General features: G+C 30.1%; 9 protein-coding genes, 2 long non-coding RNA genes and 1 pseudogene across 16 annotated transcripts in view; 7 read left to right on the forward strand and 5 right to left on the reverse strand.

Annotated features, from left to right (window-relative positions):
- Window positions 1-2,271: 2,271 nt before the first annotated feature.
- On the reverse strand, window positions 2,272-3,998 carry LOC149878895 (uncharacterized). Its single transcript, XR_016446901.1, has 2 exons — window positions 3,862-3,998; window positions 2,272-3,723 (listed from the first exon to the last, which is right to left on the reverse strand). It is a non-coding gene; the product is annotated as an uncharacterized LOC149878895 (long non-coding RNA).
- Window positions 3,999-18,608: 14,610 nt separating this feature from the next.
- On the forward strand, window positions 18,609-20,987 carry LOC145194998 (uncharacterized). Its single transcript, XM_090071234.1, has 7 exons — window positions 18,609-18,699; window positions 18,836-19,023; window positions 19,081-19,295; window positions 19,542-19,758; window positions 20,105-20,264; window positions 20,495-20,557; window positions 20,908-20,987. The coding sequence occupies exons 1-7, from the start codon at window positions 18,609-18,611 to the stop codon at window positions 20,979-20,981; spliced, it is 1,008 nt and encodes a 335-aa protein (XP_089927360.1). The 3' UTR covers window positions 20,982-20,987.
- A 2,210-nt stretch (window positions 20,988-23,197) lies between these two features.
- On the forward strand, window positions 23,198-26,585 carry LOC149878896 (beta-1,3-galactosyltransferase 6-like). Its single transcript, XM_090072194.1, has 3 exons — window positions 23,198-23,812; window positions 25,238-25,997; window positions 26,229-26,585. The coding sequence occupies exons 1-3, from the start codon at window positions 23,366-23,368 to the stop codon at window positions 26,243-26,245; spliced, it is 1,224 nt and encodes a 407-aa protein (XP_089928320.1). The 5' UTR covers window positions 23,198-23,365; the 3' UTR covers window positions 26,246-26,585.
- Window positions 26,586-26,745: 160 nt separating this feature from the next.
- Window positions 26,746-31,788, forward strand: LOC149878897 (uncharacterized). Its single transcript, XR_016446920.1, has 2 exons — window positions 26,746-26,957; window positions 31,507-31,788. It is a non-coding gene; the product is annotated as an uncharacterized LOC149878897 (long non-coding RNA).
- A 5,970-nt stretch (window positions 31,789-37,758) lies between these two features.
- Window positions 37,759-47,312, forward strand: LOC145193048 (neuronal-specific septin-3-like). The gene is made up of 12 exons (XM_080070432.2): window positions 37,759-37,941; window positions 42,828-42,855; window positions 42,970-43,125; window positions 43,857-44,033; window positions 44,177-44,302; window positions 44,953-45,034; window positions 45,271-45,408; window positions 45,645-45,762; window positions 45,917-46,012; window positions 46,148-46,244; window positions 46,385-46,436; window positions 46,536-47,312. Exons 1-12 carry the CDS (start codon window positions 37,921-37,923, stop codon window positions 46,651-46,653), a joined length of 1,209 nt encoding a protein of 402 aa, XP_079926558.2. The 5' UTR covers window positions 37,759-37,920; the 3' UTR covers window positions 46,654-47,312.
- Window positions 47,313-48,298: 986 nt separating this feature from the next.
- On the forward strand, window positions 48,299-57,434 carry LOC149878898 (polycomb protein suz12-like). Of its 3 annotated transcripts, none has more exons than XM_090071507.1 (14): window positions 48,299-48,438; window positions 49,710-49,756; window positions 50,070-50,146; window positions 50,523-50,606; window positions 50,812-50,858; window positions 51,850-51,962; window positions 52,298-52,529; window positions 52,799-53,046; window positions 53,288-53,656; window positions 54,555-54,703; window positions 54,789-54,869; window positions 55,430-55,538; window positions 55,668-55,747; window positions 57,102-57,434. In XM_090071507.1, exons 1-14 carry the CDS (start codon window positions 48,333-48,335, stop codon window positions 57,307-57,309), a joined length of 1,950 nt encoding a protein of 649 aa, XP_089927633.1. In that variant the 5' UTR covers window positions 48,299-48,332; the 3' UTR covers window positions 57,310-57,434. The 3 variants fall into 3 exon arrangements, with proteins under 3 accessions (XP_089927633.1, XP_089927634.1, XP_089927635.1); XM_090071509.1 differs by having other exon boundaries at window positions 48,330-48,438; window positions 50,523-50,610; XM_090071508.1 differs by lacking the exon at window positions 50,523-50,606.
- Window positions 57,435-60,549: 3,115 nt separating this feature from the next.
- On the forward strand, window positions 60,550-79,936 carry LOC145192888 (BAR/IMD domain-containing adapter protein 2-like). Of its 2 annotated transcripts, none has more exons than XM_090071505.1 (18): window positions 60,550-60,903; window positions 61,811-61,883; window positions 63,192-63,281; window positions 63,416-63,549; window positions 63,821-63,865; window positions 64,786-64,881; window positions 65,233-65,298; window positions 65,490-65,576; window positions 66,322-66,414; window positions 66,684-67,324; window positions 73,189-73,252; window positions 73,595-73,665; window positions 74,154-74,207; window positions 75,180-75,227; window positions 75,333-75,478; window positions 75,634-75,741; window positions 79,155-79,300; window positions 79,483-79,936. In XM_090071505.1, the coding sequence occupies exons 1-17, from the start codon at window positions 60,853-60,855 to the stop codon at window positions 79,274-79,276; spliced, it is 1,989 nt and encodes a 662-aa protein (XP_089927631.1). In that variant the 5' UTR covers window positions 60,550-60,852; the 3' UTR covers window positions 79,277-79,300; window positions 79,483-79,936. The 2 variants fall into 2 exon arrangements, with proteins under 2 accessions (XP_089927631.1, XP_089927632.1); XM_090071506.1 differs by having other exon boundaries at window positions 75,183-75,227; window positions 79,483-79,771.
- A 2,392-nt stretch (window positions 79,937-82,328) lies between these two features.
- On the reverse strand, window positions 82,329-96,837 carry LOC149878899 (uncharacterized). Of its 2 annotated transcripts, XM_090071729.1 has the most exons (13): window positions 96,559-96,837; window positions 96,395-96,416; window positions 96,199-96,268; window positions 95,988-96,097; window positions 94,121-94,396; window positions 93,507-93,603; window positions 86,593-86,734; window positions 86,302-86,421; window positions 85,971-86,050; window positions 83,333-83,497; window positions 83,174-83,252; window positions 83,018-83,067; window positions 82,329-82,883 (listed from the first exon to the last, which is right to left on the reverse strand). In XM_090071729.1, the coding sequence occupies exons 1-13, from the start codon at window positions 96,629-96,631 to the stop codon at window positions 82,827-82,829; spliced, it is 1,341 nt and encodes a 446-aa protein (XP_089927855.1). In that variant the 5' UTR covers window positions 96,632-96,837; the 3' UTR covers window positions 82,329-82,826. The 2 variants fall into 2 exon arrangements, with proteins under 2 accessions (XP_089927855.1, XP_089927856.1); XM_090071730.1 differs by lacking the exons at window positions 96,199-96,268; window positions 96,395-96,416; window positions 96,559-96,837 and having other exon boundaries at window positions 82,592-82,883; window positions 94,117-94,396.
- LOC149878900 (E3 SUMO-protein ligase ZBED1-like) lies at window positions 89,990-91,922 on the reverse strand. The gene is made up of 2 exons (XM_090071731.1): window positions 90,644-91,922; window positions 89,990-90,438 (listed from the first exon to the last, which is right to left on the reverse strand). The coding sequence occupies exons 1-2, from the start codon at window positions 91,601-91,603 to the stop codon at window positions 90,121-90,123; spliced, it is 1,278 nt and encodes a 425-aa protein (XP_089927857.1). The 5' UTR covers window positions 91,604-91,922; the 3' UTR covers window positions 89,990-90,120.
- A 6,651-nt stretch (window positions 96,838-103,488) lies between the features above and the next one.
- Window positions 103,489-104,314, forward strand: LOC149878901 (suppressor of cytokine signaling 2-like). Its single transcript, XM_090071737.1, has one exon. The coding sequence runs from the start codon at window positions 103,756-103,758 to the stop codon at window positions 104,266-104,268; it is 513 nt and encodes a 170-aa protein (XP_089927863.1). The 5' UTR covers window positions 103,489-103,755; the 3' UTR covers window positions 104,269-104,314.
- Window positions 104,315-119,378: 15,064 nt separating this feature from the next.
- On the reverse strand, window positions 119,379-119,866 carry LOC149878902 (uncharacterized; annotated as a pseudogene).
- A 19,268-nt stretch (window positions 119,867-139,134) lies between these two features.
- LOC149878903 (uncharacterized) overlaps window positions 139,135-144,179 on the reverse strand; it is a 19,534-nt gene continuing 14,489 nt past the window's right edge. For both annotated transcript variants that reach the window (XM_090071770.1, XM_090071769.1), the window contains exons 15-24: window positions 144,060-144,179; window positions 142,691-142,837; window positions 142,482-142,579; window positions 141,518-141,949; window positions 141,244-141,408; window positions 140,896-141,052; window positions 140,523-140,726; window positions 140,374-140,442; window positions 140,032-140,246; window positions 139,135-139,623 (exon numbers count right to left, since the gene is read on the reverse strand). The exon at window positions 144,060-144,179 is cut by the window's right edge and continues 4 nt beyond it. In XM_090071770.1, the coding sequence (XP_089927896.1) occupies window positions 139,510-139,623; window positions 140,032-140,246; window positions 140,374-140,442; window positions 140,523-140,726; window positions 140,896-141,052; window positions 141,244-141,408; window positions 141,518-141,949; window positions 142,482-142,579; window positions 142,691-142,837; window positions 144,060-144,179 (1,721 nt within the window). In that variant the 3' untranslated portion in view covers window positions 139,135-139,509. The remainder of the gene's footprint in view (window positions 139,624-140,031; window positions 140,247-140,373; window positions 140,443-140,522; window positions 140,727-140,895; window positions 141,053-141,243; window positions 141,409-141,517; window positions 141,950-142,481; window positions 142,580-142,690; window positions 142,838-144,059) is intronic.

Genomic DNA, 144,179 nt, shown 5'->3' on the forward strand with positions numbered 1-144,179 from the left:
GGATTAGATTGTAGGGTTTTTAGTGAAATTGAGAATGATTGGGAGAAAGTCTCATAAACTCTTCAAAAAATTTCTTTGCAGGAAACTCTTCCTGGAAGCCATATTACTTTCAATAAATGAGCAATTTATGCTAGAACTGAGAATATCCATCAAGGGATATATGCTCGTGAAGTAATTATCTATCAGCATAACTTTGGTAGACCGTATCGATAAGAGTATAACACACAAAGTATTGAAGGTCTGTGGTATGCTTGAAGTCCAAATTGAGGCAACAGTATGGAGCCCCAAACATTTATTTCAATCCTATCTGCAAAAATGCGTAGATGAAAGTTTTATAATGGAGTTTTCGATGTTTATTTATTGTTTAAACATACATACATACATACATACATACATACATACATACATACATACATACATACATACATACATACATACATACATACATACATACATACATACATACATACATACATACATTCATACATACATACATACATACATACATATATATATATATATATATATATGTATGTATATATATATATATATATATATATATATATATATATATATATATATATATATATATATATATATATATATATATATATATGTATCTATGTATCTATGTATCTATGTATATATACATGCATAAATATAAATAAAAATATATATAAATGTATATTGGAAAAGAATTTGTAAAAGGTTGGCAAATGGTAAATGAAACAGTCACTGCAATTTCTTCCATGTAGAGGAATAGAAGACTTCTGTCATCTTACTATCTTCAATGTTACTTCTGTCATCTTAATGATTATTTCTATTAAGATCTGGGAACTGGCTGAGGTTTTTTTCTTCCTACAGGGTTCAGGGTGGGGGGATACAAGTCGAAGTTCATTAAACCCGGTAAAGTCAATTATAGTTTGACCGCGAAAATTTTCTAGAACAAATATCATCATTATTGTACAATATGTACAATTGAAACACCAAATAGAGGAGTTATGTTAACATGTCATTGGAAACATAACAAAATAAATTATTTCATTTGAATTTTAGCTGCTTCAATAGAAAGACTCGACACAGGGTTAGCAAAGATCAGAAACTTTTATTAGTCAGGGCACGTTAGAGGCTCTGGAAATTTTAGAAAAAGTTTGAGATATTACTAAATTGATAACATTCCGAACAGCACCCACATTTTAATAGACTTGATTGTTTTTGTTACACTCAGTGAAATTAATAATTTTTGACTTTAGTTTAATCAAATATTCATTCACTGTAATTATTCAAGAATTGATTTAGGAGTTTTATTTCTTTAAACTTGCACGAACAAGTGTAATTAAGTGTTGTTTAACTCTTGAAAGCATTAAGGTTTGGTTGGGATATCTTTAGCAGGGCTGCCCTGTGGGGGTGCGGGGTGGGGGTGAGGGTTGTTGTTTTACGTAAATTTAGTTTGATAAAAGTTTTATAATAAATATAAAAATAGGTAAATGGCATCAAATCATAGAATGATAAAAATGGATCAAGGTCTCTGGAAAAACATTTAACGATAATGCTGCTTTTCTTTATCGAAGTGCAAACAGAACTTTACCATGTCTGCATGACGTCAAAGGGTGCATAATGAAAGATGCATCCTAATGAGTTCCTTTTTATCAACCTCAGTTGTATCAATATTCTAATGCTTCTTGTTTTAAACACTTGTTACTTCTGGACTTTTAAAGTACAATGTTTGCGTTATGTTTCCTTTCCTTGAACTTTTGCAAATTAAATTGATAGCAAAGACGCTATTTTAACAGAATATCTGCGGTGAATTAAAAACAAGGAAATATTTTTCCATTTCTTAGGTGAGTTCATGATGAACTTGTTAGGATGTTATTAGATAAAATATTACAGCAGATTCAAAAATCTACGAAATGTTCTATCATACTGGACTATACTCCCAACATATTTGTCATCAAATATGCTACAGAAAGTTTAACGGAATCTTTACTAATTTATGTAATCTTTTCTAGTAAATAACAATATTTTCGTTGGTGGTTGCATAGGACAAGTTTAAGGTAATAGCAGCAACATGAAAGCCAAAAAAATGTTTAATAACGATTTTCAGAGAAATAATCAACGAGCATTGTAAATGCCATGTAGATGCCAAAATTTATACCTGGTAGTTTCAGATGACAACAAATATTCTGTAACGGCGATTTCATTTTAAGACGCCTACAAAAAGAACAGAATTTCTTTTCTGCTTAATGAGAAAACTTTAAACGACTGACAATATTTTTCAGTTTAAACACGTCATAATTATTTTAATTAAATTCATGAATATAAATTTAAAGACATCAGCTAAATTCTTTACATTAGAGTCACACATTGTATGAGACTTGCATCATTTATTATATTGTTCTAGGAAGATATAATAAATGATTCAAGTCTTATGCAATGCGTTAAGCTAACTGTGGTTGTAAAAATTTTCCTAAAAGTTTTTGTTATAAGTGTGGCGAGTTTGTAAAAACATGGTGCATATGCATTTGGTTGAAAAATTTTCACGACATATTTTTATGTTGACCCATGCTATAAGTCACCTTATAAATCGCTTTATAAACTATAAAATGTCTTCATAAAAAATAAACTTCATAAAAACTATGGAAACTTTACTAATTTTGTTATTAAAAATTACAAACAAAAAAGTTATCAAAATTTTTCTCAGGCTGCAATGAGAACTTTAGCAAATGTGCTCTAATATTTTCATTATCCAAAAAAGGACTAAAAAGCAGTGATCTATCAACATTATTTTAGACAAAGCTAGAGTTTGGCTGGATACTTAGTTTGCAAAGAGGATGTTCTTTTTTATGAATCTAGCGCCAGGTAAAAGAGCCCAAGTGTGTAGCATAAATGTAAGATGTCTATAATAACTTCGCAAAGTTTGGGAAATTAGAAATGAAATGAAAATGTTTAAAAACTTTTTTTGTAATAAATCATAATAAAAGTGGTCAACTGATCAAACCAGTATAAAACCCCAACAACAACAAAATTCTATTCTCCTTTAAACCAAAAATAATTTTTTGCTTTATAAATTACTGAAATGAAATATTTCATACTTGTAAATTACAAAGATGAAATATTTCATGTTTATGAGTTGTTAACTAGTAAACTTTTGTATTTGATGAAAATATGTTTATTGACACCATTTGTCTGGATCATAGTTGCAGGTATATTTACATTCTATTACAACTCCACGACAATTCAAATGAGACCTATCGCAGTATCCTTGTTCTTTCCAATATCTACATATCGAATCCCGATCGTAATTGGAGTTTTGATTGCCACACATTTGACATGTTTTCATGCAGTTCAGTGACATAAATTCGCGTTTAAACTTGCATTGAACTAGGTTAAGTTTCTGACACTCTTTGGGTTGTTTATCTTCACACAAATAAGGTGAAGGCGGGATTGTTGGCATTGTACATCTTTTGTCTGGATTATAATTGCAAGAGTACTGACATTTTTTAACAACACCATAACAATAATACCCTGGGTTACAATATTGTTTATTGTCTCTCCAATAGTTACAAGCTGAATCTTGATCGATATTGTCGTTATTTGACCCACACATCAGACATGTTTTTTTACAGTTGGCTGTCATGAACGCGCGATTATTTTCAAGATGGCAACTTTTAAACGAAAGTTCTTTACATTTTGGGTTAATGTCTTCACATTTTTGACTCGTTGCTAATTCGAAAATAAACAAGTTGATTAAGTAGAGCCTATTAAAAGTTAAAAACTTGTACTTTAAGTATTTTTATGTTATAAAAAATATTGAGATATGTTTTCTTTAATAACATCATAGAAATGAAAAATAAATTTTACCCGAGCAGAAGCAAAAAAAAAGGAGAGAACTGTAGAATAAAGTTCCACCCATCTATCGCAGCAGTTTAGAATGAACAAGTATTTTTTATAAAAAAAATTTAATGAATTTTTTTTCGCGCAACAGCTGATGAAACTACATTCTTACTTCCTCTGAAAACAAAAATGTTAATTTTATTACAAAACTGTAACGCTGTATAAATATTTTCAAGCAAAGAAAAATAGAAGCTATTAGTTTAGAAGGTGTATCAGGGTGACACAGTGGCGTACCTAGGGTAAATAGCGCCTGGGGCAAACACCGATCTCGCGCCCCTCTTCCCCCACATAAAGTGCTTAATTACAATTTTTTAATAAATGATAACACAAACTTTATTTTATATAATATATTTATTTTATATGATATATTATTTCTTAATTTATTTTATATAATTCTCGCTTATTGTATCGCAACCAAGCCTCTTTTGCGCCCCTTTCAGGCTGGCGCCCATGGCACGTGCCCTACCTGCCCTACCCTAGATACGCCACTGGGGTGACAAGTAAATATAGTTCGCAGGATTGAAAATTTTAAGTATTTTTTCCAAATTTTTGCTTTTCAGACCATAATCAAGTAATTAGAAGCACCTTCACCAGTGAAACTAATACTTACTTCCAAAACATCTTGCTGGAGTATAAAACGGTGTTTAATGCAGAATTTGCAGCTTCAATTGCCTAAAAAATAACAGGTGGGTTCTTTCTTCCATTATGACGTAATACACGTTTTCGACGTTTTAAAAAGGATTAAAAAGAAAGTTTGTAAGTTTTTAATGTCAAAGTTGCTTGCAATTGAATGTAACTTGCAATTCAATGTTACTTGAAATTCAATGTTGCTTGCAATTTACTTTGCTACGCTATGGTTTTGCTACCAGAAGTGACAGCATTCAACTGCAATCCAAAGAAGGTTGAAGAGGGCTGTTGTTTATATCTAACAAAAGTTTAGTGCAAATTAGACGGCGGATGGTTCTTTCTATTGTTGGAAGTTTTAAAAATGGTAACTGAGATTTAAAAAAAATTTTTTTTATATTGGGTAGCAAATTTTCAGAGAAATCTTTGAGATTTTGGGTAGAGTCTCTTAAACTCAATGCTATTTAGTTTGTCATTTATTTGATGATTGGACAGATACCATGTTTAAAAAGCTCTTCATTTGGTATTTTTTACAGAATTCTACAAATAGTTTTAAATTTGAAAACTATTTTCAGAGTTTAGAAAAATTCTGTTTAATCTTTATTAATTCGTAATATTCGTAGAAATTGCCAAGATTGCCATTTGATCCTTTACTCACTAAACACTGTTACAGGCAACTACAGCCCGAGGCAAAAAGTTGCTAAATTACGGCTAAAAAATACAGCTGTGTGAAATAGCCGGCTGGCAATTAGAATTTTCAGCTTATACTAGCAGTGTTATCCATAAACAATTTTATTTAAAATTTTTGAATTGAAAAACTCCATTCTTAACTTAACATTGCAATCAAAACCCAAAACTTATGAAATACAACACAAATTACTCCATACCGTTGTAAGTTTTATTAGGTTTCTTTTGAAGTTTTGCCTTACTTTTACTACTACTGCCTGGTTTCAGAAATACTGTAATATTCCTATATGGGAACGTTAGGATGTTGACATAACTTTTAGGATTTTCAGGAAAAAAAAAACAAAGCCGCTTTTACGTGTTTATTACTTAACAAACAGTTACTGCAAACAGTAAGTAGTAGTAGTAGTAGTAGTAGTAGTAGTAGTAGTAGTAGTAGTAGTAGTAGTAGTAGTAGTAGTAGTAGTAGTAGTAGTAGTAGTAGTAGTAGTAGTAGTAGTAGTAGTAGTAGTAGTAGTAGTAGTAGTAGTAGTAGTAGTAGTAGTAGTAGTAGTAGTAGTAGTAGTAGTAGTAGTAGTAGTAGTAGTAGTAGTAGTAGTAGTAGTAGTAGTAGTAGTAGTAGTAGTAGTAGTAGTAGTAGTAGTAGTAGTAGTAGTAGTAGTAGTAGTAGTAGTAGTAGTAGTAGTAGTAGTTGCCTGCCAATATGACGCTTCCTGAAGCTGATAAATGCTGTCCTGAGTTAATTCAATGCGGATGTAAGACAGGTTGTATAACACGCCGCTGTAAATGTGTGCGTAACAGCTTAAAATGTACTGCTCTTTGCAGTTGTCAAGGAGAGTGTACCAGAGATTGAAATGTAACAGTTAGCGATTGCAATCCCGGGATCCCAGCCTTTTTTATGATCCCGAAATCCCGGGATTGTCTAACATCAATCCCGGGATTTCCTATAAGATCAAAAAAAAAAAAAACGTTATGAAAGAATATATAAAAATAACAACAATTTTGCGTATCAATAAAATAATATTTATTAATTATAAAATTGTAAAAAGTATTGTATTTTCAGTCTTATAATAAAATACGATATCGAAAAGGATTGATTTAGAGAAAAACAAAAGAGAAAATCTTCACACTATGTCATGTTGGTTAGCATATAGATTATTTAAAAATTGAATACGATCTGATTTAAATAATAGATTTGTAAGCAATGAAAAATATTATGATAATATGCTTGCTTGCGATACCCAGACTTTGTATCATTTTATATTACGGTTTATATTTATTTTATAATAATTCGTTATGTAATACAAATTTACGTTGTAAAAAGTTATTTATGTAAACACTTTTAAAATATTCGCGTTAAATTAGTTAAATTTTTTAATACCTTAGTTACTATTATTAATAATTTTTAATAGCTTATTTAGTATTGTCAGTTTTTTCAAACTGAAGAAAAGCGCTTTTCTTATAAAGTAGAATCTTAAAATTAAAAATTAAATCAGCATGTCGTATTTTGATTTTACAATTTAAAGTAACTCAGCTGTTTGGAAATATTTTCTACGGGATGAAAAAGGCCAAACACCGATGCGTAAATTGCCAAACTGCAAGAAGATTTTAAAAGTTGGTGGTGACAAAAGGACTTTATACACACATGTTGTCGGTGCATAATGTAAAGGTCGAAATTCCAACCCAACCTCTTATTACCAGAGAATGCATACCAAATAAACCACCAAAAAAGAAATCTAAGCCACTAACAGAATACTTTTCGATTTATGAAAGGGAAGATAAAACACTTTGTGCTACACTTGCTCGTTTAACGTCGTCTGACGGGCTTTCATTTAATGTGATATATAAGGAAATGCGGGTTCTGGCTCATGAACACTTTTCCATACTTAAGGATGCTAATGTTGATGAGTTAACTTTTCTTCAAAAAATATGTTATCTTGAGGGATGATGTACCCCTAAAGATCTTATCAAAAAATTTCTTACTTTTTTTCATGTTACCTAAACTTAATGCCTTTTTCAAACCTCAGCGATAGGTCGTTTTTTGTAGTGACCGATGGCAAGTGTGTGAATTCTGTCTTCTAAGATGAATCTTTTGTCGTCGTTAGCGCTGAGTGCTACTTTGTTGATTTCTTCAGTGTAAACGTCGTGAAGATGAGATCGGAAAACGTTCATGGTAGTAAGCTTTTTTGTCTTGTTCATTAAGCAGTCTTTAAAATGTTGATGTCTTATTTTCTTTTCAACGACTTTCTTTTTGACCCCTTTGCATTTTTTGTGTTCTTGATCTTCTTTAGGTATGTAGTAAGAGTAGAGCTTGGGTCGAAGGCCTACAAACTCTTTAATTTGTTTACCAGCAGCCTCATCTTTGAACATGCCAATAACCTTTTTATTTAAGCCTACTTTGAAACCAACGTTTTGAATGGCGGGATGGTCTTTAGGAAATTCGCTCGTGTCAAATTTGGCTTCAACATCATCGGCAATGTCTTTGTAAAAATCTTCTGTTTCAATTTCAAAAAAGAGTGAGTCAGTGTCGGTCATGAGCAGCTTGGCTTTATCGCCATATTTAGGCTTGATGTAGTCGTAATAGAATTCATACATGAGAGTTTTGCTGATGTCGAGGATGCACATTCCCAAGTAAACAGGTTTATCGTAAGTGACTTGTGTTTTCTTCATATGAATCGCAGCTAGGTTTTCATCAAAAATGACGTGTCGTTCATATCGAGTTTGTTTAGTTAATTTTAGGACTTCTTTTCTTGTGGTGACAAGTTTAATATCAACATGTTTTTCAATGTTTTCCATGGTTTTTCCAAAGTCAGAGTTGTTCATGAGTTTAAAAAATTCTTTTTCAGATTCGTTTCGACCTGGTTCTGCTCTCTTTTGGGTGTTGCCATCAATATATGGTTTCATCCAAGGTTCTTCTATAAAGGTGAAGCCTCGATGAATTTTGGTGATGACTAATCCCATTCGTTCATAGAGTTTAAGATTTGTGCGATGGACGACGTATTTTTCTTTGTTGTTTAAATTTGGAACGAGTTTGGCTACTTTTCCAATGGTTAATCTTTCAGGAGCCAAAGGGTAGTCGTTGTGTAAATCGTGAAGCTCTTCAGGGTAATCTAAATCGACTTCAAGGATGCATGGCATGCTGCGCCAATTTTCAAGCTTATCTTCAGTCATCCATTTGAATCCTCCAACAGGAAGAGGTTGACTCATAGCCCATCCGTAAAGATTGTTAGCGTCTAAATACATGAGGAATTTTGAGGGTTTTGAAGGGTCGTAGTCTGGCATGTATTTGTTATTAGCAGTTCCAAGTCGGTTGGAGATTATGCTAATTCCGCCGCGTATTCCTTTTTTAACCATGTTGAGCATATCAGGATCGCTTAAAAGTTCAATTTCAGCTTTAGTACTTTTATACATAGCTTCCATACCGAGTCCAGGAGAGGTGTAAAACTGAGCAGGATCAAGATCGTAATTTTTCATGCAAGCGTTTCTGAAATTTTCAATAGCGTCTTCTAGAATTAAGACATCAGACACGTTATAAATTTCTAGGTAATCTTTAAAGGTTTTGCATCCAAATACTTTCCAAACGTTTTTCGCATGCGTGTATTCTTCATCAGTGATGTCTTTATCGTCTAGTCTGGAATAAAAGTCTTCTTTTGGAGGCAATTGCGTTTCAGTTAATTTTTCAATCGAGTCCATCCATTCGTAAGGGAAAATACCTTTTTTCTTATCAAGTCGAACTTTTCCTTTTCAGGATAATATTCCCTAGCGTTTATGCATTGTTCATCGGTTAGATTTTTAGAGAGTTTGTCTAAAGTGTCAGACATAAACCTATAGCTGTCAAGAAACCTCAGTTCTCTTAATACTTCTTTTGGTTCGCCTTTCTTATCGACAGTGTCTCTCAGTTTGATTTTTTTAGAGAAGCTAATATATTTCTCATCATTGTTTGGTATGCAATTGAGCTTTCCACCTAATTTTTTAATAAACAAATGACTGTTATAGGCAGACAAACAATGTATAAATACGGGAATAAATTTTGGAATTCGATATTTTTTATTGCAAGCATCATGAGCAGCACCACGGTACTTTCCAGTCAAATGACAGTGATCCCACACTTTGTCACCGTTAAGATCCTTTTTGCAAATGTGACATTCTGTTGCAGTTTCAAACTTCTTTTTATCCACATCAGTCTTTATCGGCTTATTCTTCCATTCTTTTTGCAGTGAATCAATCTTATCGAAAATCTTTTTAGAGTCTTCTTCAAGACTGGTGATAAACTTTTGAGCCACATCATCCTCTTCGCTTTCTGCTGTGTATAAAACGGGTTTTTCTTTATAAATGGTTTCGTCAAAGCATTTGATATGATAGCTGAACGAGCATGGAACATGCTTTTGGTATTGTTTGGTGCATGACTGTTTTAAGTCAGGAGTGCAAGTGTTGATGGGTTTGATGAAACTTTCAAAGTCAGCAGTTACCACAAACGGAACTCTCATGGTCTTGTTATAGTTTTTAAACTGAACAGTTGTTCCTTTTTCAGGAAGATCGATTCTCATTGGAGCGTTATCATAACAGTATTCTTGATGGATTTGAAGCTTTTCTTCTAGGTCATAACCATGCATACAATTTCTGCAAAAATGAAGTTTTCTTTTTCCTTTTGTTGTTGAGGAGCCGGCAAACCGACTGAAATTTTTAATAAGACAATAATGGCTGTTGTCTTTGTTTGAAATGAGCAGCAAATCAACACAGTGTTTTCGATCATGAAATTTGGATATTTGCATAGGTTGAGGCTTATTCATTTCATAGTGAAAGACGTTCACGCTGATGTCAGGATTATTCACTTCAAACTTTTCGATTTGAGTTGTCTTTACAGGAAATTCCATTCCATTCCAATTAAGCTCTTTAGATTTTTCAATCAACTCATTATCAATTCTTTCGTTGTTTTTATTTTTCATGTTAAGAGCTCTGGTGACGCACCACTTGAAGCATTCATTGTCGTTGTTTACCATGTTGATGATGGCTTTTTTACTTTCCAACTCGGGAGACAGCTTCATGTAGGAAGAGCCTCTGAAAGCTTCATAATCAGCAAAGTTAATATCCATTCTTAAAATCTTTGACAAGACGCAATTGGATCCCATCTTGTTGTAATTAGCACTACTTTCCAAGATTTTTTCTTCCATTTCAGTCATGAGCGCTCGCACATCATCACCCTCTAATAATCTTTTCGCATTAGATGAAAAGTTAGCCGTCTGAGTAGTTTCCCCACCAGTCAAGATGCTTACGCGAATCATTTCACAGACTAAAGAAATTCTTACCTTTGTGTTTCTTTCTCCTTCCATGGTTTGAATGGCAGACTCTCTTACCAAATTTAAAAAAGAAACAATGTCTTGATAACGAGAAGACGGCTCGTATGAAAACAGTCTGGTGGATCGCTCTGCTGAATGCTTAGTCATATTAAATTTTACTGTAAATGGTTTTGGCGCGGGATGTTTATACACTGTTTTTAATACAAGTGATTTGATAGACTTTATCTTTTCATCGATTTGTTCCACTGATTCGCTTACCTTCTTCTTGACTACTTCAGGAACGTAGGGTTCTATCCATTCTTTAATATCATTAAACTTAGTTTTAACATAGGTCGCCACACTTTTTGCAACTGTCGTCAGACTTGAAAATAAAGGTCTTGGTGGAATGACTGGTTTTGGTGTTATGACAGGTGTTAAATCTAAAACCGACTCATCAAGGATGTGATTCTGTCTTTGCAAATGAATTGGTTTCAGAGCAATAGGAGGTTTTACTACAGTAGGTCTTGGTGGGATGATCGCTGGTTTTGGAGCGATGACTGGTTTTATCACTGCAGAAGGAACAAACCTTACTTTTGTCGGTTTTACAGAAAATTTTACAGGTGGTCGAATCAGTTTTATCACCCATTTTATTAAGGGAAAGAAAAATTTTTTCGATGCATTCAAGTTTTCGCTCTTTAGCAATTAATTCTGGTTTTGAAGAATAGATACTCATTTTTATTATACTAAGATTTTCTTTAAGTCAATTCAATTTTTTTAAATCTTGGCACACTTTCAGCATATTTTCTTCTTCGAAAAGTTTTTACCGTTTTTTTTTTTTAATTCTCCCGTGAAAAGAATTAAAAAATTATTTGGAAAGACGTGAATACATATTTTTAATCTCTCTAATATGTTCAGTGATTTTACGACAAGTATTACGTCCGCTAGCATTTAGTTTCCAATTTGTTCCGATCAGGAATTTATTACGCAGATCAATGTCTTCTTTTATATTTCTGATCACTTCTTCAAAAGGTGCTACTTCAACCATTTCTTTGAAAATGATTCGATGTTCCTTTGGAAGTTTTCTTATGTTTTTTAGAAATTTAAGCAAACTTTTTGATTTAGCCGTATCAGAAGTTGGCTCAAAGCTATCATCAAGAGCATTTAAAAGATCATCCTTTTGCATGCTTTCCATCTTTTTATTTATGCCAAGAATTTTATTTAAGTCAATTTTTTAACATGACAAAAGTTAAAAAATCAATTTTGCTGCTTTTTACGTTTTTCAAGCTTTTCAGAATTTAAAAATTCAATCTTGATTCCATCATCCACCTTTCCATCTCGACGCTCTAAATATCTCCATCCACGTCCAGTTCCAGCCATCGCTTTGTAAAGAGACTTGTATTCAGTCACCTCACCCGTTTCAATGTTGGTTATTCTCACAGTGATGGGCTTTTTCTTAACTAAACTAAGCCATTCCCATTTTGGATCAACAGGTTTTTTTTCTTTTGGAGGAGGCTTTACTTTTTTTTCTTTTGCTCTTTCTAAAATCTCATCTTTACTGATCAAATTATTTTCAACCGCAAGCATCATCAACGTTATTAAATCATCTGCTGTTTTACTAACGCCGTTTTCATTCAACAAATTTTTCAAATACGATGTTGTATATCTCATTTTATTATACCAAGATTTTTTTTAAGTCAATTCAAAAATCATGATTCTTTAGAATACTCTCCAATGACTGGTCTTGTGTTTTTTATTGCTTTCACAAGCTCATCCTTTTTCATTTCCGAGTAACCCTTTATCGCATGGCTTTTACCTAATTCACGCAATTCTTTTACCGTTTTGCTATCCATTTTTATTCAGATTAAAAACTAATAAACAGCGGTCATGTTGGTTCCGTCTGAAACAAATTTAAGCAATTTATCAGAGATCACCACTGCAAAAATAACGGTATTTGCAATAGTTGAAGTTCGAAATTTAAGGTTTACCACTAATTCAGCTGTTTCCGACGCCACTCTTTCTTTTTGCTTGCTGATATCCACAAAGAACAACGGATATAATTTTATATATTCAAGCAAGGTTAACCCTGATTGACAAACAAGATCATTTGTGCCGTAATATTTTTCATCAAAAGAGAACGCATCTGAATAAGCCATGACCACTCTCTTTTCTCCAAAATTCAAGTCGTAATTGTAATTTGGATACTTTATTCCATTAACAGTCACGTAAAAATTGCTAACATCACAATGGTCAAATAGCGATGGATTAACTGTTTGACTGGAATTTCTGTTTGTCTGAAGTCCGAACAAGATAAATCTTGGAATGCTTTTGTCAGTGACTCTTCCAAGCGACCAGGTAAATTCTGTTTGCCCGGCTGGAATAATCTGTCTTTCACATTTGTTTGATTTATAAGCCACTTGAATGGGGATTTTTTGAGCTATTAAATTCATGAAATCAGTCTTTTTCGAAATATCCAATTCAACGCGAGGCATATAAAGTCTGAATTTTTTAAGGTTGATCATTCCTGCACTAACACTTTCCGCTCTATAAATTGCATCATCGCATTCTTTCTTTGTAAAGGTGATGGTATGTCTAAACCCATAAACAACTTTGTCATAGGTTTCGCAAAATCCAAAAATGTGCTTCAACGGAATTTTAAACGAAAAAGCTCCAACGGATGTAGTGTCTGCAAACAAGTGGTCTCGTCTAACATTGAATCCTGAATTTCCAACAAGATTTGACGTATCCATATACCACATCTGTTTTAATCCATCAGCAAACTGAAATCCATAAGGATATTTCATCAATCCAAGTATGGTGGTGGCTGGACCTGGATACATCACTCTTTCCACTTGCTCTCCCGACAAGTCATAAGTCACATCATTAAACAAATACATCAAAGCGTTGTTCACCAGTGCAATGTTGTCTTTAGCATCGTAAAAGGTTCCATCGCTCTTTTTCAACACTCCTTCAATAAGAATGTAAGCCTCTGATGGTACTGTTTGAATCGATTGACAGTCTATCTCAAAAGTAATCGTGCTTGAAGAATTTAAATCGAGATTGGTTGGAAGGTACTCAAAAAAATCAACTTTTTCAATACCAATATCATACTCTGGGTTCTCAGTAACTCTTAATCGCTCAGTACTTATCATTTTTTTATATAATAAAAAAATTATTTAATTCATTTAAATGTCTCTCATTGCAAGTCATCGCAACAAAATGCTATCTTCATACTATTTTCATGCCCTGTCCCATTTTCACCAGGTCTTGGATTCGAATCGCGTTCTTTTTAGACATTTTCTTAATTTGAATAGATGAACCAGTCTTTAATTTCTCAATGGTCTTTTTACCTTTGTCAATAGCAACGTCTTTAGCAGCGGAGATGGCTGAAAGGGCTAACTCTGTCCCAGCAGATTTTGCAGCTGTAATCGCTTCTTGTCCAATTTTGCTTGTTGCAGCATTTTTAAGCAAATTCACTGTTGCTTTTGACATACTTGACGCAGCTGCTCTTTTTATGAAATTTTTAATCATGTCTACAATACCACCTCCTCCAACAACGTTCTTTTTCACATATCTTCTTTTGTTCACAATGAGCATTTTTTTTAAATAAATCTATTTTTTTTAAAATAATTTTATCAATAGTCCTCATTAACGATATATATTCCTCTTTATTAATCTCCCCTTGTCTCAACAGCTCATCGCAAATAGCAACAGCCTCATTTCTTGATCCTGTATTCCCAGCATGCCATGCAGCAATACTCAATTCAAGCTTTTCTACCAACGCATTAGGATCACCTGGAAGAATAATAACACCACGACCTTTTATACCCTTTTCAATACGCATCATTTTTTCCCAAATAGGAGCAATAAGTTGTTGATACTTTGGTCTTCTTGATGATTTCGGTTTATGCGGTTGCGAATCAGATCTTATAGCATCACTATCCATTAACATTTTTTCATAATTTTGCAAATCGGTCTTGAGACTTACAACAGCATTCCAAATGTAAACAGTAAAAACAATTCTTTCAAATACAGCATGAACAATGGAGCTAATTGGGAGAACATTATCATTCCATCAGGAAGCTATGACATTAAAGACATCAATGAGTATTTGCAAAAGTCTATTTTAAACACAATAAAAACAGCTCAACGTGGAAGTTATATTATTGCAAATAAAATTAATTACTCTCCAAACAACCTTCAAATTGGAATCAATCTTAATACTTTAAAATCAACCATTAAACTTGGCTTGAATTATTTGATTGACTTTAATGTGGAGAATAGCATCTCTTCAGTTTTAGGGTTTACTAAAAGAAAATTAAATTCCAATTCCGAATACGAGTCGGATCATATTGTTAGAATTTCAAGCATTAACACCATCAGAATCGTTAACAACGTTATCGGATCATCCTATATTAATGGAACCCAACTCAATTGCATTTACTCCTTTTATCCAAATGTTAGTCCTGGCTATAAAATCATTGAGAGGCCAATGCATTTGATTTATCTTCCTGTTAAACTGTTTGAAATTTCAACAATGGTTACTCGCATAATTGATCAGAATGGAGATTTGGTTGATTTTCGTGGAGAGGATATTACAATCCGTTATCACATTCGAGAAGTGAAATAAATAATTTTTTAATACATAAAAAATGAGCAATTATCAAAATATCGAAATTAATATCTCGCAGAGCCAATCTGATAAAATTAAAAAAGCTATGCATGATAAAACCGATACTAGCATTAAGCTTTCTCATCAAGACTTGAACGGTAAACATGTTCTCGCTATCACTAATGCGCAATTGAACAAAATTAGAAAAGCGTATGAAGCTGGTAAAGGAGTCATTCTTAAATTGAGCAAAAGACAAATTGCATACAACTCGAAAATAGAAGGAGGCTTCATTGGAGCTCTTTTACCGTTATTAGGAACTCTAGCCACAAAGGTTGTTCCTACTCTTGCCACTGGTTTGCTTTCAGGTGTTGGAGCCTCTGCTGGTTCTGCTATGGTTGATAAAATTGCTGGGCGAGGTCTTTTTTACATGAGCAAAAATGGAAAAGGAATGAAGATAAAAACTTTAGGTGGAGAAGGATTGTTTATTACCCCATGGACTAAAAATGTTCACGGTGATGGACTCTTTGTTAAAAATGGAAAAGGCTATCAATCTATTGGATCTGGATTATTGCTCGGACCAAACTCACCCTTCTCAAGCATACCCTTTTTAGGTGCTATTCTATGAAAAATCGCTTGTTAAAAAAATTCGGATAAACTTTTTAAGAAATTAAAAAAATGATTGACCTTCAATGGATTGACGTAAAAGGAATTGTTTTACCTAATGAAGCTTTAACTAACTTTCAATTGATAAAGGCTGCTAAACATTTAAAATTGAAAAACTTTCGAGGAGTTCTTGTAAGAGACGAGTTACCGAAAAAACCGAGAAGAAAAGAATGTGGTATTATCAACACTGGGGATTCGAGCACTGTAGGGTTTCATTGGGTGTGCTGGTATAAAGACGCTGACAAAAAATACAGCTTCGACTCTTATGCTCAGCCTCCTCTTGTTGAGCTGGTCGACTACTTGAAAAGCCCGGTTTATTATAACAGTGAAAGGGTTCAGTTTGGTGACACTTCTTATTGTGGTCACTTGTGTCTTTACGTCTTGAAAAAATTGCAGGAAGGGGATGACTTTCAAAGCGTTGTCAACACCTTGTGGTAGACTGCTTAATGAACGGAAATGAACAACTTGCAACCATGAACGTTTTCCGATCTCATCTTCACGACGTTTACACTGAAGAAATCAACAAAGTAGCACTCAGCGCTAACGACGACAAAAGATTCATCTTAGAAGACAGAATTCACACACTTGCCATCGGTCACTACAAAAAACGACCTATCGCTGAGGTTTGAAAAAGGCATTAAGTTTAGGTAACATGAAAAAAAGTAAGAAATTTTTTGATAAGATCTTTAGGGGTACATCATCCCTCAAGATAACATATTTTTTGAAGAAAAGTTAACTCATCAACATTAGCATCCTTAAGTATGGAAAAGTGTTCATGAGCCAGAACCCGCATTTCCTTATATATAATGTGATTTGTTCTTCAACAGACTTACGTGCCGCTCTAACTGCTATGGGATTCAGAAGTCTACCAATTTCAGTAAACACAATTCGTAATCATGCAGTAGAGTACAGCAAAAAAATAAGATTAGGTTTTGTTGGTTTAGTTCATCAAATTGAAGAGCGCAAGAAAACGGAATTCTGTGTGGGGGAGAGCTTTCTTTGCCTTTTGATGAATGGACGTCACTTCGAAATCGTCGCTACATGAATATTAACGTTCATGGACAAAACTCTCTGTTCTGGAGTTTAGTTTTAGTGCGAATAACAGATTCAATACCAGAAAAGTGCATTGAACTATTAGAAAAAAGATTTAAAGACCATAGTCTTGATCTATACAGCGACATTGTGGCTATAATGACCGACAGAGCTAGTGTTATGAAAAAAGTTGGCAGGTTGCTGCCTAATAACCAACAATTATGTTTTGCTCATGGCATACAACTTGCTGTAATTGATGTTCTTTATAAAAAAAGAGAATTCGATGCAAATCAGCCAGATTTTAACAATAAATTTTCTGACAGTGGTTCATCCGAAAATGAGGACATTGAGAAAGATTTGTTGGAATACCATCATGAAAGTGTAAGACCTAAAATTGAACTAAATGAAGTTCATTATGAGCCAGTCATTAAAAAAGTACGCAAACTAATGCTAAAATTTAGACGATCACCTACCAAGAACGACATCGTACAAAAATATATTAAGGCTAAATTTGGAAAACAGCTGTCATTAATAATGGACTGCAAGACATGGTGGAGCAGCCTTCTGTTAATGCTTAAACAATTTTACAAAGTAAAAAATTATATACAAAAATCATTAATTGATATTTACCTAGTGCAAGATAATTCTATAGCTCTGTCACAGGATGAAGTGACATTATTATCAGAGACTATTACAACTTTAGTTCCCATTAAAGTAATGGTTGAAGCAATATGTCGTCGAGACTCTAACCTATTTACAAGCAAAGAAATGCGTAGAGCTTTAATGACTCACATGCATGAACGCCGAGCCGACATGAGTGGACTTCTGCAATACCTGCATGACGGTCGTAACTCCGTTGAAGTCGATGAAGAAATAATTACAGTGCCTTCTTCATTTAAATGTCGAAAACTTTCGGTAGAATTGCTGGATAGATTAAATGCTTCCAATCCTGCTCTAGTAAGAGCATCAGTTGAGTCTGACATGCTGGATTTGATTGAGGAACCTGAAATGGTACCTGAGTCTTAAAGTAATACTTTAAGTATTGAAGAGGAACTTGATCGTGTTATTAAAGAAGGACAATCACCAATACAATCAATTAGACGTGAAACATTTTCATCAAAAATTCAAAAAGAAATCACACTACTTGAAAATGGGGGTACACGTGGCGATTATTTAGAAAGAGTTTATTCTTTTCTAATGACCGTAAGTGTCGAGGCTGAGCGGGCATTTTCTTCCGCTGGACTGTTCAGTACAAAAATTTGTAACCGTTTGGGCGATGAAACTTTGGACGCGTTATGTTTCCTGAAGTCGCATTTCGAAGCACAAAAAACATAACATATCTCCTTATTTCTAACATATTTTTTTAACATTAATTAACATCTGAAATTTAATCAACATGTTAAATTAAATTCATTTAATAAATATATTTTTAGTTAAATGTAATGTTTTTATTCTACTTAATACTATGTAGATGTTGTATCTGCTTTTCAATCCCGGGATTGATGTTTTTCAATTCCGAAATCCCGGGATTGAAAAAGACCTCCGGGATTGCAATCCCTAGTAACAGTGTATAGATTAATATTAACTAATATGCTTATTAAAAGTTGTTTTGGCTTCTTAGCTGCTTTAAACTTTTTTATTGAGTAACAAGTTTTTTAGAAAAATTTATTTAAAAAATTAAAAATTTTTTAAATAAATATTTCTAAAAAACTTGTTATTAAAAATGATCAGCATAATTTTCAGCGTTATTGGTGAAAATTTCATGCTTTTATCCACTTTTGCAGAATTTTAGTCATTTTTAATGCTAATCTGCTGCACTATATAGTATGATCGGCCATGAAATATATTTTAACCGCGCCGAAATTAGGCAAGTAACTTCTATAGTGAGTTTTATTCCTAAATTTGTCTTAATTTCTTGTATTTGATTTGAAATATATTACTGTAGAGATGTCTAATAAAGTATGTAGCGAGCGAAGTTGACGACGTCACATCCGTTCTAGGGCAGATGAGCATTTTTGCATTGCAGCTGAGAAATCTTTTAATGTTGCTCTAGCTGAGGAGGATTTAACTTTAGAGATAAAAGCTGTTGATGGTTTTGAATATCAGAATGGAATTGATTCGGAGGGAAATGTGGCTGATGAAGATTATTTGGTAGGAAGTTTGATGGAAGTTGAAGATATTGATGATAATGATTTATCAGATGAATTTGAAGAACATGAAGAAGTTGGCAAGAACCAGATTGTAATGTTCGAGAGCGGTTAGCAGAATGGGCAACTCATTACAATATTTCACATGCAGCCACAAATGCACTTCTGGTCTGAATATGATGACATTGTGGTTCCACCACCTCAAAAGTCCTTCATCCCTTGTTATCCCCTGTCATCATCCTCCTCTCTGGTTTCATCACATTCACTAATTAGTTCTCAGTCACCTTCCAACTTCAACCTTCCTTGTCCTTCTGAAACACTGTTCACTACAAGACCTTCAAATTTACTCAATGATTCAACTGGTAGGTATTGATCTTGATGATGTGGAAGATTTTTATTCCTTTACAAAATAATTTTATGTATTGAATTATGTTTGATGGCATTATAACACTGAACTGCAGGATTGGTAAATGGTCTTTTGTTATACATATCAAAATTATGTTTTTTTAAATGACGTGTCTTTTACCTCGTAATCTGTAATACATTAAAGAATACTATTTATTGTTAAAAAAGGTTTTAATTTTTTTTTATTTTAAAGAAATGTATTTCAAGTCAGCTCAATAGAATTGAAAACGTTTTGGGGAGAGTCTTAAGACAGCTAGAAGAAGTTAAAGAAACTCAGTGTGTACAAATGACCATGATTAGAAGTCAGCAACCAGTTCAAAATGTTGCAATACTTCCAGAAGGAGCCATTTTTCCTTTGCTAACAGAAGAAGATTTTACATTAATGGAAGGAAAACTTGATGACATCAATTTCTTTAATAGTGTGGTTAGTAGCATTAAACATAATCTATGGATTCTGTTTAAATAAGTTATCCACCCACCATTTGTGAATTCCCTGAAATAAAACTGATCTCTTACCCATTTTTAGTTTATGTTTATTGTACATGCTACAAAGCCCCTAAGAAGGCACATGTTGTCCCATCATATATACTGTGTGCTCATGTAAACCTCTGAGGGCAAGTATAAATGATAAGATGTATATGATAATACAGTATATATAATGAAAAATATAAATCAAAGTGTTCTGTCTGAGAACTTGATTAAATTAATTTTGAAAAATGATAGCAGGACTATGATTCTACTTTCAAAGAAAATTTTAAATTTATTTTTAGGTGAATTTTATTGCTGATATTGGGGGCAATACTCTTGAAGAAGCAAAAAAGCGGATGATGGTTTTTGTGATGAACAACAATTTAGCCATGAAATTTAAAGTTTTTGGTTGTGGTGGCAAGAGAGGGTTTGGGTCCACCCGAATTTTTGATACTGTGTACAGTAAGTGCAATCTAATCTAATCAACACTCCATTGATTCTCTCATTTCGAATTTTCAATCAATATTATAAATTAAATAGTTTTTGAGTAATAACCATGGTATCTTTCTATGTGAGTTCCTTATTTTCTTCCTTACTTTCCAGAGTTAAAAAAACAAACACTTTTAAGGATGCTAAATCAATTACATGCACTATTAATTTTGTTAATAGTTTTATTACATTTTGTATTTCAGAGGCAATTAAAGGAAACCAAAAAACAGCTGAGGTCAATAAAAAAGACTTTGAGAAGGCAGTAGGTAATTAGTGATAAGTTTCTTGTATTTTTAATCTCTTTGTTATGAAAATCCTACGTTTATTAGGGTGTGAATTAAAAAAGAGTGCTTTCATAATAGAACTCACCCCCTTAAAAACTATACCAACAAATTTGCAGAACTTTATTGTAAAATTTCTTTGTATCCATCTGTAATAAGCTGAAAATTTTCCTGTTTTAAAAGTTATCTTCAGTCCTGGTATGGAAAGGTTTATCCACAAAATTTAAATCTGGAGTTATAGAGGATTATCATTTTGTCATCACTTAAAGTGAATTAATTAATATAACTGTTCTAAATGCAACGAAAAGTAAGAATATTGTATGTTTTTGTCTTAGGAAAATGGCTTTTGGGAAGTCGAGACCGCGACGGTAACCGTGCCAACCGAGTGAGGGCTTCGGGCAATTGCTGAATACTTTTTTTTATTATCAATACAGTCACTTACAACATCCATGTATTTTTTTTTGTTTGTTTCTTGAAGACATGCAAAAGCTTTGCTTTTTTTCCCAAACCAAACAAACTGTCTCACCCAAAGTGGCTCGAACTTGTTTTAAAATCTAGATTTATGCGCAATTTGCTTGACTAACGTCATGTATTGACTTAAAATTTAACATGTTAACATGTTAAAATTTAACGCGTCAACATGTTAAGTCATGTTTAGTTATAATGAAGTAACCTTAGCAACAGAAAAGCGTATATAAAGTATCGTTGAAGTATCTTTTAAAGAAAAATCAAATGAAAGAGTAGGATTAACAATTTTCGCCGAACCGTGGTTAGCCCACATGGGACCCAGTTGGAGCCCGCGGCCAAATTAACATGGGCCCCACATAGTTATTCTACATGGCTCCCATGTATCGGCCCATCAAGACCCCATATGGGACCCAGCTATTCGTGAAGGCTGGGTTATAGATGATGATCTCTGGACCAACACAGCTGCGGGAACCACTTGATGAGAGAATGTGCCAACTGCTGAAGAGTTAAACTTTCTGAAAAAAATAGCGGTCCTGTCATGTTTCAGCGAGACGTCAGAGAGTCTTTCAGACAAAACGGCTTGCATCCACAAAATGTTTTTCTATGTCAGTTTCCTTAGGAGAAAGACTGATCTGGCAAAAATTGGTGAGGATCCGATGGAGCAATGTTGCAATGCTCTCAAAGAGGAACTTTGTAAGAGATTCCCTAAGACATCAAAACAGAAGGCTATCCATGGGAAACCTGTTTGACTCCCAGTTTATTTAGGTTCAGAAATGACATGATAACGGGGACTTGATAATCAGCAATGAAAAGAATGTACTAGTAAAATAAAGTCACTGAAGAACACACATCAACATTAGCTTACAATCATCGCCTTGACAACAAGAACAGCGTCGTTAATGTTGAGTCAAGAAAAGCATAATTATGAAAGGTTAAGAATGCACTTGTATGAGATGGCGTGTGCTTGTTTTTAAAATTTATTTTTAAAGTTGGAGATCAAATGAGAAACATCTACCGCTGATTTTTCGTCTAGCGCGTACATTCTTGTAAATAATAATCATCCAAAAAAGAGCGAAATTGAAGCCTGACACAGCCCAGAGACTTGCCTTCGGTCAGCAGAACATCCAGAGGTTTTTGGTTTTGGTACCTAAGGTACCAATTAATGAACTCGGAAGAGAAAGGAAACGCTGAGGTCTCGGATTCAGAGGAAGAGACAAATGATGAAGGCAGTAAAAGAGCAATTACTACTCAAAACATCTCTCATTCTCAGATCTCAGCAAAAGAGGAGTATGTCAGAGCACCATCCAGGAAACAACTGAGAAGATACGACAAGAACTTAGCCAAGCCAGTCAATTTGTGATTGTTGTAAGAAGATGCATGTACATAGTTTAAAGTTTTTTACATAGTTTAAAATTCTAAACATTTTTATGACAATTTCAATAAAAGTGAAATTGTTCTAATGTCGGTGTAGAATGTTCTTTGATTGTGCGTAAGTAACGATTGGGTTTGTAGAAAAATCTTCGATAGTAGTTATCGTAAGAATCGTCAGTTTCTAAATTTCATGACAATCTAACGGAAAATGATCGAAATAAATTCATTGATAGTTCTTGTAGTTATTAACGGAAAATTTGAGCAAATTAATTGATTTAGTAAGTTATAATGAGCCTTTCGAGCAAATTACTTGAAGTTTCGAATTAATAAATAAATTACATGTCGAAATTTCAATATTACAATTTCATTGATAACGTTAATTGTTGCGTTCGTTTAATTTTACGAATGCACGAAATTTAAATCTTTAAACGTTACGTTCGCAAAAACCTCTTAAGTCTTTTATCTGACTATTTACGGATTTGGATTTGAATCTTTTTTTTTTTATTGTTTTCAAAAGTCGGTTTTCATGAAATAATTTATTACATCAAATAATTTAATTTTTGTTTACAACAAAATTATCATATTGAAAATTTTTGGAGTTATATGAATAATTTTTTATTTTTTTCATTTTTCGGCTAAAAATTGTACAATGCTGAATTTTTTTTCATATCATTCAAAAAATTTTATTCCCCACCGAAAAGTCGGGTTCCAGGTTACGCCTCTATTTTTGGCGAAATTTTTTCAGTTTCATCTGCATCTAAAGTGTTTTTTAAAACGCGGTTCTTTAATTCAGGTTCGTTTGACGCATGCGTATCAATTACACTTAAATCAAGTTACAGCCACATATTTAAATTGACTGTACTTTCAGTACCAAAATTTAAACATTAACTTTTGAATGGTCTGACTTATAAATGTTAAGTGATATTATAAACGGTTTCTTTCTACATACATATAATGTGGTACAACAAATTATTCGAAAGTACGAGCATTCTGAGTCCCAAGCTATTCTTCATTTTAATAATTTTTAAAGTTTTGATTATTTCTTATGTAATTTTTAAATCAAACTCTTTCAATGATGACTTAAAAAGTCAACCTATTCCAATCAGTAGTAGTGATAAGTTCACGACAAAAGATCTTGTCGATGAAATAGATCTTTCAAATAACACTGTTAATAGAAATTCAATAAGCACTGTTCAACAAGAGTCTCTGCCCTGGCATAAAAGAGCCAACAAGTTCGAAAATCTTAACAAAAATATTATTTATGCTAAATTTGATATACCAAAAGCTGTGAAGCGTGAAAGATTTAATATTATACTAATTGTGTCCTCAGCACCAACAAGAACTGACAGGAGAGCTGCAATTCGTGATACCTGGTGGACTCAATGTAAATCATCTGTAAAGGTATGGATTGCTTCAGCTCTTGTTATTAAAGGAAACTTATCAAATATCATTTTTAGCTTATACTAGTTTTTATACTGAAATTTTTATTAATTTGTTATGTATTTATGTGTACTGGCTGATTAAGTATTGCATTAGCTATATATGCTAATTAATAATTGAGATTATTCCAAAAAAAGTATAAAATCCATTATAATTGAACTAAAGTTGAATAAAAATAATTTTTATTTCAAAATTTAATCTTCATTAGCTATGTGTATATAAATAAGTAAACTGATTGTTAAGAATAAATTTGTAGTCACTCTAATCCCCTTTATAGAACAGATATAATACAGGTTGCACGTTTAGTTCAAAATTTATTTCAAAATTTAATCCTCATTAGCTATGTGTATGTAAAGAAATAAATGAATTGTTAATAATAAATGTATAGTCACTCTAATCCCCTTTATAGAACAGATATAATACAGGTTGCATGTTTAATCCTTTAGTTGGAATATATGTGCAGATTTTTGTTAGTAATGCTTTCATCAGTTATTATTTAAATAAATCGTTTTTTAAAATTATTTTATTACTCTAGCCTTGGGAAAATTTTGGCATCAATTTTGTTAAAAGATTTGATTAAACTTGAAATTATTCATTGTCACCTTCTAAGTATTAGAACATTAGAGAATAAGACTATGATTATAAGATTTTTTAATTAACATTTTTTAGTTAAGACAGAGTTAGAAAATCATTGTTTGAACAAAGTAAGTCTTTAAAAACATTGACATGCCACATTAAAAAGACTGTTTAGTATGTAAAGGATGTTGTAAATGGCTAGAACACTTAGTCATTAAAATTTTTCTTGCACTTTTAGTTTATAGTTTTTCTTTTTCATTACTAAATAATTATGTAAATACAATAGTTATAATCAAAAATGGGGAATATGGTTAGAATATAACACCAGTTTCATTTTTGTTTATGACAGTGGTTTAATGATTAGTTTTGAATTTATTATTCAAAGAGTTTTAAATTTGTTTTTCAAGATAAATTTCTCAGAACTCGATATTTGTTTTAAAAAGATAAGTATTCTTTTGTGTTTTTCTTTTCTAAAGGATAGGTAAATTGGGTTTGCTTTTTATATGAATGCACTTGTAGTTTTTTTTTTTTTTTTTTTTTTTTTTTTTTTTTTGTACTCTTGTTGACTTTAAGTTTTAAAGTATACAGAAGAATTATTATTTTTATTTCTTCAAAAGAAATAATCTTTGAAAAGGAATTTCTTTTTTGTACCAGGAACAATAGCTCTTCATCTGATTAAAAATTTGAATATCAGATTGAAAAAAAATACAGTTAAAAAAAATACAGGAACAATAACCAATTTATAAAAAATCTGATATAAAATTTATTGGATATTTAGTTGTATATTTTAACAATATATCTCTTTTTTAGGTATCTATAAAGTGCGTTTTTCTAACTGATTGGAAAGATCCCAATTCTAATCTTGGTCAAAATCTTATATCTGAAGCTAAAATATATGGTGACTTGTATTTTCAAAATTTGACTGGTGGTCATGACTTCGGTAAAAGGTTTCTTTATCATATGGTATGGTCCATGCAAAATATAGACTTTGATTATTTTATTCGTCTTGATGATGATTACTTTGTTTGTATGGAACGATTTCTTGATGAAATACCCATGCCTCCCAAGAGACTTTATCATTGGGGTTGGGTGCACTGTATTCCAAATTTAGTGCGTCCTGAAGAGAGTATAATTTTACTATCAAAAGATATCATTGAAACTTTCCTCGGTCAAGACTCTGATAAAATTCTTTGTAACAGATGGGCAGATCAAATGATTGGTATTTGGAATAATGAACTTCACCTACCTAAGTTTTATCACCATGATATTCGTTTACATCATGACCCCCCAGCTCGGGATGTTGAAAGTTTTAAATCAAAAGAAAATATTTGCACTGACTATATTGGTGTTCATGGAAGTTATCCAATACAAATGAGGACATTATGGAACCATAGAGGTCCCAGTAACTATGACAAAAAAAAGACTCTTGAAGATTACAGTCACTTCTGTTGGAATGATTCTATTATGGACTGGGAAAGATTTGTGACAGAATGGAGAGTTGAACCAAAGCTTTGCAAGACAGATCCTAATTGGGGAGGGACATTAGGCTCTACTTACATTGGACGGCAAGGTAAATAATATTATAATAAAGGTAATCCTTATTATCTTTACTTTACTTTACTCTGTTTTTTTAAGAGTCAGTAAGCATTTAAATTAAAAAAAACTTGTTTTTTTTTAACATGCATATAATTAAATTTATATTTTACATTTTAGCATGTATATTTATAATTTATGTTTTAACAGTTTTTTGTTATTAATGTCTGTAATTTCGGTAATGATGACATGTATGATTTTTTTAAAGGTTCTTCCTCTGCTTAAAGGATTTCCAATTTAAAGAATTTTGAGTTGAATTACAACGTTAGAAGATACTAACAGATAAAAATGTATTTAAAAGTATGCATATATATATACATACACACACACATATTCAATCTCAATGGTTGTAGCTAATAATACTATTTAGAGATTTTTTCTCTAAGAAAATTGTTATGAAAAAAGTTATATATTGTATAATTTAAAACGTGTGAATTGGCACTGGAATTGTTTATCATGTTGCAACTTTGTTTCTTTAAGTTTAATGGTGGTTTTAGTTTTGAAATTTCTTTTGTGGATTTTTGTAAAAATTTTTATGAAGAAAAAATAGTTGCTTTTATATGAACGATGACATTTTTCGATTCTTTAATTAACTTTATACAACATTTTTTCTGAAAAATTAATGAATTTTCGTTAATGCATTTTTAACATAAAATCCCGCTGTTTTCATTTAAAGCGTTAAATCGTTTTTTCAAAAGTTTGTATAAAGAACCTGACTCGTCAAATCAGCGATACAACCCAATCACGGAATTGCTGATTTTTTAACTATATTGGTATTCGATAATAAATCTTAAAATTTAAATTCGTCGCCCTTTCCGGTTACTGAACTATCTTGGGACTACTTTATGTTTTGATACCTGCATCAAAAATGCTTTTATTTGTTTACTAAAATACCATAATTTTATGAAGCTAAATTTATTTATAAAGCTGCTATAAAGTAAGTAGAAATTGCATTCAGTTTTTAATTCACTCTTTAAAAAAAATATATTACTAGCTTTTTTTAAACTTTTAATATTTAAAGGGTTTTTTCATGGTTTAAAAAATAATCATGATTGTAATATTTGAATATTATAATCATATACTTTAATGTTGCTTGAAAATTTATTTTTTATAAATTTTCAAGCAACATTAAAGTATATGATTATAATATTCAAATAGAACTTTAAGAGAGTAAACGAAAAAGCTAGGGGGTATGCAATACTGTTATAATAACACATGCTGTTGTTTTATCAAGAGCATTTCCTTTGTTCAATTTTAGTTCATCTAATTTATTAGATGAATTAAAACCGAATTAACAAACGAAATAAAACGGAAATTACTATCACAAAGTAAAGAAAATAAACACGAATGGGGATTTTATACCATTTTTTATAACAATTAAAGCAAAAAATTAGCAAACTATTTAATAAAAAGGGGTCGCGTAGATAGGAGGGGGCAGATGGGCTGGCTTAACTTTTTTTGGGGTAGCAGATATATAAAACTTTTTCGCATCCTTAACTGAGTACCATAACACATTACCTAACATTTTGTTTTAAAAAGCATCAACTGGTTATTATACTGAGAAAAGGAAACATTAATGAAATGCTGGTACATACAGTAAGCTAAGAGCTAAGTTAATGTGATACAACAATTTAGGTTTAATGGTCAGATATTTTGGTTGAATTAAAAAAACAGCTATGAATGCTATTCTTATGCATGGCTCAATCTTTATAAATAATTTATCTATACAAAATAAACTACTTATAAAGATATTTCTTTACTAATTGATCAGCATCGTAACTATATTAGAGATTGATAAAATTAAGTCAAGTGAAAAAATTGAAATAAGGATTTTAGGATGATTACCCGACTAAATCGACTTTTAGTCAATTAATAGGAGACCCATAGTCGATTAAATCGACTATTCGATCTTTCAAAGTCACTCTTAAGTAGTGTTGTTATCGACTTCGACTAAATCGACTAAAAGTCGACTAGTCGAAAGTCGAAATTAGTCGACTTTGAAAAATCGAATAGTCGATTTAATCGACTTTGGGTTTCATACTAATCGACTAAAAGTCGATTTAGTCGGGATTTTATCCTAACATCCTTATTTCTATTTTTTACTTGATTTAATTTTATCAATCTTTAATATTGTTATGTTGCTGACCAATTAGTAAAGAGGTGTCTTTAATGTCTATAAATAGTTTATCTTGTAAAGATAATTTATTTGCAAAGATTGAAAATTGAACCTAATTTGCTGTATCACATAATCTTAACTCTTAATTACTGTATGTACCACTACTTCATTAATATGTCTCCTTTTTCTCATTATAGAAACCAGTTGATGCTTTTCAAAACAAAATGTTAAATAATGTGTTATGGTAGTGTAGGGCGGCGCTAGTTGAGCAATTTTTACTAAATCTAATAGTTCTCTTGAAAGGTGCGTCGGATTTACATAATTTTTTCACTATTAGAAAGAAAATTTTATCTGCTAAAAGATTGCTTTAAAAAAAAAAGCGTTTTTAGATTTGTTTGAGAAAATATTCCCTAAAGTTTACCGAGCTGCTCAACCGCTGCACCACCGGGGTAAGTTGAGCTGCTGTGTAGGGTAAAATAAATGTAAAGTTAGAAAGTTATAATTTTTTTTTTCTGAACTTTTGATTTATACATATTATTTACTAAGTAATATTTAAGTAATAATAAAATTTAAAAGAAGCAAAAATTTTATAATTTTAAATCACATTAACATATTTTTCAAAAAAAAAGGGTTTCAGATATTATTTTAAATTGCTTAGAGTATTTAACAATGATTAATTTAAAAGCGATTATGGACCTTACAATGTTTTCCCAGCGAAATTTGTTTCTCCGTATCCCATAATGCCGTTTTATTTATTAACTTTATTAATTAATTTTTTTCAAACCTGCTCAACTTCCCCGACTTGACTAGGTGACACAAAAGTGAGGTTATAAAAAGAGCTATAATACTTTGGGAAAAAAGTATAATCGAAAGTCAAATAAATGGGTAAAATATCAACATTAAGCGATGCCAGATAAATGTTTTTTTGAGAATGTAAGAGAAAAATAGCAAAAAAAATTTTTTTTTTTTTGGTCCAAAATCGAAAAAGTGCCCGTGCATCTCACTTGAACGCGGTCCAACAACCATTTGATGTGCATTGTATTACCATTTTATATAACTATCTTTCATCCATTAGATGTTTTGTCATTTGATGCGTAGTTTTTGAGATATTTTAGTTGCCCAACTTGCCCATATGCTCAACTAGCCCCGCCCTCAGTTAAGGGTGCCCTACTCAGTTAAGGATGCGAAAATGTTTTATAAATCTGCCACCCCAAAAAAAGGTTAGCCGCCCATCTGCCCCCACCTTTCTACGCCACTGTTTTTTATTAATTAATTTTTTTGTTAATTTTTTGCTTTAATTGTTATAAAAAAGAGATATAAAATGCCCATCCGTGTTTTTTTTCTTTTCTTTGTGATTGTAATTTCCGTTTCATTTATTTTGTTTATTCAAATAAACAAACTGTCAAGGAATATTTAAGTATATGAGTATAATAAAAAATTTTATTCAAATATTTCGACTAAATCGACTTTTAGTCGACTTAGTCGATTTTAAAAATGTATTAGTCGATTTTAGTCGACTTTGAAAAATACATTAATCGATTTAGTCGACAGTCGAATAATTTCAAAGTCGTAACAACACTACTCTTAAGAAAATATTAGTGTTGTTATCGACTTTTGACTAGTCGACTTTTAGTCGATTTAGTCGAAGTCGATAACAACACTAATATTTTCTTAAGAGTGTTTGAGTATCTTTTTGAGGATGAAGATAATTTTATAAAAGGTTTAGCACAGAAGAAATTTGATAACATACATATTATTTGTAAGGTGGGAGGTGGTGGTCAAAGTGTCCAATCTGAGTTTCAAAATGAAGCAACTATAAAGGGAGGTGTGGGTGATTGCACTGTGTATAGTACTATACACAGTGCAATTACACAGTGCAATCACCCTGTGTATAGTACTATACACAGTGCAATCACCCACACCTCCCTTTATAGTTGCTTCATTTTGAAACTCAGATTGGACACTTTGACCACCACTATGACAAACACTATACGTATAGTGTTTGTTCTGTTGAAGATTTGAAGTGGAAAATAGATAATATGGAAAAGTTGTAATCCAAACAGTCCAAATGCAACCTGTCATCTTCTCTTTTGTTTTGCAAAAGAGACTGCTTTTATTAAGGATAAATTTGAACATTTACAAATTGAAATTTTTTTTTTAAAGAATATTTAGTTTACACTGCATGACAACACTTTTTTTTTTTTTGTAAATTCAAACTATTGAACTATTTGTACCACAATGAATGATAGAGGATATGCAACATGAAGTGGGTCTTCAAAACTGCTTGAAAACTCTCAGCAGTGAAATAAGGAAGAAAAAATCTACCAAAGAACACCCGTGAATTTATTGAAAATAAAAAATTAATTCAGCTGTGACTGGAAGAATTTTTACTTTGGATACCAGTATGATTAAACTATAAAAATTTTCAAGCAGAACTTTGAACGCCTATTTGGTCTCATTTCTAACAATAAGTTTTTAAAACCTATTCCAATGTCACAGTCTGTGCATAGGATGGTAGTTGATGATGTTTCTTTTATTAAATAATTTAAGTATCCAATATGTTTTTTGTCTGAGAGTGCCATTGAAGCCAGGAACTAGGCCAACAAAAATGCATGAGTAGTTCATGCACATTTAACTTCTTTTGCCAAAAATACTAGGGATTTAACTAATCATTTATTTATGACATCTGACATATACCTATATTCTATGAATTCCAAAATGCAGGAAGTATAAAAGATAGAACAAAATAATAATTCAGCTGATAACTGCTCTTAAGGTAAAATTGGAGAAAGCTATGAGTATCTTTAAATTTAGATATTTAATGGTATCGTTTAATCTTATTAATGAAACATTTTAGAAAGAGTACTGGTTGTAGCCAATCTATTTTTCGTAATTGATTATAATTTTATAATTCACATAATCAATACCGTAATTTTTTTTTTAAATTTGCAAAAATAAAAAAATAACTAGTTGTTAGAAAAGTTTAAACATAAGAATCCCAAACTTTTATGCTTGAAGAAGAATTGGATGAATTAGCCTCAAATTTTGCCTCACGTTTTGGTTTTCATTAAAAATGTGTCTAAAATCCTATTTCTTCTTAATGATGCGTAGTGCAATTCTTGAAAGCATGTACTAAATGTAAAATGTTGCTCAACGTATGGATTGTTTAGACATGTTTAAAATGAAGATTTTAATTATATTTTAATTACATCTATTTATTACAATGAATACAGTTTTTTTTGAATGTATAATTACAAGAATTAGAATTTGATAATAGATAATTTCTTTAATAAATATTTTATATCTTAAACTATTTGTTATAATAATAAAACTTTTTAAAGTTTTTTAAGTTTGTTGCTAAATATTTTAGGAAGTCAAAGAGTTATGGTTCGTATTAAGAAAAGAAATCAAGGAAGTAACATTAAACAATGCAGCTGTAATTGATTAGCAACTTTTAGAAAATGGTTATTCTCATAGCGACATATTGCTAAAAATCTATTTTGGCATCAGAACCTTCATTCTCTGCATTTGAAGGGAATTGAACTCCTGGAGTTTTTATTTTACTTTTATGATAAAATGCTTATATTTTCATGTAAAGTAAAAAAAGAAAAATATCTGTAACCCCTAAAATAAGATAAACTAATATATCAGACTTAGATTTTTAAATATCAAAAACGCTCGGTTTTTTTACCTTTTTATTCAAAAATCGAATTAGCCCGGATGAACCGACTTAAAAAACCGGAATGAAACCGTTTCTAAAAAAGGCCAGACTTTTTTTACAAAAAGTTTTGAACATTTCTTAAGATAGCAGTTTCTCTGCGCTCTTATAAACGAATAACCGCTTGGCTAAGCATTATTGTGACTGGTGATGAAAAATGGGAGCTCCAAACAAACGTTCAATGCAAGAGATCATGGATTGATGCTGGAGTACTGGTACAAACACAGATTAAAATCTTTATCCTCGAAAGATCATAATGTCGTTTATTGCGAGATAGTTGTACTGAGAATAAATGGACGAATTTGTAGCAAAAATCTCAGAACTCCGTGTCTGAAAAAAGCTCCATTCTTACATTATTCCTATTTTTATAATCCTATTGCAAGATTAACTCACGAGAAACTGATGGAGTTAGGCTAGAAAATTATGATCCGCCCGCTTTACACTTCGGATCAAGTACCAAAAGTTTTTCATTCTTTTAATCTCTTAGTAATGCCATACAATGTGTAACCTTTGCGAATGACGAGAGTCTTAAAGATTAGCTGGCTGATTACTTCGCATCCAAACTGACTTCCATTTGTTAATCATAGATCCCTTCTACAAGGAAGGGATCTATGATTAATAAATGGAAGAAAGTGGTTGCCTCTAATTGCAATTACTTAACGGCAATAATAATAGTCTTAAAAATTGTGAAAGTTTTTTTCACACCCAATAAATTCTAGATGTGAAGGAAGTTTTGAATTATTATTTTTTACCAATGTTTGGGTTTACTCTATATAATTTATGTGTATTTAATTGATGTTAAAACATATAATCCATAAAATACTTTGTAATCGTGAAGTCAGACGTAATTTATAAGAGTTTAACAGTTCGATTTAGTTATAAGTAATACTGTTTTTATTTTTTTTTTTACGCGTTTTAATACGCGTAGAGTATGCTCAAACCAATCTGCACTCCCAACAGAAATATAAAAGATTTTCGCATAAAAATTATAAAACATGATACCTTTTTAAATGAGGGGATTTATGGTTTTTAATGAGTACTTTGTTGAGAAAGTACTCATTAAAAACCATAAATCAATAAATTAACGAAGGATGGTTGAAAGCCCCTCATTTGAAAAGACAACTTATAAAACAATTACTCTAACACCAGATGTTTGCACCCCATGTACAGTTTGTGAAGGGTCGGAACAAGCTCTTCGTATCCAGAGTCATAAAATACTTTCAGAATCATAGAGCTTTATTATTAGGATTATCAAAATCTCTTTTTAATACACACTCGCCGCCTAATATTCACTTTAGTCTGCGCTGTCTTTTTCAATAAGATTTTGTCTTTTGTCATAAGATTTGAGAAAACGGCAATATTTTCAGAAAAGATGAAACTTTTAAGTAATGGAATTAGGGAAACTATTCATTTCATTAAATTTAATTTTGTTCGTGTACTAAAAGCAGGCAAGCCAATTTCATATTTAGTACACGTCGTTCAAAGGGAAACACATTTTCAACATAAGTCTTTTTAGGTGTTAAAGAAATGAAATACTTGCTTCTAAAATTTGGGACATTTTTAAACAAATTAAATCATTTAAGTATCTCAATTATCAGAAATATCATTTGTTAGCATGGCTTCCGACATGACAATCAAAATGAAACTAGGCAGCGTATTATTTAAATCATAAGCAAGCATACATGATCAACCGCTTATCATTTGTAATCGGCAATCATCGTATAACAATTTATTCCTTCTTGTTACCGATTGTTGTCAGTTATCTGGTTTATAGAAATTAACCCAAGTGAGCACATTAGATTAACCGCATTTTAATATCTCAACTATTGAGACTAAGCATCGGCGTTACCGCACCGTCGGTAAAAATGCGTAAAAATGCGTAAATTTGCGTAAAATGCGTAAAAATGCGTAAATTTGCGTAAAATGCGTAAATTTGCGTAAATTTGCGTAAAAATGCGTAAATCTGCGTAAAAAGCGTAAAAATGCGTAAAAATGCGTAATTACCGCGGTAATTTTGCGTAAAAATGCGTAATACGCAATTTTACCGCATTTATCACTTTTTACCGCATTTATCACTTTTTACCGTTTTTATCACTTTTTACCGCTTTTTATCACGATTTACCGCATTTTGTCACAAATTACCTCTTTTTTTGCTGATTACCGAAAAACTAAAAAAAGATACTTTAAATTGCTTTTTGTATTTCTATTAGTAAATATTACATTTACAGTTTTAAACAAACAAGTTATTGATAAAAAATTAATCATCAGATATATCACCATCTGTCTCTAATAAAATGTTTGCAAGCTCAGATGCTCTGTACTTTTTTTTCTCATTCCCCTTCCAATTTGACTTCATTATATTACCTAATTTTGCTTTTTTGATTCTACTTTGATTGTGCTGGAGTGTCATTGGAATAAACAAAGAGACACTTTGAGTTTGGTCTTTACCTTGAGTCACTTCATACCCTTCTTGTTGAGCTAGAGTCCTTTGGCTCTCTTGAGTATCTAACTGTAGCTGTTGTTGCTTATTAGGTTCAGGACCAGTTTGAGTATCTGATAAAGTTGGAGAAGCCTTTTCAAGTGCACCTCTTTTTTTAGTTTCAGTTCGACTATGTGACTTTCCCTGTTGGTGAGTCTTCTTAGTTGGTGGTGTGACATGTGGTAATTCATACGGCTCTTCTTCGCAAGTTTTTTCCCAATCGTTGAGGTTAGAAGGAACCCTTGCGTAATTTTGACTCACAAAAACTAACATGCTAGTGTTTTCTGGTTTTACATTATGTCTAAAGTCAGTAACTGTCCTACCTCTTACTGAAAACATTCTTTCTGATGAAGCAGAAGTCACAGGTATAGCCAAGTAACTTCTAGCCAGACCAGCTAGCAAAGGTAACTCATTTTTATTTTGCTTCCACCATTCTAAAGCATCCACATCCCTTTCAGGTAAGGCCATAGTCTGATACTTTTCAAATTCAAGCATCAAGGGTGGCTTGAGCTTTGATTGGCTAGGCTGTGAAGTCCCAGGGCGATGCGCTGAAACCTGCCTCCTGTCTTTCAAAAACTCAAGGTCCACTGGATCCATAGTTTCGTCAAGATCTGATGTTTCTAGCGAAGTATGATCATTAACCAATGACTCGCAGAACTGGATTGTGGTTGGGTGATTGTCAACCAATTCCTTGATGGCGGCTTCCCTCCCTTCCTCACTGTTTGCAATATTTTTGAGTGTATATCCTCTATAATATGGGTGCAGAAGTGAACCCACATTATAGTATTTGACTCCAACGCCATAATTAGGTAAACCCTTCTCAAATTCTTTCATGAAGTTGTGTAGGCACTCTGCAACTTGAGGGTCACGCTCTTCAATGTCATTTATGGTTCTTTTGCAAAGCAAGTGGAGATTTAATATGTCTTTTTGAACTTTATGCATAGTCACTAGATTTTCAGAAGACCAGGAATCAGAGCATCGCTTACATTCTGCCAAAAATGGTAAAATGTTGTAAATACTAATAAACTCTAACTCATCCGGAATCAAACTTTGAAGATCTGGTTTGTTTAGAGTTTCTAGAGCAACCAGTAAACCAGCCTTCAATCTGAGGATTGACTTAAGCATCATAAAGTTAGAATTCTATCTTGTTACAATTGGCTGAATGATCTTGACTGGTTCTATATTTGCTTCCACGCACGCTTTCTTGATGTCCTGCCAGTCTAATGAACTTTGGTGGGTCCTTTGAGCAAGCCCTTTACATTTCTTAATTATACCATTGATTCCTTCTGATTTTTCTACAGCCTTTGTTAAACAAGTGTTGAGCAGATGATCGGCACAGGTTAGATGATCACTGATCTCTTTGCTTTCCGTGATTGCTTTCTTCATGTTGGCTGCAGCATCAGTAACACCCACTTTGTAAAGGTCTTCCCTCTGAAGACCAGGAAATTGAGAAATCATGTGGTCTATTCCTTGTGCAAGCAAAACCCCTGTATGTCTCCCAATAAAGTTTTGGCAATCCAAAGATAAGTTTTTGAGTTCAAAGTCTTTGGTAACATAATGCAATGTAAGGGAGACGAAGGGATCACCATTTCTTGCAGTCCATCCATCTGTAGTGAAAGCTGCCATTTCGCAATGCGGGATGTCTCTCTCAATTTGCATTTTTACATCACGTCTTAGATAAATCATTGGTAGCTTGAATTTGGATAAGATGGTTGGACTTTTTAGGTTGGCTTGTGGACAAAGATAATTCAGCAGCATTTTGAAGCCAGCAGTTTCAATAACGTGAAACGGGAGGTTAGAGAGAACTAGTGAAAGGGTTAGGATGGTATCAAATTCCAACTGTTGAGCACTTTGTGAAGGCCACTTTATTGTTTCAGTAAAGTCGTCCATTTTTGTTTGGTGACTTGATGATGCATCATGTGGGAGGTTATCAAGCCTTTTGTTTTTATTAATAGGACCAAAATATCTTCTTATGGTACTGGACTTATCAGCCTCTGCCTGAGCATTCCTCTTTTCTTGAAATTTCTTCTCTTTATTTTCGTTATCGACTTTTTGCATCTGGTAAAAAGATAGCGGATTGCAGGATCTGAAATAAAATAGTGGAATTATATATGTTTAAAAGGATGCGAATTACAATGTTTCAGTAATAGATAGTTCATAAAAAATCTACCGACGCATCATATTTATTCAAAATATTGAAGTTGTGAAAAAATATATAAAGATACATATTTTGGGTATGTCCAGCGACGTAGCAGACATCCCCTAGACACGCCCTGAGAAGGTTAGTAGCACAACTGCATGTTGCGTTATTGAAAATATAAAATTTGTCAAAATTGTAGGTAGACACCACTGCCGCTTACCATTCAGTTGTGTTATCAACCTTCTAGCACACTGTATTGGGTAACTAAGAACTAAAAGGTACATAAGTTATACATAAATATTAATTTAATCGTAAATTGCACATAAAAAAATTATATCGAATATTTTGAACTTTAACATTTAAATAAACAATTTCTTTAATTGTCTAATTTTTTTAAAATCATTTCATTTCTATAAACTTTTTAAAAATTTGTTTGTAAACTTTAAAAAATATTGAAGGCCAATTTTTGCTTCAATATTTTTTCGAAAACAACAATAGAATACGCTATCTAGTTATATTTTGAGATCAGTGGTTTAAAATATACTAAATTATAGTAAGAGTAAAACACTTACTTTAAATGAGCTTTAACTCCACTGGTGCTACCTTGAGACAGCTTAATCACTTTTTTGCACTTATTGCACTCAGCAAATCCTGATTTTCTGCCAGAGCCAGAGATGTTATCCTCTTCTCTGTCTAGCTTGGTAAAATAATTCCAAAGAGACATTGTTTCTTGAAGATGGTTTGATTCGGTAGTGATTTTGGTATACTAATCAGATCACTGAAGAACTTTGAGGTTGGTAGTACCATAATAATTACCGCTTATACAAACTTTTATCACAATTTACCGAAATTACCGATTTTTACCGCTTTTACGCAGTTTTACCGTATTTACGCAATTTTACCGTTTTTACGCATTTTTACGCATTTTACGCATTTTTACGCATTTTTACCGATTTTACGCATTTTTACGCAATTTTACCGTCTTCTGTTACAAGAAAGCGTAAAAATGCGTAATACGCATTTTTACCGCATACGGTAAAAGTGCGTAATACGCATTTTTACCGCACTGCGGTAAAATGCGGTAAAACGCGTAATACGCATTTTTACCGCATACGGTAAAAGTGCGTAATACGCATTTTTACCGCATACGGTAAAAGTGCGTAATACGCATTTTTACCGCACTGCGGTAAAAATGCGTATTACGCGTTTTACCGCATTTTACCGCATTTTACCGAAATTTTTTTACCGCCGGTGCGGTAACGCCGATGCTTAATTGAGACTATGCATACGCGTCTTCTGAGAAGGAGTGCTCAAACTTCTTTCGGTGCTCAAACGTCTTTGTTTATTAAAAATTTCGCTTCCTTCTAAGTTGACATAAACAAGGGCGGGAATGAGACATTTCTGATGAATTTAGCTGGTTCTTATTATTGAAAAACAAACTCAAAATATGGATTTAGAAACAGGAAAGGTACACCAGATATTCCTTTTTTATATTTTAGAAGCAGTATATTATAAGAGGAAGTATTCGATATCCCAAATTAACAGGATTCTTTCTACATCTAACAGTTTTTATGTTAACTAATTCTAAGCTGAACGTAATATCTAAGCTTACGTTTGTGTTGCTTCTATTTATATAGAATTCAGATAAGCATTATAAATTTCAATTTTTGCTCTTTTGATGTACAGTTTTGGCAACATGATTGCTTATAAAAGATAATGTTTGGTTGCTCCTCCTTTTCATTCTATCAGTTAGAAAACGTGGTTTTCCCAAGTCTTTGAGATTATTACCATCTGTTATTCCCAAAATCTTTGAGATTATTAACCTCTTGTGACTCCCAAGCTTTGTATATTGCAACTTTTAAGCATATTTAATGAATATTGTTTGTTATTTGTATAAACTCTAACATTACCCAAATGTTTTCAATGGGTTTAGGTCAGAGCCTCCAGTTGACCACAGCTAAATAATATAAACTTTAGTGTAACCCACTGGAAGCTCTGATCTAAATCCTATTGAAAACATTTGAACGATGTTAGAATCTTTTAAACCAGTCTAAAGTTTCTCTTATTTGAACCAGTCCTTTTTTAAATTTAAAACAGTCCATAGTTTCTCTGCTTTTACTTTATACTTTGCTACTTACTTGATACTTTTCTTTTATAGATACTGGCCATTAATCCTGTTAAAATTTTTTTTTTTCTATCTGTACTTATTTTTGAATGGGACTAAACTTCCATTTAGCACTTAGATATACCTTTTAGATTCCATTTTTTGGAATCTAAAAGGTATATCTAAGTGCTAAATGGAAGTTTAGTCCCATTCAAAAATAAAAAAGGTATATCTTTGATGGAAGTGACATTAGTTTTCCAGATGAGTAATTGCACCTCAAAGATTTTGAATGAAATTAAGTAAACTTTTTAATTTAATTATATAAAAAATCTGACCAATTTTGTACAGAACACCATTTATAAAAGTTGACATTTAAAAAACAAAAATCAAATGTTTTTAAATGAACTGTAATTTTACAGTAGCTTTCTAAAATGAGGCCTCTTCTTTTTTAAAAAATATTTTGCTTGTAATTTTAAAATTTTCTGTTAGAAATTGATGGAATTTTTATGATAGACTTAATGGTAATTTTTTTTTTTAATTTTTAAAAATATTTAATACAAATTGTATAAACCATAATGCAGCTATTTAATTTTTTCTATTTAATATTTCAGCAATTTTTACACCTCTTTTTATTTGAATATTTTTAAAACAATAAGTCATATCAAACAGAATATGAAGATCAAAAGGAAGTTTGCAGAAGACACAGGATTCGATACTCAAGAGTTTTAAGAGGTTGTTATATGAATGTTTGAAAAGATGTCTTGTGATGAAGCAGTTTCTTATAAAAATTGATTTGCCAAAACTCAATCTTTAATGGAAATTAAAAGTTTGGGCAATCACTCACTAGAGAGGCTATTATAAAACCTTACTCTGTTCAAATATATTTGGGACCATTAAGATCAACAAGCTAAAGTTAAAAAACCATCTAACAGAAAATAATTTTTTGCATAAGTTGAGAAAATCTAGACCAAAATACTGTAAGTTGGGTGTCTTTGGTCCAAATAGGATTTTATAGTAAACTTTCAGGAATCCTTTAGATGGTTGTTTAAGTTTCATTACTTTATGAGGCAGTCAACATGCTCTGGAAAAAACACTATCAAAAACACCAATAACCAGACTGTTTGAACCTTGATGTTGACAGTGGTTGCTAGTGAAGGGAATTGAGTGAAATATGCACCTTTTTTTTATTCCCAGTGTTCCATCCAATCAAAATAACTGCCATAAAAGTTCTTTCATTAAAACTTTAAGTAGCTAAGCAAAAAGTGATTAAAAAAATAGCTGGTCCCTACTCTTTTAAAGTTACTCTATATACACACATGGCATTTAGGGTTTATGATGCCTTATAGAGTGATTTTTTTGCTGGTATCTTTTTGGCAACACTGGTTTTGACAGATCATGCTTGCATTGTGTCTTGTGTCATTGTCAAACTTGTTCAATTTGGTCTATAATTTAACATGAGTCGACTTACGAACGAACAACTCTTACAAATTATTGAATTTTACTATCAAAATTCATGCTCGGTTAAGAGAGTGCATCACGTACTTCTTCCAATTTATGGGCAGTTTGGTCGGCCTACTGAGGGAGCTTGTGACTAAATTTTGAACCCAGTTTACATTATTGGACATTAAACCACCAACACGCATACATAGAGTGAGGACTGAAGAAAATATTGCAGCTGTATCTGCCAGTGTAAGTGATGATCGTGAAATGTCAATGTGCAGCAATTTGGCATCTGTTACTCCACTACGTGGAAAATTTTGCGAAAGGATTTGAGTGTAAAACCTTATAAGATAGAGCTGGTGCAAGAATTGAAGCCACACAACCTCCCACAACATTTAACATTTGGTGAATGGGTGCTGGCAAATTTGGAGGAAGAGCCATATTTTTATTAAAATTTTGGGTTCAGTGACAAGGCTCATTTCTGGTTGAATGGATACGTTAACAAGCAAAATTGCTGCATCTAGAGTAAAGACCAGCCAGAAGCATTGCAAGAGCTACCAATGTATCCCGAAAAAGTCACTGTTTGGTGTGGATTATGGCCCGGTTGCATTATAGGGTTGTACTTCTTCAAAGACGACAATGACCGAAAAGTTACTGTGAATGGCGAGTGTACGGTGCAATAATTACAAACTTTTTTTTGCCCAAAATAGAAAAGCTGAACTTGGGTGACATGTGGTTTCAACAAGACAGTGCCACATGCCACACAGCACACAAAACAATGGCCCAATTGAGAGGCAGGTTCGGTTAGCAGTTTGTCTCATGTTTGGGGCCCGTTGATTGGCCGCCCAGATCGTATGATTTACCGCCTAGATTGTATAATTTACCGCCTTTGGACTATTTCTTGTGGGGCCATGTTAAGGCTAATGTCTACAGGGATAAACCAGCAACAATTGATGAACTGGAAGCCAATATTAAAGCATTTATTTGTGAGATACTGGCTGATATGTTGGAGAGAGTGTGCCAAAATTGGACCTTATGCATGGGCCATCTAAAGCAGAGCCGCAGCCAACATTTACATGAAATAATCTTTAAACATTAAATTATGTCGACCTTTCTATCAACTCAAATAAAGATTTCATCAATTTTTTCAAATTTTTTTTTAATTAAATCCTATACCTTTTAAAAAATCACCCTTTATTATATCTATATTAGTTAATAGATAAAATTAAGTTGGTATTTTTTTTGGTGTTAAAATTTAAAAACTGAAGTAATTTAAAAAGGAAAGCAAAAGTCAAACTTGAAAGATATGTTGATTGAGGAGGATAACGTTTTTGAAGAATATCCTTATTTTAAATAGATTGTAAATTTACCATGAGCCACAGATACTTTTCTTACTGTGTAAACAATCAGAGATTAATTCAAATTGAGAGAAATTTCAAATGATTTCTAAAATTGATAAATGAAACAGATCTTTAAAAATTTAAATGTCATATTGATTAACTTTTTAGTTGGCTTTTAAACTAAAAAATACATCTACCCATCCCACAGTATAAAGCTAGCAGTAAGATTCCAAAAGAAAATTAAAGTTTTCAGTAGTGGCTAGTACTAACTACATAACTTCCCAATATTATATCTCTTGAATGAAACCATGTTTCTTAAGATTCTGGCTCTAGTAGTGCTGATTTGTCTTAGTTTAGAGCTCAGATGGAACTGTATAAAAGACTTTTTAGTACTTGAAATCAATTGGAAATGCTCTTAAAACACAAAACTAAAATATAAAGTTCAGATTTCAAAGACAAAAGCTCCATTGTGGATAATTCTAGGGTGGCCAATGTTCTTAATTTACAGAAAGTACTAATACATTAGCATCTTTGATCAAGTGATGTAATCAAATGATCAAGTGTGCTTATCTTAAATGTAATGAACACCTTATAAAGAGATAAGCTTTCTGACTCTAAATTGACTCTAGAATTCACCTAGTTTTTTAACCATTGTGATTATAAAGAAGTCTATGTCAAGTTAGGTTAAAGATTATCACTAAAGTCCATGTGAGGTGTAAGCATGATCTTCTTAAAATCATATGCCACTGTTGTTGTCCACTTACAAAAGTGGAAAGAGAAATTCTTTAAACATTGTTCTTTAGAGATCTACATTGATCTTAATGCTTGCACCTGCAATATTTTAAAACAAATATATTCTCTAAATCTTGCACCAGGTTATGCCATACCAAACAGTCATACAAATTTATGACTGTTTGGAATGGCATAACCTGGTGCAAGATGTTATGAAAATTGGTGGAGATTTTCAGAATTATATGTACCGCAAAATTGGAAGTTTCTTATTACTAAACTTTTCAAAAATTGTTTATTCATTCTTAAAAAAATTAAGAGAACTCTACATATCTTTTAGGTGAACTAAATTTTTTTAGGGGTAAAAGTCCAAGCCTTGTGCCACAATTTTATCAATATAAAGAGATCATTTAAATTCAAAATACAATCTTTTTTTGTTCCATATTGTAAGCAAGTTTAATAGTTGAAATAAACCAATGTAAAATCACACGCAAATAAGTTATTTTTTGATCCCAAAGAGAATTTTTATCTACCTTTTATTTCCTTATCTATTCAAATTCAAATGCAAGGATCAGAAGATTAAAATCAATTTTCTCAACTCTTTTTAATGTAAATGATAGTTGAAAGTCTAAAAAGATTAAATAGTGAAGTTAAATTTTTGAAGTTTAAAAAGTTAAATAGAAATAGTAATAATTAATTTGTTCAGAATTTCTTACTTTATTAACCTTATTTCTATTTTAGAGCGTTTTGACCAACTCACAGGCTGATGGTAAAACTTTTCATTTATTATGTATTTTTGTTTTTAACAGTTATCAAGTAATTTTTAGCTTGTAGTAATAGTTGCTATTGATTTTCTTATACTCTATGATCTTGTTCTTTAAAGCACTCCTCAAAGTATTTAAGTTTGCTGATGTTGAAGAGACTGGGCGTGTGGATGTAGCTACCATTACTACATTAGCTGTTCAGCTTATGGGACCAAACTTTAGTGAGACAGAAAAAGAAATAGTGAATAAAAAAGCTGAAGCTCGATCTGAGAAAGGTAAAAAAAGCTAAATATAATTGTTTTCCTATTTTATGACAATCAACTAACTGTTAATTAATTAGCCATAAATTAATCAAAGGTATTAGCTAATGAGGGCCCTAACTGATTTGTCAAGATCTTGGAGATTTCTGTGTAGTTTGTCTTGGAGTTTTTATGAAGTTCTCTTTCACAAATTATTGCTCTTTAAACTTCTTTTAAAAACTCAATCATCAACATTTAGTTGTCTTAGAGAAAGGCAACATAAAATGTCAAAATCTTGACATTTATGACCAAATTTCCATGAAAACTAGCCTAAGATGCCATAATTGATAAAGTATGGTGACAAAAAATCTTTTCTAGCCATTATAAATTTGAATGTAGATCTTTAAACTTTGCTAACAAGTTCAGGCTCCTTGAAAGCAAAGGAGGTTGTCCATAAGGCAGACTTTATCAATGATACTGCTGGGTGTGGAATCACCTTTTTGCTAGAATACAGCGTCTTGCTAACACAAGTTGAATAAACACAACTTAAAAGTTGTGAAAGAACATTGCTCTGCTCAGATTTGTTTGATTCTCAGAAAAACCTCTGCCTAAGCATTTATTACACCAAGTTAACTATGCACCTAATTGAGCATAGAAAACTAGATACAGCTATACTTTTGCAACTAAAACAGTACTTTAAAATCAAGTCTTTACTTAAAAAATGTTTTTAATCAGCAAAATATAAAAATCTCTTAAAATATTTTAAGGAATGCTATCATACAACAACTTTCTCAACATTATGTTGGAGACCATGGGAATGACTACTCAGTGGGGTATCAAATTGAAAACACCTGTTGATGGCTATGTTGGTTTTGATTCTATCCAGGAACAGCTTAGACTAAATGCATTAAAGCGTGGTTTTGAATTCAACATTATGGTTGTTGGTATGGTGAATTGTTTTCTTTTTGTATTTTCTTAAATCTTTCTCTTTTTTTTTTTTTGTTAGAAAAAAATTCAACATTTTATTTTTAGTTTTTTTGATAAAAACTGGTTAAAATTTGTTCCGACTTGTTCTTGCTCTTGTCAGGTTCATCAGGCCTGGGTAAGTCAACACTGATCAACACACTGTTTAAAACACGTGCAGCACGAGCTAGTTGTACTCCAGAAAACACTACTATTCCCAAAACTGTAGAAATTAAAACCATTACACATGGTAAGTTCTCTTTCTCTAATATATTGATGCTCAATAAAATCTTTAATATTGTTGTCTTTATTTTTCTTATTTTCTAAAATCAAAGTTTCTAAAAAAAAAGAAAAAAAAAAAAAATATTTTAAATCAAATAATTTTAGGTTTTTAAAGTCATCCCAGAAAGTAAATTTTTTAGTATAATTTTTACCAATTTGTTGTTTTTGACTTCGCTGGTATTTCATAACAAAATCTAATTTTTTTAGAATATTATCTTTTGCCCTGCATGTCATAAACAGGTTGGCTTGCTGTCTATTTTCAACAAATTGAACCCTTATGTCAATATTTTGTTATGTAATGTGTAGCATTCTACAGCATTAAAACCTAAAATGTTAATTTTTAATTCATGCTATGATACCTGCATTTGAATACTTAGGCACTAAAAATTAAATAATATGATGTGTAATGATAAGTAATCACAAATTTAAGTTTTTATCTTCAAGGAATTTAACATTTAATCTGGCAAAATTACATAAAATTTTTACTTTCATAGAAATTGGTTCTATGTTAATAATAGTATTAACAGTAGTGATAATGGTAGTTATAATAATATTAATGATGGTAATAGCATTGTTAGTAAAGGTAAAAAATTGCAAAAAAATTTCCTTTTTTTACAGTTTTAGAAGAGAAGGGTGTTAATCTAAAGCTTACTGTAACAGACACTCCTGGTTTTGGTGATCAAATTAACAACAAAGACTGGTGAGTGATTAATTTAACAATAAAGACTTGTAATGTGAAATGACGATTTCTAAAAAACTAATAGGATAGGGAGTGTGTGTCTCTACTGAAAGAATGATTTTTTTGTCTGAGCTGTCAAAACATAAATGACCCAGGGTTGAAGCAATATAGTCATGAGTTTAGTTAAAAAGGAAATTCTCTCCATGTAAAAAATGCTCCTCACTGTCCCTTGATTTTTTTGCATTATTTTATTTAAGCTGGGAGCCAGTTGTTGGTTACATAAACCGCCAATACGATATCTATTTAAATGAGGAAATAAGTATCAATAGAAGAATTAAAATTCCTGACAATCGTGTCCATTGCTGCCTCTATTTCATTTCTCCAACTGGTCACAGGTTGTTTTTTTTCCCTGATTTTTGTGGTAAAAAAAAGTTGGTAAAGCTAAAGAAAATTTAGTTTTACTTGCTAGTTTTGTATTATTGGTTTGATAATTTTGTATGTTAGTAGGTATTTTATACTTTTTGCAGCATTTTTTGCACAACAAAAAACCATAAGCTCTCCAGTTTATAGTATTCGTGGTGTAAAATAAAAATGATTTAGAAAAATGTTTTGAAGTTTCTGATCTCTTTAGATTAAAACCTCTAGACATACTAGTAATGAAACACCTAGATAAATGTGTAAATGTTATTCCTGTTATTGCAAAAGCAGATACTTTAACTTTGGAGGAGAGAGAAGCTTTTAAATGCAGGGTAATTATCCGAAAATTATTTTTGTTTGACAAATTAAGAGTGAATGACTCCGTTAATTTTTTTTTTTTCTTTTCTTTATCAAGTAGTTTCAAATAAAAAATGTTTAAGTAAATACTCGAAATCTGAAGTAAATTTATGTTATTTTTATACACAGATAAAAGAAGACATACTATTGAACAATTTGAATATTTATCCAATCATGCACTCAAATTTAACTGAAGAAGAAGTCAAAATGAATATTCGAGTCAAGGTATTAAAGTCCATAATAAATTTAGGTCTGTGTTGCGACTTTCCATGCATTCCGTTTCTCTAATGTTTAAATCAGCTTCTGTTTTTACTTGCGTAAAACAAACATCTTTGCTAGTAAGTTTAAATCATGTTGTAGGAGCAAATTCCATTTGCAGTTGTGGGAAGTGATAGATATGTAAGCGTCGGTAATAAAAACGTTCTTGGAAGGAAAACAAAATGGGGCGTTATAGAAGGTCATTACATTGATTGTGTTTTTGTTTTTCTGTTTTTAATTTAATTTCAAGTCCTGTTTTTCAGCAACTATTTTTTGTATTACTATTATTGTTATTCTATTATTATTTTATTAAAAATTTGTTAATTTTTTTTTTTACAGTTGAGAATCGTGCCCACTGTGAATTTCCCCTGCTCAGAGATCTCCTAATTAAGTAAGTTTAAAGCTTGACTTACACTGAAGAAATATAATACTTTTAAAGTTTTTTTTAAAGCATCATTTTTAAACTGTTTTCTTCATCATTTCCATGTAGGACACACATGGAAGATATGATCGAAGTCACTAAGATAACACACTACGAAAATTACCGAAGAACGAAGCTGACTGAAAAACAAGAAGCCACGTTCCATGTAATTAAAGATGTTGTCTAAGCGACTCAATTTATCCTTAAAACTCCCTTTCCAGATGTATAATAAACATATTTTATTGAGTAGATAAGTAAAACAAATTTAAAAGGCTGTATACTTATTTTGTATTTTCTATGCTATTAATTTGTTAACGTTTTTTTTTTCTTTTTTTTTTTTTTTTGTTTGTTTGTTGGGGAGGGGGGAATATCGAGATAAAATAGGAATATGTCAAGAAAGATTTTTTTAAATTTCTTTAAGTTCGTAGATCTACAAGACTTTTATTTACGGCATTTTCAGTCATGCTTTTTAAAATATCTATTAAAAATTGATACATTAATATAAATATAAAGTTCTCAAAATTTTCTTTGTTCTATTACGTCGGAAGATATTGATAGAATCTTTTAATACACCAGAATAATTTTGATACATCGGCACAATATTTTGATATACCGGCACACTGTTTTGACACTGTTATAATCTTGAAAAATAACCAAGCAAATCAGTTTGGGTTTTTGTATTTTAAAAGTTTGTTGGCCTTATTATAACTAAAATTTAATTTACTGGGTCAAAGTGTCACGACCGAAAGTCGATTGTTATTATTACTATAAATGATTTAATATTATTGTATTAAAATCAACAAAACATGTAGCATTAATTGCAAGATGAGAAAGTGTCAGAAATTATGTCCCGAAATGTTTTTTATATTTTGCTGAAATATTAAAAGGATGTAATTTTTAGCTTTATCCGGTTTTATTACTTACCACCAGAAATATTTGTCAACGAATAGAATGGGTTATTATTTGGTTGTTGGCAATTACGAATGATCAGCTATGTTCCCTAGCGGAATGTATCTATTACACGAAATCGTATTTAAACAACTGCAATTAAACTGTCAAAGTTCGACCTAATAAATGCCTGTCACCGATCATTGTCGCCTATCAGGTTATTAAAAAGACGAATAAAATGCGTATTAAAAACGTGTTTAACTTTTAAGTGTTGTATTTATGATTATGGTTAATCGACTAAATCGTTTATCGAAAAACGATTAACTGTTTACAGCTTGATAAAACTTATAATGAAGAAGAAACATATTTCCGCCATGTCTAAATTAAATAGAAATCTGTACAATAATATGCAAATTGAACCATGTATTAAGTTTTGAATGCAAATAAACAATAAAAGTCAAGTAAAAAAGGAAAAAAAATCAATCAAGAAAGCATACTGTATTCTGTCTAAATATTGTTATACTGAGCCCTATTTTAATAATTTTACCTACGACTAAGTATTTTTTGCTTGGTTCAACATCTTTTTATTATAATCGACATCAACATTTCCTTAGATAATAAACTTTACCAGTTAAATATAGAATAAGTTGTATTATGTATATACATAAGCATACATACATACATACATACATACATACATACATACATACATACATACATACATACATACATACATACATACATACATACATACATACATACATACATACATACATACATACATACATACATACATACATACATACATACATACATACATACATGCACATATCCACACATACATGCTAAATTTAATTTTAATATAAAAATAAGACCAGTATATTATTACTGCAGCAATTGGTCAAAATAAATTATCTTTATGAGAAATAGAAAATATTTTCTTTACATTACTTAATATTATTATTTATATATAAAAAGATGAATTCAACAAGTCAAAAGATAGAAGCTTCACTTGGTACACCAAGAAAATTGAAGTTTGAACAGTTACGAGCTGATTATGAGCTTTTCCTACATACTTATGAAAGTAAGATTTGATAGTTTGAATAATACAATCAATTTAATATACTTTTATAGTTTGAATAATACAATTAGTTTAATATACTTTAATAGATTTTTATTGCCATTGATCTTAAAAGTAGTTCATAAGAATAATTAGCTAATGTGATCATGTTTATATATGCTTATGTAAACTTATAATATGATGAGAAGAGAACAATTTTTAAATTATGTAAAAGTGTAAAATTATATAAATAATAGTGTAAAAGTTGTGCAAGGGTCCTAGAAAATGTTGTTGTGCAATAAATTCATTTCCTCTTTTGCTTTACTATCATTATTTCTTTGTTAATCATTCTACTTTTTTTTCTTAGTACATTAACTTTATAAAATCATAGAAAAATTCGGTCATAATGCAGAAGTTTTCTACTTTTGGTTGATTTAGTTGGATGGGGGTCATATATATTGCACAATCCATCCCAATATATTATTTCAAAATATGTGTTATGATATGTAAATAAATTGGGTGCATAACTTAATAAATGTTTAAAAAATTTCCCCTAATACAAATTATCTGCTATATATAGTTATATAAAATTTTTTTGTTTAAATAAATGTTAAGTGCTAATTATGAATAAAGTCAATTCATCAAGAAATTTTGGAATAAATTTTGGTTTTTAATATATAAATAAAAGTTTAAAACAAGTTGCATGTTACTATATTCTTCAAATATGTAACTAAGTTTCATATATCAAAGTTTGTCTGACTTTGCTATTAGAAAGATCCTTTAGTTAATGGATGTATATAAAGATTTAATGCTACATGTAATTAAAAACCAACAGATGACACAGAAAAAGATAGTGGCTTAAATTTTACTTATGCCACAGCCTCTGCTTTTACAGAATTCTTTATAAAAGTTGTAGTTTTACCCTTCTTAAAGAACAAAATGGATGTTTATATTGAAGTTATAGATGAATTTACTTTTAAGCAGATACTAAGAATTTTCTCAAATGCCTTCCTTAACATATACTAACTAAAATCTTATATCTTTTACAATTTAACCTTAATTAATTTTTAAACTTCACCTCAGAAAAAATGTTTTTAATTTTAGATTTTAGGTATCATGCTAGTATGTACAAAAACTGCTACATTTAAATTTTAAAAAGTTTTATATCTAGATTCTTTTTAAACCAGAGTGTTTAAAACTAGCATATTAAAGTTCCCTGCAGTTTGAGGTTTAATATGCTAATTCTAAATCCTCCCTGCATATTTCTTTCCTCCTTAAATTTTCATTCGTCTTAGAACCTACTTGGATTTACAGATTTATACAACGAAGGCATCAATTATCTGTAAGATCATCTTTTTTATGATCATGAGAAGTTTTATTTGTTAGAATTTTCTTCTAATATTATGACTTTTTCTAAATGTTATGACTTAATCTTGGGGAATGAAAAAGGTGAGTAAACAAAAATTTTATAAAAATGAGAGAGAAATAGGTTTTTTGTAGGTTTTTTTGTTTGAATTTTTAAAAGTTTTCAGTAAATTATTTATTTTAATTAAAAAATCAAAGCTCTATAAAAGAATATTTTCACTTCATAAAAAAGAAATCAAACAATACTGATATGTGACAAATTAATCTATTTCATGCTATTGTTCTTTTAGCCATTCATGCTGCACCGAAGTTTGTCATACTTTAAAGAGCGCAGATCAAAGCATTTGCAACAGCAGCAAGTTAAAAGGTTATTTAAAATTTGATTAAAAAGTTATTAATGATATTGATGATGGTGGTGAATAAAGTTGTGCTTTTAAGTTGAAAGAAATGTTGTTATTATTTTATTTTTATTGTTGTTGCTGCTATCATCATCATCATCATCATCATCATCATCATCATCATCATCATCATCATCATCATCATCATCATCATCATCATCATCATCATCATCATCATCATCATCATCATCATCATTATTATTATTATTATTGTTATTATTACTATTATTATTATTATTATTATTATTATTATTATTATTATTATTATTATTATTATTATTATTATTATTATTATTATTATTATTATTATTATTATTATTATTATTACTATTATTATTAACTTAGAAAAGCTTTCAAATTGGATCTAATGTTAAAAGGACTTAAATCAACTGATGGCTGTTCCAAAATTAAAAATGAATGTGACGAGGAGTAGGTGACAAATCTTGTTTTATCTTTTTCTCCTTGGGTCCTGAATGATGAATGCAGTTTTTACATTATTTTACAATTAATTAAAATATGACAATGATTGTATCATTTTAGATTTATTTTTATTTATGACCATTTTTTTGTTTTAGTTCATTTTTGCTTAATTGATCCTTAAATTTTTTAATGTTTTATTCCAATTTTTTTCTAGAAATCATTATCTAAATATATCTTTCAATGGCTTCTTTCATGGTCCAGGTAAATTGTGCAGTAGTCTTTATAATCTTGTCTGTGTGAATCATTAACTTGAAAGCTTGTTTTGCAGAAGATGTTTTACTAAATACATATTTACAAAGTTGAAATTTTCAAAGAATATGTTTACAGGATTTGTGTTTACAAATTGTTTTTTTTGCAATTACAAATTTTTAGAGAATAAAATGTTCTGTAAAATTATATTCTGCAAAAATATATATAAAAAAATTTTTTTAGGAATATATTTTATAAACCATTTTTTTATAAATTATATTTTGATAAAGTATTTTGTTACAGAATATTTTTTTACAGAATCTATTTTACAGAATATGTATTTTTTAAATACTAAACTTGAGATTGAAGCTTTTATATCAATATCATAATTGCAAGTGCAGTGCAGTGCAGTGATTTGACTTTATGTTTTTGGTATATAGTGAGTTCATTTTTTTTATCAAAGTTTGTATAAAGTTAAATGAGATTTACTCAAAATAGAACAAAAAGAAAATCAAATCATAATTTTAGAAATGTAATGTTTTAGAAGAGGGTGACATATTATTTGCTTTTTTTTAATACAATAGCTGGTTAATATTATTCTGCAAAATATAAGGGCTCAATAAAAATGTGCTTGGTTATAAACTTAACATATCCCATGAAGGAACCTTTTTTAACTAAATATAACAAGGATTCATAGCGTTATCTAATATGTGTTAAACAACTTTACCAGAAAACAATTTCCATAACAAATTTTATCAGATAACAGTTTCATAGCAAATTTCACAAGAAATTTAAGTAACTTAAATGTTATAAATAAAAGTTTTCAAGTTTCAACCAGGATGTCTTTACTGCACTGGTTTTAAAGGTAATATCCTAAGCAAGTCAATTTTGTTATCTGTAATCTTAATTTTTATTCATGGTTTGACAATTTTGTGCAATGTCAGATAAGTACTTACTGTGCTAATTGTTAGGAGCTTGAGGGTAATGATGCCTCTTATTTTAGGTTTTGCTGAAGAAATCTTCCAGACTAACGAACCCAAAGAACAAGAACTTTTTAAAGAAGATTTTGTCAAAGTAGAGATACAGCTGTGTCAAGTATATCATAAAAAGAAAAAGGTAATAAAGTTATTTTTCCCTTTTTAAATGGACACTGGTGTTAAGATTATTCCATTTAAATAGAGTTAGAAAGGTTAATTTATTGCATGTAGAGTAAGAATCTAGTTCATCAATCAGAAAGCTTAAAAACCTAAAAGCAGATTCTACTTAGCAGATTCTAGTTGTGATTACTAGAAAGTCAGATGTCATAAACTATCTTTTAATCATAAATTTTTTATGTTTTAATTTAATTTTGAAGTATAACTTAATTGAATAATAGGTTCTAAGTTTTAGGTTGGTGATTTGCACTTTGAGAAAAAAAATCTTTTTCATTTTTTTAATTCATTGTTTATTAGTGCAATGACTCGGAACCAATGGATCTTATTCACCTTGGCTCATGCAAAGCACCTTGGAATCCACGTACCCAGCTTCTTCTCCCATGTTCTTCTGTAAATCTTACTGTCCCTCCTTATGCATTTGTTGAAAATGGTCGAGCTGTAAAAGCCCATATATTATCTATTACAGTCAGCATTGTAGTCCCTAAAAAAGTTTATAAAAAAAAAACTGTTAAAGCAGATAGAGCAGAAGGTATGTGAATTAATAATTTTCTCTGAAATTATTATAGTTTAATGTCTAGAATAATAAAAAGGACCCAAAAAGATTTAACAGCATCAGTATTTTGGTGACATAGTGACTTACTAAGCAATTTAAAACAATATTAAACTACAGTTAGTTAGGTATATGAAATAAGTTTTGATCAAACAATAATCAAGTTTAATATAAACCATATCTAAAAGATCATGTTCTAGAACTTAATCATGAACTTAATCCTCTCTCAAGTTTTTATTTACATACAGAAAATGGTCTGCAGCGTCCATTGAAGCGTCAAAAATATGAAAATGGGGAAATTGATAATGAAGTCAATGTTGATTCTGATTCAACACTTCCAATTGTAACAACTGTAGCCTCTTTTTCTGCTGAAATGATTCTTTATGATCGTCTTAAAAACTGTCTGTTGACAGATGGTGATTATGAATTACTGTTACATGAAAACTCACCACCAATTCGAAAATCAAATTCCTGGGAAAGCAAATTTAAATCCAAGGTTTATAGCTTTTCTTACTTATACTTTTTGCATATTTTGGGTGTTTTTTACATTTTCATTGCAAATTATGTGGGAAGCAAAAAAATATTTCTAGTGTTTCTTTAGCTTCCTACACAATTTACAATGTTGTTTATGATATTGGATTATCAGATGATATAAACTGATTTTAAAACTAGTTTTAAAAAATGTTCAAATTGATTATTTTTTGCTTTCATTTAAATTCAGTTAGATTTAATTTTAGCTTGGACCATTTGCAGCTTTTTCATTCGGACCAACTATTAAATTTAATCTCAATTGGGGATCAAAACCAATAGCAACACTGGCCCCTGTCTACAAATGTCTTGCATCTCCTTATCAAGATGTTGTCAAACCCCTTCCAAATGTAAAACTTGAGCCAGATTTACTAAAAGAAGACAAATCTCTACCAGGACCTTCTGGTGACAAAACCATGCGAATGTTTTATAGGTTCATCTACAATGGATCTACAAGACAGCAGACCGAAGCCAAAGAGGGTTTAGCTTGTCCTTGGTGTGCATTGAACTGCAAAAAGTTATATATACTATTAAAGCACTTTAAAACCTGTCATCCTCGATTCTCCTTCATATACACAGTGAGTTATTTTTTATTTTTACAATACTAATATCTGGATATTATGTTTAAAGTCGTTTTTGTTTTTGAAATTTATGAAAATGTTTTTTAGCTTTAATTTCCTTTCCAAAATAGTTTTTGTCTTTTTTCCTATAAATATTTTATATAAAAAATGGTTGCTTGTCAAAACAATTTAATTGCTAAACAATGGAATTGCGTCATGGAAAAAGGTTTCTTGTCTTAGAAATCAACCAAATGACACAGCTGATGAAAGAGAAACGAAAAATTAAAAAAAGAAACTGATTTCTTTCAAGTTATAGAATTTTATGCAATCCCTAAGATTATATTATCTTTTTGAGAAAATCTTAAAAGAAAAAAATATTTTTCTTCAACTGTAAAAAATCTTTAATAATTTCTTTTTAAATACTTAAGCAATTTTTATGCAAATAGCTTGAAAAAATTGTTTGAAAAACTTTAAATGATTAAATATTCCATCAAAATTTCTGAAAAGGAAGGTAATAAAATAATTAAAGTCACTTTGCATAATTTATGGCATGTTTTGGTTTTTTAACTTGTAAATTAGTATCATGCACAATAAATATATATGTTCTGAAAAGAATTTTTAACAAAATAATTATGCTATATTTTTTGTTGTTGTGATGTCTATTAAAATTAGGCTGAACTTTAAAAACAGTTTTCTATTTGATCTTTTAATTTAGTCTATTAGTTTATTAGTTTTTAAAAGGGAATTTGCAAATCTGCTATAAATTTAATAGATAGTTTTACTTAAAAGTGCAACTCTTTCTTTTTAAGTTAAATGATTTCCTCCAAAAAGAAAAATATATTGAAGTATTTGTTTGTTAAAAATATAAACATTTGGTTGTACTAATCTTTTTATTATCTCCATATCCTCCTCGTAGGCTTTAAAGAAAGGTCACCGAATAGATGTTCGTATCAACGAGAACTTTGAAAACTCGTTAGAAATTGACGGTATTAAAGATATTGGGTTTATTGACATTGACAATGCTCCAAAAAAACGGAATCCAGAAACAGAAATAATTGTTGGAAGGTTTTTAAAGTTTATTTAGTTACATTTAACCTTATTATATTTTGTTTGTTTCTGTTTAAGTAATTTATTTATTGGTTGTGATTAGGCCGTATAAACACAAAGAAGATATGAGAGAATTTAGCCAAGTTGATCGCTCAGAAAATCTGTCACAAATGAATCATGATAGGTATGTTATTGTTTTTTTTGTTTCTAATTAATGAAAAAATTTCGGTTGTATTAGTTAAATATAATAAATAAGTTAATATAAATAAATGTATAGCATTATGTAAGTTTTTTGTAAACTTGATAGTTATAGATTAGTGATGGATGAAGTTTGAAAAATCAGCTACAAATGTTGATGTTTCAATAGTAATCCTGTTTTTACAGTTATTGAGTTGAAATTTAAAAGAAAATATGGTTTACTTGAAAAAGTATATGGTCATAAGTAGTCTATTTGGAAATATTACTTGGAATTAAAGATCTCCCAACAACAACAAGTCAAAATATGTTTTCAGCTTATAGGCGGGAGGTCATGACTTGAGGTTGCGTTTATAAACATTTTTGTTTGAAGTGTTTACATATTATATAAATTTGTTATGGACAAAAATGTAAATAATTAAAATCTAATAGGTGATGAGTTTAACAAAAATTGTGTTGATAATTGGCGTGTTTTATGACCCGGTTATAGTAATAAAAGTCAAATTTGTAGAGAATTACACGCGCTACATTTTTGCCAGAATTTTCTAGGTCTTATTATCACACACTAAACAACCAGCTATTACCCAGTCTTGCTCATCATGATATAAAAGCTGAAGACGAAATTGCACCTGAGTGGCTAAAGGAAAAAACTTTAGAGGTAATGTGGTGAATTACATTAAATACAATCAATGACGTTTGTTACTTTTTTTACCCCAAGTAAAAAATGTGTTTTTTTTTTGGGGGTAAAAAAATATTATTGTCTTATTGTTTTTCATACTGTTAACAGATGATTGATGAGTTCACCGATTTAAATGCAGGAGAAAAGCATCTAATGCAGTTGTGGAATATTCATGTCCTGGAAAAAGGGTAAGTACTAATATCGTTAATTCAGTATAATATTTTTAATTAAATAGTAGTTTTAATGGGTGATAACATTTGCTAGGCCTGCAGTTTTAGACTGATTTCTTGACACCACAATCAATTTGAAAAAATTGCAAATACATTCAAAATATTGCAAATACATTCAAAATATTGCAAATTTTCTCATTAAAAAAATATAAAATTTATCTATAAACTTTTATTAATTGAAAAAAAGAGAGAGAGAGAGACCTTAAGAAAGCGTGTGTACAAGGTTTATAAAATGCAAAACGGTAAAGGAAACAATTCACTGCTGACCATTTTATGACAGATTTTGTACCAAAATCAAATATCTATACTTTCATAAGACGTATAGAAAGCAGAGCTAGCTGTCAAAAAGTAACAGGAAGTGGTTGTCGACCCAAAAAAAAAAATGTCAAGCGTTTAAAGGAAAGGTTGACCACAAGGATGGAATTTCTTAAAGACAAGCAGCCCGAAAGTTCGATTGCAACCAAGCTTACAAAGGTAAAACGCTGGCAACAAAGACTGAGATCCGTTCAAGAAAAAACATAAAGATTTCAACTTTCATTTTAGATGCGAGTCTTATTGTACTTTTTTTATTGTATAGAAAAAAAAAGACTAATTTCATTCATTGGAGAGCACCATTTTAATGATGAGTATGTATTTTGGCCTGACTTGACATCTGTTCGTTACGCTAAAATTGTGGTTTATTACTTTCAAAAGAAAAAGGTTGAAGCAAACTTGCCAGAATGTCGTCCAATAGAGAATTTTTAGAATATTCTTAAAGGACTGGTATACAAGAAAATTGAAAAGCTGAAAATTTAGATCAATTAAAAAAAAGCATTCAGTTTTGTATTCGTAAAATCGACACAAAGCTCATCCAGAGCTTAGCTAAGTCGATTGTGTTTAAAGATTGATTTTGTCCTTAAAAAAAAAAAAAAAAAATTTCAAATAATAAAAATAGATCAAAACACCTCGTTTAAATTTAATCTTAATTTTGAGGAGTGAGTTATGACTCGATAACACAGACCAAATTAAATGCTATCACCATTTAATCTTAATTTTGAGGAGTGAGTTATGACTCGATAACACAGGCCAAATTAAATGCTATCACCATTTAAACAATAATGTTAATTAAAAATCTTCCCGCTCAAAAGAATACAAAGCCAAAATACTTCATAATTTCCAATCTACAAAAAAAAATTTTTTTATAAGTTTTATTGAAGCTTGAAAAATTTTTGTAATCAGCAAAAGTGTTTTAAATAAGAGTATAATACTTTAATTGGATAAAAAAAAAAAAAAAAAAAAAAATTAACCAAAATATCATTCCTACTTACATTAGTTACATTGCTGACTTCACCTGCGCCGCTGGTTGCATCACTTTCGCCGAAGAACATGGAAAGCAAATTATTCAAAACAACCTTATCAAAAATTTTATGCTTCATTTGAATAATTTGATGGATTTCCATATAATACCGCAATCTGTTTTGGTCAAAGCCATGGATATAATCTACAAATTAAAAGGAGAACTCCCGTCGAAGACTGGATGAGGACCACGTTAAACAACGTTTTTATTGGTGACAGTGAGTTGTTTCGATGGGGAAAAAATATATTTGTTTTTAGGTAGAATTCTTTGATATGTACATAATATACGGTACTTTGAAAGTATCTTTTACATGGTTGTTTTATATATACATATTGATATGTCAAAGAAACAAAAGCTAGTTGATTTAAACTCACTCTAAATGGGTTTGGAAAAAATTTAGGCTGAAAGTAATATTTGTTTGAAGAATGAAATTAAAATTTTAGACAAATATTTGTTAAATATTTTCTAATTGTGCATTACTAACTAATTTCGCTAAATTTATTTCACAAAAAAACAGTATTTTGATGGTTCAACTTTTATTTTTAAGATTTCTCAAGGTTTCTAATTTTCTAAGATGTTCTTAGCTTCTTCCTTCTGATAACACCAAATTAAGTTCTAAGATGTTCTTAGCTATCCCTCTGATAACGCAAATTTAAGTTCTAATAATGTCGCTGAGTACCACAAATGCTCGACTGGGTTTAAGTCAGGGCTCTGTGCGGCGCATTCCAACACATCGATATTATTTTTGTTCTGTTAAAAGATAAAATTTAATCCAAAACTCAATTTACTGGTAAAAATTTTTTTATAGGTTTCATATAAGAGTCTCACATGTTAGCATTCACTTTTCGAACTTTTTCTGGTTCATCGTTTTTTTTTTAAGATAATTTTTAATTCATCAGACCAAAGAATTTTTTCTAAAATTCCTCAAGCATCTGAAAGGGTTTCTTCATTCAATTATCTTACTATGAGCTTTAGTTTTCTTAAATCTAAAATATTTAAATCCAAGTGTTCACATAGATGTTCAACTGCATTAAAATCTGGAGATTGAGTCAGACATTAAAGAATATCTGAAGTTTTCTGAAATTAATTTATGAATTATGACGTTTCATAACTAATTGTCAACCGGTTGTTAACTTTTAACGCCCTCCCTGATCTTATTTTGCTATAAACACTGGAAGACAACTTCGCGTTCACTCTTGCTATCTTGATAAGCGTTTTGAGTGCAAATACACTTTATGCAAGTTCTCAATGTTTGTAGTATTGAATCACAACTACAATTCGTTTTTAATTAATGTCGTCAAATTTGTGATGAATGCCATCATATTGGTAAAAAACCAATAGCGTGATGCCAGGAAATAACAGCGTTTCGTATCAAATTGGCACATCGCAGATGTCATAGTGATTAAAGCAGTAATTATACAGTACTTTTGCCAACATTTTCACGGAGTTTTAAAAAAATATTTAGAAGTTAATGAACAAATGGGAAAAAATTCAATTTATGCGTTTATTTTTATTATTATTATTTTTTTAAAAAAAAAAGAAAAAACAAAATTTTAAGTGGCAAAAAACATTTTTTGACTGACTGTAAACTGTCATACCAAAAGGAAGCAAGTCATCGGTAATTTTGAAAAAATCTTGCTTTTTCAGAGATTTATGACTTGCTCCTTTCTGCCATTCAGCTCAAAATGCTGAACAATTCAAAGGACTTTACTTCCTAGAAAGAGAAGCATCTTAAAGACATTTTAGGCACACACACACACACACACACACACACACACACACACACACACACACACACACACACACACACACACACACACACACACACACATATATATATAACATCAAAACAACCAGAGTTTTGGTTCTGCGAAATTTCTGAGTACCACAACTAAATGAAATCAAAAACAAAACAAAGGTGTTTTGTTTTTCTTGTGTTCCTAAATTTATCGCCACAAATAACATTCATCAATATATTTAAATCATTTGTTAGTTTATGCTTTATAGTGGTAAAGTTTCAATTTAACTTTAAATTGATTAAATATTGTTTCGGAACCGTTTCCATGAAACTCCAATGGGCTGAATCGACTACAATAGTTTGTCAGATGCCGGTTAATTAGCTTTGTTATTTTCCGGTGAATTGATAATCTTTTTATATTTCGTTCAAACAGTTTATTTGGTAGTTAAATTGTCTAATAACTTAAAATACTGCGGATGTAGTTAGTTTAATAAAAGGAGAAGTTAAGTTAAGATCGCAGATATATTTAAATGTTAGTATTAAGAAAGATATTTTGTAGGAATATGAGTTCTATTCTTCCTGTACAAATTACAAATTTTAACCACGAACAGATTCCATTAAATTGAATGTAAAGTATACTCTTGAAAGTATTTTTCGTAAAGAATGTTACTGATTGATTTTAAAACAACTCTTACTGCTGTTTATCTATTTCCTCATATGAGTCATCAAGTAAACTATAATTAAAAAAAAGTTTTTTGGCAACATCAACAATCCTGTGCTTGATAATCCTTTACACAGCGCACGAGAAAAAAAACTTGTTTTGCTTTAATGCATTATAATTTAGTATCCCCCCATACCAAATAGGTGGTATGTTTAAGTGTAAATATGAAAATCATTAACCCTCAAAGTTAAGAATTGCTAAGCGAATAATTAATTCTATTTTAAATAATCAATAAATACTTAAGGATTAGTTATACAAATACTAACTGCCGATCATTAACGAAAAATCGATGTTCCCGTTGTGTTTTTATGAGTTTCATCTAATAGGATTAAAAAATTATCTCAGTGTATTGAAAATAATTACAGTGTATTGAAAATAATTGTTTTTAACTTTTGAGTTTAAATTATCTAGATTAGTGACCAAATATGTAATAAAATTGTACTTAAAGCTAGTTAAAAATGTTTTTGTAAACATACAAATGATAACCGTAAACAATATTTGAGGGAAATAAAATTAGGAAAATATCATTGGCTTTGATAGTTATAAGCATTATTTCGATACAATATGTTTGTTTAACTAACCCAAAAAGCTTGCAGTAAAATATCAGAATGTCTTTCAAAGTTGAAAATATAAATGACATTTGTAATGTGTGCTGTGAACTAGAATGTCAATATTTAACATTGCCTAAAACTGGAATTATCCGAAAGCATTGTTTTTAAGTTTGGTTCGACACAAAGTACTATGCCACGTTTTCGCTCTAAAAACAAATACAAAATAATTATTTTATTTCATATTATTTTTGATTATAGTTGCTTTAAATTTGCTCCTGGTAGAAGATTCAGAAGTAACCTTATAAAGCAAACTAAAACTCGAGTTTGATCGAATGTAATCTTAAAACAGGATACGACTTATTGACGCGTAGAGTAATTGTATTGTTAAATGGGTGATAATGTTTATTTACGCGCGATAAGACCTTTCGACGACTAGGTTTCAAAAGAAAAGAAAATAAGTTTCACGATTTAATTCCTACAAGAAAAATGAAACTTTTTTTTTAAAAAAAAAATATCAATCTGTAATTGTTGGATAAATTAACTCATGCAATTCTCATTTTTTATTAATTTAAAAAAATACAAGATATTAATAACATGCGTCGCATCAAAAGCTGATTGACGTTTGCAGAGTATACTATCATTAATGTCAAGGTGTATGCTTACCATACAGCAGATATAAGATTATATGTATGTTGTAATTAGTGCTGATTGTTAAAAATGGATAATGAACTAAACGAATTGCATAACTTGGCTATCACTACTTTTCAGGTAGTTATGTTATCCTTTCTTTTTTTTATTTTGTTTCGCAAGCTTATGTAGATTGTACATATGTAATTGCCTTAAAAAATACGCTCCGCAATAAATTCCTTTCGAAGAAACCAAGTTCAGCATATCTTGTAATACTTAACTGTTGTATTTATTTCTAGTTTAACAAACTAAATCAGAAACACTTTTTTATGTTAGTATAGCTGTTTTTCAGTCATAAGTATTTTCAATATAATAACAGTTTTATTGAATTTTTTAATTTTTATATTACTTTTTGTAATACTTATATTATATTATTTACTTGTATGAAATTTAAATAAATAAATAAAAAAAAACTAAAAATTTGAATGAAGGCCTTTATTTCAATTACAGAAACATACATGACTCAATAAACTTAATTTAGCAGACAGCTTTTTTACCAATCTTTACACAGTAAACATCTTAAGATGTAAGTTTTTTTAATGATAAAGCTCCAATTTTAACAATATAATGATAATAATATATCAAATGATAAAAGTGTGAGAGGAACTTTTAAAAATCTACAAAAATGCACAAGTAAGCAATTTTTTAAAAAAATTTTAAGGAAGGTAAATGAAGTTTAACTGTTTAAAATGTTTGTCTCCAATAATATATCTTTTTGTTTTATGTTTTAATTTGTTTATCAATAATCAAAGATAAGCATATGTCTTTGTGTGTGTGTGTGTGTGTGTGTGTGTGTGTGTGTGTGTGTGTGTGTGTGTGTGTGTGTGCGCGTGTGTGTGCATATATGTATAAATATTTGATTTTATCTGAAAATTACATCTGTAAAAGTTTTTGTTATTTCTCAGCTTTAAATAGGGCTTTTTTTTTATTCCTTCAATACATTAGTTCATAGCAGTACAATCAGTTTTATTCTAATTATTGGTTTCAGAATGTGGCAAATCTTACTCCTGCACTTCGACAAATGGTAGCAAATGCAAAAGTTTATCAGAAATCAATTCAAAGTATGTTCATGTCTTGAATTTATTTCAGCAAAAATAATTTTGATGGCTTTTAGTTTAACCCTTTACTATGAACAATTTTTTTCTAAAATGCTGATGACACAAATTTGAAATTGAAATTCGAATTGAAATTTTTTTAAAACTCTTCCTTATTATGGAATATAGTTCTGTTTTTTTTTTAGAATAGTCTAATAACTGAATATTTTAATCCAATTAAAATGTTAAGTTGGTGTTATTAGTTGTTATTGAGTGTTTACAAAAAAGTAGTATATAATGTAATAAGTATTGTTAATATAATTAGTGTAATTTTTCCAATAAAAGTTTTAACATGTTTTGTAAAATTTTCTTAAATAAAGAAAAGTTTATTTTTACCACAATAAAATATTAATTATAAAAAGTTGTGCCTATAAAATTGGCCTTAAAAAATAGTAATAAAATAATTAAATCTAAAAACAATAATAAAAAAATTAGAATGTATATGTATATTTAGAAATTACTGAAAATCAGAAAATTATATGGTTTCATTTAATGTATTAGATGTTTTTTATTTCTCTATGTGTAGCTCTATATATACATAAAATAAACTAATCAAATACTTTCAAAGAAATTTCAAAAATCAACAATATCTACAGCATTTGAAACTCATGTTTATTGAACTTTAGATTAGAAATAAACATAAGCATTTGAAACTCATGTTTATTTCTAATCTTTGTGTGAATCCATTTGAAATATTTTATTATTAGGGAAATTTCTAATGTTACTTCCTAATTTAGATAAAATAAATGTCAAATTATATTTTTAGAAGCTCAAAAACTCTATGTTAAATGAATTTATGTTTATAGGTATTCTTTATAGGTATTCTTTATAGGTATTTTTTATAGGTATTCTTTATAGGTATTCTTTATAGGTATTCTTTATAGGTATTCTTTATAGGTATTGAAAAAGATTTGAAAAAGTAGTATTACCCTCAAAGATCATCTTATTATTCATGAGTTTCATTAAAATATTCAGTCTCACACAATTTTATTTAGATGTGATCATTTTTTCAAGCAAATAAAATGATGCCATTAAAAAAATAGCATTCTTCTAAAAAAAAGCAAATCAAATTAAAGCACTTCCAAATTTTTTTAAGAAAGAAATATCTAAAGTAGTTCTTTTACAAAGTTTTATTTTAAAAGGTACTCTCAAAAGTTGAGATCATTTTTTTGACTTCTATTTGCCAAAACTTATAGATCAACATATAAATAAGATATAAACTAAGTATTTCATTTTATTGTTTTGTTGTTTTAAATTTTCTATGAATTATTTTAGCTACATGCAACTTTGCAGTGATGTTTGCAGAGTCAATGCAGAATGTAGCTAATGCTGCTCTGGTTTCTGAAGGTGCAACTAAAGTGTTAGGTATACTTTAGTTAATACTTATTTAAATAAATATTTTAGAATTAAATCATTAGAAATAATTAATAGCTTGTGATAATAAACTGATCAATCATTATTATAAATATTGAGTAAAATTTTTTTACTTAACATTTTAGGTGATGTCTTGTCTGATATAATTGATGCATTTAAAGAGATTGAAAATATTAAGTTAGAACTGGCAAAAGTGTTTATCAATGAGGTTATTATACCATTAGAAAGCAAAGTGGAGATTCAAATTGGCAATACAAAAGTAATGTTTTTTTGTATTTTCATTTAACAACTCTACCTTCTAAGTAAAGAGATAAAGCAAATAGAAAGTAGAGTAATGAATAATGAAAGAAGAATAATGTAATTTTGTTACAATTGTTTATTTAGGAAATTTAGTTGTGCTTGTTTATTTTTTTGATGATTCTTCAGTTTCCTGCTAAGAACCACATGGGCACCACCACTAGGAAACTTATGTTATTTTTTATTCAATTATTTTTTATTCAATTATTTAAAAAATGATTCTTTATTTCTAGACAACACATAAGAGTTACAGTCAACTTAACAAAGCACAATCAGAAGTAAGTTTTTGGGTATAATATAAAATAAAGCAAATAAAAATGAATCAAAAACTCAATTTGATTGAGTTTAAAATTAGAAAATTTTTTGATTTTGCTAAAAAAAAAAATTTTTTTTTAAATCAAACTGGGGGAAAAGGGGGAAAAAATCTTAAAAAACATTCTATCAATTGTATATTTTTTATGTTGATTGTTAAATTTCATTATTTAAATTTCATTCATGTATTTCAAATTTCCATTAGTAGGAGATTTTGATTAGTAAGAGAAAAACAATTTTTGATAAGAAAACACAACACATATCTTGTGCAATAAAAATCACAAGTTGAATAAACTGATTATGGAATTTAATAATAATACTAGGTGAAGGTATTTTATTTACATAACTGTAAACATAAATATACAAACTTTTAAAATGTATTTTTCAATAAACAATATTTTATGCCATTCTATTTCAGTAGCTTCATATTCAGAACTCTAAATGTTAATCCACTGTCTTTTGCGATGTTGAAAACATTTTTTGAGCACTGTTGAAACAAGAAAAATAAAAAAATTGAAGCTTGAATTCAAAGTCTTGTTTTAATGTTTGAATTTAAAAGCTTAGGAATTAGTTACATGTGTTATGGTTTTAATCCTTTCTTATGAAATATTTTTCATCCTATTGTTCAAGTTTATTGTCCAATATGGGCAGTAAACACAAACAAATTGCTCAAGTTTAAAAGTACAATGGTTCCCAACAACTCTACAGACCAAAAATACACCATCAGTATTCTTAAGGAAAGGGTCAGCCATGTATGTATGTATGTATATATGTATGTATGTATGTATGTATGTATGTATGTATGTATGTATGTATGTATGTATGTATGTATGTATGTATGTACACACACTCACACTTAGTATGCAATTCTTTATATTTTTCCCAGGTAGTGGAAAAGGTTAGAAGCTCAGTGATTAAAATTCGAAGAAGAAGTTTAAGGAAAAGACGTCCTTCACAGAAATATGAAGAAAAGGAAAGGCAGGTAATCATTTTTTGTTTTTATGTTCATATTTGATTAGGTATATATGATTATAGGTTACATGCTAAAATATCATCATTTTGTCTCTGTAATCTCTATTAAGTTTCAAGCATATTTTTTCCTTAGTAAGATATGGCTTTAAAATTTTCTAATAGTGCACAATCTAATCTAAATTGAACACAATCTTTTTGACATTTTTGTAATAATTTTTGATATTTTTATAACAACATTTATACAGTTTTAGTTTTTTTTAATTCTAGTTACTAAATTTGTTTTGCTCTGTTGAAGTTTAATTTCTGTATATTTATATTTTAAAAATTCACAGGTATAATTAATATAAACAAAAATTTTTAGATTTTCAATACACTTATGCAAGAAGAAGCTAAACTGAAAGAAGTTCGAGAGCAAGGATTGCGAGATGTAATTTTATTTTGGCTTATAACTTTTAGTAAATTTTAATCACCTCTAATTTCAAAACAAAGATTAACATGTAAAGGGAAAAAATTATTTTATCACTCACTTTAAACTTTTAGCATGACAAAATCTTGACACAGATTTTTCTCTTTTTTCTTTTAGAAAATCTCAATGTTTTTATCATTTTAATTTATTAGGCACTTGTAGAAGAAAGAAGGGTTTATTGTTTTGTTGCTGAGAGAATTTGCTCTTATGGAAAAGGAATGGTGTTATGTAATAATAGAGTAAGTAACATCAACAAAGTAGGTTACAATTTTTTTAAATCCCATGAAAATAGCTGAAACTAAGGATGGTAATGATGACACTGGAAGATTTTAGACTAGTATCAATAAGATCTTTTTCCACCCCTAATTCACATATGTCTATTTAGAGATTTATCTAAAAGAGTATCAATTACAATTTAAAAAATCATAACATAAGACAACTGTGAATTGCTATCAAGTATAAGTCAATATCTTTATTGAAGTTAAATTTTTAAATTTTTATTGAAAATAAAAAACTTTAACTTTAATAAAGAAAGGATTTTAAATTTTATGATGAAGTATAGCAAAAATAATAATTATTTTAAACCTTAAAAGTAGAGTATCCATAATTATATTTAGCATACACAGATTAAGATTTGTTTGTGATATTTATATTGAAAAAAGGGTCAGTATAGTCTTTCTAGCTGTTCCACCATAATAGTACAATATTTCTTACCAGTAAACATTGTTGTGGAGAATATTAGAGAGATGTTACTATTAAATAATACTACTAATATTACTAATATTATTACTAATAATATTACTAATATTAAAAAGAATATTAGAGAAAATACTAAAAAGAATATTAGATAGATAAAAGAATATTAGATAGATAAAAGAATATTAGATAGGTAATTAGTGAGTTCTTGTATACTTTTTGAACATACTATGAAAATTTTTTTTTTTAATTTTTGAATATTTTTGTTCAAATTATACTTTTTTTTAGATAAATAATTTTATAAACCAGAAGGTTCCTGATTGGTTGCACTTTATTTCCAAACCTACTGAGCTTCCTCCTGAGAGTGAAAACATTATTAAGGTTAGTAACCTCATTTTTAAAAATTAATGATGTGTATACTTGTTAGCAATGGAGGAGTTTTTGCTTCACTCACAGACAGTTTTTTGGTTTTGTTTTAAGGATTAAATTATTACTATTAATATGAATATTTTAGCACATAAAGTTACAAAAAAAAGAGATTTTAAAAACAAGATATTTTTTAAAAACAACCAATATAGTTTCCTAACAATAGTTAGTAGTAGTTTGAGGCTAGATTTCAATTTTTTGATTTAAAGTGGCATTGTATTTAGAATCCTACTGGTTATAAAATAGGAACTGTTAAAAAAAAAGTTGCTAAACTTGACAGGAAAGATACACTAAGACGTGGAAAGTCATTTAGTAATCATTATCCAACAAAGTATAGTACTCTTGATGGTAGGTCTATTCGAGGAGGTTCCCGGCCTAGTATTTCTACAGCAATAAGTTCACGTGGAAATCTAACAGACAGTGCAAGTCAAGCAAAGTATCCTAGTGGTGGTGCCTCATCACCATCACATAGTGATAAAGACCCTAATGAAGTAATAAATGGTGCATCTTTATCGTTACAAGAAAGTGATGAGTCTGAAAGAAAATCTCTACATAATGAAACTACAGCAGAGAGTGTATATAGTCCTGCTAAAAGTGAATATGCAAACGTTGTGGTGCTGAAGCCAGAAGACTCTTCTTTATCAAGATGTCATTCATACTCTGGTCCTAGAATTGAACTTAGCAAAACAGCAGAGAAAAATAAATGTACTCCACTCAATCGAACTGAAAGTGAAGCTAGTTATAGAGAGCATAAATCTGCTGAACCTGTTGATGAAAGTGTTGAAGCATCTGATTTCCGTACAAGACTTGCATCAATACAAAACTTGCTCAATCAAAAAGAAGCGAGAGAAAAAACCGTTGTCAAGTAAGTTCTTTTAAAATAAATTCCTTATTTGTAATGCCACATGAAAAAGAAAATATTTGCCAAATTATTGTTAAAATCATGTTTACAACCATTCAACTGTTACTTTAATGCAGGAAAGTATAACATCCAACAATTAAAATATTCAATTTACAAAGAACTCCTATGTAGTGATAGTCTGAATATAAACCTAAGTTATATTTGAAACCAAAAAGTATATGTAATAGAAGTTTTAGATGACAAATTAATTTATGTATAAAACTTTTTTTTTTTAATAAAGATTTAGTTATTTAGTTATCATTGTTTTGAAAGTTATCATATCATTATATTAAATTTTGATAATAATATAAAATAATTATAGATAACAATAAACGTTAATTTTGATTAATATTTGTTTTTTATCAACTATGTTTTTTATTGATAATTGTTATCAATACTTAAAATTGGGGAAATTAAAAATGTTTAAAATATTCAGACCATTCCACACTAAATCATATTTTAAATAACTGAAGATGTCAGCTAAAAATTTGATCAAGGAGTCATCATAAGGTCATCTCTACTATTGAAATATGAAATTTTGTTTAGTCCTTAAAAACTGATCTCCAGTTAGAAACTTTTCCTAACTGGAGATCAGTCTTTAGAATGCTATTTAGAATATAAACAGTTTTTAAAATATTTTGTGTTTTGAAAGAATTTTGATTTTTTTTTTTGGATTAGTCTTATTTTAAAGACTGGAGATCAACCTTAACATTGTAATACTTTGTAAGGAAGATATGCCTCAAAACCACCTTCAGTTAATAATCATTTTTATTTTGTTTTTAAATGACTCATATTTCAGTATTTTATTACCAATGATTTTTATCAGGGAAAAAGAACTTCATTTTTGTTTTAAGTTTTTATCTATTAATGTAATTTACCTATTTTTAGTTTTTTGTTTCTAGATACTTGTGGAAGTTATTCTTGACAATTTGAAAAAACTTTTGTTTATACAAATTTTTGTTTTTTGATTACACATCTTCTGTTATTTACATCTCTGATCCACAGCTTCAAAAATTTGTGTCAGTTTAAAGTTTCAAATACAAAAAAACTGGGCTCAATAAGTAATCTTCCTTTGTGGTTTAATGTGATTTAAAACTTTTTAATGTAACTTATGATGTGATTTAAAACTTTGTAATGAAGGTTTAATCAATTTTATATCAAGTTAGGGGTATATACCAATAATTACCCTAATTTTTATTAAATTTGCTTTTACAATAAAAAATTCTCTTATGATTTTTTTAACCATTATTTTTGATTTATAGTTTTTTAAGGTTTAAAAATGGAGATAGTTACAAAATAAGTGTGATTTTTTCCAGTGTAGTTCTGGCTCCTCTGGTTGTTAACAAATTTCACATTTAAAAATCATAAGCGAATTTTTTTCTATATTTAAAAACGTGCTACAAATACAATAAAGATAGTTGCACTGGTAGCAGATTATGAATAAATTTTTTTTTTTGATCTTAATTATAGTTTAATTGCTATAAAATTACTCATACACATTTCTTAAGTGTTTTCTGAACATCAAATGAAGCTTGGAATTCATGTTCAATATGTTTGTTTTTCATTTTCTCTTTAGGGGTTGTTCCGAATCAAATAGACCGAGGTTTTAAAAGGTCCCATATGAACAACCTTATTTTGAAAAAACATGTTGGGGTGGTTTATATCAATAAGATCAGCAAACCCTGAAAGGTTCAGCTTAATATTTCATGTAGTTCTTAAGAGATGGTAAACTTAAGATCATTTTACAGAAAATCTCCCTGCTTGCAAAAATACTATTTTTTCTTCTTTTGAACAAATTGTTTACATACCTCAATTTTTCCAAGCTAGTATGAACTCTGTAGATAATTTGAGATAAACAAAAAATTGAAATACTGACTTTTGACATTTTTCCATAATGGCCAGCTAAACTTGAATCTTGCTAAAGTTTCTAGTTTAGCTACATTAAAGGTTTTTGATTTAAAGAGTTCATTCTTAAAAACTATATTTTGAAATACTACAAATCAAATTTGATGTTGATCTACTCATGGTGGATAGAGATTTTGGATAAATTCAAGGGACTAGAGCAATGTATCATCAAAAATATTGTAAAGTTATGTCTCTAATTTAAAAGATCTGTTATTTGCGATTGTATCAATTTATTTTTTAAAGTCTTTTGTACACATCAATCTAATGTGTTCTATCAGAAAAAGCCAAAAATGAATGGGAACTCATTCTTAATCCTCTCAAATAGATTATAGAAGTTAGACTAAATTTTTTAAAAGAATGAAAGAAAATGTATTTTTAAACTTGTAAGTCTTAGCGAAGAATGCAAATTTTCCTGAGACATGTCTTTGAGTATTTTTCAAATTGATAGAGCTCAATAGCTTTTGTTAACATCTCACTTATTTTTTTACAAAATATTTGCCAATAGCTCAGTTTGTTATTGCAATTCCTTGACTTATTTTACAGATCCTTGTAAAGTCATAGACAGCTGGGTTTTCCTTATTGTTCAAATGTCTGGAGTATAAGCAGGGTAATTTTTCAGATTATGAAGATGTGTTTGTAAATTTTGATTTGAGTTTTAATACTTTCTAAATCCTGTTTGCTTTTTCAGCAAATGGCTCAAGTAGTTTACTTTTACAAAGTAATCTTTGTGCTACAACAGTCTTTTGTGTAACAGCTCATATTTGTTTCAATTTATGCTTTCAATATACAACTAGATTTCTGTTAGAAACTGACTTGTGAACAACCAAAAATGATGGTACTTGAATTCAGATATCTACTTTTAATATAAGCCTGATTATAAAATTGTCATTGTCTTGGGGGCATGTTGTTACCACTTTCATTTTCATCTGTATCTTTATAATACAGAAAATAAAAATGTGTCTTTCTACAATCAGTGCAGAGTTTTTGACCAGGTAAAAAACCAAATTCTTTTGCAACCAGAAGACTAAAAACTTTAAAAGACTATAAAAGAAAAACTTATTGCATCCAGAGAATATCCAATTTAGGATAAACAGCAATAGAATGCCTCATTTTGATCCTAGACAAAATATAAAAGTATACTTGAACCACATATTGATCAAGAACTTTTAGTCTTTTTAATTATCACCTTCCAAAGCACTTATGAACTACTTTAACTTATGCTAACTTTTAGTTAAAGATAATTTTAAATTTTCTTTAGCTTAAAGTAGTTATTTAAACTTTAAGATTTTTTAATTTCTTTTTGTTAAAAGGATTACAATGCCTACCATGCTCACTCACCATGCTGCACACTAAAGACACTTTCACAAAGACACTTTCGCTTAACAGTTATTTCTTAAATACACAAGCTCTTGATTTCGTTCAGATAGTTCTTCAAAACATTTTTTCTTAGACTTGGTAAATATAATAAGGTTCATTTACCACTTTACCAATATCACAAGGAGAAAGCTCAGATGTACTTACTGTAATAAATCTACTATAATAAATTATATTGTTTATAAGCTCAATGAACATAAACAATTTAACTTCTAAAAATCTAATTTGCTTTAATGAACATAAAAATCTAGTTTGTGAGGTTTGTGAAGTTTTAGGTGTTTAAGAAATATTTTACTGATTAGTAATATTTATCTTGGAGTTTTTAAAAAATAACATGTCATGTTTTAAATTTATTGCAATTTTAAATTTTTTTTCCATGATTTCTGAGTTTCAAAACACAGTATTTTTTTTCTTCTTTTTTTAAAATTTTAGTCAGGCTTTTATAATCTACTTTTCTAATAGAACACACTTAGGTTGATAATTAGATAAATAGAAAGATAATTACACAAAATCTGGGTGCAACGCTTTTTGATGCCACATAACTTATGAATAAATAGCTCTAGTCCCCTGAATTTATTCTAAATGTCTATCCATCATGAGTAGATCAAAAATCCAATTTTAGTATTTTAAAAACTTGTTTTTAAAATCATAAAAAACTTACAATTAAGCTAAACTTGAAATTTTAGCAAGTTTCAAGGTTAGCCTGCCATTATGGAAAAATGTAAGTTTTTCAATTTTTTGCTTGTCTGAAATTATCCACAGAGTTCATACTTTTTTTTTGATTGGAAAAATTGAGGTATGTAAACAATTAGCTTTAAAGTTTATCAACCTCTAAAACTGAAGAAATACAACTTTGTGCAAGGGAAAGATTTCATGTAAATAAATGAAAATGATCATGTAAAATAATCTCCTTAAATTTGCCATTTCTCAAGAACCACACAAGATATTGAGCTGAAATTTTCAGGATTTGCTTATCTCATTGATATAAACCATCCCAACATGTTTCATCAAAATATGAGGTTGCCATGTGGGTCTGTTAGTTAGCTTTGCATGGAATGACCCTAAGAAACATTTTTTATTCATTTATAGTTGGGTGTTAGTTTTATCCCTTGGTTTGATGGTAAATATATGTTTGAAGAAGAAAAAAAAAGTGTTTGAAGAAAAAAAAAAATGGGTTTGAAGAAGTTTCTGAGAAATTGTTTTCTTCACTATTTTTTACATTATCTATTTTTTTACATAAACTATTACATCTTTATTTCCTGAAATCTGCAAAATGCTTGTTATTTTAAATTTAAAAAGGTACTGTCACTGTTTTTAAAAAGGTGTGGGTTGTAAAAAAAAAAAAAAGGTTGAATTTTCCATTTTTAAGTGCATGTCACATATCCTTCTTTTTCTTAAAAATAATCCTAAGCATCTTTTTGTTGACTACTTATTGAATTATACTTATAGCCCTGTAGTGCATATAAAAATATATTCACATCCCTGTAGTGCATATAAAAGTATATATGCATTTAAAAACTTTATCTCCACTATGAACGAGTTTACTATTATCATTAGTTGCTCACACTTCTTCCTGCCATATATTAAGAATGACTGACAAGTGGTTGATAGCCAAAATATTTTATACAAAAACATTGTAATATATATTAATAATTTGACATCTATAGTTTTTCCATCAGAAATTATTTTGAGTATTTTTTAAAAACTGCTTATTGATCAATGCTTATTTTTCCATTTAATAGAACCTCATTTTATCCTCTTATATTTTCGTTGCAGTTGTTTTTCCAATTGTATTCCTTAAAGGTATATAAAATACACCCTGATTCTTGAGAAAATTACCAGCTTTTCAAATGATAGTAAACCAGATTCATTATATGATGTTTCCCAAAAAAATAGAGAAAATTTACAAATAAAAAGCATATTTTGAGTTACAAAACTTTTTGACTACTTTGTTTTATTTTCTTTGAAAAACTTTAAAGTTTTTTTTATAAATAAATAACAAATCCTTATCATTTAAAATAATTGAATAATAGTAATTTAGAAAGAACGTTTTTTAATAATTTTAGTATTAGTAACCTAAGTTATCTTTGTATGCAGCAGAAAATGACTTAAAAATAATTTCAGCCAAATGACATGATTTTTGACATTGCATCTAGCTTTAAATTATCTCTTTTTTAAATTTGGAGATATTTTGCCAAATTTAATGTTACTTATTTGATTATAACTTAATGACCTAACTTTTAATGTCACTTCAAAACACAAAACCTTTAAGTGCTTTTTAATGGGATATTAAAGTTGAACATCAAACTATAATCAAGTATCAGAAGCTCAAAGCTATGAGCCTTAATCCATGCAAAATACAGCAAGATTTTACATTTAATTATTCTACTATCGAAATGCAACAAGATGTTATAGTAATTATTCTACTGTTGATTACTGTTCATAATAAATCAAAATTTAAAATAAAATAATTTTTTAATAATTTTTAGGAACACATATATAACATTCTAAAGTGATAAATTATTTCTTAAGCTTTCTTTTGTATTTAGGAATCGCTTGAAAGCCATTTATGCACACACTGCTCGTGATGCTTCTCAGCTTTCTTTTGAAAAGGTTAATTGTTTTTTGTTTTTTTTTAATTATTAATTTTAAAATGTTTTAGGACTAGGGTGGTGGTGCTTTAGTTATAAAAAACTGAAACAAAACTGGAAAACAGAATTCTGTAATCAAAACTGAAACAAAGTTAAATAAAAATGATTAAAAAATTCAAACAAATATTAAAAATAGTTTTAAAATTATTATAGTTTCTTATCCAAGGGTTACTCATTCCAGCCTACTTTGAAGTTTGATCAAACATAAATCTTTTTGTTTATCACTTGCTTTTAAAGTTTAATAGAACTTTGCAGTATTTTACAGTGGGAAAATTTGAGTTTTTAGAACGTTTTTCACTTTTAGGGTGATATAATCATACCAATATGTGAGCCTACATCTGGGTGGCAATATGGTGAAAACGAAAAAACAGGATTGTGAGTCATTTCTCTTTTCTATTTAAATTTTTGTGTGTAAAAGTTGTTAATCTTAGATTAATAATATATTAAGTATATAGAATGTTAAATTCTTATTGAATAAATTTTTCAATATTTGTCATTCACCGCAAGAATCTCTTGCAGCTTTAAACTCATGTATTTTGAAATTGTTAAAAAATGGAATTCAATTTTCCCTTACACCCCTCGTTATTTAATATAAAAAAAGATTTCTCAAAGTAACATTAAAACTTACATTTTAAATGATTTTTTCCATTTCTCTTTTCTTATGATAAAAAAATACATTTTGTCAGGTTTTGAAGGCCTAAAAGTTTTATGAGGGGGCTTGTGTTGACGATATAGTAGAAACCAATTAAGTACCCTTTATAATTGAGTTTCTTGATATACCCATAAGGCGTATTCAAACGAGTCATTTATCGTAGGGTGCAAACTGTTTTAGTCAGCTATATTGATTTTATTAAAATATTAAGGTCTGGTTGGTATCCTGCTGCATACACAGAAGAGGTAATCATCACTACAATAAGGTAAGATTTTTTTTATCAGTTAATTTGCATGCTTATATATATATATATATATATATATATATATATATATATATATATATATATATATATATATATATATATATATATATATATATATATATATATATATATATATATATATATATATAAAAGTGTCATAGACAAAGCAGTTCTCTTCTTACACTACCTTAATTTTGTGAGCCTATTATTTATGCATTAGTAAAATGTTTCTAACTGTATTTATGATACAGTTTACTTACTGCTTATATATGGCTAAACTGGTCATGGTTATCAATTTTATGTATCATTTAATTAAATGTTTATAATAAAAAATTATTATAATATCATTAAAAAATTTATTAAGCTTTTTTATTAATTAATAAAATAGTTATAAATAAACAGCTGGTTTGAAAACAAAAGAAAACAGAAATCAATTTAAAATTTTGTTTATCTTTTTTTTTTTTACAATATCCTCTGGAATATTTTTTGTATGCATTTGAGTAAAACTGAATCAATAAAAAAAACTAATGCACTAGTGAACTTGTTATGGCATAGTTGAAGAGAATTGTAGGTCTTTATCAAGTATGGTTACTTTTTTATGTTTTGAAAAAAAGATTTATCCAACATATTACACATATTCTTTTGGAACCACTGTATATAATGTGGGCACACAAGAAAAATGAAGTCCACAATTGTAGTTAGTAAAACATTACACCATTTTCTATATAGGGAATTAATACGGATCATGGTGACAAAATTAAGAAGTAGTTTTGGACTTAATGGTAATGATAGTTTTAACAAAAAATGGATGATTTTTCTTATATGCCAATGATGTTTCAAATTAAACAAATTAAACTTAAAATCAAGATAACAATTCGATAGCAACTTAATGCCATCTTTTCCACTATCTAGAAGGGTAACTTCTCAACTCTTTAACTTCAAAATGTAATTTTTTTTTTTTAATTGCTTTAGCAGTAACAAATCTATTGCATCATCAACTACTTTTCTGAGTTCTTTTAAGTAAGCCTTCTTTTTTGTACTTCTTTTATAACATTTTTTTGTGTGTGTTTTTTTTTTTTTTTTTTTTTTTTTTCTACTGATTTTTTTTTTATTATTTTTAAAAAGTCAGTTAAAATCTTCATCAACTATGCACAGAGTGAACCATAAAACTGCTCCAGCTGTTGCTAAAAAATCAGCAAAAGTTGTTGCGAAGAAGACCAGTTTTATAGCAGCACCCACTGATGATTTTCATGAATGCAATGATAACAATGGTGCTTTTTTTTTTTTGTTATTCTTTGTTATTGACAACAAACATTTAACTTTAACTTGAGAAAAAATTCAGGAGCAACTTTCTTGCAGAATGTTTATTTTTCTAATGAAATAAGAGTTTAATCTTTCTAATGAATGAGTTTATTTTTTCGTTAAGAACCTCCAAGAATGCGTTCATCAAACTCAATGCCACATATGATTCATGAAATTGAAAACTCAAAAAGTGAAAAGTTACAAATCACTGAAGCAAGCAGACGCTCCCTACGTATGTTTGATCTTTATGTACAATTTAAACTATTGTAATTTAATGTTAATTATAAATGTACTTTTAGTTGTAAAAGTTGTTTAGTTAAAAATGTACTTTAGTGTACTTTAGGTTTTAATTGTTACTAAATTTTTCTTGCACTTTTAATGTATTAATTATTAACTGTCTAATAATTGAAGGTCAACAATTGATAATTAAAACCAGTGATAAGTTCAACTTCAAGCATCTTAAAAAAAATCTTGAGGATATGATGAATGGATGCTTTAGGCATTTTAGTATCTTCTGCAATTTTTTGAATGGAGCAACAACTTGTCTCCAAAGCAAAATGATTCTGTCACAACTGGTGTTTGTTCTTCTTCTAAAGATGGGCAAACTGATTTCTGCTGGTCGAGAACACTGCCTGTTTCTTCAAATTTATCAACTAATCTTTTAATGCTGTGTCTGGTTAATGGGTCTTTCATTAAACCACGTGTCTGTTTGAATTTTTGTAGAACTACTGTTGCTCAGGGTCATCAATCTTGAGTTTCACTAGTATGCTTTAAAGAAATTGTCAGTGGAGATGTGTGTGTTTATGTATATATATGTATATGGAGATGTGTGTGTGTATGTGTGTGTGTGTATATTAGGGTAGGTTGATTTTACCCTGGCCTATTGCATAATGTTGCAGTAGTTGAAGATAGTTGAAATGAGATACCTCAAAAAATTTAAGTGGTTTTGGATGAAAAATGGTTTGCGGATTTACCTTTAAATATTATTGCAATTGTACAAAAAACACTATAAAAAGTGCAATAAGCGGAAATTAAAATTTTCAATTGTGGTAATATGTTAAAAAGTTTTCTAAACGCCTTTTTTATAATTTATGATTCTAAATTTATAAAAAGTTGTTTTTCTAACTTAGTAACTTTTTGAATTTATTCAAAAATATCATCATATGAATGGGAATAATATCTTTTTGACATATATGTTTGGCGCATCTTTCTGCTAAGCAATTTTGTCAAGATGCAGCTGTGTCGATTCTCAGACCCATAAATGTAATGGGATGCTTCAAATAATAGTTTAACAGATCGCTCTACACTCAGAGAGTGAGATGGGAAGTCTGGAATATCTGGCATAACAGAATTGTCTATGAAGTATTGAATTTCTTGAATTGTAAAATGTTGAGTAGTCGGAGGTTCTGTGACATCTGGAACAGTGAGGTCTATCAACTCATACCAGTGATTGGTATTAAAATTTATTACAGGAACTTTTTTCAATTCATTTTGAAAACTGGTCAAGTTCATTCTGTAAATATAAAATTGTGATCAATACTGCACTATGATTGTGTTATGAAAAGAATAATAAAGTAATTTTTTTAAGTTACTAAACCAATTAAATAATTTAAAAAGATACCTAAGAGTCAGTATTGATTGAAAACCATAATTTCGGATTTTGTTTTCATAATCTTTAACCATGACAGAGAAAGTTTTCAGGTCTTAGGCAGAATGTGTTATTTTTAATGTTCTGCTCCACAATACATATCGCATGACTGAATGGGAGAATATTTAGTCAAACAATAGCAGAATAAAGAAGAAGAGGAGAGCCGTGCAACTTGGATGATGTCTTTATTTAAAACCATCCTGGAGCATAATCTTGAACAATAAAGTAGACTAGTTTTTTTAAAGACTGGTTTGGTTGATTTTCTTTTGTGTATAAACAGAGAATACGAATAGCTAGAGTTAACCACCTTGCATGGTTAAGTGGGCCAATTTTATAAGCAGCCTATTTATCACCAACTTTACTAATAATGAGCTGCTCTTAAAGAAAGTTCGTTTTGATGTAGCGCACACCCAACAAGGTGCAGTTTTCTTTTTAACAACTCTTCAAGTTTTACCACTAAACTTATTGTGCGAGAATTGTTAGCAGTATTATCAAGAAGAACTGCCTGAATACTTTTAACACTGTTCAATTCTTGTAAAACACTGAGCGTCTCTTTTGCAAGTACTAAACCAGTTGCACCTATAATAGGAGTTGTTCTATGAGGCAAATAGGTTCCAGTAGATTTTCCATCCTCATAAGTAAATGTGATGTTCAGGTTCAATAGATTTTATGAGCAATTCCCCTTCAGTGAGTTTATTATGCCAGAAGTTCCAGTGGTCTGATCAAGTTTGCTATCCACACCAAGGCAAATTAACTGATTTTTTTTCTCTAGATCTTTACCTTCACTAACTATCTTCTAGCCCAATCTAATTTGCACTTGTTAATCAAGATTAATTGATATCAACATCTTTTCTCAAAATGTGTTAAATGTCATGTAGTAAAGCATTTACAAGAGCTGCATCTAAGTTTGATGAACACTCATTTCTGACTAATTTCATAGCAAACCTGGGAAGTTTAATTAAGTTGTAGTTTCCAGGAAATTTCTTTATTGGTTGCCATTCAGCTTCTTCCTGAAAGAATTGCAGCATACAAAATTTGCCTGTACTTAAAATATATCAATAAAGTTTCAATAATTTACCTCAGTTTCAGTTGAATAACTAGTTTCTTCAAATGACATTGTTTGTTGTATGAGAGATTCTGCTTTATCAGCTACCCTTGGAGATAGTTGTTGTCACTCAATATCAATCCTCTTGTTTCTTTTGAAAGCTACTTTATCAACTAAGGAAAGTTGATATGCTCCTTTTGGACCAGTTTTCTGCCTCTGATCTCAAAGGTAAACTCTATCTTCAAGAGGTACTTTTGCGTTTTGAAAGCAAATACATATAATATGTTCTTCTGAGCGATTTGCTTTATTGCATGATACTTTTCTATCACTGCAATGTAGCATATCCAATAAGCAAAAGCTTATCCAAATTTGTATCAAGATTTCGCTTGGTACTTGCTCTACCATGTTTTGCGATTAATGTTTTTCACTAGAATGAGAAGATCCTTTACCTTTCTAGCAATAGATTTGTCAGTTATTAGAGGTAGATTAGGATTCACTGCAGTCAAAATTGATTTTAAATTATTTTTAATTTGTGTAGTAACTTCTATGATATCTGCAGTTGTCATAAGATAGTAGTAGTACTAAATAACCTGTCGTAAGTACTTGGCTCCATCATTAACAATTCACATGGACCACCACCATACTTCTTTCCACTTGTTTTTCATGTTATAGGTGTAACTATAATTTCCGGAATTTTTTTATTGTTAATAATATTTGTAACTCTTGTTGAAGTTTTTGTTTACTATTTTATATTAATCTGTTTATTCATTTAACAATCGCTATTTTGAAACGAGATAACTTGTTTGGAATTTAAAATTTCAAAGATTGAAATACACACACACACACACACACACACACACACACACACACACACACACACACACACACACACACACACACACACACACACATACATGTTGGTTAATTTCTGATATGAACCTTAATGATTTAGAGCAATCTTTTGATGATTCTTTTGATGATGAAGAATCAGATGCTGGTTTTAACATGCCACCACCTCCACCACCTCCCCCATTGTTGGAAAATGAACCTGATAATGAAACGAACCCCATGTGAAACGAAAGAGCTTGCATAAAAATGGTGGGTTGTAACTATTTTTTGAGATTCTTACTTATAAAAGTTGATTAAACGTTAAAGTTCAATTTAAATGTACTACTTAGAAGTTGATTTACTTTAATTATCAAAAAGTATTTACAAAGTCTTTTTGTCTTATATTTATTAATAATATTTTTTTTGTCTAATAATAAACTAATATTTTTTAGGACTTGTTGTAATTCATAACTATTTGGTTATTAGTCTTCGCTGTATTCGTAATTGATCTGAAAATGACTACAAAAGTTACGTCTAAATTTTTTGTAATATTTTACGTAATATATACGCTATAGTCTGTTGTATCAATATACGTAAAATTTTTGCCTGTTATTATTTTCAATTTTTAAAAGATGAACATTTTTTAGAATATTCTAACGAAAATTTCTGCGTTCTTTAGTTCAAACGCGCATGTAAATAGACGTAATTTTATGACGATAAATGACGGTGAAACATGATTTTATGACGATGACGAACAGAAAATTTGTATCATGCTTTAAGCACATTTTTTATTAGTTGTATCCTTAATTTGATTAAGCTAAAGAAATGGAATCTCTTTTTAATTTAGGTCAAAATGATGTTTTTCTCAAAGTAAATGTTTTGCTCAAAGTAGATATTTTGCTCAACGTAGATATTTTGTAACGTTCTTTAGATCTTTATATCATGAACTTATTTTTATAGAGAAATTTGAATGGTTTATATTTTATGGGTTTAATAGATTTTTTATTTTTTACAAATCAATTTTTTATACATTTAAATGATATTATTGTTATAATTCTTGCTACCAATCGACTCTCCAGTAATTTTTCATAGCTTTTTTAAAAATTAAGTTTGGTAAATAAAATAGGAGCAGTATAATGTAAGGTTCAAAGCTTTTTTTCATTTTAAGCTTCTAAAATTTCTATTGGACGCTTCTTTAAATCGTTTTTATATTTGAAATAGTTTAATTAACGAAAGAATTTTTTAAAATAGATGTGTTGGCTTTTAGTTAATCAGTCTTCTTTGTTACTAATTTTTTATTTATTTTTTTTTTATTTTATATTTTTTCGTAAAACAAAACTCTTAAAAAAACTTGTGTTTTTGACCATTCAATTAATACCGAAAAGTATCGGTCATTTTCAGTAAGTACGACCACTTCCTTAAACAAATGGTCGTTGCTATTCAAAGTTAAATGCTAGTTCAAAAGCTGTTTCTGTTTTCAAAGTTAAAGTGATGAAATACTTGTCTTTCTGTCAACGTTATAAAAACATTTTAAATCTTAAATATGCTATGGTAATTAATGAATGCCTTTACTTAAGCGATCTTTAATATTTATATCTACGTGCAAAGATTCATCAGCTTGTAATATTTATCGAGTTGATTTTATCTCTTGATATATGTACAAAATTTAAATACACGAATAAATAAACTGACATTCTCGTTTACTTCTTCAGATGTAACAGTCCAAAAAAAGTATTGGTTTGGTCAAACGTAAAATTTCATAGTTCAATTGGCGATGACTTAGCAGAGTATGTTGTAATAGTAGCTTCGAAATTTCATTTATTCAAATATCATTTAACTTAATGGTCTGTCGAATGTATTAAATGGGTAAAATTCAATATTCTATGAATTGTGCCGTTCTAAGAAAAAGTAAGTTCATATGTGGTGGTCTCTCAAGAAGTAAAATCAAGTTTTAGTCGAAATTTTAGATTTTTCCTCTTTAAATAGCTCATGCTGGTGAATTTTCACCTTCAATTCTTATAAAATCTGATTAACAATAATAATGATAACAATTCATGGCTAAAGGAAACGAGCAAATTTGTAAAGATTTCTACCCGAAATGTTCAAGATGGGCATTTGTAAGAACAACAAATGTTTATCTTGACTGCTTGGGTAAACAAATGTCTTTTTAAAAAAGTTCAAAGAGCAAACATCTTCAAGAAGTGTAAAGAAAATGGTTTCTAGATGATCAGCATTTAATCACAATTTGTAGTTAAATACTTCTTTATCGCTTTTTCACAATTTTAGTTCTTTTGGTCGTTAGCAAAAAAAACAAGATAGATTTGGCTTGAATGAAATCTTAACAGATATTTTCTTAATGAACGTCTTTAGAATCGCCATTTTAGGCCATTTGGCTTTAACAACTTGGAAAATGTGTTCCTTTTTAATGAGAAAATTTTTAAATCATAGAAGTATTGTCTGCAATTTTCTCACGTGGATATATCGTATATACACTTCTGAAATTTTTATGTAAACAATGAGCAATTGTTAAGTTCATGTGTCACAAATATTTGGTTTTTTGGGTTTTGGTTTTGCTTTTATCTGGCAATTAAGCCAACTGTCTTAAGATGCTTGCTTTTATTGCTTAAAAATCTCCCCAATAAATTTACAGAGACAAGGCATAAAAATAAACTATCATCTATTTGCAATAAAACTTTTCCCGACTTCCTTAAGAACCACTTTTAGTAAAGTTACTCCTCCATTCTTTCAGCTGAAATGAAGGAAACACAGAACTTCATTCTGGTTAAATATCATGAAAGTTACTCCTCCATTCTTTCAGCTGAAATGAAGGAAACACAGAACTTCATTCTGGTTAAATATCATGAAAGTTACTCCTCCATTCTTTCAGCTGAAATGAAGGAAACACAGAACTTCATTCTGGTTAAATATCAAGGTAATCTTCCCCTTTCTTCATCAATTAGAAATAATTCTCTAAGTTTTCATACTGTTAATTTGATCAAAAAAAAAAAAAAAAAAAAAAAAGGAGAATAAAATGTGTAAAAGAAAAAAAGAAAAAAAAAAAAAAAAAACACGACTGAGTAAAAGACCAGAAGACCATCTAGCAGGTGGCAAGTATAATTTATTATAAATAAATACTAAGGTTATTTATGAAATGTTTTATCGAGTGAAAGGTTTTATCGAATGTCGTTTTTTTAGGTAATTTAAAGATATCATTTTTTGTGCTCTAAAAATATTCAGTTACTGAATTAAATTTTCAGTGAAGTGAATATTTAAAAACATTTTAAAACGATCAATCATAAAATTATAATTATCTTAACAAAAAATGTTTTTTTTTTACATCTTTTGGGACTTCTATTAATATTCTAATAAATATAATCCTGTGCATTCATTAAATGTAAATTAAAGCTTCAAAAGCAGCAACGTAACTTTTACTATTTTAACAACAAAAAAATTTAAATCATTCTGCGCTGATGTGGAAAAGAATTCTTGCATAACTATCATCGCGGTGCACCATGATAATGATGCACCATTGAAGATAATTTAAAAACACAAAAAATTGCAAATTAAAAATGGTTACAGAAAGGCATGATTATTTAAAAACGGCCAGCTGGTGAGTGAGATCAAAATAATAAAATTAATTGTAAAATTCCTGAGCGAAAAAATAATCCATTATCAATTGAACTCATATTTCATCTCGGTGTTCTGAAATAGCAATGAGCAAATAGGTATACGAGAAATTTTATCAATTTATGCCAGTGAACGTTTTAGGCGATTTTCAATAACGAAGTCAAAGTCCTCATTTCAGTTCCGCTTCGTAGATACTGGGAACAATCATACTCGCCAATTCTGACACCTAAAATATAAACTCAAACCTAAACGATCATGTAAAAACTTTAACTTATTTTAGCAGAAGAACATTTTTCACATATGTTTGTCGTTATACCTATAAAAAAGATGGGGAAAGTAAAGAACTGGTAAGTAACATACCTGGTCGCTTTTCTTCATAAAATACCTCAAAGCTTCGATACAATACTTTCCTTAAATTTTTAACAATTTAAAAAATTTTAGTACATTTTTTAAAAACATTTTTAGAATAATCAATTTAACAGCTTAAAATGCAAAAAAAAAAAAAAAAAACTTTACTGGCTTCAGTGGATTCTGGTAGATCTCCGATCACATGCAACAAAGCTGAGGAGATTTCAAATGTGTGATCTTCATTTATCTATGTAAATAAATAAATAAAAATGAGCAAAAATATTTTCTTTCAAAACTAACAATAATCATTATTTACTCATTATTTACTTTTACGATAGACAAAGAATAAGCCAGGCAGCATCCAGCTTCTTTTATCTTTTCACCAGGTCCGTCTAAAATGCTGGACACAGCCAAGTTAACAATAGTGCGAAGTAGAGAATTGATTGCTAACAAATGATTGCGCAATTCATAAACACTAAGTAGATTTGTAAGCTAAAATAAATGATAAATCGTTGTGAAATAATAAGCATTGTGAAAGCTTGTTTTTTCATATAAATATATCGTTATAAGCTAGTTTCAGAAGTGCATATCTGAATATATTATTGTTATTCACATAGATATGACAAATCAGGATAAAAACACATTTAATAAAACTAATTTAATTGGTTAACTATCAGAAAGTTCAAAGTGCTTCTCATTAACACAAATTGATAAAATACCAATTAAAGATTAAGTTTCTGATGTCCTGAAAAATCTGATATTGCTATAAAATTTAAAATAATTCGAAATTCTGTAGCAAAAAAAAAGGCTAACATAAAAAAGTACTGTAAAAAGTAATGAAAAGCTGAAAGAAGAGCCCAACAATGGAAGCTGACATTTCAAAAGTTAGTAGCAGAAAAAAATCATCATTTTAAAAACTGATACAAAAGAAACCAAGATTGATGATCCACTGATTGTCCACATTAATGAAAAATTATTTCCTGCAATAAAAAACAGTCCAGAAAAAAAAGACAGTATCTATTTCAACAGTTAGCAGATCAAATCTTTGCAATATCCTTCATCTGCATTTAAAATAGAAGATATCAACTGAGTTTTTTTATTTTACATGGCTTTAGTAAAAATCACTTGAAACTATTTTGACCGAAAATAAAAATAATCTCAGGGTATTTAATGAAGAAGCCGTTGCTGTAAATTGTTTTTGCTGTAAATTGTTTAACAGTATTACATAAAATTTTTAAAAAGTGATTGTGATAATTTAGACTCCTATTGTGATATCTTACTCCAGAAGACTGGACCCAAATTAGAGGGGTAAAATATTGAATTCAGAAATTGAAACAAACTTGAAAAAAGTGATATTAGGTCAATAAAAAAAAAAATGAAGTTGAAAAAACTAACAAAAAGATTATTCAGAAAAACTTTAAGCAAATGGAAGTTCAATTGCAAACCATTAAGGATAAATGGATAAAGAAAAAAATCTTAAATCCTCTTCGAAATTTTTGCACAAAGGGGAAAGAAAGTCTATACAAAAATGATGAAATAGCAGAGGGAATAAAAGATGTTGATTTTCCTGAATTTGTTATATTTACAGTGACTAAACAAGAAACAATTTGTGAATTTAACACAATATCTATAAATCTGGACACAGGTTTTAAAATGTGTTTATATATCCACAGTTTTGATCCAATCCTCACCAAATTTTTCTCACACAGGTCAAACTTTTCTCAAGGAAGCTTTCAGGCCAAGTTTGGACCATCCTGGACTCCATGTTTAGGGTGCTTATGACTGGAACCAAGTTCCAACCCCCTCTGACCACTCCTTGCCCCTGGTGAGGAGGTGATTACAGAGCTAATAATTTTAAAAGTTCTTACCAGTGAAAAGATTGTAAACATGTGTTAGCAGTTTTTTATGTCACATTTTGAGGGATATTTTTGGAAAAGTATATGAAATAAATGAGAAAATTTGTAAAAACAGTTTTTCGTTTGGAGAGAAGATTATTGTGATTTATCAATGTGTTTGTTGCAAAAAAGCTACATTACCAAAGTGTGGTTTAGTTCCTAGAAAAATGACTACATAGCTACAAATGCATTTTTGATTAATATAGTAAACTTTAACATCTAATGGCTGGAAAACCCAGCACATTGCAATGGGTATGGCAGCTAGCTAGTTTGTGTGTGTGTGTGTGTGTGTGTGTGTGTGTGTGTGTGTGTGTGTGTGTATACACATTTTAAATCTCTTCCCGGATTACTAACAACAACAACAAAAATACAAAATGTAACTAAAGAATTATGAAGAAATATCTGATTTTTACAAAAAAGTATTGTTTGATGCCACTATCTTTTTTAAAGAAAGTTCTTTGGTCTAATGAATCCCAGTTTAACTTAAAAAAATAATATGGAGTACAAAGAACTTGGCCAAAGAGGGGAGCAGCTTTTCATTTAAATTGAATGAGAGAAACAATTAAACGTGGTGGAAATGTGAGTGCTTGGGGTTATAAGGTATGACATAGTATTGGTAAATAAGAATTTATTTATGAAAACATGAATGTAAATTTGTGTATTGATATATTGGACCAAAATTTAAAAAACTTAGATTAGGAAGCAATCTTGTGTTTCAACAAGAAAATGATCCAAAACACAGTGCTATAAAAACTCAAACCTTTTTTAATAAAAATGACAAAAATCTTTTAAAATGGTCAACACAAACCCCTGGTTTAAATCCAATAGAATTTAGAGAAAGATTTTTTAAAAAATATATCAACAAATAAATAAATTTTATAAGTTTTCTTCCAAATAAAATTCTCCAGAAAAAAAAAACACATTTTCTGTAATTAGTCTAAGCTACAATACTTGGATCTAAAGTACCAAATTTACTTGAAAATAACTCTGTACACTTAAATTCTGTTCATACTCTGTGTGCATGCCTGAGTGCATGAGTGTGTGAAAGAAAAATGAACACTAGAACTTACAAATTGAATTCTCAAAAGTTTAATTTCATTGAAGTTTCCACGCTGAAGTTTGTTAACAACCTGTAATATTATTTCATCACCTAAAAATAAAAGGAGCAATAAGCTTGCTGTGTTTAAGCTCATATATTTAAGTTCGTATATGCCATTTTTATTTTTGCATTTTAACCCTCTAATCTAGGAAAAAAGTTAAAAAATCAAAATGAAACAACTTTTGTTCAAGGAGTATTTTTAAAGCTCTTTTAATTGCTTTTTTTAAAAACACTAAAAACGTAACCAAGTTTTTCAAAACATAGTCAATGATATGTCTGACTGCTTGATTACTGACACATACCTTCAGCATATTTAAATAATTTTGGTATAACAATAGCACAGGATCTCAAGACAACTAGAAGCGATTTAAAAGATTGCACATACTCGTTTTCTTCACTTCTCATTTCTTTGCACAAAGAACCTAAAATATTCAACTCAAATCAAGTTTAAGCTGTGACACTAAAAATTATACCTTTAAGTAAAAAATGGTGCAACAGTCAACTCAAATTCTAAAATAGTTGCAGACACAATTTTTAACATGGAGTCAAAGCTCAATACATTTTTGCATGTTTTTTTAAGAAGAATTTCATACTTAATGTTGCAGTTATTTCTTTTCTTGTAGCATCTTCAAAGCCAAAATCAAACTCAAGTCTATCAAGTACTTTTTGTAGTTTATTTAATGAGTCAGAACAGCCTTCAAAGTTTGATTTCAAATAATTAATACTTGATGTAAGCTAAAAAAATTTTTCAAATTTTAATTCATTCAGGACCAGAGAGTATATATATATATATATATATATATATATATATATATATATATATATATATATATATATATATATATATATATATATATATATATATATATATATATATATATAGATATAGATATAAGATAGTACAGCAATTATGTATAAGATAGCACAGCAATTTAAACAATACTAAAGAGTATGTAAGGTAGCACAGAATTAGCCAATATTTTGTTAAAAAGTAGTTGTTTTTTTAGTAAAACAACTACATTTATATTGGATAGACATTACATTAACTAAATTACATAGTACATCATAAATATTTACATTATATAATGCATGCTTTTATAAAAAATGAGAAATGAAAAAATGAAAAAAATAATAAAAACAACTATAAATATTTAAGCATGAATCTAAATTGTTAATATCTAAATATATCTATATATTAATATAATTAATAAATATATTTAATTAATATGATTAATTACATAGTTTTTATATATACATATACATATACATATACATACATACATATATATATATATATATATATATATATATATATATATATATATATATATATATATATATATATATATATATATATATATATATATATATATATATATTGAATGAAACTTTAGTTTATATAATAACAATAGTAATAATAATATATTCACTCACTTATTCTACGCTGTATTGAGCACTATTACTGAAATATTAACATAATTTCTACAATACTACAATGCTATATTATCGCTCATTCAAGCTGAGCACTCTCTAATATATTCGGTTACATTAAATAATTACAAATTTTGAAGAAGCATTATTTCAACTATTCGATGAAGAATGTACCAGTACCATCCAAAAAGCAATACTTAAAATATTTAATGGAGAAAGTCGAGTTACTTATTAAACATATGAGATGGAAAGCTTTGACGTGCGAAAACAATCCTAGCCAGAAGCCTGTTACCATTATGATCTCAAATCAAGAAAATCCCCACCACAGCACCCCGATCTTGTAAGTTTTGAAAATGATTTGCTTAAGCTAATAAAGAATATCTCATTTACTAATATTCAAAATGATTTTCAAAGACAATTGCATCATGACATTGCAAAAGTCAAATCTTCAAATAACTTGTTCATCTTTGCAGATAAAACTAGAAACATATATGAACTAGATAAGCCTTCGTATCAGAAGCTTTATGCGGAAAACATTACTAAAATTTACAAAAAATCTGATATAACACAGTATAACAGTATTAATATGGAGGCTAAAAAAATTGCGAAAAATTTGGACATAGACGATAGAATAGAATGTCTAGCATTGAACTCAGCATTTATTACCCTAAAGGATCACAAGTATAACTTTGCCAACAATAATAATTTTTCCTCAGTGCTGTTTAATAAACCCTGCTAAACCAAAACTCAGGAAAATGAGTAAAGTTTTATTAGATGATATTAATAGCAGAGTGAGAAAGGCCACCCTTGTACACCAACGGCATAATACAAAAGTAATTGAGTGGTTCAAGTTCATACCAGACAAAAAACTATGTACTTTTATTCAATACGAAATTAACAAGTTCTACCCTTCTATTTCAAAACAATTACTTCATGACTCTTTAATGCACGCTAAGAGGTTTACCATAATTCCTGATGAATCAATCAACATCATCTACCATACTAGGAAAACTTTACTTTTCGAAGGAAATAATATGTGGAGCAAAAAATCAGACAACTCTGATTTTGACGTTACTATGGGAAGTTTTGATGGAGCCGAACTGTGTGAGTTAGTAGGCCTATACATATTATATACTATTGCCAGTGAATATGGGCTCAACAACACAGGACTATATAGAAATGATGGTCTCTGCTGCTTTTATAATATCAGCGGCCCTCAGTCAGAAGAAATAAAGAAAAATTTTGTCAACATTTTTAAAGATAAATTCAACCTTACTATTACTATTAAATCTAATTTAAAAATTGTAAACTTCCTCGGCACTACACTTAATCTCCTTTACAGTACTTTTCAACCTTACAGAAAACAAGGAGATAACCCTATGTATATCAACATCAACTCCAATCACCCACCTAATATCATTAAATCGATACCAAAAATGATTTTAACCGTATCAGTAATATATATTTTCAAAAAAAGAGGTTTTTGATAGAGCTGCACCATTTTATAACAACGGTCTCAATTCTTGTGGATTTAAAGGAAAACTTTTTTTCAATCAAAACATGCCAAAACGTAATGCAGGATCTCGAAAACGAAACATTATTTGGTTTAACCCTTTATTTTCACTGAACATTAGGACAAACGTAGTAAATTTCACAAACTTTTTAACGTAAAAGTTAGTTACAGCTGCCTCCCAAATATTAAGAAAATTATTACTGCTCATAACAAAAGAATTCTAATACTACTGACAATAATAGCCAATCATGCAATTGCCGACAAACCACTGCATGCCCACTAAATAGAAAATGCCTTAAGAAAAACCTTATTTATATTTGCAATCTAAAAACTCAACAGCAAGAATAGGAGCATTAATATGTTGGGCACACTGAAAAAACCTTTAAAGACAGATGATATAAGCATAGAAATTTTTGTTATGAAAGTAAGGCAAATTCCACTGAACTTTCTAAATTTGTATGGGAGTGTAAAAGTAAAGGTTTAGAACCCATCCTTACGAAGAACATTCTCAATCAGGCAGAACCATTTAAGCTTGGTGGCAATTACTTTAATTTGTGCTTGACCAAAAAGTACCACATTATTACTTCGAAACTAGACTTGCTCAATAAAAGAATTTTAACAAAAAACTTTAATGCCATCATAGCAGACACTCCATAGCACTTTTTTTGTATTTTTTGTCGTTATGTTTTTTTTTTTTACGGTTTATAACATCTGATGATCGCAATTGCATGAAACTTTAAGTAATGTAATATAAACCAAGCTAATTATTTAGTTTACATAATAACAATAGTAATAATATATTCGCTCTACTTATTTACGCAATTAACATAATTTCTACAATACTACAATACTATATATATATATCTATATATATATATATATATATATATATATATATATATATATATATATATATATATATATATATATTAGGGCTTGCATGCGATTAAAATTTTTAATCGCAATTAATCGCACGATTAAATTTTTTGATCATAATTAATCGCATGATTAATCGAACATTATAATTTAAATAAATAAAGGAAAAGTTTTTTAAATCATTTGATCTATTTGCATGCAAATGATAAAACATCATAAAAAAGTTCTAATTATAGTTTATATTGTTTCTAATACAACCAATAAAAATAAAATATTTTAAAAACTTGAAACAAAAAATTTCTTAAAGCCAGTCTTTTAAACATAATAACATGTTCAATGAATCTGGCAGCAGAGATGATCTGTGCTTGTCTGCAATGAATCCAGCGGTTGAAAACAGTCTTTCGCATGGAACTGCAGTCGCTGGAACTGACAAATATTTCTTTGCGATTGTTGCTAATCGAGGATATGAACCTTGATGTAGCTTCCACCACTGAAGAGGATCTGAATCCATTTTGGCGCAGGGTTCTTTTCGATATCGACTCACTTCATCTTCACTTGGGGAATCAACTTCATCCAGATCTGGTAGATTGAATGCCATTTTAAAATTTTTTGCTGATGGCTGTTGCAAAATAATTATTCAAATATTACCATAAATAAAGCATATAGATATTATCTAACTATTTCAATTAATATTATAGTACTCATAGAGTTTTATCTATCATTAAAACGATTATTTTAATAAATACAATTTTGAATCTATTATTATGTCATTAGAATAATTCAATAAAAAAACAATATCAAATTTATTACTACAAAATGCTCACCTCTTTTGGTTCTTGTTCTATTGATACTGGTCTGAGGTCTGGAACAGATTCAAGAAGCTTCGATAATCTCTGCCAGACATTTGATCTTTCATTTGAAGCTATAAACGATAAATTTTTAAATCTTGAATCCAATGCTGACGAGATTTGCAACCAACTATCATTCGAAAAATCATTAAATCTGCGCTCCATTTCATTTACAAATTTTTCTTTAAATAGCGCGATGTAACGAGGATCATCATCTTGAATAACCATTTCACGTGATAAGTGGCATATAATTGGTAAAACCACCGAACTAGATACGTATTTATTACCACCTAACAATTCTGAAGCCACTTTGCATGGTTGCAAAACATCAGCAATTTTCTCCATTTTTTCCCACTCTCTTTCTGTCAAAGTCTGTAAGTAATGGTTTTGCTCATCAAGTGTTACTGTGATGGCTTTTTTATGTTTCAACATACGTCTCAGCATATCATACATGCTATTCCACCTTGTAACAACATGCTGAATTAGATTTTCTTGTGGCAGGTCGAGGTCAATCTGATTTTCATGTAATTCCATATTATTTGCTGGACTATGTTTAAAATGTCCAACAATTCTGTGACATTTAGCTAGTGTTATGTCAAATGCAGTCTCTTCAATGGCAGATTTTATAATTAGCTGAACAGTATGTGCGAAACATGGAAGATGTTTGAAGGGAAAACTTGATACAGCCTTTACAATGTTTCTACTGTTATCAGTACCAATAGAAAATATTTTTTCAAATAATCCCCATTCATCTGCAATATTTCTGATGTGGGTTGAAACATTGTCACTGGTGTGTCGGTCCAATGTTTGATGAACACCTAAGGCAAATGAGTTCAACATCCAGTTGTTATCTATCAAATGACATGTTAAACCAAGGTAACTGACATTACCCATTGAAGACCAATGATCACAGGTAATTGCTATACTAATAGCCATGTTTACGAGGACTATTTTTTTTTCTTCTCATCTTCATAGAGTGTTTGCATTTTAATTTTAATTGTGTTTTGACAGGGAAGATTGTAACTGTAGTCGGACGTTGCTGTTCGAATGACATTCGTCAAACCTGGATCTGTAACAATGTTGAGTGGTCGACAGCTACTGGCAACCCAGCAAACAATGGCTTCCGTAATTTCCTTTGATTTATCTGCAGAAATTTGTTTATTTACGCCATTTTGTGATTTAATACTGTCCTCAATTGTAAGTTGTTTTGAGGAACTCACGATCTTGTTTTGATTTTTACTAGTAGTTGCGAAGAACACGTGTTTACTGTTCAAATGATACTGAAGCGTTGTAAGACTTCGGTGATATGCAAATTCTTTGGAACAATATTTACAGATAACCAATTTTTTTGATTCGTCTTTAAAAATAAAGGCTCCGTTGAGGATAGATTGATTGCCGTTTGAACCCATAATTTAATTATTAACAAATAAAGTTCATCAGGATAAGATATTAAAATTTTGGAAATTTAATAAATTTATTAACAAAACAACAACGCGATCAAAACAATTTCGAAAACAAAAATTATAAGGTAAGAGAGACATAATTGAGACAAATAAAACAAAATGGCATCATCAATGAGTAAACATTGATTAGAAATAAGAAAGTGGTATAAAAATTTCTTTATTGCTCAAAAATTATTTTTTGATGCTAACCAAAATTAGCATCGCCAAAATAATTTATGATCTAATCTAATCGTCAGGGTTAGGGTTAGGGTTTTATGAAAATTTATGAGTTAAAAAATTTCATCTGCGTTAATTTTTTTAACTTGCGTTAAATTATTAGCGCTTTAACGCGTTTTTAACGCGTTAACTTTGCAAGCCCTAATATATATATATATATATATATAGTTATGTAGAAATTTTTAAATATTTTGAACACAGGCTTCATAAAATTTTCAATCGAAACTCTATTAAAGTTAGCTATAGTTGCATGCCTAATATCAATTCTTTAATAAATGCACATAATAGCAAAATTCTTCAAAGCGATAAATATAAAACAACAAAAAAATGCAACTGCATAGACAAAAAAAATTGTCCGTTAAATAACCAATGCCTTTCTAGCAATGTCGTATACCAAGCCACTGTAAATTCTGGAGATCCTCAATTCAAAGAGAAAGTTTATTTCGGTATAAGTGAAACTACATTTAAACTTAGATATGGCAACCATCTTAAATCTTTCAACGCGCCTAAATATAAAAATGACACCGAACTTTCCAAAGAAATATGGATGCTAAAATCTAAAAATCTGAAACCGGTGATTACATGGAAGATTATAGCACAATGCAAGCCCTACAATCAAGCAGCAAAAGTTTGTAATCTTTGTCTCCGCGAAAAATTTCATATATTATCATATAAAGGAGAAAACTTACTTAACAAAAGATATGAAATAATATCAAAGTGCCGACATGCAAAGAAATTTTTGCTATCCTTATTTGACACCAGGGACTAAAACCTTTAACGTCTTTTTGTTTCCGTTTAGTAACGTCAGAACTCGTTCTACCGTAATTTTAATTTGTAATTTTTAAACGGTTTTTAAGTAACAATATACACTATGGCTGATGATTGCCGAAAGGCATGAAACTCAGAGTTCCATATAAAGGTGTTTTTATTCATTTTAAATAAATAAATAAATATATATATATATATATATATATATATATATATATATATATATATATATATATATATATATATATATATATATATATATATATATATATATATATATATATATATATATACATACATATATATATATATATATATATATATATATATATATATATTTATATATATATATATATATATAAACTGCTCTACAAAATTAAGAATAATTATACCTCTGTATTTTCTTCATAGATTTTCAATTTGTGGCTGATTTCTGTGTTACTGAGGGTTTCACTTGATACAAGTGGTGTGGGTGCTACATCTGAAGGTCTAAGAAAAAAGATTGCCATTGATTTACATAATACTAAAATTTTAACTTGTGTTTTTACACTCATCAAAAAACTTTCAAATCTTAAAGTTAAACTCAAATAAAAAATAGAGGCAATCAATCAAGATTAATCAGTTTAAATTAAATTCTACTTATTTTTTAGTTTCAAGCATTTTCATTAATTGAAATATATGAATTAAACTTTATATTAAAGTTTGTGATTCATAATAAAAAAAAAACAACTTTATAGGTTTTCAAAGTTAGTTTAAGCACTTAAGCATTACATTTCAAGGCGAATGATGTGTAGTTGTGACTTTAGTTATGAAAAGTAATAAAAAGTGAGCTACTCTAACAAACTTTTCAAAACTGCAAAAGTTGATTTAAAGCCCACTAAAGTTTGAAAACTTTTTGGTCACATTCCTCCTTCCTAGAGATGTTTTTAATGAAACAAATATTTTCACAATTCAATAAAATAAAATTTAATGCATAGCTATTAAGATGTCCAATGCCCGTACCTACCGGTTTTCTTCATTAGCATCAATATAAAGTTCAAGATTTGTTTCGTTGCCACTATTACCTAAATTCATAAAACCAAACTCATGCGATGCGTCTAGTAATTGGGGCTGAACACGTACATTCTCAAAAAATTGCCCAATCATTGCTCCAAATGGTGTTGACATGACTTCTAATGGAAGATCAGTAATATAAGACGGAATCTTTTTACCAGTGAGAAATTGTGCAACTTCATTTGAGAATGTGTTACAATTATGGTGGAACAAGTGATACTTATCATGACTAAATTAAAAAATATCACCAGTTTAAAAATACATATCGCTAGTATAAAAAGGACAAACTATAGTTACATAAAATCAAATGTAATGTATCAAACAATTGTTTATTTCAATTTGATTGAGCGGAACATGAATGCATACTAACTATAAACAACAAAAACATAACAAGTTTGTTTATTATAAAAAAAAATTGTAATCATATTTAATGATTTGATTATTTAAATGATATAAATAAAAGATTTTGCTTATATGGTGTAAGTTATATATATATATAGCTTATGCTATAAAACAATTAAAAAGGTAGGACCATATATATATATATATATATATATATATATATATATATATATATATATATATATATATATATATATATATATATATATATATATATATTACTCTAACTTCAAAAGGTTAGTACTACTAACTTTTAGAAGTTATTAAGTAATGAAAAACTTCAAAAGAAATTACATGAAATATTCCTTGAAATATTTAGTTAAAAACTCAAATCTTTGCTGTCAAAAAGATAAGGTTTATGGATTACCATTGTTTATTGCAAAAGATTTCTGGATAACCAGGACAATTTCTGGCTTTTCTTACAACTTCTTCTACACCTTCACATTAGAAAAATATTATCTTGTTTTAGAATGGCCAATTTTTGTAATATCTTAGTGACAAAATGCATCTTTTTGTGTATCTTAATATTTAATCACACAAACAAAAAACAAACTTTTAGCAAAACATATTAAGTTCTCTGTTAATATGAAACTTCATAACCATTGCACCTTTCCTGAAAACTAGACAGAGTACCATTATTTTAATTCCAACAACTAAGCTTTCAAATACAATTACTAAGCATCTTATTGCATTAAAGTGTTAAGCTTGCAAGAGAAGTATTCTATAAAATGTCATTGTGATATTATAGCTAAATCTGTCATTTAAAGGACAAATACATTTTCTCTGATTTTTAACAAATACTATTGAATTATTTTTTATCTTTCAAGTAACAATGTACTTTTGCGCCTCAGATTATTTTCTCGGAATAATCCTGAAACCTGCCTAAGTGAGTACTATTGATTATAATCAAAGAGGTTTCCAAAAAAAGATATGACTGTACAAGATTTAACATATAAGTGAATAGGAGCCTCTAGAATCTTTGGAATACTCATTAAGCTGATGGAAACCACAGTAAAGTTAAAAATATTTGATGCATTTTTTTTACCATAATAATTAAGTTAAACATTGTTTGAAACTTTGAATCAAAGTTTATAAGAATTTGTCACTTTTTGCAGTGGCACACTAATGGACCAATCCTTAAAGCAAAATTCAAAACATAATTCAACTTAAAAAAGAATTTTCATTTTTCTTTTGTATGCAACCAATAACAGCTAAATAAGATGGTAAAAATGTATCACTATCTGTGATAATGGGAATTAAATTCATATTCAACAGTTCAAAAAAAAGTTTTTAAAACTTATAAAATTTCACTCTACAGAATTTTTAAAAGTTTTTAAAACTTATAAAATTGCATTCACTCTACAGAATTTTTTTTTTTGAACAACTAAAAAAAAAAAGATTAAAAATGGTTTAAAAACCTAAATGATTTTTTAGACAATCCTCTCAAATATTCATGAAAAACACTCTTTGAAACGGTTGTTTCACCAAGTATGATAGTTTCATCAGGGGCTCCAAGAATAGTGCCACACTAACAAAAGAAAATGTTAAGTGAAAAAAGAAAAGAGAATGATAACTCAAGTTAAGTAATTTATAACTTTTATTGGAATACAAAGAACTAATAACTCCTACTGGAATACAATCTGATATTCCACCTCCTCCAAAGAAATACTCTTTATCAAAAACAACAATTGATGTATGCCTGTAAATTACAAACTTTATTTAAAAAAGAGAAGATACCAAATAAAGGAAAGGAAAGTAAAAATAGTAGTTAACTAGCCAAAATACAACAAACCATTTATACTGATTAAAATAAAAATGAATTTACCAGACTCCATCTATTTGTTTTCCTATAATAAAAAGACAACTATATAATAGCGAAGTATTTGGTTGCTTTTTAATCTATATTAACTAAATTAACAGTTTTTTAAAATATGTAAACAAATTTTTAAAAAAATCATATTTCAAAGTGATTTGTGTCAATTAACTTACCAAGTAAAGGTAGAGACAGTTGACTTGCCATCCCTTTTGATATGTCATATATATATAAACTAACTTTTACCATATTTTAACTTTTTTTTCTCTATTTTTATGTAGGAAAAAAAAAATCTTAACCTTACATGTATATTCCAGTAATTTTAGTAACTGTATAATAAATATATATACCTAGCTACTTAGTTTCAAGAATTTTAAATTTTATTTCTTAAAACTTTCTCTCATTCATTTTATTAAAAAGAGTGAAGCTACATCAACTAATATAACATACTCAATGCATTATATAATTTTTCTTTACAGAATACCCATTCCGTGGTTTTGTTTGCCACACATCAAAATTTTCAGCCGTTTAATCCGCGACTTTAAAAACCTGTCATATCATTTCTCATACATCACAATTAATCTTTCTCATTAATGAAAAAAGAAACATTCTTAATTTTTGTTATTGTTGTCTTAGTATTCATCTGGAACATATCTAATTCATTTTATTGATCTCATTTAACTGTCTAGCTTCAATTACCTAATGTTATATAAGATTTTTTTTTTTCTATAAATTTTCGGACACGTTTATCCTTAACATTAATCTTTAGATTCACAAAGTAATTTTTAGCAAATTTAATAGCACATGAAAATTAGATTTTAATCAAAAGTCAGATTTAATGATACCTAAAGAAGCACTTATGAAGGTGTTAAGTTTTAACGCTCTTTGTTTTTTAACTTGGTGAAGCTCACAAAATGACCTCCAGGGAGATGACCTCCAGAGAGATAGTTTTAACAATATAATTCTTGAGGTTTTGGAATTTACTTTGTTTTAAAAACAAGTCCAGTATTAGTCTAAAATTATAAGTATGGTATTAAAAGCTATTGCTGAGTCTCTAGTTAGAACTTTTTAATACTTAAAAAACGCCTTTGGGTGGACTATAAAGGGTGTTGAATCTTTAGATTTGCAGTGTCCAATAATATGCACCATTCACAGGGTGTAATTATTTCTCAACAACAAGAGCCGTTAATGTGAAAATTTTTTAAGTAAACTTGTGAAAGTTTCCCAATTTCCATTTTTAAAAAAAGAAAGCAAAAAAACGACCTTTTTTTTATATTGATTGATTCTATCAGGCCTCATTGATTAAGTCTCTTTGTTAACACTATGGCTTAATGAGTTTGAAGAACGTTGCCCTGAAACTTTTCAAGACACGCTTAACAGCGTCTATTTTTCACCGAAATTTCATAAATATTATCAAAGTCTTCGAGAAGTTCTGGGGGTTAATATAAACTGCTTGACTGCTGTTGCTATATTCCAATAATCCTGTCTTCTTTTATTGTCAGCAAGAAAAGTGAGATCATTTTTTTTATTCGCATCGCATCAAATAAAGTTATCGTATCTAATAAAGTTATCGTATCAAAATAAAACTACAATGAAAAGCTAACTTATTATAACGCTAAAATACAATGAAAAGCTATAAATCATTAAAAATAATTTTAAAAAATCAATTTAATATTGCTTTCTATAGAGGTTGCAGCACTAACGAGCTGTGCATCAGAAGTAATTCTAAGTGTTGCTGATGATAGAATACCGGATACAACATCAACTATAGCTTTAGAATTATAAAATACGATGAAGCTATCATTTCATGACCAGAGAATAACACAGCTGTATATCCACAAACTGTCATTTTGTGACAGTATTGATATGAATTGACAATATGAAATCAAAAAAGTTGAAAATAAGATTGTTATAATTATTACTGAAGTTGTTTATTGGAATAAATTATTAACTTCAATCAAAATTTGTTCATTTAAAAATAACCTATTTTTAAAATTTCTCATGAAAATTAGAATAGAGAAAAAAAAAAGACATCGGCAAAGCGAGGGGGGCCTTATTTAATAAGGAGATGGGAATTTTTTATATACGTGGCCCAATTTGCATTCATCAAGAAGACAAGTGTATTTTATGTTCAAAAAAGTTCTAAGGAACAACTTAAACTACAGAAATATCAACCTCTAACCAAATAAATTTTAAAGAAGTTCGGGTAGTTTTATTCGGCCATATACTGATTGTTCTCTTCTACTTCTTTGGCCTTTTTTTGGTTATCGTTGCTCTCTGTTAATCGGTTTCTTTCTCGAGAACATTACTATAAGCTGATATTCTAATTATGTTGTTTCTAAATATTTTGCTTTCAGTGTACAATGCAGGTCAGCATCATTGTTTTGTATATTCTCTGTAACTCTAAAACTAATAAACGTGACGAATAATACTCTGTTCGAAGGAGACCCTGTAGAACGTCGTACCAGATTTTGCTTCCCCTTTAGGAAGGAGACGAAAACTTCCTTCTTCTGGGTTAGCATTCCTGAAGACCATTATTAGCAGGGCAAGCCCTATATTGATGAGGTTTACTTCCCCGTCAGGTAAGTTTTACATTTAATTGATCATTGTTCACGTAATAAACAATTAAATGTCTGGTTTGAGATTCTAAGTGGTTGCTCAGGAAATGATATTTTCAGTGTACTTGTGGTTCTCTTTCAAAAGGTACTTTTAGACAATCCCAGAGTAACAGACATGGTTTTATGGAGTAATTCGTGCGTACCTCAAAACAGAAATAAAATCATAACAAATGCAATTAAAATATTTATACAAAACCACAAATCAGTGAAAAACATTTGACAGATTTTTTTTCAAAAGAAGGGCATTGTGAAGTTCAAGAAATTGGTAATTTTGATTGCTAATGGAGAAGTTGATTGGTTGGATAGAAGTCTATAATCTGGTTGGTTTGGTGCTTGTTTTTAGCAAAATTAAACTCGTCCTGCTTGATGAAGTCAATATTTTCAGTCAGTGGCGGATAAATTTAAATATGTTCTTATACTCAAAAGTGAGAATCTTATGATACTCCACCAATGGACCACTGGTTGCTAATACAAGATAGTTTTAATTGATCCGAATGGACAAAACATAAATTAAAATTAGGAATCAAAATTTTGATACACACGATCTGGAATCGCATAGCCATATGTTCTTTTTGGGTCAATAATGTTGTGAGAAAGTTTAGAAAATCTAATGAATTGGTAGAAATGAATTAGTAGAACTAGCTGTATGCCCAGTGAGCAAAATGACGTTGGCCAAACTTCTTCCATATCTTTGGAATGACCCTGGAGTAATGTCAAAAATATTACATCGGCCAAAATTATTTTACCGATATTGGTCAAACGTTGTAAGAACTATGTTGGATCATTTGTCTGATGTCAGTTAGAATAAGTTATGATTAATCAAATTCACATGCAGCTACATATTTTACCGGCGATAAATTTGAAATGGAAAATAAATACACAATCGGAGATATATCTTGTTTTGCTTTAAGATTAAATATCTAAAATATTGACACATTGTTGACATTTTGGGCTTAATCTTATCATTTTCCGTAGCTTTGTTTCCAACTTTGATCAAATGAATGCTCTTCTATTAGGTTATTTACTAATTCTTCTTTCAATTCTGAATCCAGCATCATTCCTCTGAACATTGAGCTGAATAAATTTCCCAAAAACTGAATACCATCATTTAAAAATAATAAAAATTTTGAAAATTTCACATCTGCTTAGGAAATATTATTGTATCTATCTTAATTTCCAAAAAACTTCATTCCAACAATAAGTCACAAAGAGGTCTCAATACTTTATTTCATCTTCTTCTTGCTTTTGAAGAACTAAAAAAAAAAGATTAAAAGTGGTTTAAAAACCTAAATGATTTTTTAGACAACCCTCTCAAATATTCATGAAAAACACTCTTTGAAACGGTTGTTTCACCAAGTATGATAGTCTCATCAAGGGCTCCAAGAATAGTGCCACACTAACAAAAGAATAGTGCCACACTAACAACAGAAAATATTAAGTGAAAAAAGTTTCAATCATCAGATGTGTTAGATCGGCATTTAGTTAGTTATGATGTCAGTCAATGTTAAGGAACGATTTTTGCAGGGTTAGCAGGTTAGTTTAGCATAGAAGGTTATACTTGTGGATAAATAGTCCTATCGTTAAAAAATCTAAGAATGAAGGATTATTTAAGATTAAAATAAAACTAGTATAGCTAAGAAGAAATAAAGTTTTATAGCATTTAATACATTCATTTATTTTCCTTTTCATATAATAATTCCAGAATGGAAGGAGAAATTGAGAACATAAATTGAGCTTTATGAAGCTCACTGCTAATGGTAACATTTTTTTTTTATATACAAGACACTTTATGCAAATTATGCGGACATGTAAAAGCACGCACTTTGACATGTTTTACTTTAAAAGTTGCTTGGGGCGTGTAACTTATTAAAGATTAAAAGGACATTTAGTACTTAGAATATTTGACAAACTAGGAAATAATTACCTCATCAGAGTATTTACAAATTTGTAATAAAATATTGTATGTGCAAGCAGTATTTGCTAATGTGATAAACTTTACATACTATCATTAGGAAATCTTTGAACCTATTCTTTTTGGAGTGCCTTTGAAAAATTTTTTGAAGTTGTTGGTGCTCCTAGGTTTCTTAAGTCTTTTTCTATTGTGATGAAGAGAGCTTTAATTCTGACCAGGGAAATCATTCTCACAACTGAATCAATTGAGAGCCATTCCGTTGCTTTTTCTAACAGTACAGAGCAATGAGTGTATATCTTGAAAAAGATGCAACTCTTTAACAGCTGGAACCAGATTTTTAAACACATTGGAGGTCGTTTAGAGGTAGAATCACCTATTTTGGCATATGGCTTAGGCTTAGATGCCCAATAATCTGCTGTTACTGCAATCGCCTGCCTATTAGGATCTTCATTAATTTTTTGTTCATTTTGTCAGAGAGACACTTGTGCAGTAGAGAATGTTTGTATTTTCACAACTTGCAGTTTTAATATTTGCTTCTGGGTGAAGATCAAATATAAAGTCTTTCAAGGCATCAGGATCTGCAGTCTCAAAGGGGATATTTAACCTAATAAGAGGTTTTTTTTCAGACAAAAATCAAATTTCATCTTCCACAGATTTTTTCTTTAAATCTTCAAGCTCATTATACAACTTGCGAGGTTAGAATTATTTTGTTCTCCAAGTTTAAAGGTTGGGAGAAAGCTTTTGAATTTTTTCTTAAAGTAAAAATTATTTAAAATTTTAGCCTTAATTTTTAAAGAAATAATAACTTACACTTTACGTAATTTATGTTTAAAAATATTATTTAGAAATAAACTTCTAAAATATAGTTTTAGTAAGTAATCATTACTTACTAAAATTAATAACTCATTTTCTCCCAACTTTTAAAATAGGAGATAGAACAAAATATTTCTAACCTCGCGAACTGTAGGTGCTTGCTCTTGAGATGTGTTATCATAGTTAAAGTTGTGCCATCTTTACATGAGAAGCTAGATGTTATCTATTTTTCATGGCAGTCTTGTTTTTGATTCTGTAAAATAAAAGTAAAGACTTAATTACTTATGTAAGAAAAACAACTAACTTTTATTTAACTCAATCGAACAGCAACTAATAATTCCAAAGTAATCAATTGTAAAAAGGATAATGGCGATAATATTAAAATCATTAATGGATAAATGAATTAAAAACTTACCATCATATTTCGAAAAGTATTGTCAAATGAAGAACGGCATTTAATTTAATGATTTTTTTTTTCTTGAACTTTTTAAAAAGAAAATATCACTTTTCACATTGCAACTGATACAGCTCAAACAAATAAACTGACAATTAAACGCCTTAGAATTAAATATTTAAATATTTTTGCTTTCTTCAATGAAGTTATCAATTAAAACTTTAAAAATTGGTGTTGCCAACATTTTTCACACGTAAAATGCCAAAATAATGCCATTTTTATAACCAAAATCCTGAGAAAAATGCCATATCTTAAATCCCTTTTAAACACTTTTATTTTTTATTCGAAAGCATTTATTTAAAGTAAGACAAAAGTACAAATATGAAGTTGTATCACTACACACAAATATTCTGGTTTAATCCAAATAAAATAGTAAATTTTTATTTATTTTGATAAAGAGGGCTTTTTTTTGAAAGATTTTTCAAGTCAGCTACAAAACTTTAAGAGAGGGTAAAAATTAGGGCAAAACATTAATATTTGCATTTTAATCAAGTAAGGTGCTTCCTTGTAAACGAGATTTCAATTATTAATTACTGGTATTAATTTTCACTTAATCGAATAGCAATCCAGCGATGAAATATTTTTGAAAATGACAGCAGCACAAAAAAAAAAACGCTTCAAATCAACATGTCTGGTGTCAAGTTGACATTGACATCTTCGCCAGGGTCATCATCATCAGAGTACATGTTTGCTTTGAACTTTGCTAGCATTGTTTTTGGGACCTTAAATAATGTAATTTCATGTGGCAACGCTGATAAAAACTATTAACACTTTCGCTGCCAACTACGAGTATACTCGTAGTGCTTTTTTTTGTCAGTTATATTCAGAATAAAAAATACTATAGAACATTTCCGATAAAAAATATTTTTTTTATTGAAATGTTGATATCTAGCCTTGGCAATGAGAATGAAACCACGCAAAACAGCCTCGGCAGACATTATGGCTCGGCAAAGAAATTAGGCATAGTTTAAAATAGCTCGGCAGCGAACGTGTTAAATTATAATGGCTTCGAATTCCCGCTGTCATGTTAAAGTGTATTTGAATCACGTGATTAAAAAGAGTTTTTTTTTTTTTTTTTTGAAATAAAAAAAGAAAAAATTACGGAGGTATGGCTATTAATTTCATGGAAAATATATTGCGATATTATCTTAAAAAATATTGGTTTACCTGTGACTATTTAAAAAATTTTTTCTTTTTAATTAAAATTAAATTTTAAAGTTTGAAACAAATACATATTAAAAATAAATATAAAAGCAAAATGTTTTTTACATCCGGTATCTATAATATATTTTTAATTTTTCTTAGAAATCATAATCGTTGTTTATTTAACCATTTTTAAAAACCTAATCTAATGGCTCTCTTAGCGATTTCTCAGAAATAACAATGATTTGCAATTCTTCGCAGAAAAATTAATTTAGCTAACTATGCTTGGAATAAAACTCCATAGAAAATGAGAATTCACAGAATTTTTATTTTAAAATGGATTTCTTTATAATTCGAATCCAATGATCAAAAGTAAGAAGTTTATCTGGTTTGTTCACTTTTGATGTTGTAACGAAAATCATTACAATAAATCATGTTTGAAAAAGTCATGATCTGCACTTATCCATCAGTAGATGATAGAGACTTATGTTTATTAAAAAAAACTACCTGTGAATCTTCGTCAGTTGATTGTTTTCATAAGAATTTGTCTGAGCTAGAGTGCTGTGGTTTTTACTATTGCAACTTAACAATGATAGAGTTAGAGAATATATTTAAAGAAAAAGAACCTGGAAGATTTCTTCTAAGAGATAGTAGATCAAGATCATACTTCTATGTACTTAGTTTTCTCTCTGAAACAAAGAAACTCATAAACATTCGGATTTTTTTTCATGATGGATTATTTATATTTGATGGAGGATCGTTGCGTTCAACTTCAGTAATTGGTTTAATAAAATTATATGGAAAAAAATTATCGAGACCAATTCTTAAATATATTCCCTCGTTGTTGCATTTTTCAAGACTGGTTGTTAATAAAAATTTTAATAATTTATCAGTTTTACCAGTTTATATTCAAAATATTTTAAAATTATATCCTCATGAACTATGATGTATGCATTTGCGTGTATATATGTATATATATATATGTGCTTGTTTGTGCTGCTTGATTTTGCAAAACTCTTTTGCAGTTTAATTCATTGAAGAATAACATTGAAAATGTTTTTTTTTCTATTATGTAAGTGAAACTGTATGTAATATATTTGTAAAAATGTACATACATACGCATACATACGCATACACACCATTATTAGCAAAAGTTGTGTAAAGTATTAGAAAATTATTAAATTATTTTTTCTGCTAGAGTTTTAAGTACTACAGGTTAGCTATGCTTCTTCATCTTTAAAATAATAGTTTCATTGTTTCATTCAATTTTATGTTTTAAACTCTTTTCTACTACTAATATGCTTCATTTTTACTGATAATAAGTTTGATATCTGATAAATTCAAAGTTATAGTTTGTAAACCTTTAAACTATTGTGTGAATTCTTTTTTATTTATTTATTTATTTTTTATTATTATTATTATTATTATTATTATTATTATCATCATCATCATCATCATCATCATCATCATCATCATCATCATCATCATCATCATCATCATTTTTTAATTGTAAGGTTGTTATTTCTTTTTCTTTTTTTTTTTTGTTAACTTAAAAGAATTCCATTTTTGTTTTTTTGTTTTTTTTTTTTTTTGTTTTTTTTTTTGAGTTTATAATATAAAGTTGTGCTCTATTTATTTTCATTCTGCAAATTTTATTTTAAAGATCTATTTTTTTGGATAATGGTTTCCTTTCTTTCTACAGCTTCTTTTTTAATTTCAAAAAGAGAATCATCTGTTGTGATATTTTTGTTTTTAAAATTTTAACATATCAAAACATGAAAACCTAAACACGTCTTGATATTAAAATTATGGCGTTAACATTAAAGTCTTTAATTTACCGACAAAAAAAGATTTTTCATTCTTCCAGAACTTTTTTCCCTATATCTTTTTTTTTTTTCATTTTTTTTTTTCCTCTTCTTCCAATTTGAAATACAAGTTCAAGTTTTTTTAAAAAAAATTCGCTTTATGTTAAGCTAATGAATAATTTAACAATCGATGTAATTAGAATTCCTTTGAACTAAAAAAATCCAGTAAGACGATCAATTGACACGCTGTGATGTTTAATCTTGTAATTGAATGCGCTTTGATACCGTAGCATGTCCACATTAAAAACGGAATCTTAAAAATTAAGTTTCGCTTTCTTCACTCTCAACCTCAGGAGCTCAACATAAACGATAGAGCTGTATCAGTTTACCCAATCCTTTTGAAACAGGTCTGATGAGGGGGAAGTTTCAATCATGTTTTTAAAAACAAATGCCAAACTCCAATTAACATGCCTGCTGATGAATGTTTGGCATTAAAGTTTTGTTATAGAAAAATGAAACCCAAGATCAGAGAGTTGTAGAGGTTGACATATTTATCTGAAGTCAAAAATAGAAATTTCGCATAAAATCAATAAAATTCTTTGACTTAGTGATGAATATTAGTGAATTGTTTACATTCTATAAAGTGAAATAATCCCATAAAAGGTTGTACTTACGAGGAACTTTACATCACTTTACATCATTAAACTTTGACATTTTTAAAAAAAAGATTTTAAGTGATTCCTGTGTAAGCCCTAAGCATATTAGGGGAGGAGGGGGAATGAAACGCATTTTAACGGGCATATTCATCGGCAAAAGTCTCCATCACCCATACAGAAGCTTTATGTATGAAAAAGCAAACTAAAATACGATACAAAGACAAATATATTTATATTTACAGCAAAGCAAATATTACGACAAAAATAAATAATATGCATCAATGCAAACGTGAGGCTTTGATTTTGAGGTTTTGATTACAAAAGCTTAGTGTTTTGATAAAATAAAAAAGAACATGATTTATTCTTTTAAAATCTAATTGTAACATTTTTGATTCTCCATTTACAGCGAAAGTTGCCTAAGCAAAAATAATCAAGTAAGCTATTAACATAGGGAGGCACAACAAAGTGCGCTGTATGGAGAGCCATGAAGACTAGAAAGATAGCTGTGAAAGACGCAAAACACTTTTATGAAGCAATCCTTTGCATGCGTATGCTAATTTCAATTTTCATGTTTACTATTTGTTAAAAGTATTTTATTGTTTATCTATTATAGCATCACCTTTAAGAGACAGGGGGGAGGGGTATTTTACTACTTCAGAAGGTTTTACTTTTACATGCCACTGACTCAAACTCTTTTTGCTTTAAATGAAATATCGTCTAAAAAGTGATAACTCTGGTAATGATGAAAACGATTCTATCACAGCTGATGATGAAGAAGATGCTACTATTTCTGATGACTTTTACAAAGACGAAGAGGAAAATGTACTGATACAACACCGTTTGTTGCTCATGCTTATGGTATAAGTGTCGATTCTGCCTTCAAATGTACCAGAAATGATTCCAACTGTTGTTAACTGCACCGGACACCAAAGCTCGTGGAATTAGATTTGAATGATGGGTTGATACAACAATTTTTTGACAATGTTAAATTAAGATTTATGGGTTTATGGGCCTGCTTCTATTAGCTGGAGTGTTTAATTCTAAAAACTAAGTTAAAAAGAGCTTTGGAATAATAAAGGTTTTTTTGCCTCAATGCAACGAGATTGATTTATTAATTTGCGACGTCTTGATGGAGAGAAACTAGAAATGTAAGGTGTTTTGAAGACAAACTTGCGCCTCTTCGTAATATAATGGAAATGTTTAATACTAAATGTAAAAGTAACAATAATCAAGTCCATATTTTATCGTTAATGAGCAAATAGCTACATTTAGGGGAATTTTTAAGATACTTAAAGTAACCCAGGAGAATACAGAATGAAAGTATGGGTTTGTGATTCTGTATTCTCTTCTTGTTTAATCTTGCAACCATAAATTGGTCGAGTAAATGGAGTACGGAATGTTAGACAGGATACAAGAGTGGTTCTTGAACTGATCATCTAAAGAGAATTGGCAGACAGTTAAATGCTGACATTGCTGACCATGGCCTACTGTAAATACACAGCCTATTAGACCTTTTCATAACTAAAAGTCCGCGCATGAAATCGAAAATTTCACCAAAGAACAAACTCTATTTCATGTAATTTAAACCCTGAAGAAAAATGGCCAGTAAAAAAGGAAACATTTAAAATGTAAGCTATCAAATATGAAATGAAAAAAACGGGTAGAATAAGTGTCTAGAAAAAAATCATTTTCACAATCATTCCTTACTGTTGTGCCAAAAAGTCAGTTAATTCATCAAAGTTGAGCGTGTGGATGGGTTTTTCCGGAAAAATTTTCACTAATTTTTTCATAGAAACTTGGACTATTAATCGTTACAGATATCTGTCTATGCTATAGCACGATGTGGTTCCATACATGAAAGCCCATCGAATACGTGCATCAACAATATACCAACAAGATGGCGCTCCAGTGAACATAAAGAGAAATTTGCAACAATTTCTAACAAAGACCTTCACAAATGATTGAGCTACAGTGGTCGGCCATCACATTAGGACCACACGTTTTTTTTACAATTTATTTCAAATATGTTGCTTAAACCCGCGTATGAGAAAATAAATATGATATTTTTTTTTGTTACATGTCAAGTTATTTCTATTCTTAGTAATATTTAATAAAAATTTATCAATTGGCAACTCTGGCTGTTAGCAATCACCTGTCATAATCAAATTGGTGCATATTGGACAATTTAAGGTTATTTTTAGTTGTTAGTTTGATTGAAGTTTAAATATGATTTATTTTAATTTCAAGCATCTGTGATTTAATTAATTAATTATTTTTTTTGAACTTAATAATAATCAGTAAGTCATTAATTTTAAATAAAGAATTTTATGTTTTTTTTCCTGTTTATGGAAAGACACCAAATAGTAGTCTTTTTTAAAGTTATTAATTTAAATTTTCAGCTATGGGTAAAAAATGTGATATGACACCAACAACAGTTAGTCAAATTAGATGTCTTTTACAGAATACAAAATATTCTCAACGAAAAGTTGCACAAATTGTAAAGGTTTCTCACACAACCGTAATGCGAGTGAGAAAAAAAATTGATACAGGGGAAGAGTTTGACCCAAGGAGACCAGCTTCTAAACGAAAGACAACAGCAAGAGCGGATCTTATTATCCGGAATATATGCCTGGAAAACAGAAAAAAGCCACAAAATGTATTGACTAAGCTTATCCATGAAGCTGGTATTACTGTGTCAGACCGGACCATTCGCAGAAGGCTGAAGGAAGAGGGATTGATGTGTCATCGCCCAGCCAAGAAACCAATACTGACTTCACTCATGAAAAAAAAGAGACTGGAGTGGGCTCGAAACTATCGTCACTGGTCTGTTGAGGATTGGGAAAAAGTATTTTTATTCGCATTCATATTCGTAAAATATTTTAAATATTATAATTTGAAATAAGCATTTTTTTAGATTTGCTTCTCTGATGAATCAACTTTTCAAGTAATGATGGACAAAACAGCTTTTGTTCGTCGTAGAACAAACGAAAAGTTTCATCCTGACTGCATTGTGGAAACAGTCAAGCATCCAGCTTCAGTAATGATGTGGTCTGTCATTTGTGGGCAAGGAGCAGGGCGTCTCTACAAAGTAGTTGGCACAATGAGGCAGGACCAGTATAAAGAAGTTCTGGAGAACCAGTTGCTTCCTCAAATGGCATATTGGTCTAAAAATATCAAAAAAATTCAAAAGAAGTCCAAAAATGTCAAAAATCTTATATTTATGCAAGATGGTGCAGCTTGCTACACAGCAAAAAGTGTTATGGTTTTTTTAAAACAGAAAAAAGTAGATGTATTGCCGTGGCCAGGCAACTCACCTGATCTTAACCCCATAGAAAACATTTGGGAAATAGTAAAGCGAGATGTTGGAAAAAAAATTCTTACTAACAAGAAAGATCTTATGGAATATATTATTAGGATCTGGCACAATAACCCAGAGTTGACAGAAACTATAAAAAGTTCAATTGCAAGCATGCCACGACGAATCGAAGCAGTTATTGCAAATAAAGGCGGTTTTACAATATATCAATACCTAATATATATTTTATATAATTTATTGTAATAACCAATAAATATTCAAAATGTTTAATTTCATTTGTTTATTTTTCATCAAGTATAACTTTATAAATAAAGGAACAAGCTTTAAATTACACCATTATTTTTCTTTTTGCCAAAAAATTTATTTTTACAGAATATTTACAAAAAATTACACCTGGTCCTAATGTGATGGCCGACCACTGTATTAGCCGTTTTTTTCCGCAGTTCCACAGCGTTCACTAGATTTATCGCCTTACAATTTCTGGTTCTGGGGCAATCTAAAACAGTTGGTTTATGTGCTCAGAACATCTTTAACATTTAAAAATCTAACGGCTTGAATATTACATGTTGCCAACCTAATAACTACTAACAATATCTGACCAGTGCTTCTGTCTTTTATCGATCGCCTCCAATTAATATTGGAAAGTGATGGCAGTTATATGAATGATATTCAAAATCCCCACTCTTATGACTTTTATTTTTCATTTAAATTTATTTGATTAAATAAATATTTGAAAAAATAAAGTAGATTCGTTTTGTAGGGGCTTATGGGACATATGGCATCTTTAATGGTAATAATTTGAACAGAAATTTTAGCTGTCAAAACAGCAACCTCCTTTCCGTTCACAACCTGTAGATAATATCAGCACACATTAAGAAAGAAAAAAGCCACACATGATAAAAGAAAAAAAAGCCACACATTTAAAGAGAAAAGATATTCCTTTGACCGCAATAAAATTGTCGTTATATGATACGAGAATCAAACAGGCATAGTTGTAATGACAAAACAAAAAGAGCTTCACACCAACATTTTAATTTAAAGTAATACTGAAATATTTACTGTTTTAATCAGTTGTAAGAACAATTTATCCGAAAAAAAAAAGACTGTATCTTTTCATAATAAGTGAGATATAAACTCAAAAACAGTTTCATACATAGTAATAATATTGTTGCAATAAACTTTCTTACTGTTAATATTATGAACCTATAGTATTAAAATATAATGAAATTATCAAGCTATTGAATAATCATAGAGCTCTGTGGTTTCGATACTTGAAAAAAATAAACAATTATATTACAGGTGCCTCACCTGATTGAAAAACTGTACGTAATAATAAATATGGAATTATAGAAGTAAAGTGCAGTGAAGAATGCAGTACCCAAAGATGTTTGACCCAAAAGATGTTTGTGTCATACAAAAAACAAACATGTATTGTATTTGACAAAAATGTTAATAAACAAAGGCCACATACTAAGGTTCCTCAGCTTTATCTACGTCAAGTTTTATCCATGTTATCTTAATGTTTATTATCCATGTTATCTTAATGTTTATTATCCGTGTTAAATTAACGCTACTATCTATACCTTCAAATACTGAATAAACAAATGGTAAATAATGTCAAAGATTTTTAATAATCGTATTAGAGTTAAAAAATAAAAATCTAATGGCAGAAGAATTCGCTTTTTTCTCCTTAATTTTATTTCTTGTAATTCCCTATTTGTAAGGTAATGTTTTCCTGTACTTATATGTCTTCTTTATTGACTGTTATTTTTGTTCTTTCAACGTACAAGGTTTCAATTTGAAAAACGAAAAGGATATTTCTTACCCTAACATTCAATCAGCCATTCGCCCAATTCCTCATGGACCTGGAGTACCAATACCCTCTCCTCCAGATTCTTTGAATGATACTTTAGATGATCACGAGACATTGGCTTAGCAAGGTGATAGCGAAGAAGACATTGTTTGCTACAACCCTAGCACAACCAATCCCATTCCATTCTCACAATCTGAACTGAACAATTTAGATAGAGACCTAAGTCTTCCTAAAGACTCGGCAGAAGTTTTAGGATCTAGATTGAAAGATAAAAATATGTGGCTCCGGGTACATTCTTTTCTTAGTATCGATCAAGGGAAAAGAAATTTGTATCTTTCTTCTCTCAAGAAGGTGACTGGTATTTTGCAGTAATGTTTTAAAATAGAATATGCTCCTGATGAGTGGAGACTTTTTATCGATTCATCAAAAAAAGTCTTAAAGCAGTACTTCTGCACAATGGCAGTAAGTATGCTTCAATGCCAGTTAGACACTCGGTGCACTTAAAAGAATGTTACGAAAACCTTGAACTGGTTTTAAACAAACTCAGATACTCATACCACAAATGGACACTGTGCGGACATTTAAAAGTTATTTCAATGCTACTTGGTCAACAAAGTGGCTATACAAAGTTCCCTTGCTTTCTCTGTGAATGAGACATCGAGACAGAAAGCAGCACCAAATCAAAAAAGTTTGGCCCTTGAGAAAAACCTTAGAAGTAGGGGTTAAAAATGCTGAGAGAAAAACCCTTGTGGATCCCAAAAAGGTATTACTTCCACCATTTTACATTAAGTTGGGGCTGATGAAATAATTTGTTAAGGCATTTCCAAAAGAAGGGGAGACTTTCAAATATTTTCGTTGGCAGTTTCCTGGGTTATCCTAGGCAAAGTTAAAGGTAGGAATCTTTGTCGGACCAGACATTAGAAAACTTATGAGAGATCCTAATTTTGTAGACAAAATGGAAACAAAAGAAAAGGCAGCATGGACATCCTTTAAATTAGTTATTACCGGTTTCCTAGGAAACAACAAAGATCCAAACTACAAGACAATTGTCACAGGCATGCTAGACAACTTTAGGAAGCTGGGCTGTAACATGAGCATTAAAGTTCATTTTCTCCATTCACATCTTGATTACTTCCCTAGAAACCTTGGTGATGCAAGTGAAGAGCAAAGCAAAAGATTTCACCAAGACATCAAGGAAATGGAAAGAAGATATCAGGGAAGATGGAACGTCAACATGATAGCGGACTACTGCTGGATGTTAAAGAGAGATGATCCTCAACAAGTCCACAGCCGGAAAACCAATAAAAGAAGCTTTGACAGAAAGCAAAAACGTTATTATAAGGACTTACAATATAGTTTAGAAGATGATTTATACATTAAATAAAATTCTAAAACGTTTGAAAATGTGAAAAATTGGTAAAATTTTATTATTTTACCCAAAATTAATCCCTTTTTTTGTGAGAAAACCTGACGCAATAGAAAAAAATGGATTGCATTTTCGAAATCAGCGCTGAGGAATACATAAAAAACAGTTATCAAATTTCAAACAACTTTTTTAAAATATTTTTTTGCAGACCTGTGTATTCGTTCTTATATATAATCGTTCTTACATGTAATCGTTCTTACATGTAATCGTTCTTATATATAATCGTTCTTACATGTAATCGTTCTTATATATAATCGTTATACATAATCTGCATTAGATATTTCTCTGACTAGAAATCTTAATTAAATTTATTTTATTTAATCTATTTTATTTAAATCTCTATTAATCTAATTTTATTAAATCTAATTTAAACTAGAAATTATTTTATACTTTGTCGAATAAGAGAACATGTATAAGAAATTGCCCTCAAAAAAAAATTGTCATTAAAAACATTAAAAGCTTATTTTGAAGTATGTTATTGCTATGTTTATAAGAAAACATCGAGTAATACGAGTTCTCTTAATATAAATAATAATTTATCTTGAAAAACTTTCGCTGGATTTTGATCACCAGTATCATTAGCTCGTAATCGATCTTCTGTCTCATGTAATAATAGGTTGAAAATTCACAATGTAATAAATTGTAAAGTTGTACACATTAAACTGGAGTTTTTAAAAGAACTTATTCCATTAATTTTTTAGGCTAAAAAACTGATTTTCAATTCAACAGATTCGTGGGACAACTTTTTCTTTTGGCGTTAAGTCAAAAACAACTTAATTATTTTTGACCAATCGCTGACCTACGATATTCGATGCTGACGATGTACCAAACGCACATTATACACTTTTTTTAACATCAAACCTAACAGAAATTTTTCATACGAAAACTATGAAAAATACCCTTAGTATTTCGATTGATATTTGAAACACCATGGATCATGGCTTTCTTATGGTCCAAATATCAATTAAAATACCATGGGCTTTTTTTGGTTTCTATAGTGACCAAAGCCAATTTAAATACCATGTGTTGCTTTTACGGTTTCTTCATGGAATCCTTTGGTTTATTGAAATCCTATGCTATTTTAATTGAAATTTAAAGAGCGCAACAACTTAACCTATGCTATTTTAATTGAAATTTAAAGAGCGCAACAACTTAACCTATGCTATTTTAATTGAAATTTAAAGAGCGCAACAACTTAACCTATGCTATTTTAATTGAAATTTAAAGAGCGCAACAACTTAACTTAATTATCATTGAGTTTTCTTGATCTATGGAATGCTATTGTGAAATGAGATCAATAAAAAAAGAAATCCAATGAAAATGCTGTTCGTTCCTACAAATGTTTGAAAACGCAATAGCTGCAGCGCATATGAAGCTCTACAATGATATTTAATGCATATAAATGCAAACTGCAAATAAATGCAACATTATATCTCATTAAAAAAAACAACTTTATCATATCTAAGTATCAGACTATCATTAGTATACATGCACAGCATATCATATATACACATTCAGATTTTGTGTGAGACAAAATTATTCATACCCTATTATAAAATAAGTTTTAACAATAAAAGAAAGACCAAATTGATTTAAGTAGCTTTAACAGAAAAAAATTCAAAAAAAAATTATAATAACAACGATTAATAAAATAAAGTTTATAATATTTGCAAAACTATATCCTGTTTCTAAAAAAAATTAAAATTTTTTAAAAATTGAGATTTTAGAAATCATCAAAAATATTCATACCTTTCAAAATTTTATTAAGTATATCCGAGTTTTTTGTTTTATAGTTAATTAATATTTAATATGAAGCCCTTGGGCATTGACAGTCCCAAACAAGCACATTACCCCCATGTTTGATAGTTGCTTTTATTGCTTTTTAGGCAAAGGTTTTTTACTTTTCTTTTCCATTCATTTGGTCGTTTTTTGAAATTCTTTAGTTCGAATTTACCTTCATCAAATCATAAAACTGATTTTCAAAAATCTAGTAGCTTTGAAATGTACTTTTTTTGCAAAGGCATGGCGTTTTATTTTTTCTTGAAATTAAAAGTTTTTTTGCGACACTGGACCCATATATAGGGATGGCACTTTTATTTATTTTGATGTAAAAAAAAAAGTTACTTTTAAACAAAAGTTACTTTACATAACTTAGATTAAATTATTAAATATATTTATATTTTAGAGTTAAACTTTTTTTTAAAAAAATCACATAAAATTACTCACATGAAGGTAATTTTAAAAATGCACAACTTTTACTTGAAAAAGTAAGTTATTTTTACAAAAGTACCGTGGTGTGACCAAACAAAGTCCTATGCTTTAACCCTTTAGCGCCCACCAGGGCTTAAAATTTTCAAAAAACTCCAAAAACTTCAAAAAGCAATTGTTTTAGGGCCTAGATTATGAATTAAAAAATAAAATTTTAAAATTTCACTAGCAAACCCAATTTTGTCATTGTAGCATATGTGATACATATAAATTCAGATAGCATTTTGTGTTTCAAAAAGAGGAAACTCTCTTAAATACTTCTAAAACTTACATGTGTTATTAATTTAAAATAAAATAAACAAATAAGCTTTAATATTCGTAAAAAAACAGGAAAAAACTCTCTTTGAAAATACCTTGTCTGACAACAATCATCCGATTTTTAAAAAGACAATTTTGATGTGTTTTTAAGTCTTGATTATCTAATTATATTAACCTAGCTAAATCAGATCAACAAAAATATGTTGTAAATATGCTACAAAAGGTGTTTTTGAGATCACTGTGTTGACAGGATGGCCATAAAAGGTTTCTGAAGTTATGTAGCAGATCTGCTACACGGGCGCTAAAGGGTTAAGAAAGTCCTATTTTAAGAAATGATAAATTTCGTATATATAAAATAAACATTTAAAGAAGAAAATTTAGTTATTTTATCTAACTAGATATCTAGTTAAACCAACAAAGTTATTTTCCGCAAATGTTTCTTTTATATATACGAAATTTGTCATTTCTTAAATTAGGACTTTCTTAAAGCGTAGGACTTTGTTTGGTCACACCACGGTAATTAACATAAAAGAGTTATTTACTTTTTGTAAATTACTTTTAAAAGTAGACCGTGTGAAAGTAATTTACTTTAAAAAGCAATTTATACTTATACAAATAGTTTGCATAGAAATGTAATTTACTTTTTACATGTAAAAGTAAATTATTTTAGAAAGTAATCTTACTTAAATATAAGCTTTTAAAAAAGTCATATTTACTTTAAAAAGTAAGAGAATACTGCATCGTAATATGAAATTACTTTTATGCGTAAAAGTAACAAAAATTAACATAGGCAGCTTACATAAAAACTATTTGAAAAAAAAGTAAAAGTAGATTTTTATTTTTGAAATTCTATACTTTGCTTAATAAGTAAAAAGTAAGTTATTTTATTTACTTTTATTCACCAAATAACATAGTCACTTTATGTTGTTTTTACATACTGATTTGAAAGAAAAGTAGCTTATTCAAGAGAATCGCCTGCTTCTGGGGACTTCTGGGTTAATTTGTTAGGAATTATTCTGCGTGAAGGCGAGTATTTGAAAATGTTTTCAACAGTTTACTTCCTGCTTCCTGATATTCTTTTTCTGTAAGACAGTCATTAGTTCTCGGATCAAAAAAATATGCTAGCAAAGTTTGTGACTTTTGTTTTGGAGATATCTTTTCAATTAAGTATACTTTCATGAACTTGAGAGAACTACTTCGTATTTTCTTTCACGAACAAAGAAAATGATTGTGATAGAAAACTTTTAGCTGAATATTGATTTTCAAGAAAATTCGTTAACGTATTTTGGACAAATTTAACCGATGAAAGTGTTAGAAAATTTCTATTTGAGAGAAGTTTAGTTGCTTTAAAGAATGCCGCAAGATTATAGCGTAAAATTTTTTGAAACTTCCAATTTTCTGATAACAGATTTAGTTTCTTAAGTTTACTAATCTGTTTTTCTGTTAACCCATCGATATTACAAGGATCTAAGGAAATTTTATTATAAACGTTTTTAATTATTTTACTAATCATTAAAAATGTTGAGTTCCAACGTATGTGAAAATCTGACGATAAGTTATTTATTTTTAGTCCCTGTTTCTTAATTTCATCAAAAACAAACGATTGCAAAATTGAAGATCTGTTAACAAGAGCTAAAATTTTTCTTAACCTAATAATATGATGGATGAAAAGTTAACTGATTAACAGTTTCATCTGTTGATGTTTCTTCCTCCTCGCTACTTTTATCGAAGCTCACACTTTCCGTGTCATAAGTACAACCATTTTCCGACGATATATTTTCATTTGACTCGATATCGCTTTTATTAGTTACAATAACTAAATAAGATCCTCATCGATATATGATGTGCCATCTAATAAATTCTGTGATGGATTGGCCCACAACTTTATTCCATGATTTAAAACAAGATTTAAGTTATGACAAACGCGTGAAAGTCGTCAAGAAATAGATCCCATCGCCTTTTTAATAACTTCAGCGTTGACTGTTGTTATTGAAATAACTTTAGTACCAATTTCAAGTTTAGTAGTTTCTTTTTGGATGATTGCTGTATGTCTATTACTTAATTGCCTTCCGTAAAATCTACGAAAGCAAACTAACTTTGATTTGTATTTAAACTTTCTTGTTAAATAATGCGCTGTTATGCAAAGCCAATAGAATCCAACCAGTTTTATGAAAATCGTTAAACGGACGACCATCTTGAATAACGCAATTTATTACAGCTTCATTATTTCATATTTTGTTCAATGATTAATTTTGTCTTTGTTCAATCATCGATTTCTTCTTTGTTCATCTATTTCATCTATTTGCTTCATCTATTTCATCTTTTGCTTCAACAATTTCATCTTTTGTTCATCAATTTCATCTTTTGTTCTGCATCTTGAACAAGTAATTTTTTTAAGAATCGTATAGCTACTCAGATTTTTCTTATGAACATAAAAATAATTTCTCACAGATTTGGTTCAGGCCCACATACAAGGCTTCCATTCTCTGGGAACATCAAACATACTTATTAGTGTTGGCAACAAATGAAAATAGTGTCTTTATAGGCAATTCTTTTATTCTTTTTACAGACTGACTCTATAACTTGATCATTGTCAGTTCAGAGTTCGAACCTACAGTACAAAAAATAGTTTATAAAAATATATATTTCAAGTATCAATGCAAATTAAAAACTGATACAAATACATGACTGTACAGTAAGTATTTATTCTGGATCATTTACTTTCCTTGACTTTTCTGTTTTCATTCGAAAATTCATTTTAATATTAAAATGAAATTTACAAATATACCTGAATATGTAATACTGTCACCAAATAGGCCTCTAGCTTCAACAGTTTGCGTGTTTGAGATTAAGACAAGTGTTTCTACGACGTTTGTTGATTAAGTCTTGCGTTCCGAATAAAGGTCTTTTAAATAATATTCTTTTTTTTTTTTTTTTTTCCAGCCATTGCTATCGAAAAAACTAAAAAAAACTATTATGGTACTCGCTTTATATACGAGATGTCTCAGATTCAAATCGTAAGTAAAGGCTCTAATAGTAATTTAATTTCATTTCCTCAATCTTTTTTATGGTTCATCTTTAAGTCGTCTAGACGTCTTATGTTGGGTAAAAATTACTTAAAGTGAAAACTTAAGCTATCTAAAATGATTTTATATAATTTACTTTTAATTTCATTTTACTTATAAAATAAAATATGTCTATTTTGAAAAACTAATTTTCTAAGTAAATTCTATTTACATTTGATAGCATAGTACTTTTATATAATGTATTTTAAAATGCAAGTTTGTTTTACAATTAAGGTAATATAAATTTTTTAAAAATAAATTCTAAGCATTAAGTTTATTGCATAAAAACAATTTTATTTAAAAAAGTTTGAAAATAAATGCAATTTTATTTAAGTGCTCTCATTCTTCAAAAAGATTTATTTTCTCCATAATGATCACCATAATCAAACCTAGAATTCTATAAGCCAATTTTTCAAGCAATCAATTTCCACAATACTTGTGACTTTCAAAATAATTTTATTCGGACCCTTCCACAGTGGGCCAGAATGGCCAATTTTTAGACAAAATTAATAACTAATTTAATATTAGTGCTACATTCACTATTTTTGGCATGAGTACCAATGTAAGGTTTGAGCTTCTTATGAAGGCGTTATTTTTTATTTAGTTGCTATGGATACCTATTTTTTTGCATAGCAAAAACTTACTTTTTGTTGTTGCATATTTTTTATGTGTGCTATATACACTAAATTTGGCATGAGCACCAGTGTAAGGTCTGCGCATCTTATTAAGGTGTTATTTTTTATTTGGTTGCTATGGATACCTATTTTTTTGCATAGCAAAAACTTTTTTATGTGTGCTATATACACTAAATTTGGCATGAGCACCAGTGTAAGGTCTGCGCATCTTATTAAGGTGTTATTTTTTATTTGGTTGCTATGGATACCTATTTTTTGTCGCATTAACCTACTTGTGTCATATACACTAAATTTGGTAAGAGTACTAATACGATGCATGCATTTTATATTATGATATTAAGTTTGGTTGCTATGGATACCTTATTACGTATAGCAACAAGCTTTTTATAGTGACAGTCAATTTTATACAAACTCTTGATTTTTAATGCTCTGGTGTTCCAAATAAATGTACGTGGGAACTTTTTAATTTATCTTAATTATAGAATACTGACAATTTTAATTTGCAATCCATATATTTGAATTTTAATAATAATCAAAGCAAGAAACCAAAATTTGGCATCTATATAAAGAACATCTAAACACTGTTTTTTAACATTTGCAGGACACCTTCTGGCTAAACTTTCTTCTTAGTACTAACTATAGTTCTTAGTGAAGAAATAGCTGGATCACTAGAACAAAATAATTGTTAAATAAATCTTCATTACATTTGATACGGTCACACTTGAGTGTAAAATGCTCACGATGCTTTTTAAAATCTTTATTCCAGGCCTCTATAGTTTCTTCACTTAAGAGCCCAATTGGTAATGTCATGCAATCAACAACACTGAGAGCATGAATTAACATTTTGTGAATGCTCTGCGACATATAGTACCATGGATAACATTCGACGTAAAACCTAGCTGTATTTGTACAGTATTCCCTGAATAAATCTGTGTCAAGCTCAAAACCACATGAGATACAAGTCAGAACAACATGGAACATTTTTATAAGTTCAAAATTAAATCCTGTGATTTCAGAAAACAATAGTTCATTCTGAAAGGCTCTTCTGGAGGTGTTGCCATCATTAGATGTTCCTGAGCCGCTAGCCTTAGGCCTATCAACAATCAGTCCCATCTTCTCTTGAAAAGCAAGTTGAATTTTTTTCTTTTGCATTTCAATTTGTTGCTTGTCAGCTGGTAATCTTGATGACCATTTCTTGAGTGGCAATTTGTAAGCAATGTGGATTAAGCATTCGAATATTCGTATCCATGCATGTAGAATTGAAATCCCATATTGTAACCCATTTTGAGTGTACAACTTCAGTAACACCAGTAATAAATAAAAAACTGCGTGTGTGTGTATGTGTGTGTGTGTGTGTGTGTGTGTGTGTGTGTGTGTGTGTGTGTGTGTGTGTTTATATATATATATATATTAGGGTGGTCCTTAATTTTCAAAGTTTGATTTTTGTACAGGGCACCCTTGAATTTTGTTTATATGCATGCATAAAAAATTCACAAAAAAAATCAGCTAAATCTGAAAACATTTAGAGGTCCCTACCACATATATAATAGTTAAGTATCATGTGGGGTTCCGTGGCTGCATGTCACTAGTTGTTATGCTGGTGAACTCTTTCACTGCACACTATACCGCCTGCATAATTTATCAATATGATGTTACTTATTTATTGTTAAATTATCCAGAATGCATTTCACCAGCTGTCAGTCATTTGTAATCAGACACTGACAGACACTCAATATAACAATAGTATTTGATGAATCTGAATTAGTGACTACTGACTCTCTCAGGGAAACTTCCGTAACAACTGACCTAGTGGATACTGGATCAAAAGTGAGTGTTTTCTTTGTTTATTTTTGCTTAAATATTAATTTGCCAAATTATATTGATTTAACAATGAATTATTATAAAACAGACAGAATGACCGATCCGCTGTGCTAAATCCATTTTAAATTGTTAATTAATATCAATTGCCTGAGTGCCATAGTATCGAACTTGACTTTTCATTTATGCACATAGTTGTGTATTTTATTTATTGGTTTTAGACCTTGTCAGAGTTTTCATATGTCATTGTTGTTTATTTATATTGCATAACATAAATTTTGTCAGTTAGTTTTCTGAGCTCTATAAGTTTTTGTTAGAAATTACATATAATTTGAATAATTAAATTGGATGGTAACAAACAAAATTTATTATTTTAAGGGAGATGGCCAATGCTTGCTGTAGGACTTCGAAACCAACTACAAGACGAGAAACTGAGTTGTGGCTGATAGGCCAAATGTCTGAAATTCTCAGCTCTACAAAGTTACTGTCAAAGAAGGAAGTCATGGCACTTTTCTTCTATTACAAAGAGGCCACCAAACAGACCGTTCGTGAAGCATCACATTCAACAACTAATGACGTTCTTGAAGTGTGGGCTAAAGCCCGCATCCCGACACGGTTGAAGAAACACGTTGTTGAAAAAGTTGAATGTCTGTTCCATGAATATGACAAACTGAAGAAAAATAAGGAAAATAAAGCAAAGCGCTCTGAAAGTCTACTGAAGAAGGATAAAGAATGGAAGGATGGCTTAGAGAGTCTTTTTGAAATTGCTCATGCGGACGCCATGAAGATGATTAGCATGCAGGAGGACAAGGAGTTCCTGTTAGCTCAGCGTGAGGCGGAACGACGTGGTAAGATGGGAAGTGTTGACAAAGCCATGGCCAAAAGAGAAAGAGATGTTCACAGTAGAGAAGAAAACTTCAAGAGAAGAAAAGAGAGAGAAGAACAGGACAGAGTGGCCAGAGAGGAGAAAGCTATTCTTCAGAATTTCGAAAGCGAATAGGAGTCTGGTAATGATAATGAAGCATTTGGTGAGCCATCATCAAGCACAACTTCAAAGAGAACTAAACGTAAACGTGGCACACACAAAGTACTGAATGACAAGTTAGCAGTATGTCTGGATATGGCAAAGGTCAGTGATAGAAATGCTGCACTAGTCCTGACTCCAGCACTGCAGCACCTCGGTCATGACCCAGCAGAGTTTAATATCAATCGATCGTCCATTCGAAGAGAAAGGATGAAATGTAGGCAGAGAATGGCAGAGAACTTGAAAGCACAATTCAAGCCAACAGTTCCACTAACAATACACTGGGATGGGAAATTGCTGGAAGATATCAGTAGCAAATTGTGGACCGGCTCCCAATCCTCGTGTCTGGACTAGGAGTTGACCAACTTCTTTGTGTACCGAAGCTGCCATCTGGAACTGGAGAAGCTGCAGCAACAGCTGTTTATGATGTAACTGTAGCGTGGGGCATAGCTGATAAAGTCAAGTGCGTGTGCTTCGACACTACTTCCGACAATAGTGGTCCAAGAAATGGTGCTTGCATCCTACTGGAGCAGAAGTTTGACAAAGATTTGCTCTGGCTTGCTTGCCGTCATCACATTTTAGAAATAGTCTTAGAGGCAACGGTTACTCTTTCTCTTGGCCCTTCAAAGGGTCCAGACATGATTTTTAAAAGGTTTTAAAGCAGTTGGGAAATCATTGACCGGTAAAACTTTCAGGCATCTAGTTCGAATGACATCGTGCATAGTGCCGTTTCCAGTGTTGCAAATGAAATTATTGCATTTGCTGAAAACCAACTGCAACAGTTTCAGCCTCGTGATGATTATCGCGAACTGCTAGAGCTGACAATAATGTTTCTGGGAGGCGTTCCATCTCAAGGATGCTCATTCAAAGCTCCGGCAGGACTGCATCGAGCCAGATGGATGGCCAAGGCTATTTATTCATTGAAAATATGGATGCTGAGAAGCCAGTTCTAGATGACAAAGAAAGAAGAGAAGGGAATAGCAGACGTGTGTCTTTTCACAGTGACTCTGTATGTCAAGGCCTGGTTTAGAGCGCCGTCAGTGTCATCTTCGCCTCGTGTTGATCTCGAGCTTATCAAGGAGATAAGCTCGAGATCAACAGAAGGAGAGCTTATCGACAAATACAAGGCACAGAATCAAGCAGTCTCTCAGACTGCAATGAAGAAAATTTTAGGACATTTGTGGTACTTGTCAGAAGAACTGATTGCATTGGCTTTCTTTGATGACGAGGTCTCCGATGACACTAAACGTCTGATGGTCAGTGCCCTGCAAGCACCGGGTGCAGAATATCCTTTGAAGAGGATAACTGTTGATCCTACGCTGGTGAGCTCCAAGAACTTGGAAGACTTTGTCACTAAGAGCAGTCGTAGATTCTTCACCATCACTGGTCTACCGTCAACTTTCCTCAACAAAGATGTGAAGCTCTCTGGTCTGCAGATGCTGACTATCAGTTGGCGAAGAACACTGTCAGTAGTATGAGAGTTGTGCATGACATAGCAGAACGTGGAGTTGTCTTAATGGACGAATACAACAAGCTGCACACAAACGGTGAGGAGCAGAAACAGTGCCTTCTCTTACTTGTAAAGAAGTACCGCCAGCGATTTCCTGATTGAGCGAAGAATACCCTGGCAATGGACTAACTAGACGTTTTTTGTCACTTTGACAGTCTCAACACAGAAGGACAATAGTAATTACAATATGTAACACTGTAACAGTTGTTTAAATGTGCTTCAATAAAGCAATGTTGTGCTCTGTGATCATATTTGTCCTAATCATTCATATTGTAGAATACTGAGCATATGAGCCTTCTGTGGGCACTTTTATAGATATAAACTCTGCGGTAGAGACCCCTAAAATGTATTTTTTTCAAATAAAATTTTCAGTACAATTATTTTTTCATAAACGTCAACCATTGAAGGGGGTGCCCCGTCAGAAAACTGAAGAAATTTTTTTTTGTAATGAATAAGGACCACCCTAATATATATATATATATATATATATATTATATATATAAACAAATTTTAAAATGTATTCTACAAAATAGAGTGCTCAATTTTCTTAAAAGAACAGAGCAATAATAAATTAAATTTGTAGAAAATCAATTAACAAAAATTTTTCATTTAACAGTGTTTCATCAATAAAGACTCATCAGAAATGCATCATTTCTGATGAGTCTTTTTTGATGAAACACAGTGTTAAATGAAAAACTTTTGTTAATTGATTTTCTACATACATACATATATATATATAACTACTACAATATGCGGATTCTGGCTCATTGATACTTTTCCATACTTAAGGAATTCAAGATGGTATTGTGTTTTTAAAATGTAAAAATGTTATTAGATTTCCATCTCATTGTTAATATCATGCCGGAACCTGCAAAGAAGTATAAAACTGTATCTTTTTCGTAATTTATTCTAGACCAAAGAGTTTATCATAATCCATAAATGTAAAGCACGGTTTTAGTTTGTAGTGTCCAATGGCAAGGGTGTGAATTCTGTCTAGTAAGATGTGTCTTTTATCATCGTTAGCGCTGAGAGCGACTTTGTTGATTTCTTCGGTGTAAATGTTATGCTGATGTGATCGGATAACGTTCATGGTTTGTTATTTTTAAAAAAAATTTATTCTTTAAAAATTTCACCACAAGGTATTGATAACTTCTTGAAAGTCAAGACCTTCATTCAATTTTTTTAAAACGTAAAGACACAAGTGTCCACAATAAGAAGTATCACCAAATTGAACCCTTTCACTGTTATAATAAACCGGACTTTTTAAATAATCAATGAGCTCTACAAGAGGAGGTTGAGCATAAGAGTCAAAACTGTATTTCTTATCACCGTCTTTATACCAACACACCCAATGAAATCCACCAGTGCTTGAATCTCCCGTATTCACGATTCCACATTCTTTTTTCATTGGCTTTTTTGGTAACTCATCCCTGACAAACACACCTTGAAAGTTTTTTAATTTTAACTGTTTAGCAGCCTTTATCAATTGAAAGTTAGTTAAAGCTTCATTAGGTAAAACAATTCCTTCTACATCAATCCATTGAAAGTCGATCATTTTTTTTTAATTTCTTAAAAAGTTTATCCGAATTTTTTAACAAGCGATTTTCATAGAATAGCACCTAAAAAGGGTATACTATTAAAGGGTGAGTTAGGTCCGAGTAATAATCCAGCTCCAGCAGATTGATAGCCTTTTCCAGTTTTAATGAAGAGTCCATCACCGTAAACATTTTTAGTCCATGGGGTGATAAACAATCCTTCTCCACCTAAAGTTTTTATCTTCATTCCTTTCCCATTTTTGCTCATGTAAAAAAGACCTCTTCCAGCAATTTTATCAACCATAGCAGAACCGGCAGAAGAGCCTACACCTGCTAACAATCCAGTAGCTAGAGCTGGGACTACTCTTGTAGCAAGAGTGCTGCCTATCATACCTAATAACGGTAAAAGAGCTCCGATAAATCCACCTTCAACTTTCGAGTTGTATGATAATTGTTTTCTGCTCAGTTTGAGTGTGACTCCTTTACCAGCTTCATACGCTTTTCTAATTTTATTCAATTGCGCATTAGTGATAGCGAGAACATGTTTACCGTTCAAGTCTTGATGAGAAAGCTTAATGCTAGTATCGGTTTTGTCTTGAATGGCTTTTTTAATTTTATCAGATTGGCTCTGCGAGATATTAATTTTGATATTTTGATAATTGCTCATTTTTTATGTATTAAAAATTATTTATTTCACTTCTCGAATATGATATCGTATTGCAATATCCTCTCCACGAAAATCAACCAAATCTCCATTCTGATCAATGATGCGAGTAACCATTGTTGAAATTTCAAACAGTTTAACAGGAAGATAAATCAAATGCATTGGTCTCTCAATGATTTTATAGCCAGGACTAACATTTGGATAAAAGGAGTAAATGCAATTGAGTTGGGTTCCATTAATATAGGATGATCCGATAACGTTGTTAACGATTCTGATGGTGCTAATGCTTGAAATTCTAACGATTTGATCCGACTCGTATTCGGAATTGGAATTTAATTTTCTTTTAGTAAACCCTAAAACTGATGCGATGCTGTTTTCCACGTTCAAATCCATCAAATAATTCATTCCAAGTGTGATGGTTGATTTTAAAGTGCTTAAATTGGATCCGATTTTTATGTTATCGGGAGAGTAGCTGATTTTATTTGCTGTGACGTAGCTAGCGCTTTGAGACGCATAATTTTTTATTGTGTTTGAGACGGTCTTTTGTAAATAATTGTTGATGTCTTTAATGTCATAGCTTCCTGATGGAATGTTAATGTTCTCCCAATGAGCTCCATTGTCCATGCTGTATTTGAAAGAATTGTTTTTACTGTTTACATTTGGAATGCTGTTGTAAGTCTCAAGACCGAGAAAAGCCATTTCATAACTTTTTCCTTCGTCAAAAACGATTTTATCCAAAAATTCAGTAGTGATAACACTTGATTTTCCATCTACACCGATGATTATACCTGTCATTTTTAAAATAATAATTATTTTTTAAATTGTTTTAGAAAAATAAAAAATCATCAAACCCGCTTCGGTACTTTCCCTCGTTCTTTTTAGAAGAGAGATCAATGACAGCAAATCCGTGAGGTTCATTCCAGCAATGATTGCAAAAGGCTTTAAAATCTTCTATTTTCATATCGCAGGAAACGTGATCTTGATAAATGTGATTAACGCTTTTTTGGTCTTGTTTAAAGAGACAAATAAAGTTAGCATTTTCTCTAATGGTATGTCTTGGAATCTCGAAATAGTTTTGAGCGAGGTAAAAGCAGTCGACGTTAGAGTGCCTTCCTCGGATGTAGTATTTTTCACATTTGTTTTGATTAGTCAATTGCAAATCGTCAAAGATCATTAAATTGTTTTTGGATGAATCAAGATCTTCAGGTTCAGGTACATCGTCTGCTGTTTCGAAAAATTGACATTCCATATCATCATTGTTGGAATATTTTTTTGAAAGATCGTTAATAACATCTTCATGGATTAAATTCAATTTTTCCATTTCGTCTTGTACATCATCCGTTAACAAATCAACAATATCCTTTTTAGGAAGTTTATTTTCGAATGATCTTTTGAGTATTTTGTATTCAGGTTGGAAAAGGGATTTTCCAAACACTTGCAAGCGGTTATAATCGAGCCATCCAGGTCTGAGCAGTAAATTGAGCAGCAACGTTGTTTTTCCGTATCCAGACTTTCCAACGATGATTCCTCGAATGCTTCTCGGTAAAAGCTTGCTGTTGTTTCTTTTGGTTTTCCCAATTTTACACGACAATTTCATCACTTCCATATTTTTTATATTAAAGAAGTTTTTATATATGTTAAAAAATGTACTGTGTTAAGTGTAGAAGAGAGACTGAAACCATTCACTTGAAAAACGAGATCACAAAAAACAACAAGCATATAGTCAAAGGAGCTTGTGTCGTCTGCGGAAGAGGTAAATGCAAGTTTGTTTCTGCGCATGCGCTTAGTGGAGGAGACTTGGTAGAATCGATCAACAATTTTTCAAAAAAAATAAAGCTTCCATGGGCAAAGTTTCCAGGAGAAATGCACATTCCAGGGATGAACTTTGCAGGGCCTGGTACCAATTTAGACAAAAGGCTTACTTCCACAGACATGTATCAAGAGTGGAGCAAACCGGTGGATAGAGTAGACAATGCTGCATATCACCACGATTTAGCTTACAAGTATTTTAACGACAAGCAAAACAGAAATTTAGCAGATCGAATGATGCTTGAAGAAATGGATTCTATACAAAATCCTACTCAGAGAGAAATAAGCGAGCGAAAAATCATCGAACCCATCATCAAAGCCAAAGCTAAATTTGGATTGGGTGTGAGTGATTTGAAATGGACGGATCAGCTTGCAGAGGAGCTTCATAAACCGGTGATTCATCATTTTAAAAGAAGAAGGGTGATTGTAAACGACATTGATGAAATATGGGCCGCAGATTTGGTGGATATGCAATCGTTTTCAAAATTCAACAAGGGCGTAAAATATTTACTCATGGTGATCGACGTGTTTTCAAAGTATGGATGGATCGTTCCGTTAAAAAGCAAAACAGGTCTTGAAGTGGCAGAATCGTTGAAAAAGATTTTTGGTGAAAGAAAATGCGTCAAATTGTGGGTAGATAAAGGAAAAGAGTTTTACAACAAGCACGTGAGAGCGTTGGGTGTGCAATTATACTCCACTGAAAACGAGGAAAAAAGTTCTGTTGTCGAGCGATGGAACAGAACGATGAAAGAGAGAATGTTTAAATATTTTTCAGCCAACAATACCAATAAATATATTGACGTATTAGATGAGATGGTGAAAAATTACAACAACACAAAGCACTCTTCCATCAAAATGACACCAGTGGAAGCTAGCGATGAAAAGAATAAATATAGGGTATGGTGGAATCTGTATGGAAAGGATCAAACATTACCAGCAAAACCAAAATTTTCCATGGGTGATCAAGTGCGAATCGTAAAAAAGAAGTCTCATTTTGAAAAGGGGTATAGACCGAGATGGACTGAAGAGGTTTTTACCGTGTCAAATGTTCAGTATACGAATCCACCCACGTATAAAATCACTGACGCTAACGGTGAAGAAATACAAGGTACATTTTATGAACAAGAAATGCAAAAGACCAATCAAGACATATTTAGAATTGAAAAAGTCATTCGAAAGCAAAAGAACAGATCTTTAGTCAAATGGTTAGGATATCCAGACTCGTTTAATTCATGGGTAGATAATAATGAATTGTTAAGTTTGCAAAAATAGACACGCTGTTTTTGTATGATAAGAAAAAAAAATTTGAATTTTGAGTTAAATAAATTTCTTTTCATATAAAAAATAACAATGAGTATGTCAGAAAATCAGCGTGCGATGATAGAACGGCTAAATGCAATGAATGAAAGGATAGAACCTCCAACGCCGGAAGAAATTACTAGTCTTGAAGAATATACGTTAGAGTTGATAGAAAGAGATGAATTTACTTATGAAATAGAAGAAATTTATGAACAATTTATGGAAGAATATACTGAAAAATTTACGCAAGAATTTATGGAAAGATATTATTTAAGCGATGATGATTTTAATGTTTTAGACGAAGCTGCTGTATTTAGTTTGCCTAGTTCAGAAGATGTTGATCCTGAAGATTTACCTTACAATGGACCTTACAATGATACTATAGTTTTAGATTACAATTCGATGAGTGTTGAAGAACAAAATGAATATGATGATTATATATATAATGAATTGTTACAAGATATGCGTAATGAAACGGGTGGAAACAACTTTATCATTTACATCAATGATGAGGAGGAGAAAAGAAATAGATTAAAGATTGAGGCGTTGATTGAAGGTTTTAAAAAGGATGAATATAGAGTGTGTGCTTCTGCTGCTTAAAACGATAATCATTTTATTCCTCACATATAAAGAATAAAATGATCTAAAAAATTTATTTTTAATATGTAAAATGCATGCTCCTCACAAGTTTTTTAGAAATGTTGCCTCAGCAGAAGTTCATAGTTTGGATTTGCAATTAAAAATTTTGGAAGAGAGGGTTAGAGAGTTGGAGGAAAGAAGACCAAACAACATTATTGTGTCTACGAAAACGTTAGATCATCCACCTTATTTCAACGTTAACAAACAATATGAGATTTTTGCCCAGAAAGACATTAAATTTGCTGCTCTCTCACATACAATGGTAGCTTTATCCATTGGGTTGAATTTGGAGAAAGGTGTTGCAGTGATAACATTAATGAATAAAATTACTGATCAATTGAATTATAGAAAAAACGAAGTTATTATTTCAGAGTCTGTAGATGATGTTATTATGGACGTGAATAGTAACAGCAAACAGGACGTGATTGTTAAAAAAGGAGAAAAACTTTGTAAGATTAGTTACATTGATTTAAAATAGTTTTTTTCGCTTAATAAAAATGGAAATATTGAATGAAAAACTTTATCCAGTTCTTCCATCAGCTCCTGTAGATGAAGGGCATGTTTATAGGCTTTAGAAAATAAGCGAGATTCAGAAAGAGATAGAGAGTGAAAAAGCAAAGAGAGTTCATCTAAGCAAAAAGTACCATCGCGTGTTCAGAATCATTTCGAATGTGGATAATACGATGCAAGTCTTATGTATAGCACTAGGTGCGACTGGAATAGGGCTTTTGTCTACGATTATTGCCAGTCCTGTAGCAATTGCGTGTGAAGGTGTGGCTATTGGAATGGGTTTTTTATCCATTGTAGGAGGACAAGTCAACAAAAAACTAGCATTAAAAGCGGAGAAGCATGAAAAGATCAAAGTGTTGTCAGAGTCAAAATTGAATACGATTAGCGAGCACATTTCCAAAGCGTTGATAGACGGAAAAATAAACGATTCAGAGTTTCAATTGATTCTTGATGAGCTTCAAAAATTTAAATCCTTGATGGAGGAAATACGAACCAAAACCAAAAAGGGAATAGATGAAGTTACTAAAGAAAACTTGATCCAAAAAGGACGAGAAGACGCGATTCAAACGTTCAATAACCTTTTTAAGAAAGGATCAACGTAATCGTAAAACCAATTTATGTTTTTTTCCACGTATTTTAAGAAAGGATCAACGTAGTCGTAAAACCAATTTATGTTTTTTTCCACGTATTTTAAAAAGATGTTTTTCTTTAAAATACAAGACCCGAACAAGAGAGATGAAATTGTGAAAGAAATTAATGATAGACGAAAGAGGATTTATCAGAACAGCGTGAATGACAACATTTCAGATACGAATTTTCAAGCTGATGTGAGCAAGCTATTTAAACCCATCATCGAGAGCAATGAAAAGATGCTTAAAGGAAAATTTGTATCCAAAATGCCTTTTGAAGTGAACAAAGTTGGAGATAAAATGTACATTGGAAAAATGGAGGTTGAAATAGATGGAAATGATATCATTGTCGGTGAAGAAAAGTATAATGGAACAAAAGGTCTTTGGGAACTGATGACTGAATTAACAATACCAAAGAGCTATACCGATGAAGATTTGCAAAATTATGAAAAAATTTTAATGGACAGTGATGCTATAAGATCTGATTCGCAACCGCATAAACCGAAATCATCAAGAAGACCAAAGTATCAGCAACTTATTGCTCCTATTTGGGAAAAAATGATGCGTATTGAAAAGGGTATAAAAGGTCGTGGTGTCATTATTCTTCCAGGTAATCCTAATGCGTTGGTAGAAAAGCTTGAATTGAGTATTGCTGCTTGGCATGCTGGGAATAAAGAGTCAAGAAATGTGGCTGTTGCTATTTGCGATGAGCTGTTGAGACAAGGGGAGATTAATAAAGAGGAATATATATCGTTAATGAGGACTATTGATAAAATTATTTTAAAAAAAATAGATTTATTTAAAAAAAATGCTCATTGTGAACAAAAGAAGATATGTGAAAAAGAACGTTGTTGGAGGAGGTGGTATTGTAGACATGATTAAAAATTTCATAAAAAGAGCAGCTGCGTCAAGTATGTCAAAAGCAACAGTGAATTTGCTTAAAAATGCTGCAACAAGCAAAATTGGACAAGAAGCGATTACAGCTGCAAAATCTGCTGGGACAGAGTTAGCCCTTTCAGCCATCTCCGCTGCTAAAGACGTTGCTATTGACAAAGGTAAAAAGACCATTGAGAAATTAAAGACTGGTTCATCTATTCAAATTAAGAAAATGTCTAAAAAGAACGCGATTCGAATCCAAGACCTGGTGAAAATGGGACAGGGCATGAAAATAGTATGAAGATAGCATTTTGTTGCGATGACTTGCAATGAGAGACATTTAAATGAATTAAATAATTTTTTTATTATATAAAAAAATGATAAGTACTGAGCGATTAAGAGTTACTGAGAACCCAGAGTATGATATTGGTATTGAAAAAGTTGATTTTTTTGAGTACCTTCCAACCAATCTCGATTTAAATTCTTCAAGCACGATTACTTTTGAGATAGACTGTCAATCGATTCAAACAGTACCATCAGAGGCTTACATTCTTATTGAAGGAGTGTTGAAAAAGAGCGATGGAACCTTTTACGATGCTAAAGACAACATTGCACTGGTGAACAACGCTTTGATGTATTTGTTTAATGATGTGACTTATGACTTGTCGGGAGAGCAAGTGGAAAGAGTGATGTATCCAGGTCCAGCCACCACCATACTTGGATTGATGAAATATCCTTATGGATTTCAGTTTGCTGATGGATTAAAACAGATGTGGTATATGGATACGTCAAATCTTGTTGGAAATTCAGGATTCAATGTTAGACGAGACCACTTGTTTGCAGACACTACATCCGTTGGAGCTTTTTCGTTTAAAATTCCGTTGAAGCACATTTTTGGATTTTGCGAAACCTATGACAAAGTTGTTTATGGGTTTAGGCATACCATCACCTTTACAAAGAAAGAATGTGATGATGCGATTTATAGAGCGGAGAGCGTTAGTGGAGGAATGATCAACCTTAAAAAATTCAGACTTTATATGCCTCGCGTTGAATTGGATATTTCGAAAAAGACTGATTTCATGAATTTAATAGCTCAAAAAATCCCCATTCAAGTGGCTTATAAATCAAACAAATGTGAAAGACAGATTATTCCAGCCGGTCAAACAGAATTTACCTGGTCGCTTGGAAGAGTTACTGACAAAAGCATTCCAAGATTTATCTAGTTCGGACTTCAGACAAACAGAAATTCCAGTCAAACAGTTAATCCATCACTATTCGACCATTGTGATGTTAGCAATTTTTACGTGACTGTTAATGGAATAAAGTATCCAAATTACAATTACGACTTGAATTTTGGAGAAAAGAGAGTGGTTATGGCTTATTCAGATGCGTTCTCTTTTGATGAAAAATATTACGGCACAAATGATCTTGTTTGTCAATCTGGGTTAACCTTGCTTGAATATATAAAATTATATCCGTTGTTCTTTGTGGATATCAGCAAGCAAAAAGAAAGAGTGGCGTCGGAAACAGCTGAATTAGTGGTAAACCTTAAATTTCGAACTTCAACTATTGCAAATACAGTTATTTTTGCAGTGGTTATTTCTGACAAACTGCTTAAATTTGTTTCAGATGGAACCAACATGACTGCTGTTTATTAGTTTTTTATCTGAATAAAAAAAATGGATAGCAAAACGGTAAAAGAATTGCGTGAATTAGGTAAAAACCATGCGATAAAAGGTTACTCGGAAATGAAAAAGGATGAGCTTGTGAAAGCAATAAAAAACACAAGACCAGTCATTGGAGAGTATTCTAAAGAATCATGATTTTTGAATTGACTTAAAGAAAATCTTGGTATAATAAAATGAGATATACAACATCGTATTTGAAAAATTTGTTGAATGAAAACGGCGTTAGTAAAACAGCAGATGATTTAATAACGTTGATGATGCTTGCGGTTGAAAATAATTTGATCAGTAAAGATGAGATTTTAGAAAGAGCAAAAGAAAAAAAAGTAAAGCCTCCTCCAAAAGAAAAAAAACCTGTTGATCCGAAATGGGAATGGCTTAGTTTAGTTAAGAAAAAACCCATCACTGTGAGAATAACCAACATTGAAACGGGTGAGGTGACTGAATACAAGTCTCTTTACAAAGCGATGGCAGGGACTGGACGTGGATGGAGATATTTAGAGCGTCGAGATGGAAAGGTGGATGATGGAATCAAGATTGAATTTTTAAATTCTGAAAAGCTTGAAAAACGTAAAAAGCAGCAAAATTGATTTTTTAACTTTTAACATGTTAAAAAATTGACTTAAATAAAATTCTTGGCATAAATAAAAAGATGGAGAGGAAGTATGTGATTGAATTTGATACCATGGGTCATGCGCATCTGTTTGATGAAGAAAAAGAAATTCATGCGGCTGGATGCGAATTTACTGCACATGACGAGTGGGGAAGAAAGTATACGATTAGATTTGATGAAATGGGTCAAGCACATGTATACGACTCAATAAGCGAAATTTTTGCCAATTATCTTGTTTCATAAGTTTTTAATTCTCCCGCGAAAAGAATTAAAAAACGGTAAAAACTTTTCGAAGAAGAAAATATGCTGAAAGTGTGCCAAGATTTAAAAAAATTGAATTGACTTAAAGAAAATCTTGGTATAATAAAAATGAGTATCTATTCTTCAAAACCAGATTTAATTGCTAAAGAGCGAAAAATTGAATGCACCGAAAAAAAATTTCTTTCCCTTAATAAAATGGGTGATAAAACTGATGCTAAAAAGCAAAAAGCAAAAACTACCGCCAAAGAGCGAAAAATTGAAAGTGGCTTAAACAAAAATCTTTCCGTAATAAAAATGGAAAGTAAAACTGTGAAAGAATTAAAAGAAATTGCTAAAGAGGAGAAAATAAGAGGATACTCTAAAATGAGAAAGGAGGAACTTATAATGGCTTTGCAGCCTCCTAGAGTTGCCTCTGCTCCTGCTGCTCTTCGTAGACGAACGACTGAGGCAAGACCTTTGCCTGTTAATGCTACCGTGGTGAGGTTTGTTCGACCAGCTGTAAAAGTTTCAATAAAGCCGACAAAAGTAAGGTTTGTTCAACCACCTGTAAAAGTTTCTGTAAAACCGACAAAAGTAAGGTTTGCTGTTGGTTCTGAAAGACCTGTACCTGCTCCAAGACCAAGGTCTAGCGACTTGATTTCATTCGAGCCTTCTACTCTCTTGCAAAATCAGGTAACAAGAGATGAACCCTCTATTCTTAACACACCGGTTGTTGATTCAACAAACGTTATTACACCTATACCTGTTCCAGCACCAAGACCTGGTTTATTTTCAACTCTGACGAGAGTTACAAAAAGTGTAGCGTCGTATGTTAAAACTAAGTTTAATGATGTTAAAGAATGGATAGAGCCTTACGTTCCTGAAGTAGTCAAGGAGAAGGTAAGCAAATCAGCAAAACAAATCGATAAAAAGATAAAGTCTATCAAATCGCTTGTATCAAAAACAGAGTATAAACAGCCCTTGCCAAAGCCAATTATAGTAAAGTTTAAAATGACTGAACATTCAGCGGAGAGTTCTGTGAGGCAATTTTCTTATAGACCTTCTTCTCGATATCAAGACATTGCATCCTTTTTTAATTTGGTGAGAGAGTCTGCCATTCAAACCATGGAAGGGGAAAGAAACACCAGAGTAAGAATTATTTTAACGTGCAAAATGAAATCTGTAAGCATGATGACTGGTGAAGAAGTGACTCGGGAAGCAAGCTTTTCATCAAGATCAGAGATTATTCTAGCAACTACAAATGTAAGAGAGCTCATGGGTGAGATGGAAGAAAAAGTTTTGGAAAGTAGTGTTAAATACAATGCTTTAGGATCTAATTCTACCCTGTCTAAGATTTTAAGGATGGATATTAACTTTACTGATTACGAGCCTCTCAGCGGTTCTTCCTATATTGAACTGTCTAAAGAGCTGAAAGACAAAAAGGCTATCATCAACATGGAAAACAAGGACAATCAATGCTTTAAATGGTCAGTCGCTCGAGCGTTGAATCTGAAAAATAAAAACAACGAAAGAATTGACAATGATCTTATTTTAAAATCAGAAGAGCTGAATTGGGATGGAATGGAGTTTCCTGTCAAGATCGCTCAAATTAAAAAGTTTGAGAAAAATAATCCAACTATTAACATTAACGTCTTTGGGTATGAAAATGAAAAACTTTACCCTTTGAAAATATCTAAATTTACAGATCGAAAGCACTGCATTGATTTGTTGCTTATTTCAAACGAAGACACTGACCATTACTGTCTCATTAAAAGTTTAAGCAGGTTATTGTCTACACAAACATCAAAAGGTAAAAGAAAACAACATTATTGTCGAAATTGCTTGCAAGGCTATGACCAGGAAGAAAAGCTTCAACAGCATCAACCTTATTGTTATGATAACACCTCAGTAAGAATCGAACTTCCTAAAGAAGGGACGACTGTTCAGTTTAAAAACTATAACAAGTCTATGAGGGTTCCATACGTTGTATTTGCTGACTTTGAAAGTTTTATCAAACCCATCGAGGACAACACTGAATATAATAATAAAGAGTCATACACCAAACAATACCAAAAGCACGTACCAAGCTCCTTCTGCTATTATATCAAATGCTTTGACGATAACCTTTACAAGGGAAAACCAGTCATGTACACAGCTGAAAGCGATGACGATGACGTAGCTCAAAAGTTTATAACCATGCTTGAATCAGATCTTATAAAGATTCTTGACAAGATTGATATAGTAAAAAAGAAAGTGGTTACTGATAAGGATGAAAAGAATTTTGAGGTTGCAACTCTATGTCATATTTGCAATAAAGATCTTAACGATGATAAAGTCTTAGACCACTGTCATTTGACTGGAAAGTATCGAGGAGCTGCTCATAACAAATGCAACTTGGATTATAAACTTCCAAAATTCATACCCATCATTTTACATAATTTGTCTGGCTATGACAGCCATTTGTTCATCAAGAAATTAGGTGGAAAGCTTAATTGCATACCCAACAATGAAGAAAAATATATCAGCTTCTCGAAAAAAACCAAAGTGAGAGAATTTACTGATAAGAAGGGTAAACTAAAGGAAGTATGGAAAGAGCTAAGGTTTATTGATAGCTTCAGATTCATGGCTGGTAGTTTAGACGGTTTGGCTAAAAATCTAAACAACGACCAATGCAAAAACGTTGCTCAATATTACTCTGGAGAGCAGTTTGATTTATTAAGAAAAAAAGGTATTTACCCTTATGACTGGGTGGACTCGATTGAAAAGTTCTCCGAAACGCAATTACCTCCTATTGAAGCATTCTATTCCAAACTGAATGATGAGGGAATAAGCTGTGAAGACTATGCGCATGCGCAAAACGTTTGGAATGTATTTGGATGTGAAACATTTAAAGATTACCAAAAACTGTACAACATGTCTGACGTCTTGATACTTGCCGATGTCTTTGAAAATTTCAGAGACACTTGCATGGAATATTACAAGCTTGACCCTGCTTGGTATTACACCTCTCCTGGTTTGGCTTGGGATGCTATGTTAAAGCTAACTGGAATTCGGTTAGAGCTTCTGTCTGATATTGATATGCTTAATATGATAGAAAAAGGGATACGCGGTGGAATTTGCATGATCAGCAAACGTCATGGAACTGCTAACAACAAATACATGCCAGACTATGATCCTTCAAAACCTTCTAAATTCATTCAATACTTAGACGCTAATAATTTATATGGATGGGCTATGTGCAAACCTCTTCCTGTTAGAGGATTCAGATGGATGGCTGAGGATGAACTCTCCAATTGGAAATCCATGCCTTGTATTCTCGAAGTCGATTTAACCTATCCCGAAAGCCTACACGATTTACACAACGACTATCCTTTAGCTCCTGAAAGACTAACCATTGGAAAAGTAGAAAAGCTCGTTCCTAATTTAAACAACAAGGAGAAATATGTCATTCATCACGAAAACCTAAAACTCTATGAACGACTTGGATTGATCATTACCAAAATTCATCGAGGTATTACCTTTGAAGAAGAACCTTTCATGAAACAATACATTGACCTCAACACCACATTAAGAGCAAAAGCTAAAAACGAATTTGAAAAAGAATTTTTTAAGCTCATGAACAACTCTGTCTTTGGAAAAACCATGGAGAATATTCGAAAGCATGTTGATATTAAACTAGTCACCACTAAAAAAGAAGTCTTAAAATTGTCAAGAAAACCTAACTATGATAGAAATACCATTTTTGATGAAAACCTTGCAGCGGTTCACATGAAAAGAACAAAACTCTTTTACAACAAGCCTGTTTACTTAGGACTGAGCGTTCTAGACATAAGCAAAATTCTCATGTTTGAGCATCATTACGACTATATCAAACCTAAATACGGAGATCGCGCGAAACTACTCATGACTGATACTGACTCACTCTTTTACGAAATCGAAACGGATGATTTTTATCAAGACATTGTCGATGATCTTGAAACCAAATTTGACACGAGCAACTTTTCTAAAGACCATCCTGCTATTGAAAACGTTGGGTTTAAAGTAGGGTTAAATAATAAGATTATCGGTATGTTCAAAGACGAGGCCGGTGGAAAAATAATTAAAGAGTTTGTTGGGCTTCGTCCTAAGCTCTACTCTTACAAGATCGCTAAAGATGAACACAAAAAATGCAAAGGAGTTAAAAAGAAAGTCGTTCAAAAACACATCACTCATCAAGATTATAAAGACTGCTTATTAAGTGGAAATGAAAAGCTTGCAGCTATGAACGTTATCCGATCTCATCAGCATAACATTTACACCGAAGAAATCAACAAAGTCGCTCTCAGCGCTAACGATGATAAAAGACACATCTTACAAGACAGAATTCACACCCTTGCCATTGGACACTACAAACTAAAACCGTGCTTTACATTTATGGATTATGATAAACTCTTTGGTCTAGAATAAATTACGAAAAAGATACAGTTTTATACTTCTTTGCAGGTTCCGGCATGATATTAACAATGAGATGGAAATCTAATAACATTTTTACATTTTAAAAACACAATACCATCTTGAATTCCTTAAGTATGGAAAAGTATCAATGAGCCAGAATCCGCATATTGTAGTAGTTATATATATATATATATATATATATATATATATATATATATATATATATATATATATATATATATATATATATATGTATATATATATATATATATATATACCTATTTGTATAGGGTTTTTGCATAATCTAAGCAACCTATTTGTATAGGGTTTTTGCATAATCAATAATATATAGTAATATTAAAAAAAATGTTTTATTGACAGTTGTCACGGTATAAAATCATGTGTGATGTTTGAGTTACATAGTCGACATCTGTAAGTATCTGTAACCAAAACTGTTTTTAGCTCATTAAATATTTTTTTTTTTCAGTGAATATCAGCCATAAAAATCCTGGCCAAACATGGCCGAAAAAATGTAAGCATAGTATAAGCAAAAAAAAACGCAATTATTTCAACCATTAAACGCACAATCTTCGATTGATCATAAAATGAGTCAAATACGTTCAAGAAGATAAATAAAAATGCCAATTGATAGCCAATATATGTATTAAAACTACAATTCAAATTCGTAGTAATATAAATTACCTAACATTAAATGGCAAAACATATTAAAAAAAATATTTTTCTAAAATATTGTTCAGGGTGACAACAAACAAAATTAAAAATTTTAGTGAATTTTTTTATTAACAATCCTTATGTGTTTATGCAAATCAATGTTACGTTCATTGAATAGTAGTTTTTTATACGAAAATTGAATAAAAATAATTTTTACATTTGGCACACCATTGCCCACTGTGCCTTCGTACGGATGGGTTAGGTAATCCCTTTGCACGGACTTTACAGGTATCCCATAACAACATATAATGGATAATCTCATAACAACACATATACATATATACGGTCCTTGACTTTCACAAGAAAATTTGAAAAATCAGAGAAGTTCATTTTTTTTTTAAAACGTAAAAAGTTAAATCCTTTTTTTTAGTAGCAACCTTAAGGATTCTGATGGAAAAATGAAGTTTTTTTGATTGTAGACAAAAAAAAAAAAAAAAAATTTTGGCATCATTATCCACACTAATATTTCTGCAGTCTTCAGAGCTTACAAAGATACAGGTAGAATTTACAGCACAAAGGTGAATCAAGACCGATACTAAAAACTTTTTAATAGTTAATTCAACAAGTTGTTTTGTATTATATTCACATTTGTTTTTCAGTATTTAAAAAAACTACATTATAGAATTTTATGATAATAACCTTTAGTGCTAAATAAATATAATAAATAAGCTTCTAACAATAATAGACAATAAGTCTGTTAATATAAATATCCGAAAAAAAAGTCTTTCCAATTTATGTGGAATAATTTGACTAAAATATCATTAAATGTTGCACATAAAAGCAATATCTAACTATTCACAGGACTTTTTCTCTCTCAAAAATATGGCAACCTTAAATACAATTTCCATAACTATCCAGAGCTTATGGATCTCCACTGTACCTCATAACAGTTTTAGTTCGTGCTTAATATTTCTAAAAAAATATTATTCTATGCTGCACAAGGAATATTTTCTCTTAGGTATGTTAAATTCTTTTTCATCGATTGAAAGTTTCGAGCAGCGTCTTTGTATGGTTGGTCACCCTGCAACAGATCTTGTACAGCCTAAAGTGAACATAATCATAAAAGTCTAGAAGTGAGTCTTGAAACGATAAATAACTTGATTCAGTAACCTAGCAACTCAATATATAATAAGTGTAAAACAAAAATCCAATGTAACTTATACTCTTTTTAAAATTCAAAAAAAGAAAACAAAAAAAACAAAACAAAACAACAGAGACATGGTTATAAAAGTTAAAACTTTAACAAAATCATAAGTTAAAAAGATTAAGATTCTTGTGGAGTAAAATGGTAAAAATAACTAATGTTGAAAGTATGATAACAAGTGAACATCATATAAAAAAGATGGTTTTATTAGTAAAAACGTTCCAGACTTTTAAGAAAAAGCCTCATGATAATCAAATACACAGCCATTTATTAAGAAAGTTTGAATGAGTCATATTAAAGATTTACCCTGTAAGATGCATTTAAATGCGATCTGTATTCCTTTTTATTGCTTTGAAGCAGGGAAGCAGTTTCAGTAGCATATTTAAGTTTGGACAGAAACTTTTTCACACTCATACCACTTTTATCAATCTTTCGAGTCATCATCTCTCTCTCCCTTTTGATGAGTCTCTTACCAATTGCTTCAAAGTCTTCATCTAGTTTTTTAGTACGTACTGCATGGGCTTGATGTTTAAAAGAAAAAGAAAACTAAACATTAAACAGACACTTAAAATCTTTAAAATAATTAAACAAAATGAAGTTGATAACAGAATTTTAAACACACAAGAAGTGAAGAAAAATCAAGGTTACCATGAGTCAGACTGTGCGCTAAGAAAACTAATTCCTCAGTTTGTCTCTCACTACATTTTGCTCGCTTACCTATAAAATGAGTTGAAAAACATTAAATCAAAATTATTAGCTTCTTTTTTAAAAAAATGTTTTGTAAAAATCGAACATACATTTTTCGATAGCTGCCTTCTCCAAACTATTGAACATATGATCAACACCTAAAGACTGCTTTTTATGCATGTCTTTTTGATTTTCTAAAAATGCCAGCATTTTGTTCAAGCGGTCTGAAATTCTACCATAATTTCGCACTAGTCCTTGTGCCAGCTTACATTTATTTTTCTCAGTTACTAACTGCTGGGTCAATTCATTCATATCTAAAGAGATTGTTGAAGCATGAAGCTTAAAATACATGGCAAAGAGAAAAACTTTGAAAAAAGTAAATTATAAAAATTCTTTTTACATTGAGTGGTGGATAATATAAATTACTTAGCAAAATTAAAACACTACTATTTATCGTTTCTTAACTGAAGAGAAAGAACATACCCACTGACTCATCTTCTGCAAAATTTATCTCCAGTGTATAGTCAGGATTTACATCCAAAGCTTCAAGGACATCCCTATCAGTTAGAGACACTTCATGAAACTCATTGTATATTTGATGCCTTATCTCATCCATTGAAATATTATGATGTATATCATTCTAAAGTAAATTTCAAAATTATAGATATTTAAATAAGCTAAAAGTTTTTTACTTATTTCTTTTAGAACTTTAAGTATTATGAAAGAAAAATTTTAAATTTTATGATACAAAGAAAAATTTTACTCAAAAAAATGAACAGAAAAAAACAAAAAATTAGCAATAGAACACAAATAAAATTCCAAAACTTGCACCATTCTTTTGGTCTTTTTATCACCAATAAAACCACCAAAACTTTTCTCCTCCTCCATATCCTCAATCTCATCATTGTCATCATCATCATCTTTGTAATCATTATTGTTTACTTTTTTCTCAAGTTTCTTGACTACTTTTTCATTTTCAGCATTTTCTTTATCTACCTGTAACATTAAATTTTCATTAAATTTCTTAAGGTATCATAAAATACATCCCATGAGGGATAAATCAATACACAGTATAGGTAATATAACTTATAACACAAAAACACACTTCTTTTTTGTCTTCATCCACTTTAAAAAACTTTGCTTTTGTTTTTTTAAGTTTTTCTCCAATTGCTAGTAGTCCAGGATAGAGTTTATCTGTTATTGCTTTGCCAATTGTTTTCAGAAATCCAGTCTGTATACATGTTTCTGCTTCAAGAGCTTTATTATGCTTGCCCATAACAGTAACATTAACTTTGACAGCAAAGCAAGCCTTTGATGCTAACTCAAGAGAAGTACTAAAACAGGCATGATGAATCTCAATAATGTTCTTTTTTACATATTCAGCAATATCTTTTGCTGCTTTTAGTCCGGCTTCAGCATATTTGCTGACACTTCTGTATATATTCTGTACTTCATCAATAACTTTTTTAGATTTCTCTAACAATTTTTTTGCTGAATTCAAGATACTCATAATTAAGTTGTATCGCAACTCACGTACCTTAAATTAAAACTAAACTTATATATTTCAACAAAGGCAGTGTTAATATATATATATATATATATATATATATATATATATATATATATATATATATATATATATATATATATATATATATATATATATAAATGAAGTTTAAAACAATTAAATGATAGTATAATAATAAGATAAATTAATAATAAGATAGTATATATATATATATATATATATATATATATATATATATATATATATATATATATATATATATATATATATACATATATATATATATATATATATATATATATATATATATATATATATATAAAAATGAAGTTTAAAACAATTAAATTATAGTATAATATTAAGATAGTATAATAATAAGATAGTTTAAATAAAAATTGTTAAAAAAACTTTTAATTTTTTTTTAGCTTTTAAGCAACAAAAATGACAAAATTTTTCCTACTACTTTGGCAAACAGATGCAGAGCAAAATAAAATAATTTTTTTATTAATAAAATAAACTTGTTTTATTACATTTTACTTACCTCTTGTTTCCCTTTCTTCATGGCAACTTTGACAGAGACAAATTTTTTATTAACAACACAATTTGCAAAACATAACTTCTTTTTAAAATATCCATTAACTGTAAAAGAAAAATGAAAAAGATTTTTTTAAAAAAAAAAAGAAAAAAATCAAATGAAAAAATTTTTAAAAACCAGAAAACCCAGATAAAAACTTTTAAAAAGGCACTTACCACCATTACATTTGTCTGCACAACCTTGGTCAATTTTACTTTGGTAATTTTTAATCTTATCAGCTGTAACACCCATTTTATAGAGAATTTTCTGTGCATTTTTCTTTAAAGATTCCACTCTTGAATCAATTTTACTGTACCATGAGGCTAAAAACCCATTATAAAAATTAGAAATTGTTACACATTTTAATTGAAATTTTTTACCATTTCATGAATTTTTTAAAGTATAAAGATTTTAAAGTTTGATTAGCTTTTTTAGTAATAGTTACACGTTAAGGCTTTTAGACATTAGGTTCCTACTAAGCCAAGTAGACTAATGGCTCCCACATGAACCACCTCAGATTTTAATGAAACTTGTTGGATTGTGTTTATCAATGAGATAAGCTGAAAAAGAATAAAACTGAAAATTTCAGCTTAATATTTAAGTGAGCATTGAAAATTGGTAATTTAAAAAATGGTTGCCTTTAAGTAAAATCTCCATTTTGAGAGAATATAATATGACAATTCAGATATGAAAAAAATTTGAAGTTCTGAATTTTAACATTTTTACTTGACAGGCTAAACTTAAATTTTTACGATTTTTACAATTTCAAAAAAAATAAAGAACTTGTTCTTAAAAAAAAGTTTTTTAAACAACTCACTGATTCAAAAGATCATTCACCTAAGATTGTATCAACTTTATTTTTTTCAAATGCACAAGCATGATTGGGTTCTATAAAAATCTTTTATTTGATAAAACACAGGTAATGAACCTTTTGAATCAAAGACAATTTTAAAAACTGGTGCTTTTTAAAATTGTCTTTGATTCAAAATGAACCTTTTGAATCAAAGACAATTTTAAAAACTGGTGCTTTTTAATGATTCATAACTTTTGAAAAAAGAGCTCTATCACCTGAATTTATCCAAACGTCTATCCAGTATGAGTATATCAACATCCAAATTAATTTGTAGCATTTCAAAAGCTAATTTTTACGAATAATTCTCTTTAAAATCATTAACTTAGAATGGAAAAGCTCAAGATTAGCCTGCCATTTTGGAAAAATGTCAAAAGTCAGTTTCAATTTTTTACTTAGTTTTCACTTGATGAGGAAGAATTCATATAAAATGACCTACTTTTTTAATCAGCTATTACTTAAGAACTATATAAGATACTGAACTGAAATTCTCAGCAATTGCTTATCTCATTGATATACATTGCCAAAATAAGGCTCCCCAAAATCTGAGGTGGTCTATGTGGGACCTTTTAGAAATTTGAACTTTAAAAAGGGTTAAAAAGTGACCTCTACTTAGTTGAAAGATTAAAACATTTTTGATGAACATCTCAGTAACAATGATTTTTTTAAAATAATAAAATGCATAAAAACCCTACAATGCTCATTGACTTTAGCATTAGTAGTTGAAACAAGTTTTTTTGTTTTTACAACAGCATCTTTAACCACATTATTAGCCTCACTGGTTGCCTCCTTTAAATCAGCTGATAAACAAGCTG

The sequence above is a fragment of the Hydra viridissima genome, unplaced genomic scaffold (assembly GCF_058129835.1).
Source record: "Hydra viridissima isolate aposymbiotic clone 2 unplaced genomic scaffold, HvirCarnegie_v1 scaffold_14, whole genome shotgun sequence".
Classification (NCBI taxonomy): Eukaryota; Metazoa; Cnidaria; class Hydrozoa; order Anthoathecata; family Hydridae; genus Hydra; species Hydra viridissima.

Bases quoted from the DNA above. Each gene is read 5' to 3' on its own strand.
- LOC145194998 (XM_090071234.1), top strand. From the start codon at position 18,609: ATGATCGGCCATGAAATATATTTTAACCGCGCCGAAATTAGGCAAGTA. The intron at 18,700-18,835 runs GTATTTGATTTG...ATGTTGCTCTAG, and splicing joins TAAATTTGTCTTAATTTCTT to CTGAGGAGGATTTAACTTTA. The intron at 19,759-20,104 runs GTTAGTAGCATT...ATTTATTTTTAG, and splicing joins TCAATTTCTTTAATAGTGTG to GTGAATTTTATTGCTGATAT.
- LOC149878896 (XM_090072194.1), top strand. From the start codon at position 23,366: ATGTGGTACAACAAATTATTCGAAAGTACGAGCATTCTGAGTCCCAAG. The intron at 23,813-25,237 runs GTATGGATTGCT...TCTCTTTTTTAG, and splicing joins AATGTAAATCATCTGTAAAG to GTATCTATAAAGTGCGTTTT.
- LOC145193048 (XM_080070432.2), top strand. From the start codon at position 37,921: ATGGATTTAGAAACAGGAAAG. The intron at 43,126-43,856 runs GTAAAAAAAGCT...AAATATTTTAAG, and splicing joins TGAAGCTCGATCTGAGAAAG to GAATGCTATCATACAACAAC. The intron at 45,035-45,270 runs GTGAGTGATTAA...ATTTTATTTAAG, and splicing joins CAAATTAACAACAAAGACTG to CTGGGAGCCAGTTGTTGGTT.
- LOC149878898 (XM_090071507.1), top strand. From the start codon at position 48,333: ATGAATTCAACAAGTCAAAAGATAGAAGCTTCACTTGGTACACCAAGA. The intron at 50,607-50,811 runs GTAGGTGACAAA...ATTTTTTTCTAG, and splicing joins AAAAATGAATGTGACGAGGA to AAATCATTATCTAAATATAT. The intron at 52,530-52,798 runs GTATGTGAATTA...ATTTACATACAG, and splicing joins TAAAGCAGATAGAGCAGAAG to AAAATGGTCTGCAGCGTCCA.
- LOC145192888 (XM_090071505.1), top strand. From the start codon at position 60,853: ATGGATAATGAACTAAACGAATTGCATAACTTGGCTATCACTACTTTT. The intron at 63,282-63,415 runs GTATACTTTAGT...TTAACATTTTAG, and splicing joins AGGTGCAACTAAAGTGTTAG to GTGATGTCTTGTCTGATATA. The intron at 75,479-75,633 runs GTGCTTTTTTTT...TTTTTCGTTAAG, and splicing joins TGAATGCAATGATAACAATG to AACCTCCAAGAATGCGTTCA.
- LOC149878900 (XM_090071731.1), bottom strand. From the start codon at position 91,603: ATGGCTATTAGTATAGCAATTACCTGTGATCATTGGTCTTCAATGGGT. The intron at 90,439-90,643 runs GTGAGCATTTTG...ATTTTGCAACAG, and splicing joins TAGAACAAGAACCAAAAGAG to CCATCAGCAAAAAATTTTAA.
- LOC149878899 (XM_090071729.1), bottom strand. From the start codon at position 96,631: ATGGTAAAAGTTAGTTTATATATATATGACATATCAAAAGGGATGGCA. The intron at 86,422-86,592 runs GTATGAAATTCT...TGAATATTTTAG, and splicing joins AGAAATAACTGCAACATTAA to GTTCTTTGTGCAAAGAAATG. The intron at 86,051-86,301 runs GTATGTGTCAGT...TTTTATTTTTAG, and splicing joins ATTATTTAAATATGCTGAAG to GTGATGAAATAATATTACAG.
- LOC149878901 (XM_090071737.1), top strand. From the start codon at position 103,756: ATGTTTGAAAAAGTCATGATCTGCACTTATCCATCAGTAGATGATAGA.